This window comes from Notamacropus eugenii, chromosome 5 (genome assembly GCF_028372415.1).
Source record: "Notamacropus eugenii isolate mMacEug1 chromosome 5, mMacEug1.pri_v2, whole genome shotgun sequence".
Classification (NCBI taxonomy): Eukaryota; Metazoa; Chordata; class Mammalia; order Diprotodontia; family Macropodidae; genus Notamacropus; species Notamacropus eugenii.
In genome coordinates this window covers 170,369,563-170,491,643 of record NC_092876.1, presented here as the reverse complement: position 1 = coordinate 170,491,643, position 122,081 = coordinate 170,369,563, and the positions used below count along the sequence as shown (strand labels likewise).

Here is a 122,081-nt window from a genome sequence, read left to right as displayed (position 1 = left end):
ATGTTTACCACATTAGAAATGAAAACATCTTAGTGCTGTTAGGAAAAAAATTTTGACCTCATAAACAAAATGGGGAGTGGGTGGCTGTTTTCATTTGTCTTTTTATTTCCAGTGACTAACACAGTAAGTTTCATTCAGGAGGGACTCACCATTAAATGTCTGATGTATTGGATTGAACTGATCACAGGAAACAGAAATTTAACTGCTGTGTTGAAGACAAAAATGACTGACTGAATGAGCAAAAATTGTTTATCACAATTATCATTACTTATTGCAATAAATTTTATGATTATTAATAATAATAATAATTACAATTTCCAGTCATGTGAATTCTCTTTGCAAGTGATCCATTCAAATATTCTGAAGACCACATTCTACTTGTAGTGTAGCAATCTGATGGTCTCTTTGAAAGCTTGTATTGATAAATCTATATTGAGAGATATACAGCAGTGTTTCTCAAATATTTGTTCTGAAGACTCTTTTACACTGATAAGTAATGAAACTTTTATTTGGTGAGCTATGTCTATATTTACTGTATCAGAAATTAAAATATTGTTGTATTGTTATGAAAATAGATGTGACTTCATGGAATCCATGAAAACTCATGGAGATTCCCAGGGATAATTATACCACACTTTGAGATGCACTGATTCAAAGCAAAGCACCAGAACTGTTGAAGGGGAAAATTTTCAGTGTTATGTTTAGGGTAAGATCTGTTAGAATGAAAAGTTTACTCTATCTATATTTATTATCTATCTATCTATCTATCTATCTATCTATCTATCTATCTATCTATCTATCTATACATTATATATAGCATCCATATTATGCTATATTACCCTTTTCACATTCAAATATATGTATATTTTAATGTATTTATGTATGTATATTATTTTATGTATTAGGTAATTTCAAGTAGAAAGGTACACCAGGGTTACAAAATGAATTAAGAGAGAGGATAAAAGAACTGAAGTAAAATGAAAATTTTGTACATTTTAAAAACCAATCTAAATAATTGTGTTCATCCTTCATTGCTGAAGAAGACCATGCCATCAGAGAAATGATGACATGACTTGTGTTTGACTTTGTTCTGAGTGAGGTTGTGCAGGTCACCAGCCTCATTTCTCCTCCAGAGCCATGTGAATCAAGTGACCAGATATTCATCAGGATGACTGGAGATGACTCAGGATACACTGGGAGACCTTGGGCCTGTTAGGCCTAGGTCTTTGCAGGTTCTCACTTAGGGTGAGGCAACACCCATTCATTGAACAGGCCTATTTAACAAGCAGGCAAGGCATGGCCTCTTCAATGAAGTCAAGAAAAAGAAAGACATCAGGCTGGGTGAGCAACGGCAACAGTTACTACTGATAATCACTCTAAAGCTAAAGGAGATTCAGAGGAGTCCTTAGGCAGGGGTCCAGTGGAGTCTCAGTTTCAGAGTGCAGTATGTTTAAGGTTTTGGGATAGGACAGGACAAGACAGGACAGGAGGACAGGATAGGACAGGACAGGAGCCAGTAAAACCCAAACCAACTGGATAACTTTTGACTATCCAAATTTGCCTTCTTTTGGAGAGGAGAAGGAAGGGGAGGGGGAGAGGAAGAGTTGAGTTACCCAGCTAGATGGGTCCCCATTCAGCCAGCAATTTCTGGATGAATATCTCTCTACATGCAGAACTGCAAATCAAAGACAACTTTTGTTTCTCAAAGAAATAGGAAGCAATTCAAAGATATATCTTTGAGTGTAAAGCATAACATAGCATAACATAGTTTTAAGGACTCCAAGATAAAGCCCCCACTAGATGCAAATCACTAAAACAAACAAATGAAATAACTTGTTACATTCTCAGAACCAACAGATTTTGGAATACACATTATTTTCTCTACCTTTCTGTAAGCACATACACAATGAACGTTAATCTATGGTTTATGACCTAGCTTTCTAGGTGTAGTATTCTATGTAATTTCAACTAAAACTGTAAATTTGAGACCTTAGCATCATGTTTCCCTAATTTCCCCATATTGATCTTTTCATATGGTTATTAATACCCTAATATTACCTGATAATCGTGTATCACAAGCTCTTCTATTACTTATCACATTGAAAAAATTAGACAAAATATAACTCAAGAAGAGGTAATGTGATTGGATTTATCAACATAACCAAAAAATTGAAATTACTTATAGAGAAATTAGGAAAACAGTTCCAAAATTCATCAAGCTTTGGAATCATCTTCTGCTACCCTCAGGCAAGAGAGGATGAAGAAAGAAAGGGATACTATACTTCAGTATTTCTTATCTATTCTCCCAAGTGAAAAGTCAGCCATCACCCTCTCCTCCTGGTCCTTGACAGTAGAGACAGTGGCAGGGGGTAGGGCTTAGGAAGCTGCCCCAAAAACTGCTGACAAAATTCAGATCCCTGGTATCTAATCTCCCATACTAGATACCACTTATTCTCCTCCTTATATAAAGAGCACACCATTACCACATTCATTATCTTCTGATCTTGCTCCAACCATGTGTGTATTTGTCACATCACCTATCCCCAGCTCGCTCTCCTGAGGCAGTACTTGACTCAAAACTTATGACAGCATTAATCCCTTCCACTAATGTAGATGCAGTTTTGGTTATTATTTAAGATACTATAGCAAGAGCCAAATCTTGGTCTTCTCACAGTTTAACCTTGAGTGAAGCATTACACACACGTAGACAATGAAAACAGATAGTCCAGACTATAATGGCAGTGAGGTGTACATTGTGGAAATTGTCAAGATAGAATTCTTAATAACTTTATTAACCACATTGACCTGCTTGAGTTTCCTTACTCTCCAGAGGAGGCTGAACTGACCTGGGAATCAGAATCAGTCAATCAAGAGGCAAACTGAGCATCCCTCAACCTGGAAATACCTAAAATCCTTGCAAATGCACTTGCTGAAACTAGAAATCCCTCCAGCATACCAAAACAAACTGATAAGCAATATGCTAGGGACATTCAGAGCTCCCTGACCCTTCTTCCAAAATCCAAATTTTAAGTTAAATTTTCTTCAGAAGGACCATCATTAGTGATAATGAAATTGCATTGACTCTCCTAACACAAGTCAGACCCCACCCAAAACTTGTCAAGGATTAATCTAAAGTAGGGAAGCCCTTTGTGTTCTTGAAACTTAGGTAGAGAGTTCTTGAAACTTTGTCTAGAGAGCCAAATACTAGAAGTAGCCAGGTAGTGATCTGGTATAGAGATATTTTCTCCATCTGGGGGTAAAATGATAAATGACATCAGCTTTTCTGGAAGGGTATATAAACTGTGAAACCTAACCCCAAAGGGAGCTCAGTTTTGACTGTATGTCTATACATATGCACTGTCCGCTTTGACATAAATAAACACTCATAGCATCTAATCCTGTTTTTCTTTCTTTCAATAATCTATGGAAGTTCACAGCTTAGAAGGAAGACATACATGAAACCTAAACTACAACTTTTTAACTTCAGGGCCTTGAATTCTGTTCTGTAATTAAACTTTCAGTTTTCATGTCTATCTCTATTTTTCATGAACACTTCTCATGCAAAAAATAACATTTTTTAAAGAAAAGAAATAAAAAGAAGAGAGGATCAAAATCAGCAAACCCAATCAATGCAATGAAAAATTTCAGAAAATATCCTCCATTTTCCACACCTGTTTCATTGTCAGCTTTAAAACGTCAAAGAATTCTGCTTCACAATGCATGTTCTTGTAGCTGCATTTGGTGCTGAGTGATAGAAAATCTCAGTTTATCCCAGGGCAAGAATAAAATCATGATGTCTATCTGTATTTCAGAAACAATTCTCCTTACCTATATGAAGTTATATGTTATGGTATGACAGAACGGATCCTTAATATCTTCACACATTCATTCATATTTAAGGTTTTAGTTCCATTTCAATTTTATCTCCATTCAATTCTTTTGTCTAGATGACTACATGGTGTGGTGGAGAAGAAAAAAGGTTAAGAATTAAGAGACTTGGATTTAACACTTGGTTTTGCTCTGGGTCTGTTCTGTGATTATTAGCAAGTCATTTATCCTTTTGTAGGCATAGTTTCTTCAGCTGAAAAACAGTACATTGAATTTGTAAATCATTACACCATCTTCTAATCTTGTCATTCTCAGTAACATTCTTCTAGTGAAACTTTAGAGATTTAACTACTACCTATAGGAATCATTGACCCATAGAGGAACATCTGACAAAAATGCATTTATATACAGATATTTTAAAATAGCAAAGCCAACTCTTTAAATATCAGGAGCAGGTCAGTTCATGGTTGAATTCTACAAACTATCTGGAGTACAAGTCAGAGAGGTAATAGATGGATAAGTGTGGGAAACAAGATATAACCTACTGGTCTGAAAAATGACATCAAAGTATCTCTGAGGTAGGCTTCTAATAAACTATAGTTGGAAGACAGTATTTGATTTGTAGAAAACTCACTTTCACTCTCAGTGTCTAATTTTCTGTCTCTCTGTCTCTGTCTCTTTTTCTCTCTTTCTCTCTGTGTCTCTCTCCCCTCTCCCCCCCTCTCTCTGTCTCTATCTCTCTCCTTTCCCTATACTTTGCTCCATAACATAACAACATCCACTTAACCCATAACCCAATATTCTAATGTTTCTCTTTTCACCAGAATGTTCTTTCTATGGCTTTATTCAAGGCAATTTTGACATCTTTATTTCTGAGACTGTAGATTAGGGGATTTAGCATGGGCACAATGATAGTGTAAAACACAGAGGACACTTTTCCCTGATCCATGGAGCTGACTGAAGATGGCTGCAGGTACATGAATGAAAGGGAGCCAAAGAAGACACCTACTGCTACCATGTGGGAGCTGCAGGTCCTGAAGGCTTTTGATCTGCCTGCAGTGGACTGAATTTTTAAAATGCTAGCAATGATAAAAACATAAGAGCAAATAATGGTTAATGTTGGGAAAAAGATATTCAATGTACTAAATGACAGAAGTACCACTTCATTGACATAAGTGCTAGAACAAGCAAGTTTTAAAAGTGGAAGGAGATCACAGAAGTAGTGATTAATCTCATTTTCCTTGCAGAAGAGCACTCTAAGCAAACAACCTGTGTGAGCTGTGGCCCCAGTGAAGCCCAATACATACACCCCACCCACCAACCATGAGCATACTTGATGAGACATGATAAGGTGATAACGAAGGGGATGGCATATAACAACATAGCGGTCATATGCCATCAAAGCCAACATCTGACATTCAGAATTGGCAAAAAAGGAAAAAAAATAGAATTGAGTTGTACACTCATGGTAGGAAATGGTGTTCTTGTCTGATATAAAGTTCATTAGCATTTTAGGGATGATGACAGTTGATTGACAGAGATCAATAAAGGACAAATTACAGAGGAAATAATACATTGGGTTATGAAGATGAGAACTCAGCCCAATAAGGATAATCATGCCCAGGTTTCCCATCACAGTGAATACATAAATCACTAGGAAGAGGAAGAAGAGTGGCAGCTGGAGCTCAGGCTGGTCTGTCAGCCCTATGAGGATGAACTCAGTCACTAGTGAATAATTTCCTTTCTCCATTCTTTTTGAGTATGGAATAAGAATCTGTATACAAGAGTAAAAAATGGAGAGACTTCATTATTACAAGTCTAAAATGATGCTACAAATAGAACACTAAAATTATAATTTAAATTCTTTTGATTGTTTTGACTCAAGCTTTTTTTCCTACCACAAACTAAAGACTGTCACTTTTACAAGAATGAGACATGTAAAACATTCTGTTGGAAAGATATATGCTTGAACTCTCTTTCTTACATACAATAATCATAATATTTTTGTTCATATAACTATTTTGAAAGATGTTTGTTCACAACCTCAAATTGATATAACAATATTTAAGTATATAATGAATATACAAAATCTTAAAGAATATTGATGCTTAAGTTCTCATGTCCAGTAAGAATAAGATACCTATCTCAAAAGTAACTGTCTGCTGAGAGTAATGCGTTGCACTTCTAAGGTTTTTGTGATGGTCTCTCCCCAGCCCAGTGGACTTTGAACTGTCCAACAAGTAACTTTGGAAGCTGCAGTCTTGGAAACTATGGTCTCTTGTCTCCATTTTCAAGAGAAGGAAAAGGTGTCTCAGAGAGTTCAATCACTGACAAAGGCTCATGATTTGAAAGTTATGTGCTGAGAAGGAAATTTGGTTGTCATCTGTGGGAGTTCTTAGACTCTCAAGACATTTTGTTACTAAAATCTCAGATTACTATGATGGCCCATCAGACAACTGATGTAGACTTCTCAAAATAAATTTTGCAAAATATTTGTCAAAACCGTAATATAGAAAACATGAAGTAATATGGACTGGACAAAAGGGTGATTTCATGGATTTTAAATGGGTGGAATGATTTGCAAAGAGTTGGCATAAATGATTCAATATCAAGTTGAAAGTATATCTTAAGTTTAGTGCATTAGAGATTTGTGCTCAATCTTTTGGTATTGAACATGGTGGATAAAAGCATATCTCCTCTGCCAATTCAGTGGACCCTGGGAGTTTGGTGCTACTATTATCCACATTTTATAGGTGGGATACAGGGTTCTGGTCATGGTCCTATGGTAGAGAAGAGCACTGTGACCATACCTTTCTTAGGATCATACCACTTTGGAAGAACTAAGGGCTTGCAGACCTTCCAGAACTAACTCTGAAAAAGCACTGGTAGGAATGGAAGGATAATGTTTTGGAGAATTGTGAGGGAATATCCAAATCACTACAGCTCTCATTGAATGTCCAATTATAAGTCAGCCCAGGCCTCTATTGCTCATTGTTTAGGTTTTCATGGCTTAATATGAATGTAAATAGCAACTGTTTTCTATTTTGTCAGGAAAATTTGAGGGTCTTTCCACTCCCAAATTCAAATTTTTGTGATGGTAAATTAAACCATCATTTGTCATCATTCTAACTTATCCTTTGGTCATGGAATGAGTCCCTCAGACAAACTGAAGCAAGGGAAATTGTCTTAATTTATGAAAGCCAAGGTCATCTACTGTATGAATTTTGTGTTAACCATTTCACTTTGAGGCATTTGCAGGAAAGAATGAAGCTTCAGGCTTTGCAGAAATCTGGCTCACTTCAATCCAATTTGCTTATCTGTTCAGAAATCACTCTTTTGATATCTTTCACCCTCTTTTAAACCAAAAAATGAACACAGCAATAACAACACACGCTGTGTTTTAGAACATGAGACTAAGATTGGAGACATAAATAATTCCCAGTTTAACAAACACATAATCTAAAAATATCATAATAAGTTAGGACCATGGGATTAATCTAAAACGACATAATTTAATAAAGATAATTGTAAAACCTTGTATGACAGTTAAAAGAATCAGTTCTAAAAGTATAAAAAATATAGAGGCAAATTTAGAAGACAGTTTGTCAGAGATCAAGGATTTTAGTAGACTACAAATTCAACATAACTGAGCAATCTAAAGTCGTAGCAAAAAAAAAAAAAGTTATGGTACCTGGCATTCCATAAAGAGAGGTATGGTTTCCAGGAATAAGTGAAAGTTCTACTGCACATTACGTTTGGCAAACCCCATGCAAGGTTGTCTGGTTCTTTCCCATAATGGAGGAAGGATATTGACAAGGTAGAGAATATGCAGAAAAAAGCAATAAGGGCCATAAATGATCTTGAGCACATGTCATATAAGGATAATTTGAATGCCTTGTGAAAATGTAACAAGAAGAAGTGAAGAATTAGATGGAAATGATAATCATTTCCTAGCATTTTAAAGGTTATGTTTAGAAGGAATTATCTGCAGATGTTTGTCTCACAAAAGGAAGATCCAAGAGTAATGTGTAAAATTGAAAAACAGCAAATTTTGGCTTGATATGAGGATAAAATCTATAACAATTTTCCATAACCTAGAGGGAATTGTATTGCCATGATAGTGTGTTACTCTTAAATTTTAATCTTCAAGCTGGATTACTATCACTGCTACATTTGTATTGAAGGGAGGTTATGGGATAGAGTTTGAACTAGATGAAATGTCCCTTCCAGTTTCAAAAATGCTGTAGTTCTATAATTCTGAGGTGGAGTTCTTCATACATCCAAAAAACTTTTCCTATTTTTAAAGCCACTAATATTTGCAGCCTCATGATATCATCAGTGATGGGTTTAGTTAATGTGCAAACATCATTTCTGTTGCAAAGTCTTGAGTTTTTATTAATCCTTATTTAGAAGAAAAAATAATGTCAAATTAACCAACTACTTACCCTCTAGTTTTGGATGTTAAATATTCTTGATCCAAAATATATGACTTCTATTAAAGTTATCATACTCATGTTTGGAGCCTTCTCATCGTGGTTAATGATGGCAGGAATTAGGACATAGAACTCAGTCTCTGTAAAGCTTGAGAAATTGATTTGATCTAAAGATTATTATTTCTAATTGTTACTTTAGCTTAATTTTTCCTAATTGTGACTTTAATCAGTGTCCTCTTCAGCTATAGCTAAAGAAATGATGTTCATTGATGTCAACAGACCTCCTGATGATGTAACTTAAGGCTTTTATGGTTGTTCATAAGATAATTGGAACCTCATTAGTAATACCCAGACAAAGGTTTCCATTGGGATTCACCTTAAAAGTAATTCCCCTTTTCTGGTAGGAAATCATTAATATTTTTCTCTGCTTCTTACTTCTTTCACTTTCATTAACTCCCTGTGTACACAATAAACTGCTTAAAATATGATCCCACCAGGCACAGGAATTTGAGCACCTTGAATGAATTTATTTGTGTTGATGGTTGGGAGACTTGTGATAGCATCTGGAGTGTAAACGATCCACATGGTTGAAGTTGTCTGAAATCAGAGGTCATGGGGTCATGGTAGCTGAAGAAATATGACAACTGGGTAGCCTGAATGGTCAGGGAAGGGATGAGAAGGGGTAGAAAAAGTGTGAAAATCAGATTCTGAACTTATTGAAAAAGGGGCAAATTGAAACAGAGGTCCATGGTTGATAATGAGAAGAGTATCAATAGCATAATTGGTCCATAATAGGGATAGATAAAATGTATAAAGTGGCAAAGCCAAGTAAAGTTTCTGTTACCTCTTCTTGATCCTGAGCATAAGAGTGCATGTGAAGAATCTTGTATAGCCTAAAATTGATTGCTCAGAGATGTCATTTCTTCAGAAGTAAGCTAGGATTCAGTGATCACTATGAAATGGAAGAAATATGAAAAGAAAATTTTTGGATAAGAGAAGTTCATTGATAATAGATGAGTTTTGAGGTACACAGTGGAAAAGGATGAGTTGTGATAAGTTACAGCTAGGTTAACAGTGTTGACCAACACTTTCTTAACTGTAGATCTCTCTTGTGTGTGTGTGTGTGTGTGTGTGTGTGTGTGTGCATGTATGTGCATGTGTGTGCATTTCTCTTTGGTGTCTAATAGATTGGTCTTCCACCCAAGAAGCATATCCTATGACGTTTTTCCTCCATATGAACCATGTTAGAGAGCTGTGTTTCTCAAGGTACCTTGGAGTATACATCAGCTTTTTTTCTAAGCAAAGGACCAAGTAGGCTAAATGGTAAATCTTGCTACCAAAAAGTGTGTACCTCCTGCACTTCAGAACCCTGGATAAAGCTCTGGTGCCCTTTTGTTAGTATAAACTTGAGTGTTCTTGTCTATCCTTGACTAGGTAGAAGACTGTTAGATATAAATCTGAAAGAACTGTGGAAAGTTCCTCATAAGAACATAAATAGAGATAAGAAAAAAATAGAAATTTTAAGGCATTGTTCTAATCATAGCACAAAAATAACAATAGCTTGCTTTTTTATGATGAGAGTCAACAGTGGCACTCATTATTGCATACCTCAAGCCTGACTGTTGAAGGGGAGGCCTTATAACCAATTGTTGGCGATATTATAGTGCTGATTTTTACTTCAGTGATTTGGCCAGCTCTCTTAAAATTTTCCATCTGCTACTTTCAGAGCTTGGCTGGTAGCAAACAGAAATCAGAGAATATATATAGAATTGAGAATATATCAGACAATACAGAGAAAAAAAATGATCTCTCCCCTTTGGAGCCAGTTATCCAATCTCACCTAAGAGACAGCCCCAGATCTCACTAAGCAGGACATTCCCTGATGTCTCAAGGACGGTATGCTAGGCTTGGGGACATGATTAAGGTACAGGCTTACTTTACTTCAGCTTCCTTCCAGAGTCCTTGTCTATCTTTAGGTATGTCACCCTAAAGAGAATTTGTAGCTGTGTTTTCTCTAAGACCTGGATCTCTTCTCTCCCAAACTCTTATCAACTTGACCACATAGCCCCTTTCTTCCCTCCCCTGGACTACACTAAGTAGTGAATCACTACAAGGGTGGGGTCTTGAGGCCCTAGTGATTAAATTTTACCATAGCATTTTTGTAAATTCATATGTTACCTAAATTGAGAAGATATCCAGTATGCATACTGTGCAAAGTACTGTGCTGAGGAGAGAAATGAATGACTGAGTGAATAAAAAAGTACTTTTCAAATGAATACTATGTACCAGTACTACATGCTAAATTTGGGGGCCACAAATACGTAAAGCAAGGGACACCTTCATCTTTTAGTGTAAAACATGACAAGACATAACACAGATTTTTAATGACTTTAGGATGAGACCCCAATAGCTGAAAATCACTAAAACAAACAGATGAAATAACTTGCTACTTTCTCAGAACATTTAGAACACACTTACTACTTTCTTTACCTTTCTGTGAGCACATACAAAATAAACTTTAATCTATGGTTTATGACCTAGTTTCCTAGGTTAGTATTCTATTTAATTTCAACTAACACTATAAATTTGAGACATAAACTTCATCTTTCTTTATCATATTTCCCTAATTTCCACATATTGATCTTTTCATGGGGTTCAATACCCTAATATTATCTGATAATCATGTATCACAAGTTTTTCAATTACTCCTATTGAAAAATTAGACAACACATCACTCAAGAGCAGGTATTCTGATGAGATTTATCTAGACAACCAACTAATTCAAATTCTTTATGGACAAATTTGCAAAGCAGTTCCAAAATGAATCAAGCTTTGGAATCAACTTCTGCCATCCTCAGGTAAAAGAAGATGAGGAAAGAATGGGATACTATACTTCAGTATTTGTCAATCTATTCTCCCAATTGAAAAATCAGCCATCACCCTGTCATCCTCGTCCTTGAGAGTAGAGACAGTGGCAGAGGTTGGGGCTTAGGATACTGCCCCAGAGGGGGCTGATAACACTTAGCTCTCTGGTATCAAATCTCCCATACTAGCTCCCATTCTGTCTTTTCCTTATACAAAATACATACCATTACCATATTCAATATCTTCTGATCTTGCTCCAATCATGTGTGAATTTGTCACATCATCTGTCCCCCAGCTCACACTCCTGAGATCTTACTTGATTAAGAACCTATGACAGTCTTAATCCTTTCCACTAATGTAGACTTAGTTGTGGTTACTACCTTAGCAAGAGCCAAATCTTGTTCTTCTCACAGTTAAACCTCGAGTGAAACATTACACATAAATGTAGACAACATTCATGAAAATAGATAGCCTCGAGTATAATGGCGTGAGGTGTACATTGTGGAAATTGTGAAAATAAAATGGTAAATGACTTCATTGAGCACCTTGATCTGCTTGAGCTTCTTTACTCTCTAGAGGAGGCTGAACTGACCAGGGAATCAGAATCAGCCAGTCAGGAGGCAAACTGAGCATCCCTCATCCTCAAAATACCTGAGATCCTTGCAAATTCACTTGCTGAAGCTACAAATCCCTCTAACATACTATACTAAACTGATTATTAATAACCGGTGTCCTGGGGATATTCAGAGCTCCCTGCTCCTTCTTTCAAAATCCTAACTTTAAGTTCAATTTTTCTTCAGAAGGACATTACTAATAATGGAATTGCATTGACTTTCCTAATCCTAGTCAGTCCCCATCCAAAACTTGCAAAGAATTAATCTAAAGTAAGGGAGCCCATTGTGTTCTACTCAAACTTAGGTCTTGAAGTGCCCATGCAATATTCACAGCACCCATGGCAGCTATGAGCATTACGGCACAATTCAGAGTCATGAAATACCACAGACTCTCCACATAGAAGGCAGAACCAAAACATTTATTCAGACCCAAATCCATCACAGCAACAAAAATCTATACATGATAACACTGCAGCGGACAACACCACCCTGAAGCCTGCCCCCTTCTAAGTTCCCACATACCAGGTCCATTACATTCATCACAAGCAGGTTCTCTTAAACAAAAACACAAACAATCACACAATCACTCTCGCCACCCAGGAACCTACATCATTCCTAGTTCTGACTGCTCTCAGGACTAACTTCCTCTCAGCTCTGCTCTAGCTCTGCCTCTTACTGCTCCACCCATTCAGCAAACTCCTCCCACCAGAGGCTCCATGTGACTTAATGGGCCTATTAATGAATAGGAAAGATTTTCCAATTCAAGTTACTACTCCAAGTGGATACAGACTCTTTTGTCTAGAGAGGCAAAGACTGGGAGTGATCAGGTAGAGATGGGAGTGTTCTGGTATAGATATGTTTTCTCTGTCTAGGGGTGAAATGCTAATGAAATGACATCTGCTTCTTTGGAAGGGTATATCAACTATGAAACCTAACCGCAAAGGGAACTCACTTTTGATTAACGCTCAACATACTGTTCCACCCACTTCGAGAGAAATAAACACACATAGAACCTAATCCTGTTTTACTTTCTCAGAACAAACTCTGGAGGTTGAGAGTCTAGAAGAAACACACATATGAAAAGTAATTTACAACTTTTAAACTTCAGGGCCTTGACATCCTTTCTGTAACTAAACTCTTAATTATCAGTTCTAACTCTGCTTCTCTCAGAGCCTTCCCATGTAACAAATAACACTTTTTAAAGAAAAGAAAGAAAAAAAGAAGACAAACGATAGAAATTAGCAAACCTAATCAACACAATGAAAAATTTCCAAGAATATCCACCATTTTCCACACCTTTGGCGTGGTCAGCTTTAAAATGTCCAGTTTAGCAGAATTCTGCCTCGTCATTCATGCTCTTGTAACTGCTATTGGTGTTGAGCTTTAGAAAATCTCAGCGTTTCCCAGGGCAAGGAGCAAAACACAGTGCCTTTTTCTCAGAAACACTTCTTACCTGTATGAGGACATCTATTATAGTGTTACAGGATAAATCCTTAACAACTTCTTTACAAATATGTTCACATTTAAGATTATAAGCGCGCATTTTCTTCCATTCAATTCCTTTGTCTAGATCACTACAATGATATATTGGAGAAGAAAAAATCAAGCCACTTGGATTGAAGGCATGGTTTTACTCTTAACTTGTTCTATGATTATTAGCAAATCTTTTATCCTTTTTTGGATGTTGTTTCTTTAGCTGAAAAACAATGGTTTGAGTTTGTAAATCATTAAATTCTCCTCTAGTCTTAGCATTCTCAGTAACATTCATCTTGTGAAACCTTGGAGATTTAACTCCTAGTGGCAGGAACCATTGGTCCACAGAGGGGACATCTGGGAAAAGTGCATTTATACACAGATATTTAAAATAGCAAGGTCAACTCTTCAGTGAGATGTAGGCTACTGGTTTGAGAAATATTCCCAAAGTAGCTCTGAGTTGGCCTTCTGATGAATCAAAGGTGTGGGGCACAGTATCTGCTTTACATAATTAACTTCTCTCTCTCTCTCTCTCTCTCTCTCTCTCTCTCTCTCTCTCTCTCTCTCTCTCTCCCTGTCCATCTCTCTCTTTCTTTTTTCTTTCCCTTTCTCTTCATCCTTCTGTTCAGTATCCACTAAACTCATCAGTCCGTTATACTAATATTTTGCCTTTCACTAGAATATTCTTTTTTCTATCACTTTCCTCAATACAATCTTGACATCTTTATTTCTCAGACTGTAGATTAAGGGGGTTAGCATGGGCACAATAAGTGTAAAACACAGAGGACACTTTCCCCTCATCCATGGAGCCAAATGAAGATGGTTTCAGGTTCATGAATGTAAGGGAGCCAAAGAAGATACCAACTGCTGCAATATGGGAGCTGCAGGTACTAAAGACTTTTGATCTGCCTTCAGTGGATTGAATTTTTAAAATGCTAGCAATGATCAAAGCAGAAGAGCAAATAATTGTCAAGTACTGGGTAAAAGATATTAACTACGTTGGAGGCCACAGTCACCACTTCATTGACATACGTACTAGAATAGGAGAGCTTCAAGAGTGGAAGAAGATCACAGAAGTAACGATTACTGATATTTTTCTTACAGAAAAGGATTTTAAGCATAAAACTTGTGTGAGCTGTAACTCCAACCAGGCCCAATGCATGCACCCCACTCACCAACCATGAGCATACCTGATAGGACATAATGAGACTATAATGAACGGGATGGCATATAGCAATATAGCAGCCATGTGCCATCACAGCCAACATTTGGCATTCAGAAATGGCAAAAAAGACAACAAAATAGAACTCAGTCACGCAGACTGAATAAGAGATGGTGTTCTTCTCTGACACAAAACTCACTAGCATTTTGGGAGTGATAAGCGTTGACTAACAGAGATCAATGAAGGATAAATTGAGGAGGAAATAGTGCATTGGGTTGTGAAGATGAGAACTCAGCTCAATAAGTAAATCATGTTCAGGTTCCCCATCACAGTGACAACATAAATTCCTAGGAACAGGAAGAAGAGTGGCATCTGGAGCTCATGTGATCTGTCAACCCTGTGATGATGAACTCAGTCACTAGTGAATAATTTCTTTTCTCCATTCTTTTTGAGTGTAGAGTTAGAAGAGACAACAATCTGTTGACAGGAGGGAAAAACTGGGTCCTAATCATTGCCAGTCTTCGGTGAAAACTCAGAATGAACAGTGATGTTATAACAAATTCTTTTGATTCTTTTGTCTCTGTCTATTTTCCTATCATAAACTGAAGACTATCAGCCTCACAGAAATGCAAGGTATATAAACCAGACTGTTAGAAAGAGCCACGCTGAAATTTTTCTCCTCCATATGGTAATAATAATTTTGATTCATATAAATATTTAGTTTCAAAAGCATTTGTTCAGAAAATAAAATTTATACAAAAATACTTAAGTATGTATTACATATATTAAAATATTAAAAAAAAACTTTGAGGGTCATTATGAGTAAATGATCATGTAATCTAGTATATGATAAACCCAAGGATCCAAATTTTTGGAAGAAAAACTCATTATGTGTCAAAAACTGCTGGGGAAACTGGAAAAGAGCATGACAGAAACTAGTTTTAGGCCAGTGGGTACATTATATAGAAATAAAGGGTGATATCATAAGCACTATAAGAGAGCATGGAATAGTTTATCTGTCAGATTTATAGGTAAGCAAAAAATAGAACCCACAAAGATATAGAGGGCATTATAAAACATAGAATAGATAATTTTAATTATTATAAAGTTTAAAAGATTTTGCAGAAGCAGAACCAATGCAACCAAAATTATGAGGAAACAGAAAACTGGGGGAAAATTTTGCAGCAAGTATCTCTGATAAGGGACTCATTTCTCAAATATTTAGAAATTGAACCAAATTTATAAAAATACAAGTAATTTCCCAATTATTCATTAATTGGATAGAACCAGGAAGTTTTCAGAAGAAGAAATTAAAACACAGTTATATAAAAATGCTCTAAATCACTATTGATTAGAGAAGTGCAAACTAAAGTAAATCTGAGGAGATATATCACACCTATCAGACTGGTTAACATGACTAAAAAAAAATGGAAAATGTCAGATGTTGGTGGGGATGTAGGAAAACTGGGAACTTCATGAATTATTGTTGGAGTTGTGAATTGATCAAACAATTCTGGAGAGCAATTTGGAACTATGATAAAAGTGCTGTAAAACTGTGCATACCCTTTTGGTCCAGCAATACCACTCCTAGGTAAATATCCCAAAGATATACAAAAATGGAGAAGAAAGATCTATTTGAACAAACATATTTATAGCAGCTCTTTTTTGTGGTGATTAAAAATTAGAAATAGAAGAGATGTATATCAATAGCGAAATGGCTAAACAAACTTTGGTATATGATTTTGTAATAGAATATTAATAGGTATGAGAAATGAGAAGCAGAACGATTTAATAAAAACCTGGAAAGAGTTACATGGACTAATGCTTAGTGAAGTGAACAGAGCCAGGAGAATGTTATACACAGGAACAGCAATATTATTTGATGAAGAATTGTGAATGGCAGCTATTCTAGCAGTACAATGAACCAAGAAAAATCCAAAGGACTAATGAAGCATCTGCCTCCAGAGAAAGAAGTGAAACTATTTGCATATAGTCTGAAGCATGCTATTTTTCATTTTCTTAAATATTTTTCTTTTATTTGAGTGTTCTTATACAAAATGACTAATATGGAAACGCTTCATAAAATTACACGTGTATAACCTATATCTGATTGCTTACTAGCTCAAGGAAGGGCATAGAGCTGTTGGGAGGTAGAGATAGAATTTGGAACTCAAAACTTTAAATAAAAATATGTTTTCTAATCCTTTTTCATGTTGGTAGGAATTAGGGCACAGAAATTCATCTCTGAAATGCTCTGGAAATTGATTTAATCTGAAGACGTTCATTTCTGATTATGACAATATTCAGAGTTTCCTCTTCAGCTGTAGGTAAGGAAACAACATTTACTCATGTCTACAAAGTTCTTGCTGATATGTCTTAAGGGTTTTATGTTTGTTGAGAAAATTTCTGGGGCTTCATTAGTAATACACACAGAAGGTCTCACAGGAACTTATCTCACAAGGGATTCCCTTTTTCTGAGAAGTCATTACTGTTTTCTTTGATTTCTAATTCCTGCCCTCTACATGCATAGTTATCTTCTCAGACTTTGATGCCAGTACTTTGCTGAGGAATATTGTCATCTGTGACTGATTCATCTGAGTTGAGGGTTTGAAGGTTTGGGGAAGTTGTTGAAAGCATGACCACTCTTTCTTATTGTTTAAGTACACTGAATTCAGATGTTATTGTAGTCGAAGTAGTTGGACAACAACAGGCCTGGGAGTTCACAGAAAGGATAAGAAGGGGTAGAAAAGAAGTATATTAATTAGTTACTAAACTTAATGGAGAAAAGATAAAGTGAACTGGAGGTACATAGTGACATCAAAGAGAATCTAAGTTGTATGGATACCTATTGATAGGGATTGAGTGGTCTTAAGATGGCAAATGCCACTTTGGAGGAACTGAGAACTTACAGGTCTCTCGAGTATACCATCCACTTGACAAAGGACTCAAAAATCAAGTAACTGGCTGGGAAAATGCCCAAGAAATGGAAAGAAATAAGACTATAGAAGGTTATATCAATATATTACAAAGATCATATACTATTACCAGGTGGGATTTACACTAGAAATGACTTATTTAATATTAGTAAAACAATCAGCATAATATTATGACCATATTAATAACATAACCAACAGAACTCACATGGTTATCTCAATAAATGCAGAAAAAAACTTTAGAAAAATAGAGCACCAATTTATATTAAAACACTAGAGAGATTAGGAATAAATGGAACTTTACTTGAAATGATTAGTATGTATTTAAAACCATCAGCAAGCATTATCAGTAATGGAAATAACTAAGACTCTTCGAAATAAGATCAGGAGTGAAGCCATTATCACCACTATTTTTCAACATTTTACCAGAATTCCAGCTCATTGGTTGGTTGTTATCCTCCATCTTCGAAGAGGACCAAAATGACATCACCATGATAAAGTGAAATTTCAGTGTGTCTGACTGTAGCAAGTCAGACCAATATGAGCTCCAAATGTTTTCTAACAGGATGGACACAGATAGTCTGTTTGAATATTTAGGGTGGATATCCCAAATTTGCTCGTCCTGCATTTACTGTGAGCTATCTCAATTCTACTTTGCTCAAAGAGCACTGGACCCTTTCTGATGTGGGCATGCCATGCTGAGTAGTCCTCTGCCAGTGTCTCCCACATTGCACAGTCAAATCCAAAGTTTTTGAGAGAGACTTTAAGAGTGTCCTTGTATTGCTTCTTCTGACTACCATGTGATTGCCTGCCCCATGTAAGTTCTCCATAAAATAGTCCAGCTATAGCAAAAAGAAAAGAAGAAATTTAGGGAATTAGAAAGTCAGTGAGAAAACACAACTATCACTCTTTGTAGATGACATGATTTTCATATGTAGAGAATGAACTAAATAAAAACTTGTTGAAATCGTAAGAACTTAGGAAAGTTGCAGGATATAAAACAAATCCACATAAATCATCAGCATTTCTATATATTACCAACAAAGTCCAGCAACAAGAGACAGAAAGATAAATTCTATTTAAAGTAGCTATTTAAAGTATTTGCAATATAAAATATTTGGAATTCTACCTACCAAGATAAACCCAGGAACTATATGAAAACAATTACAAAACACTTTCACTATAAGTAAAATGAGTTCTAAGCAATTGAAAAAATGTGATTTGCTCATGGATAGGCAGAACCAACAGAACAAAAATTACAATTCTACCTAAATTAATCAACTAACTCATTATTGAACCAATCAAACTACCCAAAATTATTTTATAGAAATAGAGAAATGGGGGGAAGGAGCAAAGATGGCGGAGTAGAAAGACACACATATGCTAGCTCTGAACCCACAGCCCATAAAATACCTGTGAAGAAGAACTCCCAACAAATTCGGGAGCAGCAGAAGCCACAGAACAACAGAGCGGAGGAGATTTCTGTTCCAGAGAGATCTGAAGAACTGAAACAAAAGGTCCGTCGCACATTGGACCCAGAGCACAGCCTAGCCCTGCCTTGGCTGCGTGGGGACCGAGAGGAGCAGATCTGAGCTGGTTTCAGGGATGGGATCTCCAGTGGTAGCACAGGTCCCTACACCCACAGGCACCAGAGGTCAGTGAGAGGGTCTCGGCTTGCCGAGATGGGAGTAGGGTGTCCCCATAGCTCGGGCCCCCTCGGGAGGCAGCAGCGGAGGCAGCAGAGGACAAGGGCTCCCAAAGCAGGCAGGAGCCAGGATCCATTGCTGAAGGTCTCAGCGTAAAGCCCCTGAGGGAACTGAGCCCCGTGTGTGTTGGCCCTGCCCCCACCTGAGCACCTGAACTTAATCTCACACTGAATAGCATCCCTGCTGCCACCAAAAGCCCTGAGGCTGGAAAGCAGCATTTGAATCTCAGACCCCAAGTGCTGGCTGGGTGGATCTGGAGGCAAGGTGCATGTGGAGGGGACACTCAGAAGTCAAGTAACTGGCTGGAAAAATGCCCGGAAAAGGGGGAAAAAAAATAAGACCATAGAAGGTTACTTTCTTGGTGAACAGATATCGCCTCCCATCCTTTTGGATGAGGAAGAACAATGCTTACAATCAGGGAAAGACATAAACATCAAGGCTTCTGTATCCCAAACATCCAAAATAAATATTCAAGGGGCTCAGGCCATGGAAGAGCTCAAAAAAGATTTTGAAAATCAAGTTAGAGAGGTGGAGGAAAAACTGGGAAGAGAAATGAGAGACATGCAAGAAAAGCATGAAAAGCAGGTCAACACTTTGCTAAAGGAGACCCCAAAAAAATGCTGAAGAAAATAACACCTTGAAAAATTGGCTAACTCAATTGGCAAAAGAGGTTCAAAAAGCCAATGAGGAGAAGAATGCTTTCAAAAGCAGAATTAGCCAAATGGAAAAGGAGGTTCAAAAGCTCACTGAAGAAAATAGTACTTTCAAAATTAGAATGGACAGATGGAGGCTAATGACTTTATGAGAAACCAAGAAATCACAAAACAAAACCAAAAGAATGAATAAATGGAAGATAATGTGAAATATCTCATTGGAAAAACAACTGACCTGGAAAATAGAACCAGGAGAGACAATTTAAAAATTATGGGACTACCTGAAAGCCATGATCAAAGAAAGAGCCTAGACATCATGTTTCATGAAATTATCAAGGAAAACTGCCCTGATATTCCAGAACCAGAGGGCAAAATAAATATTCAAGGAATCCACAGATCACCTCCTGAAAGAGATCTAAAAAGAGAAACTCCTAGGAACATTGTGGCCAAATTCCAGAGTTCCCTGGTCAAGGAGAAAATATGACAAGCAGTTAGAAAGAAACGATTCAAGAATTGTGGAAATACAATCAGGATAACACAAGATCTAGCAGCTTCTACATTAAGGGATTGAAGGGTGTGGAATATGATATTCCAGAAGTCAAAGGAACTAGCACTAAAACCAAGAATCACCTACCCAGCAAAACTGAGTATAATACTTCAGGGGAAAACATGGTCTTTCAATGAAATAGAGGACTTTCAAGCATTCTTGATGAAAAGAGCAGAGCTTAAAAGAAAATTTGACTTTCAAACACAAGAATGAAGAGAAGCATGAAAAGGTAAACAGCAAAGAGAAATCATAAGGAACTTACTAAAGTTGAACTGTTTACATTCCTACATGGAAAGACAATATTTGTAACTCTTGAAACTTTTCAGTATCTGGGTAGTGGGTGGGATTACACACAAACACACACACACACACACACACACACACAGCACAGAGTGAATTGAATAGGATGGGATCATATCTTAAAAAAATGAAATTAAGCAGTGAGAAAGAAATATATTGGGAGGAGAAAGGGAGAAATGAAATGGGGCAAATTATCTCTCATAAAAGAGGCAAGTAAAAGACTTTTTAGTGGAGGGAAAAAGAGGGGAGGTGAGAGAAAAACATGAAGTTTACTCTCATCACATTCCACTAAAGGAAGGAATAAAATGCACACTCGTTTTGGTATGAAAACCTATCTTACAATACAGAAAAGTGGGGGAGAAGTGGATAAGCAGGGTGGGGGGCATGATGGAAGGGAGGGCGATGGGAGGAGGGAGCAATCTGAAGTCAACACTCTTGGGGAGGGACAGGATCAAAAGAGAGAATAGAAGCAATGGGGGGCAGGATAAGATAGAGGGAAATATAGTTAGTCTTACACAACATGACTATTATGGAAGTCATTTGCAAAACTACACAGATATGGTCTATATTGAATTGCTTGCCTTCCAAAGGGAATGGGTGAGGAGGGAGGGATGAAGAGAAGTTGGAACTCAAAGTTTTAGGAACAACTGTCGAGTTCTGTTCTTGCTACTAGGAAATAAGAAATACAAGTAAAGGGGTATAGAAAGCTATCTGGCCCTACAGGACAAAAGAGAAGATGGGGACAAGGGAAGGGAGGGATGACAGAAGAGAGCACAGATTGGTGATAGGGGCAATTAGAATGCTTGGTGTTTTGGGGTGGGGGAAGGGGACAAATGGGGAGAAAATTTGGAACCCAAAATCTTGTGAAAATGAATATTAAAACTTAAATAAATAAATTATTAAAAAAAAGAAATAGAGAAGTAGTAACAAAATTATCTCACAAAACAAAAGATCAAGAATATCGAGGAAATTAATGAGAAAAAAATGAAGGAAGATCGCCTAGTTGTAGCAGATCTCACATTTCATTATAAAGTGGTAATCATCAAAACAATCTGATAATGACTAAGAAATAGTGTGAAGAAGCAGTGGAATAGATTCAGTACACAGTATGTAGAAATAAATGACTATAAAAATTTCATGTTTCATAAACCAAAGAAACAAAATAAAACAAGATTAGAAGGAAAGCAGAAATGTGGGGCAAAGATTTATATTAAATATCTCCAGTAAAGGCCTCATTTCTCAACTATAAAGAGAACTGAGTTAAATTTATTTGTTTGTTGATTTGCTTATTTATTTAGTGAAAATGCCTTTGTTTTACATGAATCCTTACAAGAAAACTCCGCATGGTCTATGACATTCTGTAGCATCCTCGGCTCATCACCAGTCCATCACTTTCATAGGAAATCAGGCAGTCCTTACTTCATTCTCCTCCAGTCCAATTAGGACAGTAAGTCACAAAAGCAAAATCTCTGCCAGTTATGTCTGGTCTGGATAAAGGGGCAGAAAGGATTGGACCTATGGCTGTCCCACAGGGACATAGGGAGAGCAAAAGTGGGTTCTGGGCTCCATTTTGGTTACAAGGAGGAAAAACTGCACTCTAATCAGGCAGATATTTAGGTGCAGGATGAGGGATGGGGACATCAGTTACGCGAATCAAGACCCTGAACGTTGGAGGAGTTAAAATGTGCCATAATCTGAGCTGTGTTGGCCCTGCTGAAGGAAATTTGAGTCTAGAGGGTGAGAAGAGGCAACAGAGGGAAAGGAAGGAATCATGCTATGGGGACTTTCCTGCTTACCACCCCTGTCACTGGTGCTCATTCTTAAGCCATCATAGGCCTGGTCAGAGCTGGTTGCACATGCTGTGGTAGGGGCAGCTCTCAGCTCTAGAGTCTAGTGCAGAAGAAGTCTCCACTGGGAACCTTGAGCAGTAAGTGCCCAGGTTCTCTGGGATGCCCCAACAGGTGAACCCCCAGTAATGGCATATGATGTACTCTTTGTTGGTGATTACTCTACCCAGTGGACTGCAGGGCTTACAGGAGCTGCTCCTCATTTCTGCTTCCATACATCACATGCCAATACTCAACTCTGTCTCTCAGAAGCTTGGAGAGAAAGGGAGAGCCCAGTGGCCTTTTCTCGTGTGCTTTGACCCCAATGTAGGCCTCCAGGTTATCTCAGGAAAGTATACAACCTAGCCTGGACAGAGGAAATTTATTCCTTGACAGGGTCTTGCCCCGGGACTTTTGCTTTATAGGCAGTGGATGGATGGAAGAGGGGTTTCTGGGTTTGCTTCATCCTCCAAGCCCATCAAAGTCCATTCTTACAGTTTCACTATTTGTGTGTGAGTCTCCCAGGTTGCCCAGGGGCCTCTTCTTGCCAAGGACAGCATTTCAAATGAGAGAGTAAAAGTTTGCCACCAGCTCATCATCTTATTCTGTAGCTCAGTGCTGACCCCCAAGAGAAAGACAATTTACCTTCCTGGGATCCTTGCTGTCTTTTCTGGACATGCCACAAGTTAGAGAGTTTGACTGTCCCAGGCAGTGCTTCTTAGCTGGGATAAGCTTGGAGCTGCGGAGCTGGGCTGGGTTTGCATTCACATCAAAAGAAGCATTCAGATCAATGTCCTCACCACAAGCTAACTGTTGCAACTTTAGGCTTAGCATTTCCAGAGGTGCTGGGCTCTCTAAGACAGGTCAACTGAGGCTCTCCCTGGTGTGGGATGGCAGGTTCAAGATCCTCAGTAAGATCATCATCTTCTTCTTTAAACTCATGATTTACTTGTCTATGTTCTGTAAATCCTTCTGGGTTGATTTCAGTTCCTCCTTGACATTATCAAGCTCAGAGAGTGCCTTTTGTGACTTATTAAAAGAAAGCAAATCCTTCCTTAGCTTATCTGCCAGCTCATCTGAGGTCTTCCAGGCTTCTTTGAAATTTTCATTTTCTTTCTTCATTAATACAGTATACAGCCAGTTGTTCCATGGCTGACTGACCTGCTCCCATGTCTCAGATCATCTGTTCCATCTCTGGGCACTGGTTCTGGAGAGAAATCTTGAGCCATTCTGTGGTCTTCATTTTGTTCCTCAGGTGGCAGGCCTCCTCTTTCAAATTCTTGGTCTCATCCTGCTTCTGCTTCAAGTACTTCATCTGTTTCTTGAAGGCTGAGCTCAGTATTTCTGACTTGCAAAGGGTTTTTTGCTATAACTGTGATGGCACTGATCATATTTGTTTCTGCTCTCAAAGATTCAATGTTGGACTGTCAATCTTTCTTCTCTTTTACTTTCAAGGATAACTGGTCTCTATTCTTTTCCAGTTCATTCTTTTTTTGTTTTTGTTTATTTATTTATTTTTAGTTTTCAACATTCATTTCCACAAAATTTTGAGTTTCAGATTTTCTCCCCATCTCTCTCCTCTCCCTACCTCAAAATGCCAAGCATTCTGATTACCCCTTCCACCAATCTACCCTCCCTTCTAAAACCCCTTCCTTCTCTTATCCTCATCTTCTCTCTTGTCCTGTAGGGCAAGATAAATTTCTATACGCCTTTGCCTATATTTCTTATTTCCCAGTTGTATGCAAAAACAATTCTCAACATTTGTTCCTGAGACTTTGAGTTCCAACTTCTCTTCCTTTTTTTCTCCTCACTCATTCTCATTGCAAAGGCAAGCAATTCAATATAGGCTACATATATGTGTAGTTTTGCAAATGACTTCCATAATAGTCATGTCGTGTAAGACTAACTATATTTCCCTCATCCTATCCTGCCCTCCATTTCTTCTATTCTCTCTTTTGACCTTGTCCCTCCCTAAGAGTGTTTATTTCTAATTGCTCCCTCCTCCCATTTGCCCTCCCTTCTGTCATCTCTCCCACCCTGCTTATCCCCTTCTCCCCTACTTTCTTGTAGTGTAAGATAGGTTTTTATACCAAATGGAGTGTATATGTTATTCCTTCCTTGAGACAAATATGATGAGAGTAAGCTTCACTTTTTCCCTCTAACCTTCCCTCTTTCCCCCTCCATTGCAAAAGCTTTTTCTTGCCTCTTTTATGAGAGATAATTTGCCCCATTCCTTTTCTCTCTTTCTCCTCCCAATGTATTCCTCTCTCACTCTTTAATTTTATTTTTTTAGATATGATCTCTTCCTATTCAACTCACCCTGTGCTCTCTGTCTCTCTCTATATATATATGTGTATGTGTGTGTGTATGCATGTGTGTGTGTGTGTATGTGTGTATAAACCCTCCAACTACCCAGATACTGAGAAAACTTTCAAGAGTTACAAATATTATCTTTCCATGTAGGAATGTAAGCAGTTCAACTTTAGTAAGTCCCTTATGACTTCTCTTTCCTGTTTAGCCTTTTCATGATTCTCTTGATTCTTGTGTTTCAAAGTCAAATTTTCTTTTCAGCTCTGGTCTTTTCATCAAGAATGCTTGAAAGTCCTCTATTTCATTGAATGACCATTTTTTTCTCCTGAAGTACTATACTCAGTTTTGCTGGGTAGGTGATTCTTGGTTTTAATCCTTGTTCCTTTGACTTCTGGAATATCATATTCCATACCCTTCAGTCCCTTAATGTAGAAGCTGCTAGATCTTGTGTTATCCTGACTGTATTTCCACAATACTCGAATTGTTTTTTTCTAGCTACTTGCAATATTTTCTCCTTGAATTGGGAACTCTGGAATTTGGCTACAAAGTTCCTAGGTGTTTCTCTTTTTGGATCTCTTTCAGGAGGTATTTGGTGGATTCTTTCAATATTTATTTTGTCCTCTAATTCTAGAATATTGGGGCAATTTTCCTTGATAAATTCATGACAGATGATATGTAGGCTCTTTTTTTGATCATGGCATTCAAGTAGTTTCATAATTTTTAAATTGTCTCTCTGGCTCTATTTCCCAGGTCAGTAGTTTTCAGTGAGATATTTCATATTATCTTCCATTTTTTCATTCTTTTGGTTTTATTTTGTAATTTCTTGGTTTCTCATAAAGTCATTAGCTTCCATCTGTTCCATTCTAATTTTTAAAGAACTATTTTCTTTAGTGAGCTTTTGAACCTCCTTTTCCATCTGGCTAATTCTGCTTTTTTTAAAGCATTCTTTTCCTCATTGGATTTTTGGACCTCGTTTACTAATCAAGTCGGCCTATTTTTAAAGGTGTTATTTTCTTCAGCATTTTTTGGGGTCTCCTTTAGAAGCTGTTAACTGGCTTTTCATGATTCAGTTCATTCTTTATGGTCTCTGTATCCAAGCCTGTTTCCTCTCCCTGAACATGGCCAAAGAACAGCTTATTGTTAATAGATCTCCTGCCAACCTGGATCTGACATTGTGGACATGTATGTCTTGTAGCAGTATCAAAGCACTTAATGAGGCACACCAGGTGGAAGGTGTGCCCACAGTGGATTGTGGCCATATCTAGGGAGTAGTTAAAGAAGTCTGAGTAGATGGTACTGAGTGCATGGATTGGCATCTTAGCCACTAATGTCTCTGCATGAGGATCCCATCATCAGGGCCCAAAGCAGGTATGGTATCTGAGCCAAATGGGTCTGGTGGCAGGGGTGGTGTCCCTGGGACTATGGTCTCCAGAGCCATGCTACAGCAACTGGCCACAACTATTTCTAGTCTCCCTTCAAATCTGACTCCTGAACTGAGTCAAATTTCTAAGAACACATGTTATTCCCCAGGTGATAAATGGTGAAAGGAAAAGAACAAGCAGTTTTCAGACAAAGAAATCACCTTTGTCTATAGTAATATGAAAATTTTCTCTAAATCACTACTGTTTGACAAATGAAAATTAAAACAATGATCTAAATTGTATATTTCTCTATTGAGATTGAGTTAAAACAAAGAACAGGCAACTTTGCTTTCTGATGCTGTGGATAAGAAGGTGTGTGGGAAAGCACACAGCCATGTAACAGGTAACCATCAATGTGTCTTCAGTAGAACACCAGATTTAAATGAATGCCAGAAAATAGAAATAATATGACAAGAAAGATTTAGGATATGAGGATTTAGGATATGATAATAATGAGGAAGAATTGCAAAGTACATTGTGAAGGGGGATGAGTTATGACAGCTTAGGGCTAGGTTAATAGTGTTCAGAATATACTTTCTTAGTTGCTGATTTCACTTGTAAATATTTTTGCTGATCCTTGGTGCCTAGTTTTTGAATCTTTTGTCTAAGCATTACATTTGGAAAACTTTGTCCCTTTCGATGAGCTCTACTAGAGAGCTCTGGTGGCTAAGGCACCCTTTGGTAGCATAAAATCTAGATTCAGGCTACTTCAACAATGAGTTGAAGAGATCATCCTTTTAATAACTTCCCCAAATCTTCAAACCTCAACCCAAAATGAACTGGTATCAAATGACAGAATTGCTGAGCAAAACAATGGCATTAATGTTCTTTGGCTATCCATTATGGACTTCGAGTTCACTTTATCTCTTCTCCAACAAATTCACTGCCTGACTCACATACTTCTTTTCTACCCCTTCTCATTCTTTGTCCAACTTCCTCAACTACCATAATATGTTAATTTAGGCTACTTCAGCCATAAACAAGAGTGATCATGCCTTTAACAATTGACCCAAATTCTCTGAATCTGAAATCACATGGCTTCCTTAGCAAAGAACTGGCATCAAAGTCTGAGAAAATTTCTATGCACATAGAGGACAGGAATTAGGAGCCAAAAGAAAGCAGTCATGACTTCTTTCCATAAATGGGCAGAAATCCCTTGTGAGATGAGTTCCCATGGCAGCTTCTGTATGAGTATTACTAATGAGGTCCCAGGAATTTTCTCAACAAATATAAAACTCATAATGTACATCAGCAAGAGCTTTATAGACATGAGTAAATGTTATTTCTCTACCTACAGCAGAAGAAGGAACTCTGGACATTGTCACAATTAGAAATGATCAACTTTGGATCACACCAGCTTCTAAAGTATTTCAGAGATGAAGTTCTGTGCTCTGATTCCCACCAACACTAAAAAAAAAAAATCACTGTGCCATGACCATTGTAACTTTCATAGAAGACACTAATTTGCTAGGATTCTGGATGAAGAGGCTTTAAGAGCCATCACTAGAAGGTGAGTATTTGATTACTTTAATATTATTCTTCATTCTACAAAAAAAAAGTTTCATGAAACTCCAGGGGTTCTCAAAATAAAGGATATCTTGGTATTCTATTCTAGCCAATATTGACCATGGCATGGGGCAGAAGATGGGACATAGGTGGTTTAAAAACTAGAAAGAGATTTCAAAGGTATGAGGAACAACAGCTGAGAATTTTAAAAATGCAGAATTTAAGAACTGAAAGGAAATTTCCATCTAGTTTAAGTCATATCTCACAACTCCACCCAAATACTCACTAAAGCAATGGAAGTTATCCAGACTTTACTTGAAGAAGGAGAACCCATTACCCACCAAGGCAGCCCACTTCCTGTAGGGATAAAAGTAATTGTTAAGGATTTTATTCTTCCATCAAGAGTAAATTTACTTCTTTGATATATTCACATTTTGCCATTAGTGCTACTCTTTGGGGACAAACTGAACAAGTCTAATCTCATTATGAGATAAAAATCTTTAAAATACTTGGAAACAATTATCATGCACAACTGATTCTTCCATCCTCCATGGTAAACTTTCACAAATCATTCAAATTGTCCTCGTATGGTATGTATTCAAGATCATTTACCATTCTCATTATCCTTTCTTCAATATTCTCCACTTTGTCAATGTCCTTCTTCAGTTATGGTAAAGAGAACTAGACACAATATTCCAAATATGATTTGAACAAGATAGAGTATGGTAAGTCTATCACTTCCTTATTCTTGCAATCTATGCTTCTCTCTCCATTTAACCAAAGATTATTTTAGAGTTTTTGACTACCACACTAGTTTTGTAATTGTATTGAATTTGTAATCTACTGAATTCTCTGATCTTTGTCAAAAAAAGCTGACTTTTAAACTTACCTCCATATTTTTATATTTTTGGAACTGATTCTTCTAACTACAATGCAAGATTTATATATATTCTGATTAAATTTTGTCATACAAGGTTAAGTCTATTGTCCTAAAGTATTATGATATTTTTGGATCATGTAGTGGTCAAATTCTGAGTTTCTTATCTCTCCAAGCTTTGTGTCATATTCAAATGCAAACTCATCGGTGCTTTTATCTAAGCCATTGAGGAATGTGTGATCAATAACACAAGAGAGAATATCAATCCCTTAAGCACTCTACTGAAGACTACCTTTTAAACCTACATTGACTCATTAATGACTATTTTCCCCTAAGTGCAAATCTATAAAACTGCACTTTTGTCCAATTCATATCACCTCACCTTTTTCATAATATATTTTAATCATTTTGCCAAAATGTAATACAATAAGTGTATACCATTTCTCTTATTGTCCAAAATATTAATCTCTCACTTTATTCGAACGTATCTTGAGACCTGAAAAGCTCTCCCCATGGAGGACTATCAGATTTCTTATCTGCTCTCATAATTCCAAATATGTGCCCTTGGTTATGACCAAACTCTCTGACTCCCCTTTTCCTTACCTTTGAAAAGGCAACAGAGGCAAGAGTTCCTAACTTGATAAGTTCCAAAAGTAATTGGTGGGCAGCTCAACAGTCACTGGTCTGTGAAAAGTTCTATGAAGATTGAAGAGTTTGGGTAAATTGTTGTGAGGAGTATTGAGTTTTGGTTCTATCTCTCATGTGTACTTGCTATATGAACTTAAATTTCAATGTTCTTTAAAAAAATTTTATTTAAACTTTTGAGTTACAAATTCTATCCCTCCCTCCCCTGAACCTTTCCTGAGAAGGTAAGCAATCAGATATAGGTTATACAAGTACAATTGCATAAAACATTTCCATATTAGCCATTTTGTACAAGAAGAACCAAATAAAAGGGGAAAAAAATGAAAGAAAAAAGGGAAAAATAACCTTCTTGAGTCTGTATTCTATCAATATCAGTTCTTTCTCTGGAGGTAGATAGTATGCTTCATCATTAGTCTTTTAGGATTGTCTTGAATCGTTACATTGCTGAGGTGAGCTAAGTCATTCAGAATTCTTCATTGAACAATATTCCTGTTACTGTGTACAAAATTCTCCTGGTACTGTTCACTTCACTATGAATCAGTTCATGTAAGTCTTTCCAGGTTTTTCTGAAATCATCCTGCTTGTCATTTCTTAAGGCACAATAATATTCCATTACAATTATATAATACATTGTGTTTATCCATTTCCCAATTGATATGCATCCTTTTAATTTCCGACTCTTAGCCACCACAAAAAGAACTACTATAAATATTTTTGCACAAATATGTCTTTTCCCTTATTTTGAATGTCTTTTGAGATATATACCTAGCAGTGGTATTGACAAATCAAAGGGTATGCACAGTTCTGTAGCCCTTTGGGCATAGTTCCAAATTGCTCTCCAGAATATTTGCATCAGTTCATAATTCCACAGTTCTACAATTCCATTTGCATTTCTCCCATCAATAGTGATTTAGAGCATTTTTTTTATGTGACTATAAATAATTTTGTTTTCTTTGTCTGAAAGCTGTCTGTTCATATCCTTTGGCCATTTATCAATTGGGGGATTGACTTGTATTTTTATAAATTTGACCCAGTTCTCTATATATTTGAGAAATGGAGCCTTTGTCAGAAATAATTGTTGCAATTTTACCCAGTTTTTTTTTTAATTTCCTTATAATGTTGGTCGGTTTGGGGTTTTTTGTGCAAAAACTTTTAAAATTTATGTACTCAAAATGATCCATTTTATATTTTATAATACTTTGTATATGTTCTTGGGTACTAAATTCTTCCATTATCCATAAATCTGACAGTTAATATATTCTATGTTCTCTTAATTTGCTTGTGAGGGACAGCTCGGTGTTGCAGTGGATAGAGTACCAGTGCAGGAGTCAGGAGGAGCTGAGTTCAAATCTCACCTCAGACACTTGATATTCACTAGTTGTGTGACCTTGGGCAAGTCACTTAACCCCAATTGCCTCATCCTGGGTCATCTCCAGTCATCCTGATGAATATCTGATCACTGGATTCAGATGACTCTGGAGGAGACATGAGGCTGGTGACCTGTACAACCTTCCCTCACTTAAAGTCAAGTGCAAGTCATGTCACCATTTCTCTGATGGCATGGTCTTCTTCAGCAATGAAGGACAAACAACTAATCAACCAATTTGCTTGTGGTATCACCCTTTATTTTTAAGTCGTGTACTATATTTGACCTTATCTTGGTATGTGGTGTGAGATGTTGGTGTATATATAGTTCCTGCCATACTGTTTTCCAAGCAGTTTTTGTCAAATAATGAGTTTTGCTCCAAAAACTTGGATCTTTGGGTTTATCGAATACTACATTACCATAGCCATTTAATATAATGAGCCTCAATGTTCTTCAGGTTTTTTTTATAAATGTAATACATACTGAAATATTTTTGCATACATTTTATTTTGTGGGCAAACAACTTTGAATGTAAGTAATTATATGAATCAAAATTTTATCTTTTTATGTAATAGAGAAATTGAGCACAGCTCTTTCCAAAACTCTGGTTTAAATACCTTTTACCTGTAAGGCTGACAGACTTCAGTCTAGGAAGTTGTAGGAAATTAGGCAGAGACCAAAGAATTAAAATAATTTATATTATACTTTTACTGTTCTGACTGAGGTCTCACTACAGACAGTCAATAATGAGGACCCTTTTTTTTCTTTCTTGTCCACAGATTCTTGTTTATTCTTACCCTACACTCCAAAGGAATGGAGAAAGGAAATTATTCGCTAGTGACTGAGTTCATCCTCATAGGGCTGACCGACCAGCCTGAGCTCCAGCTACCACTCTTCTTCTTGTTCCTAGGCATGTATATAGTTACTGTGATGGGGAACCTGGGTATGATTATACTTATTGGACTGAGTTCTCATCTACATAAACCCATGTATTATTTCCTTTTCAATTTGTCCTTCATTGATCTTTGTCAATCAACTGTCATCACACCCAAAATGCTAGTGAATTTTGTGTCAGAGAAGAACATCATTTCTTATTCTAACTGCATGACTCAGTTCTATTTTTTTGGGTTTTTTGCCATTTCTGAATGTCAAATGTTGGCTGTGATGGCATATGACCGTTATGTTGCTATATGTCATCCCCTTCATTATAGTCTTATTGTGTCCTATCAGGTGTGCTCATGGTTGGTGGGTTGGGTGTATGCATTGGGCCTCTTTGGGGCCACTGCTCACACAGGCTGCATGCTTAGAGTGTTCTTCTGTGAGGAAAATGCAATTAATCATTACTTCTGTGATCTCCTTCCACTCTTGAAACTATCTTGTTCTAGCACCTATGTCAATGAAGTAGTGACTCTGGTTTCCAGCATTTTTAATATCTTTTTCCCAACAGTGACCATCATTTGCTCTTATGTTTTTATTATTACTGGTATTTTAAAAATTCAATCCACTGAGGGCAGGTCAAAAACCTTCAGTACCTGCAGCTCCCATATTGCAGCAGTTGGTGTCTTCTTTGGCTCTCTTGCTTTCATGTACCTGCAGCCATCTTCAGTCAGCTCCATGGGGAAAGTATCCTCTGTCTTTTACACTATTATTGTGCCCTTGCTAAATCCCCTTATCTACAGTCTGAGAAATAAAGATGTTAAAGTTGCATTGAAGAAAGTAATAGAAACAAAAATATTCTAGGGAAAAGGGAAATATTACAATAATGGATTGATGGGTTTAGTGGATACATACCAGAGGGAGGGAGGAAGAGAGACAGAGACAGAGACAGAGGAGACAAAGAGAGTGAGAGATTTACACAAAGCAGATACTCTGTCCCACACCCATAATTGATTAGAAGACCAACTCAGATCTACTTTGGGGAAATTTCTCAAACCAGTAGGCTACACTTCTCTTCCTACATTTATACTTCTATTGTCTCTCTGATTTTCATTCCAGATAAATTCAACCATGGAGTGACCTGCTCCTGAGATTTAAAGAGCTGACTTTGCTATTTTAAATATCTGTATAAAAATGCAATTATCTCAGATGCCCCTGTGTAGAACAATGATTCTTGCAATTAGCAGTTAAATCTCTAAGGTTTCACAAGGTGAATGTTCTTGAGAATACTAAGGATAGAAGAGGATTTAAAGATTTATAAGTTCAAACCACTGTTTTTCAGCTGAAGAAACTATACCTAAAAGAGGGCAAATTATTTGCTAATAATAATCACAGAACAGGTCAAGAGGAAAGGCAGGTCTTGAATCCAAGTCTCTTGATTCTTGACCTTTTTTCTCCTCCAATACATCATGTAGTCATCTAGACAAAGGAATTGAATGGAGGAAAATACAATTACAACCGTAAATACGAATGGATGTGTAAAGGTGTTAAGGATCCATTCTGTCATACCATAGCACATGGTATCACACAGGTAAGGAGAAGTGTTTCTGCAATACAGACAGATGCTGTGATTTTCTTCTTGCCCTGAGAAAAATTGAGACTTTCTTAAGCTCAGTGCCAATAGCAGCCACCAGAGCATGAATTGTGAGACAGATTTCTGCTAAACTGGATGTTTAAAGATAACCATGCTAAAGGAAGATATTTTCAGAATTTTTTTAGTGGATTGACTGGGTTTCTGTGTAAAATTTTGCTCAAGGTTTAACTGTGAGGAGATGAATATTTAATTCTTGCTATGACATTTTAAATAATAACCATAACTTTGTCTATGCAATGGAAGGGATCAAGACTCTCATGAGTTCTGAGGGAAGACTGTGAGCTCTGGGATAGATGAATATTGGGGGGCAGGGCTGTGCAAGGAGGAGATGGAGTAATAGCTCTTGTGAAAGATTTGATACCAGGGAGCTGAGTGTGGAGGCTCAGCAGCCTCTGAGACAGCTTCCTAAGCCCTTGCCTCCATGAATATATCAGCTCTCAGGGACCAGAATGACAGGGTCGTGGCTAACTTTCCACTTGGGAGAATAAATGACAAATGTTGAAGTATAGTACCCCTTTCTTTCTTCATCCTCTCTTGCCTGAGGATGGCAGAAGATGACTCCAAAGCTTGATCCATTTTGGAACTCCTCTCCTAATTTCTCCATAAATAATTTGAATTTTTGCTGTCTGGATAAATCCAATCACAATACCTACTCTTGAATTATGTATTGTCTAATTTTTCAAAATGATGAGTAATAGAACAAATTATGATACATGCTTGTCATATAATATTCCCTATGAAATGAATAACACGGGAAAATTAGGAAAGTGTGATAAAGAAGCATAAAGCTTATGTCTCAAATTTATAGTTTTAGTTAAAATTAAATAGAATGTTACACCTAGGAAATTAAGTCATAAACTATAAATTGAACTTTATTGTGTACATGCTTACAGCACAGTAGAGAAAGTAATAGGAATGTTCCAGAAACTCTTGGTTCTGAGAATGTAGCAAGTTATTTTATCTGTTTGTTTTAATGATTTGCAATTGTTTGGGTTTCAAACTAGAATCCTTAAAACTCTATGTTATATTCTATCATGCTTTACCTTAGAAATGCGTTTTTGAAATTGTTTTTTAATTTCTTTTAGAAACAAAAGTCTCTGATTTGCAGCTTTGCTTGTAGGTAGATATTCATTCAGGAATTATTATTTAGGTTGTTTTTTGAAAATATATGAAAACTTTAGTTTATTTCAGTTCCTTTCAGTTCTCTCTTAATCCGTATTGTAACCCTATTGTATCTTTCTCCTTGAAACTACCTGACATGTAAAATACTTTACATATATGTAGAAATTTAAAATATAGATTTGAGTATGGAGAGGGAAATATTATAATAATATTATTGAGATTATGTATAATATACATACATATATCCATACATAGTTAATAAAGAGAGAGAGAATAAACTTTTGATTCTAACAGATATTACTCTAAAATAACTCAAAACTTTCCCCTCGCCACAGTTCTGGTGCCTTTCTTTGGATCAGTGGTTCTTTAAGTGTGATACAGGTATCCCCAGGAGTCTCTAGAACCCTTTTATTGGGGGTCCATGAAGTCAAAACTATTTTCATATTGCAAAAAGATTTTTATTTATAATATAATAAATATAAATATAACTCACCAAATAAAAGCTCCTTGGGGCACTTCAAGTGTTTGTCAGTGTAAAGAAGTCTAGAGAACAAATATTTGAGAACTACTGCTATAGATCTGTATTTCTCAATACAAGCTTTCAAATACAACAACAGATTGTCACACTACAGTAGCTAGTCTTCACAAAATGTGAATGAATCTTTTGTGAAGAAATGCCTTTTTGTCCCTGAAAATTGAGATCTACAATAATAATTTTAATAAAAATATTGTAATAAATATTTTTTACTCATTTAGTTATTCTTTTGTTGTTCTTATCACAGTAGTCAAAAGTCCTGGCATTTGTGATCAATTCAGACCAATCCATCATACACTTAGTGAGTCTCTACTGAATGTAGCATACTGTATTTAGTCACAGCCACCCACTCCCCATTGTGTTAATGAGGTCAAACTTATTTTCATAACAATACTAAGATGTTTTTCTAGTGTGGTAAACATAGATAAATAAAACTCACATAAATGAAAGGTTTTTTTGGAATTCTCAACATTTATCAGTATAAATAGAGTACAAAGGCCAAAAAGTTTGAGATTCACCACCCTTTACATCTCTTTCCTAGTGTAAGCTTTCAAAGGGAATAGACTGTCACTCTGCAGTAGGTAGTCCATAAAAAACCTGAAGCAATTCCTCTCATTGAAATAACATTCCACTGGTGAAAATTCTATTTTCCTATTATTATAATATTGCAATACTTCATTGTTGTGAATGTAAGTTCTTAAGGGAAAGAATGATTTCATTTTTGTATCTCTAGCCATCCATTTTCCTGCCATGATACTTCTATCTGCTCTACTTCTCAGTCAGACTCATTCCTCCACTTCCTGCTCTGAGGTCCTAAGCTCTTGAGAGATGAGAGCTAACTATATGTAGCTCTTCAAAGACCTATCTTGATGCAATCTTACCATCTTCTTGCCTTGTAGCAATTCTGCTCCCTCCATCGCACATAGCTTTACACCTCTGAGAGTAATAATCAGAATAGTTATTATTCTTAGAAAGAATTTCCAGTCTGTTGCCCTACAATTCCACCCACAATCCCTATAATTTGCTGGATCTACTGGGTCCTCCCTGGCCACTCCTACTATTTTATGTTGTCTTCCTTTTGTAGAATATAAATTTCTTTATTGGGAAGTCTCACTAGCTTTATGTATTTGTGGCTCAGTATTTAACATAGTCATTGTTGCATAACATTTACTTAAAATTTTTTAATTATTCACTCATTCAGTCACTACTTAGCAAAGTAATTTGCACAGTATACATACCTGATATTTGCTTAAATTAGTGGACATCTTAATTATTGAAAAATGTTTTGGTGAGATTTAATCACCAGGGACTGAAGATGACTCCTTTGTGGAAATTGACTACTCAGTACTCCATTTTCCAGGGGAGGGTAAGGAGAGGGTGTGGACAAGTTGGCAAGAGTTTGGGAGATGAGAGATCTTAGTCTCTGTCTTCCACCTTCAAGACAGAAAACATATGGTTCCAGATTTTCTTCAGGGTGGGATGTCACTGTTGATTCTCATCATAAAAATGCAAGCTATTGTTACTTTAGTGCTGTGATTATGCCTTCATAATTTTCTTTTTTTTCTCATGTCAACTATAGTTTTATGAGAAAATTTTCTCAATTCTTTAGTTTTTATGTCTAACATTCTTCTAGTGAATGAAGAATAGATGACAACACCCAGATGTGTACTAGCACAAGAACAACAGATCTTTATCCACATAGGAAACACATTTTTTTTTTGGTAGCAAGATTTTTTACTCAGGCTACTTGCTCTTTTGCATAAGAAAAAAAATAAAACTGATGTATATCACAGGGTACACCAAGAAATTAGACCATACTTTCTACTATGGCTCATCTGAAGGAACAAAGTCCTTTCAACGTACTCCTTAGCCAGAAGACACATGCTCTAGGAACCAAAGATAAGTAAATATATTAACAGAAGAGAATAGTAGTTATGAAAGTGCTGTTGAAGCAATCATTAAAACTACTTGGTAAAGGCTAAGAAATAGAGGAGTAGAGCAGTAGAATAGGTTAGGCACACAATACACAGTGGTCAGTGATAATAACCTACTCTTTGATAAACCCAAAAGCTCCAGCTTCTTGGACAAGAACTTACTATTTGATGAAAACTGCTGGAAAAACTGAAAAATAGTATGGCATAAACTGGGCATAGACTAACACCTGACACTGCCAGACCTAGAGGCCTGTATTGGGCTACCCGAGTCTTTCTTACCTCACCTCCGAGGTCTTCGGTTGGCCAAACCGGATGCACATATGAGAGAAAGGACGTTCCAGAGTCGAACAAGGGTTGAGCTTTATTTCAGGGTCTAGTTACAAGTGCAGGGGGGGTCTTCCTTAGGAGGAAGAGGGGGAGATTTCCTAAGGAGGCTAAGCTTAAGGGATTGGAAGTAGAAGTACAAGCGGGGAGAGAGGGGGAGGGGAGAGAGGAAAGAAAAGAGCGGAGCCTACTGTCCTCTTGGCTTGACACCGTGTATCAAAATAAATTCCACTACACAATTTAGGTATAAGGGCTGATATTATAAGCAAATTAGTGGAGCAAGGAAGAGTTTATCTGTCAAATTTATGGAGAATGGAGGAATTTATGACCAAACAAGAGATAGAAAACACTATGAAATGCAAAATGGATAATTTGATTACATTGAATTGAAAAGTTTCTGCACAAAGCCAATGCAACCAAGATTAGGAGGGAAGCAGAAAACTGGGAAAGAATTTTTACAACTAGTGTCTGTAATAAAGACCTCATTTCTAAAATATCTAGAAAAACAAGCCAAATTTATAAGAATACAAGTCATTCCCCAATTGATAAATGGTCAAAGGATATGAACAGACAGTGTTCAGAGGAAGATATTAAAGCTATATTATAGTCATATAAAAAAAATCCTCTAAATCACTATTGATTAGAGAGATATAAATAAAAACAACTCTGAAATACCACATTACACTTGTCAGATTGGCTGACATGACATAACATAACAGGAAAATGATAAATGTTGGAGAAGACATGGGAAAATTGGAACACAAATTCATTGTTGGTAGAACTGTGAGCTGATCCAACCATTCTGGAGAACAATTTGGAACTATACCAAAAGAGCTATAAAATTGTGCATATCCTTTGACCCAGCAATGCTATTTCTAGGGATGTAGTCCAAAGAGATCATAAAAATGGAAAAAGGACCCACATGTACAAAAATATTTATAGCTATTCTTTTTGTGATGGCCAAGAACTAGAAAATGAGGGGATGCCTATCAATTGGGGAAAGACTCTACAAGTTATGATATATGAATGTAATATATTGTGCTATAAGAAATGATGAACAGACCAACTTCAGAAGAACCTGGAAAGACTTATATGAACTGATGCTGAGTGAAGTGACCAAAACCAAGAGAACATCGTACGCAGTAACAGCTACAGTGTGCGGTGAATGACTTTGATAGACTTAGCTCTTCTCAGAAATACAAGGACTTCAAACAATTTCAAAAGACTCATGATGGAAAATGCCATCCAAATCCAGAGAAAGAAATATGGAGCCTGAATGTAGGCTATTTTCTTTTTTTGTTAGGTTGTTTTATTTTTTCTTTCCTGTGGTTCCTCCCATTCATTCTAATTCTTCTATACAATATAACTAAAGTGAAAATATAGTTAGTAGGGATGTATGTGTAGAGCCTATATCAGATTGCATGCTGTCTTGGTGAATGGGGAGGGGAAGGAGGGAAAGAAAATTTGATACTTATGGAAGTGAATGTTGAAAACTAAAAATAAATAAATTAATTTATAAAATAAAATAAGGTTGAAAAAGAAAGGAAGTGTTGCTGAACACTGTTCACCTAGTCCCAAGCTATAATAGCTCACTCTTTTTCACAGTATACTCTGTAACTCTTTTCCATTATTAAGAAAGCCCATTTCACGCTAAATTTCATATTTACTTTAAATAAATTTCATATTACTTCTATTTATTGGTGTTCCTTGAAACCTGGTATCTTCCTGAAGACAAATCTACTGGCAATCTTTTCAAGGCTACCTGTACTTTCTCACATACCAATTTAATCACAGGATCAGGAGTAGTTGACATATTCTTGGCCTGGATTTGAAACCTTCATGCCTTCACTCTGTCACCATCACTAGAAATTATTGAGATCCTTGTTGCTACCTACCAACCATGAACCTCCAGTTCATTTATCTCTCATCCAAAAAATTTAGTGCCTGACTCACATACTTCTTTTCTACCTCTTCTCGTTCTTTGTCCAACTTCCTCAACTACTGTAACACTTTAATTCAGGCTACTTCAACCATGAGAAGGAGTGATCTTGCTTTTAACAACTGACCCAATCTTCCTGAATCTCAGCTTAAAAAAATTGGTTCCAGATGACAATTCCTCAGCAACGTACTGGCATCAAGGTCTGAGAAAATAACTATGCACATAGAGGGCAAGAATTAGGAGCTAAAAGAAAACAGTAGTGACTTCTTCCCATAAAGGTGGGAATCCTTTGTGAGATGAGTTCCTCTGGGAGCTTCTGTCTGTATATTACTAATGAGGTCTTAGGAATTTTCTCAACAACCATAAAACCTTTAAGGTATATCATCAAGAGCTTTGTAGAAATGAATAAAAATTGTTTCCTTACTTATAGCTGAAGAGGAAACTAGATAATTTCAAAATTAGAAATGATCATCTTCAGATCAAATTAATTTCTAAAGCATTTCAGAGATGGAGCTCTGATTCTTGATTCCCACCATCACTAAAATCAATTAGAAGTCTCTCTACCATGACCATAGTAACTTTCATAGAAGACACTAACCTGCCAGGATTCTGTGGATGAAGAAGCTTTATGAGTCACTGCTGGAGGGTGAGTATTTGATTAATTTGATATTATTCTTCATTGACAAAAGAAATCATGGAACTCCAGGAATTTGCAAAAGAAAAGACATTTCTACATTCTATTCTAGCCATTATTGACCATGTCATAGGGCAGAAGACTGGGTGTAGGTGGTCTGAAAGCCAGAAAGAGATTTTTCAAAGTATAAGGAACTTAAGCTCACAATTAAAGAAATGCAAAATTTGAGACTTGGGAGGGAATGTCCATCTAGGTCAAGTCATACCCCACAACTCCACCTAAATACCCACTAAAACAATGGAGGCTATCCAGCTTCTACTTGAAGAAGGAGAGCTCATTACCCACCAAGGCAACCAATTTCCTTTTGGGATAAAAGTCATTGTTAGAGATTTTATCCTCAGATCAAGAGTAAATTTGCTTCTTTTCTAAATTCACACTTTGCCTCAGGTGCTACTCTTTGGGGACAAATTGAACAAGTCTAATCTTATTCACAGAACTCACAAGATATTTGGAAACAATTATCCTGCCCAAGTGATTCTTCCTTTCTCCATGTTAAACTTTCAAAAGTCATTCAAATTGTTCTCAAATGGTACTCAAGATGTACTCAAGCTTTTTCATGACTTTCATTGTCCTTTTCTTTATATTCTCCACTTTGTCAATGCTCTTCCTCAACTTTGGCAAGGAGAACTGGACACAATACTGAAATTGTGGCTTGACCAAGGTTGAGTGTGGTAGGACTATCACTTCCATATTCTTGCATACCATACTTCTCTCCTTTAAATCAAAAATTACTTTAGGTTTTTTAACTGTCACATTTGATCCCTCATGGTACTGAATTTGTAGTCTACTGAATCCCCTGATTTCTGTCAAACAAGCTGACTTTTAAACTTACCTCCATATATAAATATATATATATACACATACACACATATATATGCATATATATGTATATGTGTGTGTACGTGAATTTTATGCATATTTATGTATATATGAATATGCATATATATGTATAAGTATATATATGTGTGTGTGCTATGTATATATATATATATATATATATATATATATATATATATATATATATATATATATATATATATATATGTATGTTTAATTTTTGGGAACTGATTCTTATAACTACAATGCAGGGATTTAGATTTATTCTTATTAAATTTTGTCATACTAGATTAAGTCTATTGTCCTAAACTATCATGATACTTTTGGATCATGTATTGGTTAAATTCCGAGTTACTTTGTGTCATATTCAAAAGCAAACCACCAATGCATTCATCTAAGTCAGTAGTTCAACTCATAATACTAAACCCTAAAGCACTCTCCTGAAGAACAACTTTCAAGTTGACATTGAATCATTAGTGACTACTCTTTGTGAGGTGTTCCACCAAGTACAAATACATGAAACTGCACTTTTGTCCATTTCATGTCACTTCACCTTATCCATAATATGTTTTTTAAATCAAGTATTTTCCCCAAAATTTAAGTAAATAAGTATATACCATTTCTCTTGACCATTATATTAATCTACAATTTTATTCGAAAATGTCTTGAGACCTGAAGAACTGTTCCCAGAGAGGACAAATTTCTTATCAGCTCTCAGCATTCCAATTATGTGCCCTTGGCAATGACCCAATCCCTTTTTCCTTACCTTTGAAAAGGAGACAGAAGCACGATTTCCCAACTTGATAAGCTCCAAAAGTAATTGGTAGGCAGCTCCATAGCCATGGATCTATAAATAGAGTTCCACAAAGACTCTAGAACTTTAGCAAATTGCTGTGAGGAGAGAGTGGATTTTGGATTCTATCTCTTGTATCTACTTGGTATATGAACACAACCCACTTTAAGATATATATATATATATATATATATATATATATATATATATATATATATATATATATAGTAACATATTTAAATATTTTGCATACATTTTATTTTGTGAATACCTTTGAAACCAGTTATATGAATCAAAATTATTATTGTTTTACATATAGTAGCATAGTACTTTCAAATAATCTGGTTTCCATGCCTTATATTCCTGTGAAACTCATAGTGTTCAGTTTATGGAAGGAAAATAGGCAGAGACAAAGCAATCAAAAGAATTTATATTATAACTTTACTGTTCTCTCTGAGGTTTTATGCAGGACTGTTAACAACTCCCATTTTTCCCCTCTTGTCAACAGATCATTGTCTCTTCTTACCCTTCACTCAAAAAAAAAATGGATAAAGGAAATAATTCACTAGTGACTGAGTTCATCCTCATAGGGCTGACAGAAGAGCCTGAACTCCAGCTACCACTCTTTTTCCTATTCCTAGGGATTTATGTATTCACTGTGATGGGGAACCTGGGCATGATTATCCTTATTGGACTGAGTTATCATCTACACACCCCCATGTATTATTTCCTCTGTAGTTTGTCCTTCATTGATCTTTGTCAATCAACTGTCATCACACCCAAAATGCTAGTGAACTTTGTGTCAGAGAAGAACATCATCTCTTACTCTGACTGCATGACTCAGTTCTATTTTTTTGTCTTTTATGCCATTTGTGAATGTCAAATGTTGGCTGTGATGGCATATGACCGCTACGTTGCTATATGTCAACCCCTACGTTATAATCTTATTATGTCCTGCCAGGTGTGCTCATGGTTGGTGGGTGGTGTGTACACGATGGCCTTAGTTTGGGCTACAGCTCATACAGGTTGTTTGCTTAGAATGTTCCTATGTAAGAAAAATACCATCAATCATTACTTCTGTGATTTTCTTGCACTCTTGAAGCTGTCTTGTTCTAGCACCTATGCTAATGAAGTCGTGGCTCTTGTCTCCAATACGTTTAATATTTTTTTCCCCACCCTGACCATTATTTACTCTTATGTTTTGATTATTGCTAGCATTTTAAAAATTCAATCCGTTGGAGGCAGATCAAAACCCTTCAGTACCTGTAGCTCCCATATTGCTGCAGTTGGTGTCTTCTTTGGTTCCCTTACCTTCATGTACTTAAAACCATCTTCATTTGGCTCCATGGACCAAGGGAGAGTGTCCTCAGTCTTTTTACACGATCATTGTGCCCATGCTAAACCCCTTTATCTACAGTCTGAGAAATAAGGATGTCAAAATTGCCTTAAAGAAAGTGATAAACCAAAGAAGAAATATTAGAACAATGAGTTAATGGTTTTAGTAGATCCTGTGGAGGGAGGGAGAGAGAGAAGGAAATGGAAAGGGAGAGGGAGAGTGACAGAAAGAGGGAGGAGATTTGCACAAAGAAGATACTCTATCCTACACTTATAATTCTTTAGAAGACCAACTCAACCTCAGACCAGTAGACTACACCTCTTTTCCCATTTATACACCAGCTACCTCTCTGTTTTGAATTCCAGATGGACAGAGTACCAGTGTACTTCAACCATACATTCACTAGCTCCTTATATTTAAAGAGCTGGCTTTATTATTTTAAATGTCTGTATGTAAATGCAATGTTCTTAGATGGCGCAGTGATTCCTGAAACTAATTGTTAAATTCCCTAATTTTTCACGAGGTGGATGTCACTGAGAATACTAAAGCTAGAAGATTTAACTGTTTACAAATCCAACTCCCTTGTTTTTCAGCTGAAGAAACTATACCTGAAAATGTCTGCTCAGTCACAAAACAGGTCAAGAGCAAAAAACAGATCTTGAACCCAAGTGTCTTGACTTTTGGTCTTTCTTCCTTTCAAAATCATCATGTAGTCACCTCCAGCACTTCTTAAAGTGTGAGTCTTCACCCTTTATGAGATCTTGAAAATTTTGGTAATAGTAAGAGGTTTATGAACATGCAAGGACCAAAAATTAATTCAAAATAAAAAATGTAATGAATCTGAATCGTTTCTGACCATACTTGCCTAAGTGGCATCATGCAAATTCACTGAAACATGTGCACTGTGCATGCCCTCAGGCCACACAAAGACAACAGAATGCTGCCAAAATGTGAAAAGGGGTCAGTAGTGGGAAAAGTTTAAGAAGCCCTGAATTTTAAACAAAGAAATCTAATGGAGAAAAACATGATTATAAACTTAAATGTGAATGGATGTGTAAAGGAGGTATTAAGATTCCATATTAGTACCAATGAGGTAACCTATATATGCTTGACCATCCTGTGTAAATCTCCTCCATGCCCTCCCATTAATTTGCCACAAAGCATCCGCCTAAAGTTTTCCTGGAAATCTTCCTCTGGATCTCTGGGAATTGTATGAATAGCAAGTGACCATGTGTCTCATGGTTCCTTGATGTTATTACATGATTGAGCTTTTTCTTGGTTATTCATTCCCTAATGATATCCTTTATATCAATGGTATCAAGCGCAAATAGAAATGGATTTCTATAGGCCATGTATTAACTTAAAAAACACAAATTAGCATTAATTTTTATTTATCTTGTTAAACATTTGTCAATTACGTTTTCATCAGATTCTCACTGGCACTGTGAGGATTTTGCAGGTTGACAGCTTAGAGATTAACACCTCTGCTTTATACCATTTTCCCATATTTTTGAATTTCTTTGTTGTTGATTCATATATTTTTTCTAATTTCCCACTAAATTATAAATTTCCTCCATTAGGATATAGGGTTCTCAATAGCAGTTTTTGCTTTATTCTTTGTATCTGTGTCCCTAGTAAGGTACATAATATGTAGTAGACAATTATTAAATGTTTGATTGATTAACTGATTGATTGTACTGTGTCACATCTTTTGTACGCAACCCTGTGTATTTTCATTGCTATTTGGGTGATTATCAGCTTCATTCTTTGGAGACTATAGTAGTATTCTTGAGCACAATTATACAGCATTGTCAGGAAAATATGAGTGGGTAAAACATTAATTTTTGCTTCAAGAAGGATGGAGTTGTTAATTCTGGACTCAACCCATTACCCATTTACCTCAGTTTTTGCTCCAGCATCTAAATACTGATTGATACTATATAGGTTTTCCATTCAACTGTGTATCATAATCTGGACATTACACATTTTTTTCCACCTGTTTTTTCTTATGTGAGTAGCTACTAAATACCAAAATTTTTCTGAATGATTCCGGGCTTGATATAATCAGTACAATGCCATTCCCAAAATATGGAGTATGTAGAGGCTTTCTTCCTTTTTATCTTGGATTTTGATCTGTATATCTTTTATGGTTGGGGTCATCTTTTGTGACCTTTGACTAGCATAGATATTGCTGTCATGGAATGAACAAAGTTATTGTTATTGTTGTTTAGTCATATCTGACTCTTTGTGACCTTATTAAGGGTTTTCTTAGCAAAAATGTTGGAGTGGTTTGCCATTTTCTTTTCCAGCTCATTTTACAGTTGAGGAAACAGAGGCAAACAAGGTTAAGTGACTTGCCCACAGTCACAGAGCTACTAAATGTTTGAGGCCATGTTGGAATTCAAGTCTTCCCTTCTCCAGTCCTGGTGCTCTATCCACTGTATCCTAGATGCCCTAAAACAAAGTTATATCTGTTGCTAAATATTCCAAGGGATCTTGTATGATTTGGGAGACACTTTGTTGCAGGACAGCCTGTAAGAAATCATCAAATCAAATACTATTTTTTACACACACTGAATGGAATCCTATTTTTTTCCTGCACTTTTCAGCCAGTTCTATAATTGTAAATATGTGGTCTACTGTAAAATATTGCTTATGGAAACCTGTCTCCTACCTCCTAATACCCTCATCAAGAATGTATGTGATTAATTTGGAATCAAGCTCCAAAGTTCTCTAAACTACATATTCCCTTTGACTTGGTGGTAGCACTATTAATCATATACCCCCAAAGAAACCAGAGAAAGAAGGAAAGGTTTCACTTGTACAAAAATATTTCTAGCAGATCTTTTCATAATAGGAAAAAGCTGAGCATTACACTTGTTGAGGACTGTTAAGTAAGTAAGTAAGGGAATGGGATATTTTTGTCCAATAAAACAAGGTATAATTCATAGTTTCAGAGAAAACTGGGAAGGCCTGTTTGAACTAAGGCAGAGTGATGTAAGTAATACCAGGAGAACAATTCACACAATGACATTATTTTAGAGAAAAACAATTTTTAAAGACTGTAGAATTATCAGTTCAAGGACAAATCATGATTCTAGAACACTGAAGATGAAACATACCACCCACCAGATAGGCAATAAGCTCAAAATGCAGAATGAGATATGCAGGGATATATTTTAAGGAAAAAATGTCTAAGATAGATTGACAGAGTATTATCTTTAAATTGGTGTGTAGAAGGGAAAGCAGGCATTTAGTTTGGTAGAAACTAATATACTCTTACTCACCTATTTTGGTAACAATAAGGTATGGATTATTTTTAACCATATCTCTGGCATTTCCCCCTCTTTAATATGTCAAGAATGATTTCCTGAAGGTCCCAAACATATGGCACTTCTAGGATACCTCTTTTCTGTTTGTACTTGGGCTAGTCCAATTGCTTGTTTTTTGAGCTTTTCCAATAGCCATTTTCATTTCCTGTGGCAGCACATCTGGATCTCTGATGTTAGTGAGAGTCTGAATGGGATGGTTCTGCTGACTTTGATGGTAGAATTTGTTGTAAAAAAATCTTTTTCATGTTTCATTTTTAAATACTCTTTCATTTTGTCTTTACCAAACTTTCTCTTACCTTTTTTGCTCTTTATGGCTTCTTACTGTTTAATGAGGGAATATTTCTCATAGTCTTACTAAATTTTCTCATAAGAATTTTCAAACAAGTTCACATTTTAAATCAAACAGGGATATACTGGATAGTGTTTAATAACTGATTGTCCAAATATATGTATATATATGCATATGTATGTATATATGCATGTATATATACATGTATATATAACACATTTGAAATTTAAATTTGCATTTATTAACATGTTTTCCATCATTTTCTTAAGTCTAGACAATCAAGCCCTTGCCCCCAATAAATCAAGTCCTGATTTGTTGCTTTCACCAATTTTCCAAGGTGTAAATGCTCAAATCAAAAATTTAGCAATTGACTCTCGGGAGCCAATTTGACCTGACTCCAGCATAACTCTGAAATCAATGTTCCTTTTGACTGCCATATCTCATTTATCATATTATTTTATGCTATATCATATTCTTACTTTTTAAAAAAAATTTGCATATTTGTCTTATATCTCCTACTAAATTTTAAGCAATTTGAATATGGAAATTGTGTGTTATTCATATTTCTACCCCCAATTTCTGGTAAGTGCCTTGAACACAGAGCTTAGTAGATTTTCATTAAAGTGTTTAAGGTGCATCCATTCAAGATGTGGTGAGTATCGAAGAAAAGACAAAAGCACATGGAAAATCAATTTTATTTCACACTGAAAACTCTTCATAAGAGAGTGTTTCAACATATCTTTACATCTCATATTGTCAAGGTTGATTATAGTCCTTTCCTTCAGGATTCTGTTTTCTGTGTTTAGTTCACGCACTTGGTCTTAGGATCTTTGCACCAGAAAGGGACTCAAAATGCTTAAAACCAAAGTTGTTTTGGGACATGAAATAACATTATTCGTGAAAATCAATGATTCCTAAATGGACTGTGTGAGTTATTCAAAGAGTAGTCTGTGTGGTCAATTTCTTCTAGCACCTTAGTTTGAGGAATTGATTCATTCCAACATACACAGAGTTCTAAGTAGTGATTGTCAGGTTCTGTGCAAGCTTTGAGAAGCAATCAGGTTGATGAATTTCTCAGAGGCACATATTGAGACAAATGAGGCTAAAAGACGTGTTAGGAAACTATTCTGACTTTCATGAACTTATGAGAGAACCCTCACTTTAGGCCCTCATCTCAGTGTATGGAACAGATTCCAATCCCCTGGCTCCTCACCACCCTCACCCCCATCCCACCCCTTAAGGAACTATTGCACACCTGAGGAAGGTCAATTGGGAGAAGCGTGCCTTCCCAGAAGAATTTGATCAAAAATAAATATTGGGGTAGGAGGAGGGAGCCTGAGTCTCACTCAGGTCCCAGATGGAAATCTCCAACCCCAGGATAAAATACTCATGTGGTATTTAACAGAATGTCTGATGATGCTGTTGTTTTTCTTTGAAGTTGAAGATATCCCTCCAGGCAAATTTATTATCAGAAATGGTGAGCATTAACTCAGAACCCATCCCCAATGCTGCTCAGAGACTGACTTTGATATTCTGACTCCTGATGTATGAAAGAAAGTAACTAGATCTTTTCTCATTAATATTACCACCAATCCAGGGCCATTTCTGCGTAGGGCTGGTGGGGAAGAAGCTTGTAAAGTCCCAAGTTAGGGGTGAGCTTCTATTTTGCTAATTTAAGAACTTCCTTCCAAAACCAGTCATGGGAGACAAAGACTCCGTGAAATGCCCTCTGCAGATGCCGTATACCATTATTACACTGGTTTGGGCATCAGTTATAGATTATGGGGCAAAGGTAATATTTGCAATAATAGGTGCTTCGGCCTTTCAGGTATCTCCCCAGGGCAGGGGACCAAATCCCCTTCCTGGATCTATGACTTTAGGAAGTCCCGAGTCTCTTTGTGTACCTTCTTCCTAATCTCTGAATTGAGTTGGTATTTGCTATCACCTCTTTAGCAAAGTTTAATCCCTAATAACAGGCAACATACGGAGGTATTGGTTAGTGATCTAATTCTCTGCATGAACCCCTGCTCAGATACCTCTATCACATCCTAGAAGAATGGAGTGGGGGTGTTAGCAATTTAGTTCTTTTCTCACGGAAATCAATTCCAGTTGCCTATGAATTCTGTTATCTCTGGTTCTGATTTTTCTTCCTTCTTCATCCAGTGCATATAGAATTAATGCTGTCCAGAGAGAAAGGAGAAAAATCAGATCTAAGTCCAAACCATTATTTCATTGTTTTTTTCAGATAATTTATTTCTATTGTTAAAGCACCCAATGACTTTTATTTCTCGTCCTACAGTCTAATCTAATGCCCTACCTTCCATTTTTCATAAAATAGAATATTAAAACACTACATAAACATTACTCTCAAAACTATATTGTATACAGTTGTATGAATGTCTTAGTGAAGAGAGCTACTTCCAAGTCAGGAAAACCTGGATCTAAGTCCTTTTTCAGCTATATTCTGGCTGTGTGACCTTGAACAAGTCACTCAACTTTTTGATTCCTCAGGCAATTCAATAAGACTGTAAGTTACAGGGCAGGTGCTAGTCTCCACTGGCAGAGGATATTACCAAACTGGAAGTTCCTATTTAAAATAATTTGGTTTTAAGAATTTCATAACTGTCTATGATAACTTATAAAGTTGTAAAGGTAGGAGTATTCCATTCAGTTTTCTTAGGTAGTATGTTAGTTTATGACTTATTTTATTATTCCTGTATTTGTATTTTACTCCTGTTCTAAGTTCTTCGTCAAGTTGTTTTCGGAAAAGCCACAAGTGAAGATTTTATCTAGAATCGGTAATAAAGAGCTGAGCATAAACACATTACTTATTTCATGGTCTATACTTCATTACCTATTCCTTAGGAACTTAGTTTAATATAGAGCTTTGGAGTCTTTGACCCAGCTAGAAGTAAAACTGTACATTTATATAGCACTTTGAGTACTGCAAAATCCTCTTCCTCACAAAAATGCTATGAGGTACTATAGGTAGTAGAAGTACTATTATGCCCATTTTACAGATAAAGAAACTGAAGTTTCGAGAAGTTAATTAATTTGTCCATATTTGTATAACCAGTATGTTCCTGAGGGTGAATTAAAACCTAGATCTCCTAACTCTAGGTCCAAGGATCTTAAGAAAACTATTCACTATTCAATGTATGTGCTAAGCAACCAACCTCCGAGAGGAGTAAATGTAGAAATTTTCATCCAAATTGTAGGAGAGATATCTTTAAGTGAGGATCAAGCATAGATCAGTCACAATCCAGATCACTAACACATAAGCATGAATGGGTATATTAGTCAATTCATAAACATTATTAAATGTCTATTATATACCAATTACTGTGCAAGTTTGTTGTTTGTCTTCCAGTTTTGAAGAGGACTATGAATCAGGGAGATGATACTATGACAGGCAAGTGAATCGGATTTAAGTGAGGGAGGGTTGTGCAAAATCAGCAGCCTCTTTTTCTCCTCCAGTCATCTGGGTTCAGTGGCAAGATATACATCAAGATGACTGGAGATGGCCCTGCATGTAGTGGGAGATCATGACTTTTTTCAAGCTAAGGTCTTTAACATATCTCAAGTTAACTGAAGCAATGCCCTTTCAGTGAATAAGTGTACGTAAGAAATGAGGCAGAAAATGGTCTCTTTTACATAGTCCAAAGGAAAAGAAAATCAATCTGGGAGGGGAAGACTCTCAGGGTTTATGACTAAAACAGAAACAATTGCTATTTACATTCACTCTGAATCAATCAGGTCTCAAGGACTGAATGGGCCTTGGCCTGGTACCTATTATTGGCCAAACAATGAGAGCTAGATTGAGTTGGGTTTAAGTCATGGTCTTTAAGAAAAAAATAATCTAGCCCCTAAATCTCAGGATCTCTTAGGAGGTTTTAGGAACCAAAATTTGCATTCTTTTGGGCAGAGCACCCACAAGTATGTGTATGATAACCCTATATGGAGACAGGGAAAAGAAGGGAAAGAAACAAGGAAGAAAGGAAGAATGAAAGAATGGATGGATGGGAGGAAGGAAGGAAGGAAGGAAGGAAGGAAGGAAGGAAGGAAGGAAGGAAGGAAGGAAGGAATCACCAGCTGCTTGAAGTAGCTAAAGAAGCAATGACAATGAAAACACAGTGCCTGTCCTCAAGAAGCTTATAATCAAATAGAAGAGACCAGTAAGGACATACAATTATACATACTAAAGGTCTGTGTCATTCATTAACATCAAAATGCTCTGAAGCCAGAAGTCCCCTTCAAAACTTACCAACAAAAAATACCAAAACAAAAACAATTCCTGTCTTCAAAGATCTTATGTTCTATTAATAATGTCTGCATTTAAGCAAATACAAAATACATAAAAATAGATTCAAGGTAAAGAGCTGAAGTTTAACAGGCTGAGATTAGTAACACATTTGTATTTAGGGTAGCAAAATGAACCAAACAACATATTTCTATAGAGTTATCAGGGATTTAACAGAATTTATTCAACCATTCAAGAAGTGTGAAGCTATGTTACACTGAATAGTGTTTACTTATAGCAACCACCACTGCCTCAGGTCAGACTCTGTGCATTCATCTGTTGAAACCAGGGTTCCAAGACCTGGGGTACATGTATAGGATTTAAAAAAAAAAACTTCTTTTGATAACTGTATTTTAATATAATACATTCTCTTTATACCTTTATATTTTCTTTTATGTGTTTAAAATGTTATTCTGAGAAGGGGTTCAATAAGGTTCACTAGATTCACCAAAAACAGGTTAAGAACTCTTGTTCTAAGACAACTTTCCCACCCCACACCCCAAAAGCACCCCAAATTTGAGTTTAGATATGGCCAGAAGATGGCAAAATTGTGAAGTAGATACAATCAGACTTCAGTATCTGTTCTCCTAAGTTTCAGTATCATCTTATCCCCTGTGTCAGGAGCCAAGGGATTTTATCCCACCTTGGCTTTCTGATCCTGTCATCTTACCCTCTCATGAGTATACACTTTGAACCTTCTTTTCTGGGAAGAGTAGCATGTGCCAAACTTTTTCTGATCCTTCTTTCGTATTAAAATTTTCTTGTCCTTCATCTTCATCTCTTAGGATTCTGCTTTTCATTGAATGAAAATTAGCCAACTCAATAAACCCATTCATACCAATATGTTTATTTGACATACTTTGAAGCACAATATTAACAAATAATAAAAACATTTATGAGGGCCTTCTAGAAAAAAATCATTTGACTCAAATGTGGGAATTTTACTTATGATAGAAGAGTAAAGACATAGGGTCAAGTAAAGTCCCCAAAAATTCATCTGACTTTGAAAATAAAGAATGAATTTCTCCTTTGCTCCCTTTAAGACTACAGAGAGGAGACCTGATACAAATTTCAGAGTGAAAGTAAAGAGAACATGGAAGGTACTTCCAGCAGAAAGTATTTGGTGTTTGGTCTACCAAAGCATGAATGAGAAATTTACAGACCTGTGGGAAGTCATGCTCTCTAGAGCAGCTGACTTCATTTCAAGGAGGAGGAACAAGCAATCACAAATAAACAGATTTCAGAAAAGTGAGCATCATAGTAAACTTTTACTGAGAGCTCAGGACAGTCAGGGCAGCTGTGTCATACTGTTGAGTCATTACAGAAACATGATTCAGGCTTCTTGGATAAAATATAATTAATCAATCCCTGCATTTTCCTTGTGTTTGGGAGAAAGCAGAAATTGATAACCCACCTACTCTTCAATAAAACCATCCCTCAGTCCTGATTACTTCTGAGGGGGTGAGAAGATTTATGCTGTGTGTGGTATCTATTTAACCCCGTATTTCTATCTGCAGACAGATCTCACCCTTGAAGAACATGACTGCAAAAAATCATTCCACAGTGACTGAATTTATTCTCACTGGGTTAACTCACCAGCAGGAGCTTCAGCTCCCCCTCTTTATTCTCTTCTTAGTGATCTATGTAGCTAGTGTAGTGGGGAATTTGGGCTTGATCCTATTAATTGTACTGAATTCACATCTTCACACTCTGATGTACTATTTAATTAGCAACTTGTCCTTCATTGATCTTTGTCATTCTTCTGTCATTACTCCCAGAATGCTGATTAGCTTCTTGTCAGAAACAAACACCATCTCTTACCCGGAGTGTATGATTCAGCTCTGTTTCTTTCACATTTTTGCTATTGCTGAATGCCACATGTTGGCAGCAATGGCATATGATAGGTATGTTGCCATTTGTAGTCCCTTACTATACAATGTCATAATGTCCTATCAAGTTTGCTCTTTTCTTGTAATGGGGGTGTACTTTCTGGGGATTATTAGTTCTACTATCCACACAGGCTTCATGCAGAGACTGTTGTTTTGTAAGGCCAATGTGGTCAATCATTACTTCTGCGATCTTTTCCCACTCCTGAGCCTCTCTTGCTCCAGTACTTATAACAATGAAATCCTGATTTTATGTTTCAGTGCATTTAACATACTTGTCCCGACCCTGAGCATCCTTAGCTCTTACATCTTTATCATCAACAGCATCCTCCGCATCCGTTCCACAGAGGGTAGGTACAAAGTCTTCACCACTTGTACCTCCCACATTGTCGCTGTTCTTCTTAGTTATGGTTCTGCCATGTTTGTATACCTACAGCCATCTTCAGTCAACTCCATGGACCGAGGAAAAGTGTCCTCTGTGTTTTATACTAATATATTACCTATGCTGAATCCCCTCATTTACAGCCTAAGGAATAAAGATGTTAAAATTGCACTGATAAGAACGCTTGAGAAAAGAGGATTGTCATGAGAAGACTTGGGTGTGGCCTTGGACATATTGCCTGAACTATTCATTAAAGACCTAGTGGAAGAGAACTTTTTCCAAGGCATTATATTGAAAAATCAAGCTTCTATTTTCCATAACATTTTCATAGCTGACTTGTTTGTTCACTTTAAAGTTATTGACATAGCTACTGTGATGATGAACCCAGATATAATGATACTATTAATTACACTGCAAAGAACTTAGTAATTACGAAATATGTATGAACTATGTATGTATATATGCCTGAGTGTAGAAATGAATGAATTATATCTATCCCTAAAAATGAGCTTGAATGAAGCTTTGTGTTTAATATATAATTACTGCAAGGCAGAAGACATAGGTATTAGATGCCATGTTTTTCTTTTGGGATCTATATCTCCCTGAAAAACTGTGTGGTAGCTGAGCAGATTTCAATGTGTTTGGTTTGTAATAGATGGTGACAATCTCACTGAAAAGTGAGACAGTGACCAGAGACCAGGAGCAAGAAAATAATTGAATGACAAGATACTAAGTCAAGAGGGAATAATAATGGTCAGGGCAGAATGACTAAAAAGTAGAACAGGAGTAGAAGTAACCACAAGACAGAGAGGGAAAGGCAAGTTGGAGACCAGACAAGTCAGTGAGTGGGCCTTAGCACCATAGGGAGATTGTGAGTGACTGATTTATTTTTCTTCCTCTATATCAGGCAAACTAAAGGGTTAATTGAGTATGAGAACCTGATATTTTGAGTATTAGTGACTAGAAGATTTAGCACTTTATCTAATTCCATATGATTACCTGTTAATATGTTTTATTAAATGCCTTATTTCATATTTGCAGTTACATTTACCTATTAATAATTTCAAAGCTGCTAATCATTATTTCTGCCAAATCTGACCCTCTAACGTGTTGGGATATTTTATTCATCTTTTTCCTATTTGCTCCTGTAAAAATATCCTTTTTCTTATGAACTTAATTGCCAACAAATATAATCATTCCAATATGCAAAAAAGAAAATAAAAGAGGACTGTATATGAAATTGTGAACTATTCTTTATGAACCACAATTTTTTTAAAGAGAGTCTGTTAAAAGAACTAATAACAAACCTACCCTGTTTGTTTGTGTCTACTTGTAAAATATATTTTTGTTTGCTTCTATGCAACTTGTATTTTACTGATTTCTTTCTTTCCTTTTTGGGAGAGCTATCTCCATCTCATGATACGTTTCCTCTCCAAAGAAAGTAAGAACCCAATGCTATTCTGCCGAAACCCTTTTTCAATCATTGCCTCTCTGCAACTTGAAACTGTACATTATAGGACTAGAGATGTGTTTGGAAGCAAAATGTTAATAGTTAGGCACCAATTGCTGACTTCCCAAGCACAAGTTCATCCATAAAGCAGAACTGTGACAAAGAAGCTCTTGATATCATCATAGATGTTAAAAGAAATTCTACAATCCCAGGGATCAGCTTTTTAATTCTAAAATCAATGTTCTGAATATAATTAATGTAGTATGTCAAGTAGAAAAAATTCATTAAGATTCAAATGACATGTTAGAATGTATATATCATGTCAAAGAAATAGAAAATACATGCAGTATTGAACAATAATTCTGAAGAATAGTGAACTTAACTTGGTTCAGACACCCGGCAATCCCTCTCTGCTTCCCTCACTCTGGGTTTTCTTTCTGTCTATTCCTAAGTCTTCTGCTACTAGTAGTAGACAAGACCTCAGGGAACAATCTTCTGAGTTTCCCAATTGTAGCTAAAATTTTATTGCTGGTTTTCCTTTGTGAAAAATAGCACTGTATTCTATAATTTTGGAAGGGATTTTAAAAATAAAAGATGGAATCACATTTCCTAATTTTATTAATGAATAGTAACTGGAGTCCTGAGTTGTTTTTTGTCTAAGGTGACATAGCAAGTGTCAGAAACAGTGGTACCTATGTCTTTCTTATTTTCAATTAAATTTCCTCTCACTGTCTTAATCTAGACCAGACATTTTTAACCTGAGGCCCATGAACCTTCTTGGGTGTTTGTGGATAGATGACAGGGGAAAAGATGACATCTTTATTTTTCACTAACCTCTAACTTAAATTTAGCATTTCATTCAATTGTTTAAAAACATTACACTGAGAAGAGCTCCATAGACTTCAGCAGACTAATAGAAGGTTCATAACATGAAAAATGTTAAGAACCCTTATCCGAAGCAATAATCTACTGTCCCATCTCATAGATTCAGTAAATAGATGAAGTACTTAACACGTGGCCTTGAGTAAGTATTATTACTTTACATAATACTATCTGAGTCTGTAGAATATAAGTATATAGTAGGAATGATATAATAAGGATAGTATGGATAAACCAGGCAAACATTTCTCTGAATGAATAACAAGACTTACTGTTTCAGAATGAAGGGATGGAAAATTGTAATGGTAGGGGAAGTTGAAGATCTTCCTGACCCTTAATAGGCCCAAGTTTTGAGCTTTGGCCCAGCACACAAATTGATTCACATGGAGCCAATGATGGGAGAAACTTGCCTAACTGGTGGAGCAGGAAGGGTACAGCAGAAAGAGAGAGTGAGGTGGAACTGAGAGAGAGAGAGAGTAGGCAGAGCTGAGGCAGAGCAGCTAGCATGAGTGAGAGTGGGAATGTTTTTGCCTAAGGGAGTTTGTGGGGAGGCTTAATTGAGGGAATGCTTAAGGATGGCCATGTTTCCCTTATTGGTAATGTGTACAAATTTCGTTGTTACCATGGTGGAATTGGCTTTCTGGTATCTTAATGAATATTTTGGTTTTATCTTTGAGGAAGAGAGTTTATATTTTGCAAGTTTACCCTAGAAATACTCGTGCATATCCGTAGTGGCTCCTGTGAGTATCACATTGGCATTACAAATATGTACCGGATTTAAGGGTCATGAAACTTAGCATTGAGTTCCACTTCTTCCATTTATCAGCTATATGACTTTGGGCAAGTTAATTTCTCAGAGTCTTAGTTTTTCCTATCTGTAAAATGGATATAATTTTAATAAATTTTAATAAAATGGATGGATGTAATAAATATCACTGTCTTACAGGAAGGGGGAGTTGTGAGAAAGGGCTGTGAGAAATGAAGAAAAAAATGAAATTTAAAAAACTGTGAAAGTGTAATAAGAAATTGATAAGGAACAAAAGCTCCAGTGATGCAATCATGTTCTACATCACTATTATGTTAATTCACATAACCAAAGGTTCTCCTATTGTTAAAAAGTTTTATTGTAATCATGTTAGGTTTATACATCAAAACAAAATTTTCATCTGATTGGTAGAAAGTATGAGTAATTTTTCTTTTTATCTGCAATACCAGGGTTAATTGATCTTTAAAGATTGGAGGGCAGCTAGGTTGTACAATTCATAGAGTACCAAACCTGGAGTCAAAAAGACTCATCTTCCGGAGCTTAATCTAGCCTCACCCACTAACTAGCTATGTGACCTTGGACAAGTTGCTTAACCTTTTCACCTCAGTTTCCTCATCTGTAAAAAGATCTAGAGAAGGAAATGGCCAACCACGCTAGTATCTTTGCCAAGAAAACCCCAAATGGGGTCATAAATAGTTAGGCATAACTGAAAAATGACCAAACAACAATAAATGATTATCAGACAAGTGTGGATGTGACATAAAAAAATCTAAAGTGATATCAAGTAATGTTCTATCTCTGACAATCCCCTCTCTTGTATTTTTCTACTGTTTCACTTACCCCTTTCAATCTCCAGTCCTGATGAGGGGAGAAAGATATTGGGGGTTTCTCGGTTTTTTTCTTCCTTGGAGATGCCTGGGAAGGAGGATACAGTGATGTCTAGTAGTTAGGGGAATAAGAAGAGAATAAGAATAAGTTATTGGGACCATTATGTTTTTGGAGAGGTATGTTTCTAGGATGTTTAATCTATCTCTTGTCCTACACCCAGCTATATAGGTGAGAAATCTTAGGGTTCCTATCCACCTAGTTGCCCAATTTGTATTTCTGGAATACTGCCTCTGGTCTCACTCTCCCAGCTTGAGTTTGTCAAGCCTATATAAAAACTCAAGTCAACAAGGTGATCAATCAATTAACTAAGGTATTTATTCAGGGACATGGAATTGCAATCCAGAATAATGCACTCTCTTACTCAAAGAAGTTCTGTGAGGGAAATTACAAACAGACCTTATATACACTAAGAAGTGGCAGTTGGATACATAGATAGAGCAGCAGGTGGGTCACAGGTTATTTATTGCAGAATAATAGCACCTTCCTGGAAAAACCACAGGCTAGATTTAGGGTGCTTCTAGGAAACAGACGCAGGCCTCTGGCCTAGCCCTAAGCTTGGGTCACTTCTAGGGTCAACAGAATAGCCAAACTACAGGAAGGAAGGCATTGCAGAAGTGTCCTTGGAGCTATCTCTCTCCAGAAACAGGGGTAGTTAGAAACTGTTAGTCTCAGCAAAGATTCACAGAAGCTTATGTTGGGGGTAGGAGATGTTTAGAAATTGCTCGTCAGAACAGGGAAGGGGTGCTAGAGTTTTCAAGGGATTGATAGATTTGCACTGGAAGGTCAGGGCCCCAGAGGGTGTTACTGCTAATTAGGCATATGCAGAAGCCAATTTAAACAACTCTGAACTCATCATTAACTTCTTAATGTGAGTATTTACATCTCAGAAATCAGCAAACCAATTCACTGTTGTTTGTTTGATTTTCTAGACTTAAGAAAGTGTTGGATAAAATGTAAAAAAAAAAAAAAGAAGAAGAAGAAGATCATGGGAGATTAAATGTGTGTGACTTCTTGGGAGAGCATGTTGTTAAATATTTACTAATCCAACCTTGATGCTACTCTAGGTTCTCATAAAAATAGACCCTGTGGTTGTCTGTTCTCTTAATACTCGTAAGCTTCCACCAGTTAATAATTAGCCAATAGAATCAATTCTTAGCAAAGGTTGTCTACTCAAATAGCTTAACAGGAACAGTAATTACAGAATATTCATCTCAAAACCCTGAAGTACCCTCTCCCAGGAATACATCAGAGTTCCCATTGGGATGAGTGAGCATGAACTTAAGGAGCAATGGTTGTAAAACATACATGTAGAGTGCACATGTAGACAAGGCAAATCCATAACTCTGAAAGTGTGAGGACTTGATGTCCTTTTTCTCTCAAAAGGATCTTCATGAACTTCATTGAAGTGTGCGGCATTAGTGATAGCCCATTTCTCAGCTGGGTTGGTTTCCTTCAAGTCATGGCCCTTCATTTGGACTTGTGGCTCAGCTAAATCAGGTCCTCTCAAGACATGGCACGTCTGGTGGGCTGGTTGATCTGCTACTTAGTGGGGCCAAGCACTCCTTGGTTGCTGTGATATATCCTGACTGGTCATGGCCACTGCCAGACTTAGCCAAGCAAGTTTCTTGGTCATTTTACATAGCTATCTCTGGGATAGGCAAGGAAAATAATTCCACCGCTGGGTTGGCTCTTTCTGCTGAAGTGTTATAGTGTTATAGTTCAGCTCAAGTGTTACATTAATCCTTCAACAAGGATGAAGACTGTTAGCTTAGGGTTTGTAGAAGCCTTCCCTCTTTGACTTTCTCAGGGGCCCATCCCTGAGGTTTGTCTGCTCCAAGTCAGGAGAAAGGAAAGGTTGAACTCTCAGATTCAACAATTCTTGATTCAGAGCTGAGCTCCCTAAGTGAAGGACTCCACCTTAATTTATAACAACCTGCCTGGTATATTGCCCATATTTGTGTTGAATCTTACATAAAAGAGTAGGTTTTGAGGCGGTCTGTGTTCTTGGGCAAGTTCATTTTCTTGCTGACCTGTTTATAGGTATTTCTATTACTCAAAGTGTCAAGAAGAGTAGACTGAAAAGACTGAACAACAACAACAGTAACAACAAAAACCTCCCACTCCTTTCTGAATGTGAAATGGTTCATTTGCCTCACTTTTCACTTCATGATAGTTGTCTCTTTCAGCCTTCAAATGGGGCACATCCTTATGTTCCTCAAAGAGACTCAGGCTTGTCTTTTTGTGGTGGCAAAGGATTAGAAACTGAGAGGATGCCCATCATTAGGAAATTGCTAAACAAGTTGTGGAGTATGAATGTGATGGAATACTACTGTTCTATAAGAAAAGATGACCAGACAGCTTTAAGAAAAACCTGGAAAGACTTACACGAATTGAGTGAAGTGAGTAGAACCAGGAGAATTTTGTACCTAGTAACAGCAACATTGAGCTATCTCTTCTCAGCCATACAATGATCCAAGACAATTCCAAAAGATTCAAGATGGAAAATGCTGTCTATTTCCAGAGAAAATACTATAGAGTCCAAATGCAGATTGAAGCATACCATTTTTACATTTTTTCTTTCTTTCTTGTAATTTTCCCTTTTGTTCTAATTCTTCTTTCACAACAAGACTAATGTGGAAATATGTTTACATGTTTGTACGTATATAGCCTATATCAGATTGCTTGCTGTGTTGGGGAGGGAGGGAGAGAAGAAGGAAAATTTGGAACTCAAAATCTTACAAAGAATGAATGTTGAAAAATATATATAAATATATATGTATATGTGCATGTATAGGTAGATAAATAGACAGATGATAGATGGATGATAGATAGATAGATAGATAGATAGATAGATAGATAGATAGATAGATAGATAGATAGATAGATAGATAATGCATTGTTTTTAGGAGAGAGACTCAGGCTTGGCTAAAAAGTAGGGCAAGTGTACTGGCACAACTCTTCTACATCCCTGCACATGTATAAAAACTTATCTGGCCATGTCCCGCTCCTACTCAAAAACTTCAAAGTTTCTTTACTGTGCCTAGGATAAAATACAAATACCTTAGCCTGACATTTAAAGCTTCAGTAAACTGATTTTCATCTTTCATTCCATCATTATTCAAATTCCCTCCTCCCTGCAACAGTCCCTCACCTTGCTGCCACCTCTCTTCCAGTCAAACTGACAGTTCCCCATGCACAACATTTTATCTCTCAAATCTGTGTCCTTGCAGAACTGGTCCTCCATGTCTACTGTGTATTCTGCCTCTACTCTCATGTCAAAAAGTCCTTAACTTACTTCATTGTTCAGTTCAGGTGCTACTTCATATAGGAATCTTTTCTCATCTCACATTTATTCACATTCTTTCCCCTTTAAAAATTAATGATTGCTTGTTATATAAATGATTTGAATATTGTTCATATTTATTTACTTGTCTGTGTTCTAGAGTGCCCCCATTCCAATGTGTCTGCCTCTGATTTCTATAAGACATATTTATCATAGGGCTTTTATATATAATTATGTCATTTGGTTCTCACATTAACCCTTTTAGATAGATTAGGCAGTTATGCCTATCTCACAGACCAGAGACCTGAGAAAGAGAAATGCAAAATTTGACAAACCAGGTAACAGAATTAGTCTCTGACTCTCTTGCTTGTTCATGAGAACTTTATTCTCTCATATGTTTTCTTAAGGGCAAGTTTGACATCCTTATTCCTTAGGCTATAGATCAGAGGATTCAACATGGGTAAGATTATAGTGTAAAACACAGAGGACACTTTACCTTGGATCATGGAATGAACTGATGATGGCTGCAGGTACACAACCATGGCAGAGCCAAAAGCAAGACCAACAGCAGCAATATGGGAGCTACAGGTGGTGAAAGCCTTGAACCTACCCTCAGGGGACCTGATGTGAAGGATGCTAATGATGATGAAGATGTAGGAGCTAAGGATAATTACAGTTGGGGTAAGAATGTTAAACGCACTTAAGTATAAGACAAAAAGTTTATTCACATAGGTACTGGAGCAGGAGAGACTCAGGAGGGGAAGGAGATCACAGAAGTAATGACTGATGACATTGGCTTTGCAAAACAATACTCTGTGCATGAGGCCCACATGAACTGTGGAGCCAACAATTGCCAGAAAGCACACCCCTGCCATGAGCCAGGAGCAAACTTGATAGTTCATCAGAACATTATAAAGCAGGGGACTGCAAATGGCAACATAGCGATCATATGCCATGACAGCCAACATGTGGCACTCAGCAATGGCAAAAAGGAGGAAGAAAAAGAGCTGAGTCATGCACTCATGATAGGAGATGGCATTTTTTTCTGACACAAAGTTTATCAGCATTTTTGGGGTGATGACAGTAGAGTGACAGAGATCAATGAAGGACAAGTTCCTAATGAAGTAGTACATGGGGGTGTGAAGGTGAGTATTCAATACAATTAAGAGGATCATTCCCAAGTTACCCACTACACTAGCTAAATACATGAGCAAGAAGAGAGTGAACAAGGGGAGTTGGAACCTTGGTTCATCTGTTAGTCCCTTGAGGAAGAACTGGGTCACTAAGGAGTGATTATTTGCATCCATTGTCTCCAGGAGTTAACTCTCTTTTTAGAAAAAAAAAATGGCATACTAGGAACACACTACAATGGTAAAGCACAATTCAGAAAGCACACAGGTGGCACAGAGTTAAGAGTATAGAATTAATGCTGATCTGCATTAATCAGAGGAGTTTCATGATTGAAAGGTGCCTACACCAATGAAATTACAAGTTTGGTTAAATAAAGAAAAAGAAAAAATATCTTTCCCAAAATTTCAAGAGGCTTATCAGATAGGTAGGTACCCGTGCATTATTATCTTTTTTATAGGTGTGCATGTAGGATACATCTTCCTTATTTTAACTGTACCTTAATTGTAGACAGTAGACTGTGCCTGTTATAGCTCTCAAGCTCAGTTTTGTTCCTTTTATAGCCAAGCAACATACCTCAATAGACTGTTTTTGTCCAATGTCTCCCAATGATTTCACACTCAACTCCAATTCTGTTATCTTCCAGACCTTTTGGAATGTTAACTTCTCAGACAGGATCCTATAGTGGTGTGCAAATTACTTGGAACAAAGTAAAATAATTCAATATATTGACTTTACAGTACTCTACTGTATACAGAAAAGCATTGTGAAAACCTTTGCCTATATTATCTTCATGCTGTAAATAAAAATCAATGAACATAAAAGCTGACATTTGTGTGATACTTTACATGTGTTACATTTATAAGTAGCATTCAACAGTAAGTAGAGAGCTAACCTCAATCAAGAAGATGTAGGTTAAAGTACCGTATTTAACACATACTGGCTAAGTGACCCTAGTCAATTTAATTTCTTAGTGTTCCAGACAATTGTCTTAGAGGATAAGACTATAAACTGCAGAATAGTTGAAAGTCTGCATCAGTAGAAGAAATTTCCCCACTGGGAGTTCTCTACATTGATAAAATCACATGGCAAATAAGCAACCAACAAACAAAATTATCTTATTAGTTGGGTATTATCCTCTTTTTAATAATGAGGAAATGGGCTCAAAGAGATGAACTTGTCCATGGTCACAGAGGAATTATACATGGGGGCCAAAATTTAAACCCACATATTTCTGAGTCAAGCCCATTTTCCATGACATCATGCTTTTACGTTCCTGGAAAGGTGGATCTTTTCTTAGCCTGAAAATCCTATTAGTCTTCTCATCATACCCATGATATTAGAACAGAGAAGAATCCATAAAACCTTATTTTTATTTAAGATAGATTACTCATTTTAAAATATTGCCAATGAATAGTTCTGCCAAATTTGAAAAATGAAGATTTGACCTTGGTAGACAACATAAAGATAGTTTCCTCATGCCTTGAAGAAAGATATCACAGAATAATCTGTGATACTGTGTCTTCAGATTCCTCTCTAGGGACAGGGCTAAAGACAAGGCTTTATGTGGGCTCCAGTGACTTGGGTTAGAAAATATGTTGCTTTGTTTGCCTTGGTGACATAAAGCCTCTAGATTTGGCTAAGTTTCCTTTATAACATCCCTGAAAAGAAGTCATTTAGCTTCTACTTGAAGACATCCAAACTTTAAAGCTGTGTCTTGGTATTTCTGAATCTCTTTCCATTTACTACATGGTTAGTTCCTCTTTCCACAAATAATGACCTGTATCACTATATCTGTGACCAACTATCATTTTCCTGCTGCCACTTTGGAGGTGAGGTGGTTCCCAGGTTCCCACTTTCTTAGAGAATTACAACTGCACCTATGATCCTGCTATACAAATCTTACATTTCTCAGAAAATTCAATCAATCAACAAGCCTTTACTCTGTGCCAAGCACTCTGATAAATACTGGTCCAATCATCACCTATAACTTGATCTAAGGCATCCTCAAGAGTGCTAGAGAACATCATCGTGGCAATATGCTTGAGACAATGATGATTATGTTGGAAACAGCACTGCAAGGCAGCTTAGATAGAAAGATTGTGAAGCAAGTTTGCAAGTTTACAACAATCCCCTGAGTCCACAAGTGGCTCTCTACAGTACTATGAAGCATCAAGCCCTAGCCCTTGAAAAGAGCCACACTGGCCCTTCACTCCTGGAGCAATGAGTATTCTGGGAGAGAGGCCTGGGTACTGACAGGACTGGGGTGACAGGATTACAAAGGGAAGCGTTAGGACAGGGATGATTTTTTTCCCAGCTCTTCTCTTTGGTCATTCACCATATCCTTCTTTCTCTAGCTCTTAATCATATTTCTGACACTCTACATACATTTCAGGAGCTCCTCATTCTGGTCACCAATAAAAGCTGGACTTTTCTCTTTAGGAAATATTGCCATATTGTCTCCATTTTAGAGGCAAGGAAGAAATATAGAGAAGAGATTTCTGAATTCACAAAGATATGGTACCAGTCCAATTTCTGTCCCTCACTGGGGAGAGAATTGAGATTGAAGCCACTTTGGTAGGTAATATCTCCACATGCTTCTCAGACTCCTCCCACCCATGCCTTTAAACATCTCCAAATCAGGTTGAAGATGGAGAGAAGTGAATGGGCAATTGAATCTCATAGGTTAGTCATATCAATCTTTAGAAGGAAGTATTAGCCTTGGGTTGTATAGGTTCTTCCCTGTCTGCAGTCTGGAGGACAAATAATCTTAATCCTTTGTGCTCTTACAATATTAGAGACCAAATCTGTCTTTCATCAGCACCCAAAGAACTGGTGTACAAACTTCAGACTCTGACATTTCATGGGAGATGTTCTAAGGTATAACTCAGTGTCTCTAATTGTGCCTTTGTTCTCAGGGTCTTCTCCAGCTACAGGAAAAGAAATATTTACTAATATCATTAGACATGAACATCAACACTATATAAATGTTTGTGTGTGTGTGTGTGTGTGTGTGCGTGTGTGTTTGTATGTGTGGGAGAGTCCTGGGATCTTATTAAAAACAGAAGTAGAGTTTCCCATAGGGCCACCTCAACAGAGATTCAGATGTTGTTTTTTAGAAATGACTCTTTGGAGTTTTTTGTGTGTTACTCTCATTGACTTCCTACTTATTTAATTTTCCTTAATGATAGTAGTTGTCTCATCACAGTTTATGGTGTGATGAGTACCAGAGATCCAGACTAATTTCTTGACAAGTTCATTTCTAGATATGGATGCTTTCTAGACGTGTTGAAGCCATTGTACTTAAAAACAAATATTTTGTTTGTTATTTTATGGAGAAATAAGAATTTTTTAGAAAAAATTTAATTACTCATATTACTTATTTAATTTAGTACCTTTTTCTTGAGATGGTTCACATTTTCTTCTATTTTTCATTCTTTTTTACTTTTTTTTCTTGATGTTTCATGAAGTCATTATCCTTCACGTGCTCAATTTTATTTTTTAAGGAATGATTTTCTTCTTTGGTATCTCTTTTTTCATTTAGATAATTCTGTTTTTTAAGATACTTTTTTTTGTTCCTCTTTTACCCAGAAGTTAAATTGCTACTTCATATTTTTCTTCCTTTCCTTTCATTTATTTGCCTAACTTTTCTTCTAGTATTCATTTGATATTTGGAAATAATTTTTTAATTCTTCTAGAAATTCTTGTTGACTTGTGTCTAATCCACATTTTTTTCTTCAGATGCTTTGCTTGTAAATGTTTTGATTTCATCATCTGAGTTTTTGTCTTGATCTTCCCTGTCACAATAATGGATTTTAATTGTCATATTACTTTTTTCTTGTTTGCTCATTTACCAACCTATTTCTTAATTTGAAATATTATGTGAATGGTGGGTTCTGTTCCCAGCATGGTGGGGGCATTGGGGTGGAAAGGCACTTTCTCAAACTTTTGGACTTTTTCACACTGGTGTTTTCAGAGCTATTTCTGAGGGTTGGGAAGATGTCATTGCTTCCAAGGTGATGTGATACGAGGACAGATGTGTTTACTACTCTTTTGGTTTACCCAAATGGGGACATGAAGAATCAGACATGACTAAAATGATTAAACAACAACAATAACTTTACCACAAGAAAGGCCCCCAATTCCTTGGAATTGCAATAGATATTGCTCTGGGTCTCTGATCTCTTGGGGAAAGAAGCTACATTGTCCCCAGGGCTTCCATTCCCTTTTGATCAACAGTTCTCCTCTTTGATCTTGAACTATGATTCAGAAGGGGATATAGGCAGTAGAGTTGCCAAACAGCATCTGATCTTGCATCCAGTGCTAACATGAGGGTAACCCATAATTTCTTTCTGACCAAATTCCAGGTCCCTTTACTATCTCTGGTGTGGGAGCTCCCAAAACTGCTGTTGCTTCTATTGTCACCACCTAGTCCCACCACTAGTGTTTTCTTCACATGAGCTTCAAGCCATCCTCCAACCTCATGTCACACATCTTTCTTTCTGAACTTCTGAGTTGTCTTGGGGTTGAAGAATATCATGTTCTAATCTTTGGTTGGCTCTTACACTTCGTAATTTGATTTGAAGCATAAATTTAAAGTTTTTTGAAGGTGAATATGAGGAGCACTCAGTAGAGTGCTTTTTCTACTTCTTCATCTTGGTTCCATCCAGACTAATTCAATGATTCTTATATCATTTCTCTTTGATCTATTTTCCAGGTCAGTTGTTTTTCTTATAAGATATTTCACATTTTATTTTTTATCAGACTTTTGGCTTTATTACTTCTTGATATGTCATGGAGTTATTAATTTTCATATGGCTAGTTCTAGTTTTTAAGAAATCATTTTCTTCGGTAATATTTTATCCCTTTTTTACAAAGTTATTAATTCCCTCTTCATGAGTTTCTTGCATTTCTCTTCTGTCTTTTCCAATTTTTCTTCTGTTTAGTGTTAAAAATAATTTATTGCTCTTTTTATTTCTTTATTTCTTAGAATTCTTGTTGGGCTTATATGCAATCTACAATTTTATTTAAGACTTTGCTTGTAGATGTTTTAAAATCTTTGTTTTGAATGTTTGTATATTGAGCTTCGCTGTCATCACAGTATCTCTTTATGACTGGCTTGTTTTTATTTGCTTATTCTTCCAGCTGACTTCTTAACTTTGGATTTTATGTTAGAATTGAACTCTACTAACTTCTCGGCGGGGATAGCTTGTCTGTGTTTCTGTGTTGTTATATCCTTCTACTGTTTTCAAAACAATTTAGGCACCTATAAATTTTTGATACTTCCAAGACAGTTTGATTTGGGGAGTGGTTTGTTCCCTACCCTCCTAGTATAAGTTATGCAAGTTCCTGACCCAGGTCTGCATCTGTTGGACCATTTGGGATTTTCAATAGACTGTTGCTGAACTCAGTTACTATTACCCCACTGGAACATTGAGCTAGTTCAGAGTGACTGAATTTCTTGACTCCCTTTTGGTATTGATTTCCTGCCCTGGTTGTTCCACTGCAGGCTTAGGTGGGGCTAGAGGTTAGAACTGAGTTCCCCTCTGCTTTTGACTTAGAGCCATACAGCTAATATTGGAAGTTGTTCTCCGTTCTGTACCCAGCTAGGTCCTCTTTTGCTTGCAACCATGACTGCTCCTCTCTACTCTAGAACTGTGAACCATAACTGTGTGGTAGATGATAAACCTATCAGCTGTTTCAAAGTCTTTTTCCATAAACAAGCTGGGAGGTCCATTGAGATTTCTTTCGCACCCTGTGCTTCCAGCTGTATTGCTCATTCTTAGTGTCATAAATCCTGAGGGCTGGAATTCTCCACACCACAGCCCACCTGCTTCCACTATTGTACTGTACCATGCTCCTGGTCAGTCCTCTTTCCAAATGTCTATAGATTACTCTATCTCCCAAGCTATCCTGGTCTGGAACAAATGACTCACTGGTATTTTTTCTTGGCTCTCTCCATCAGAATTTGGAATAACATATTTTCTAGATCGTTGTGGAGGAGGTGTGTTAGGTTTGCTGGGCAAAAATGCTCATTCTGCCATCTTAACTTTGTCTCTTCCTCCTTGGTTCAAATTTATTTTAAAGATAAGTTTTTATTGATCAATTTTGTTTTTTAACATCATTGTAGTTTTATCCAGTATTGCTCACCTCAAAGAACTATCTCATATAATAAATAGTATTTTTAAAGACAAAAGAAAACAAAAAGAGAAAATTAGCATAATTCATACATGTATTTTAAAAAGTATGAAAATACAAGTGAAGTACAATACTTGTGCATCTCCTACCTTTGCAAAAGTTTCAGTTGAGAGTTTCTTTTTATATCCTTTTTTAACCTTCCTTTTTCTTTAAAGTCTTGCAACATTGAATTTTGATTTTGTATTGTGTGTGGTTGTGTTGTCTATATTGTAGTCATTGTGTATATAGTTTTTGCAGCTCTGCATTAACTCATGTAGATATTTCTGTGCTTCTTTGTATTCATCATATTCTTCACTTCTTATGTATAGTCCATAATATTCAAGTATCACAATTTGTGTAGTCATCCCCCAATTCAAGGACATTTGATTTGTTTCCAAATTATTGCTATCACAAAAAATGCTTTTATGAATATTTTGGTATAAATGAGGACTTTCTTCTCACTAATGGCTTCCTTGTGATATAATCCTAGTAATGTAGTATCTGCATCAATGTCCATAGCTATTTTAGACTATTTATATGTACAATTCCAAATTGCTTTCAAAATCATTTTTACTGATTCACAGCTCCACTAGCAGATCACTATTATGCCTATCTTCCTACATTGCCCCTAATATTTACCATTCTCAACTTTTGTCATCTTAGCCAATTTGGAAGATAAGATGATACTAGTGAACTGATCTGATTTGTACTTTTCCTGTTATTGGTCATTTACATTATTCTTTTATATGGTTGATTTTTTTTTACATTAAATTTTATATATTCAGCTTTGAATTCTCTCCTTCTCCACTTCCTTCTCCCAATGAGGAAGCAAGAAAAGTAAAGCCCATTATGAACATGTATAACCAAGCAAAATGAGTGTCCACATAGGCTGTGTCACTAGGAAGATACGTCTCAATTGATGTTTTGAGTCTATCACCTTTCCAACTGGAGTCAGGAAGCAGGACTAATTATGATTATTTCAGAATTGTGTTTGACCTTTTTCTTAATAATTTTTGGTGGTTGTCATCCCACAAACTTTTTAATATTGATGACTGCTATTTCTATATTGTTTTTCTTTTTAAATTTCCTATTTATCTAAGCCAGCGAAATAGACCTGAGTTCAAATCTGGACTCAGGAACTTACTAGTTGTATGACCCTGGGCAAGTAACAATCTCTATATGCCTCCATTTCCTCAGCAGTAAAATGAGGGTAATAATGACAGGATTTTTGTGAGGATAAAACCAGATAATTGTAAAACATTTGTCACAGTGTCTGATATGAAATAAGTGCTATGTAAATGCTTATTCCCTCATACTCTTCCCTATATCTTCTCTAATTTTTAGTGTTTCCTCTTTTGTGTTGATTTTATAATTGTTTACTTTTTTGGTTTTCTAATTTTTTAAAGGAATATTCAGTTCATTAATCTTTCCTTTTTAAAATATATATGTTTGTAGGGATATGATTTTCCCATGCAAATTACTTTAGTTGCATCCAAAAATTTAGGTGTATTGTTTCTTCATGATCATGATCATCAAGAGCGGCATAGCTAATATTCATATCATCATCATACAGATGTATATATATAATTATAATTTACTTTTATTTAACTTTTAATTGTTTATTTGATTTGTTATTTGATCCACTTGTTAATTAGGATTTCATTGTTAAATCTTCATTTACGTCTATGTCTTTTGTTTGTGATCCCTGAACAAATTACTGTTTTTATTGTGTTAAGACCTGTAAAGGATGTATTTACTATTTCATCCTTTTAGCATTTGTTTGTAATTGTTTTGTGCTTTATAATACTTATTAATTTTTTCAAAAACTTCCATATGATGCTTAGAAACATATATTCCTTAATGGTCCCATTCTTTTAGGATGAGTTTCTCTAGCAATTTTGTCAGTTTTATGTTTTCCTCTTTTTTTTTTTATTAGGAATCCAACACTAAGGTAATTATTGAATTTTATTACTGTTGTAGTACTGTCAATGTCTTCCTGTAGCTCAGTTAATGTTTTATCAGTTTAGATGCTATGGATTTGCAGAATTTAAGTTTATTATTGATATCAGTTTGTTGCCTATTGCTCTTTGCAGTATAATGTAGCTTCATCTCATTTTAGATCTTGAATGTTTTATGTCAACTCCTTTTTTTTGTATTATGTATTTACTTCATACATAGATATTTTTTCTTGGCTCATCACTTTTATTCTGTGTATTTCTTTGTTTTTTACTTTTGTTATTTGCAAGTAACAAACTAGAAGTGGCAAATGTAGGGATCATACCAGTTTTTGCCAGATCACATTTGCACAATATGTTAGCAACTATATATCTTTTCTTTAATTAAACAATTAATAGTTATATGAAAGAAAATTATAATGATATACACATATCTGTATGTATATACATATTTGTGTATGTATATATATATATGCATGTGTGTGTGCATATTTTATATATATATATATATTTTTATATATCTGTATGCTAGATGGATATGCTTGCAAATGTCAGGTATTGACATGTTATCACTAGAATGCTATTTATATTCTATCTCCTTCCAGAGACACAAGTTCTGAAAATGTCACAATATTTATACTCTTGAAGTTAAAGCACACATCAGTAACAATTAATTTGAATATAGTTCAAGCACAGTTCTTTAACTTTTTACCGACATCTACTTCTATCTTGAGCCAATAGAAAATATTTTGTTCTAGCTTTAAAACTTTGTTTTGCCCTAAGTGCCCCAAATGTATTTCATTCACTATACTTCAACAGGAATGTATTGAGTATCTGCTATGCACCAAGCATGTTTTTAGGCAACAGAGTTATGAAAGTAGAAGTAAAAAGTAGGGGAAACAGCACGTTCCAGATAAATAGGTACAAAATAATTTCTTGGGAGAGGAATAGGAAAGTGATCATTTTGAAGTGCGTGAGCTGAGACTTGAACAAAGTTAAGGATTTCAAGACATGGAGTTAAAGAGAGAACATTGTTGTTGAGAACACTTGTAGAATAGAAAACGTATACTCGGGTTATATTTTCATTTATTTGATGATTTTATTTCATAAATATGTATGTATATATATATACACATATATATTTATACATATATATTATATAGTACATTTCCTTTTACATAGATCCTTTGCAATTATTTAAAGCAATTATTTCCATATGACACCGTTATGATGAAAGTTGCAGAAAAGTCTTTGCATGTAAAGGGAAAGATCTGTAATAGTTAAAAGATCATAAAATATTGGCACTGTAACAGATAAATATTTTGAAACCTAAAGGGAATGAAAAAGAACTTTGTTTTAATTTTTTAAGCTGCTGACAATTACATGAAAAAGGTGAGTTTTCAGATAACATCTTAGCAGGTTTGGATAGAAAATGAACTGTAGTATATAATAGAATACAATGTAATAGAACATAATTGTGTTATATTGTACAATGAACTGAAGAATATAACATAACAAATATAACATAATTAATATAATAGCTATAATGTGATATATGACATAAACATGAGATGACATGACAAGATAGTACCCATATGATATAGTATAATATAACATAAAGTATCCCATGATATAATAAAATATAAAACAATGATGAAAATAGCAGAAAACATTTTTTCATAAAGGGAAAAATCTGTAACAATGGCTAAAGGCCTGTAAAATAATAGCTTTGCTACAGATGAACGCTGTGATCCCAATAAGGAACAGATAAAAATACTGTTAATAAAAAAATTGCTACAATATGTAAAGAAGCTAAGCTTTCAGATAGAATCTTAGCAGTTTTGGGTAAAAAATAAATTGAAATATGCAACATAATATAATACAATATAATGCAATATAATATGCAATAATGTAATATACCATACTATAATATGATACAATACAATATAAAACAATATAATATAAATAAAGATTTAAAACATCTTTTTAATAACATAGAATAATGTCTCTCTTGTATAAAACAGTTCAGAAAGATCATTTATCCATTAAAAAACTAGAGAAAAATGAGTGTTTCAAGGACATCAAAGGATGGACAGACCATGTTGAAGAATTTGGAATTTCAAGGCTTTAGGATACCTCAGCTTCATTGCAGATAAATATTTATTACTAAAATGGTACATCTTAAAGTTGAAAACAAATCACATAAACACTTGGACTCAGGCATAATTTAAAAAGTACTATCAATCTGATAGAAGAAACTGGGGGCTTGTGAACTGTTAAGTAAACAGTGAGTTATAGAGAGTGAGGAGGCTCACTTAAGCCACAGAAGTGCATATGAGCCAAATGTAGGAATCTGAAAGATGGCCTTAAAAATATGACCTTAAGGAGAAGAATTGGAGACAGAACTGAGGGAATGGTGAAGCCTTGCAGAAAAGCTATTCTGTTGTAGGTGTGATGATTAGAAGCAGTCAGTTGAAAGAAGATTTCAGCTAAATAATTTCCAGCAGGCAGAATCAAATTTAACAAGTTAGACTATCTCAGTGGATTTATGTTTTTCATGCTTAAAACAAGAGAGTTATACCCTAATCAATAACAGCCCACTTCAAAGACAAAAACTCTAAAATCTACATATGTGTTAATCTATCTCTCTATCATCCATAGTGAGAAATAAATTTAACACTTAACCTGGCACTCATTGAGGCTAAAGTTGCAGTGTTATATCTGATCCTATCATTTCTTTCTCATGAGAACTCTCCTTTCCTAAGAGTTTTCCTTAGGGCAATTTTGACATCTTTATTCCTTAGGCTATAGATTAGGGGGTTCAGCATAGGCAGTACTGTAGTATAAAATATAGAAGATACTTTACCCTGAGCTAAGGAGTGCAACGATGATGGTTGCAGGTACACAACCATGGCAGAGCCAAAAATGAGGGTAACAGCGGCAATATGGGAGCTACAGGTGGTGAAAGCCTTGAACCTACCCTCAGGGGACCTGATGTGAAGGATGCTAATGATGATGAAGATGTAGGAGCTAAGGATAATTAGAGTTGGGGTAAGAATGTTAAATGCACCTAAGTAAAAGACAAAAAGTTTATTCACATAGGTACTGGAGCAGGAGAGACTCAGGAGGGGAAGGACATCACAAAAGTAATGGTTGATGACATTGGCTTTGCAAAACAATACTCTGTGCATGAGGCCCACATGAATTGTGGAGCTAACAATTGCCAGAAAGCACACCCCTGCCATGAGCCAGGAGCAAACTTGATAGTTCATCAGAACATTATAAAGCAGGGGACTGCAAATGGCAACATAGCGATCATATGCCATGACAGCCAACATGTGGCACTCAGCAATAGCAAAAAGGAAGAAGAAAAAGAGCTGAGCCATGCACTCATGGTAGGAGATGGCATTTTTTTCTGACACAAAGTTCACCAGCATTTTTGGGGTGATGACAGTAGAGTGACAGAGATCAATGAAGGACAAGTTCCTAATGAAGTAGTACATGGGGGTGTGAAGGTGAGTATTTAGTACAATTAAGAGGATCATTCCCAAGTTACCCACTACACTGGCTAAATACATGAGCAAGAAGAGAGTGAACAAGGGGAGTTGGAACCTTGGTTGATCTATTAATCCCTTGAGGAAGAACTGGGTCACTATGGAGTGATTGCTTGCATCCATTATTTTCTTTCAATGAGATCTCTGTAAATAAAAAAATAAGGTATTAGGAGCACACCTGAAATCACAGAAATAACACTCAGACTTGGTTCCTACAGATGGTAGAGAGTTGGGTTTGTAGAGCATGGTTTTATTAAAATACAAGCCTACATATGAAATACATCTATACCTTAGTTTCAATGAGTAGACTAAACGTAATACAACTGTGACACCCTAGTTTTGTTCCTGTGACAACCAAACATCAGCCCTTGCTGTCTTGGGTCTCAGCGATTTCATCTGTAAGCCCCGTTTTCTGTGGTTTAGACTACGCTCTTTGTAATATTAACTCTATGTACCAGTTCCCCGTTACTTACACCTGAAAGAATATAAATAGTTCCTTAGGTAGTTCCCTTTGAAAATTGTCATATACATACTGTGACAGTAAAATTTGAAGACCTTAATAGTAATACCTGGCAATTACATATCTCTTTGTATACACTACCATGGGAGACAGAATATCATGGTGAATAGAGACCTAGTAGGAGACTCTGGAAGACATGGCTTTCAGTATTCTCTTTGATGGATACTGGCTGCTGTGTGTTGTTAACCACTCAGTACCCTGGGCAGTTCTCTAGGCCTGTAATTCGCAAAATAGATGCAGATCTGTGTTGATAAAGGGAAGTGATTTCCTTACCAGGAATTCTTTACACTGATGACTTCACAGGTGAGGTGACAACAAAATAAAAACTTTTCCCCATTTTAAGGTCACAACAACCAAGTAAGGTTGCCCCTTCAAGTATTATGATTTATTTTATGTTGTTTTGTTTTGCCAGTAGGGAAATGAGACAGATATAGGTGAGTGACATTCCAGTCATGACAGAATCAATATATATCTGTTAGAGGTAGAATTTGAATCCATATCTTTCTAATTTTAAGTCCAGTACTCTTTCTGCTGCTCCATGTTGCCTCTTTCCTGGACAGATATTTCCTCAATTTGGGCACCTTTTTAGCTCCAGTCAATGTACCCTTCAAACTAAGTTATGAAGAGATTGTTCATTCATAAAGTAGATTCTAAAGACAGACTGCATACTTTGGAATTAGCTAAGTTCAAGTATGAGAGTTTCTTCTTTTTCTTGATAGAAAGCTTAAAACATATTTTTCTCCTGCCTTGGAGAGAGATATGACTGGATGTTTTGTTTTTTTTTTCTCATGAGGAGATGCTCAGTGACTAACTATTTTCTTCACCATTCCTCTGTAGAGACAGAGTTGGAAAGTCTCCATGTGGGGTCCAGACATGTAGGTCCCAGGATACATAATCTTGTTTCTCGTGCTGAGTCAATATCTGAAAGCCTTACATTGGTCGATTTCAGCACACACAATCTCTAATATTCTTACAAAGAGCTAATCCAACAGAGGTTTAAAGACATTCAAACTTCAAACTGTGCCTTTGCATGTCTTGAATATTCCTACTCAGCAAGTCCTTAGTTCTTTAGCCCATTAATAAATGTTCTGTCACACATGTGGCTGACACCCATTTCACCATGACTACCTACAGGTGAGGCAGAATTTCCAAGTTCCTCAATTCCAATGAAATGTTCCTGTGACCCTGCAGTAACACAGACTACAGAACTACTCATCACCTGTTTATTTTCCTTTTGACTTGACCTAGAACATGTTAAATAGCGAATCATTGTAAAAACTAGAGAGGAGTGATGATATGTGTCAAGAAAGTGCTAGGGGGAAGCACTAGTGTGTAATACACTGACTAGAAGATCCTGGGCACAGAGTTTGTAAACAAGGATTCTGCTTCTAGTTTTACATTAACTGATGGGATTGCCATGTATATTAAGAACAATTATAAAATTTTCCAAATTACATTAATTTTGTATGGCTATCTGGAAAGGAAAGAGGGAGGGACACTTAGGATACTATGGTGATGTAAGAAACAGAAAATCAAAATCTATTAATATTAATCTTATAGAATCTCAGAATTGCACTGTTCTTCCAACCTGAATGAGGATCCATTGTGACATGCAGTTTAATTTAAGCATGTAGGGTATCACAAAACATTAATCGACCAAGGTTGAGGATCTCAGCATTTATGCAAGTGTGAAGTGAAATAAATGGAATCTCTTCATGTCTGGAAAGTCACTATGGTCCCTCAATACAGAGAAAAAAAGAAAACTTCTTCCTGATTTCCAAAGTCACATAACTAGAGTGTGACTGAGCCAGCAGAATTTTGAGCTTACTGGGGAATGTAGAGGAGTCAAAACCACTTTGAAGGGTAATGTCTATGCACCTGGGTCTTTACACACCCTTTTATGAACAGATCAGTGATGGACAGAGGTCAGTAGGTAGAAGGACTATCAAAGGATATTCGCGTCTAAGTTGGAAGGAAAAGTTACTCACCCTGTACACTTGGATCTTATAGGTTTTTCACTGTCAGCATGCTGCAAAGACAAAGAGTCCTGATGTCCCTGGTGCTAAACAGTTCTGGTGACAAACTTAGCCTACTTATCATGCTAAAGTAATTGGAACATGGACTTCAGTCTCTGACCTACCCATAGGAACTGTTCTGAGCTACAGATCAGAGCTTCTAATTGTGACTTTGTTGTCAGGGTCTTTTCTGTTTTCATGGGAGGAAACAGTCCCATCTACTTTCAGAAAGAATGATGATGTGGAGACTCTTTTCTGGTATTAGAGAGTCATGGGACTTTATTGGAAAGAGAAGTAAAGGTTTCCACAGGGTATCTCCTCATCAGGGAGTCATCATTCTGATACTTACCCAGGGGAATTTTCCTTTCCTCTTCTTACCCTTACATCTCCATTGGCTTCCCGTCTGTTTAATTTTACTTAGCAACATACCTTACCTCATCACAGTTTGTACTCTTATGGATAATATATAGCAGCAGAGTTTCAGGCAGATTTCCTGCTAAGGTCTTTCTCAGAAATGGACAAATGAAAAAATAACTACAAACTCTTCTTTTTATAGAGAAAAATGAATGCATTTGGAAAAATGGAAATACTTGCATTATGAATTTCATTCTGTGCCTTTTGCACATCTGTAATTGCTTTCTGAGTTTAGACCTATGAAGTACATAATATTAAGTCTGAATTGCTAACGAAATTTTCTTTTTGTGTAACATCAAAACCCCGTTCCCCCACAAGCACACAGATCCCTAAGAAGCCATTCCAGATTCCACATACTTGTGTTTTAACATCCATAGCTCAAGATTGTATGTTTTCTTTTCCTAGGTCAACCAAATGACATATTAGTTTAAAGCAAAATAATGGTAATTAATAATAATAAATAGAAAGGCAAAAAACGTCACCAAAAAGATGCTTCCCAATCACCTATGAGTACATTCCCCTATAGGTTACCATACCAGCTGTGAGGGAGGGAACTCATCCAGGAAGAAAATGTGGTCTAGAGAACATCCACAAGTGATGCTATAGACTCCCCATATTCTCTAGTGATGTCATCAAACTGCTCTCTGCTAATTGTCTCTGCTGGCTGCTTCTGCTTTCTGCTACCATCTTTTGTTCTTTAGTTGAAATACAGCTTTTTTTGTTGAGCAATTTGTTGCAGCTACTGGTGACTTAGATTGGAAAATCTCCATTCCTCAAACCATTTAAGCTGTCAAAACTCAATTAATAACCAGCCAGACCCATCCAAGTATCCAGAAAGCCCTTATTGTCTTTGAAATTCTATTTCTCTGGCTGATTTTCAAAGTATGTGGGGGTAGGGGAAGCGTGGATGGGATAAAGGTAGAAAGAAATTGTATTCCCAGTCTGAAATCTTGACTTGAGAAAATTACTTTCAATGCCTTTCTCCTCCCAGAGAAGGAAGTAGTCTACACAAAGAACAGTAAGTGTATGGAAGGGTTACTGATTTTGTCCTACTACCTCCTTAGCAGTACACCTAATATATTTCCTATACTCAAAGTCTGGTAAAGAAATTAAGGTCCAGCATGTGCAGAAGTACAACAAAAAAACCTAAGAATGGTATTTTGCACATATGACAAAATTACACACTTCATTGGTACTATATAATACATAGCATATAACGTCACATGTTAAGAATTTCAGCTACTTGTTACATAGGTTACATGCAATACATAACACATTGCACCACATGTCAATATTTTGCAGTCACTAGAGACCATATGAAATGCATAATACGTAGCCTCATGTAATGCAGTGGCATTCAGTAATCTGACATAGAGATCACTCAAAGAAACATAATGTATATATAAACACATATATGTGTAATATATTAAAATACAATATATGTATATGTGTGTGTTTATAAACATCTCAAAGATGCATATATGCAACTTGTACATGGGAGGACTCACTAATAAATTAGGTGAAAGAACTGAGATCTCAAAAGAAACTAAAGTGACTAGAATAATGAACCAAATAGAAAATGGAAAATATTGATGAAGGTAGTCCTAGTTTTTGGTTCAACCAATGAACAAGACAAGTTCAGGATTGAGGAAATATGGAATGAGAGGAAGCAGTTCATTCCAAAAGGAAAAAGGATCTTTTCTGAATTGCAAGGTTATGAGTTGGTACTGTGATGTGACAGTCAAAATAAAACTCATATAATTTTGCAGGTTTTTAACCACTGATCCTAGTTCTGCTTTCTGTGCCCAAGAAGAATATGTAGATGTATCTCTGTGTGTGTGTGTATGTGTGTGTGTGTGTGTGTATAATTTTTGTTGTTGCTACATTTGCAATTGTGCCTGACTAGATGAAACCTTTTGGAAGTTTTCTTGGGAAAGATACTGCAATGGTTTGCCATTTCCTTCTCCATCCTATTTTATAGATAAGGAAACTGAAGCAAACAGGGTTAAGCGACTGAGACCACACTTGAATTCAGTTCTTCTGGACTCCAGGTGCAGAGATCTATCCACTGAGTCATTTAGCTTCCCCAGATATTTAATATATGTATACACACATACGTATACACATACATATATATGCAATACACACTAATATATGCACACAAATATATATATTTTGAATTAGCGTATACAATAATAATATGTGAATTTATTATATGATATACTAGTATGTTATAATATATGCTACTATATATACATATATAGTATTAGTATATTCTATCTAAAATCTAATACACTAAAATAATATGGGTATATATTAGTGTATTGTATTATATTGTAAAACGTATCATACCAATACCTTATATATAGTAATATACACTAAAATGTGTTAATATATAATATATTATATACCAACATAATATACAAGTATACAATAAAATTTTATATTATACTGGTAGAGAAGATAAAACATTATGTATTATAATAATTTACTATATTAGCTTATTATACATTTAATACTAACATTACATGTGTTCGTCCTTTGTTGCTGAAGAAGACCATGCCATCAGTGAAATGATGACATGACTTGCACATGACTTTGTTTGGAGTGAGGGAGGGCTATTCAGATCACCAGATCACTCATTTCTCCTCCAGAGCCGTCTGAATCCAGTGATCAGATATTCATCAGGAGGACTGGAGATGACCCAGGATGAGGTAATTGGGATTGAGTGACTTATACATCTATAATATATTAAGATACAATATATGTATATGTGTGTGTTTATAAACATCTCAAAGATGTATATATGCAACATATACATGGGAGGACTAACTGACAAGTTAGGTAAAAGAATTGAGATCTCAAAAGAAACTAAACTGACAAGAATAATGAACCAAATAGAAAATGGAAAATATTGATGAATGTAGTCCTAGTTTTTGGTTCAACCAATGAACAAGACAAGTTCAGGATTGAGAAAATATGGGAAGAGAGGAAGCAGTTCATTCCAAAAGGAAAAGGGATATTTCTGGATTGCAAGGTTATATAAGTTGGCACTGTGATGTAATAGCCAAAAGAAAACGCATATGATTTTGCACTTTTTAGCCACTGATCCTGGTTCTGCTTTCTGTAGCCAAGAAGAATATGTAGATGTGTGTGTGTGTGTGTGTGTGTGTGTGTATAATTTTTGTTTTTCATACATTTGCAGTTGTGTCTGACTAGATGAAATTTTTTGGAAGTTTTCTTGGGAAAGATACTGGAGTGGTTTGCCATTTCCTTCTTCGCCTCATTTTAGAGATAAGGAAACTGAAGCAAACAGGGTTAAGTGACTGGGACTACATTTGAACTCAGTTCTTCTGGACTCTAGGCCTAGAGCTCTATCCACTGAGTCACTTAGCTTCCCCAGATATTTAATATATGTATACACATATACTTATCCATATATAAGTATACAATACACACTGATACATGTACACAAATGTATGTATTATGAATTAGCATATATAATAATATATGAATTTATTTTATGATATACTAGTATATTATATACCAGTATATATACATATGTAGTATTAATATATTTTATATAAAATCTAACACACTGATATAATATGTGCATATATTAGTGTATTGTATTACATAGTAAAACATAATATATCATACTAATGTCATATATAATGATATACACTAAAATGTGTTAAAATATATATCAACATAATATATTAGTATATAATAGTATATAATAAAATTTTATATTATACTGATAGAGAAGATAAAACATTATATATAATTATATATTATAATATTTTAGTATATTAGCTTACTATACATTTAATACTAACATTATGTGTTCATCCTTCGTTGCCGAAGAAGATCATGCTATCAGAGAAATGATGGCATGATTTGCACTTGACTTTGTTTTGAGTGAGGGAGGGCTGTTCAGATCACCAGGCTCGTTTCTCCTCCAGAGCCATCTGAATCCGGTGATCAGATATTCATCAGGATGACTGGAGATGACCCAGGATGAGGCAATTGGGATTGAGTGACTTGCTCAAGGTCACACAGCTAGTGAGTGTCAAGTGTCTGAGGTGAGATTTGAACTCAGGTCCTCCTGACTCCTGTACTGGCGTTCTATCCACTGCACCACCTAGCTGCCCTCTTCATTTGTAAAATGACCTGAAGGAGATGACAAATCACACTACTAGTATCTTTGCCAAGAAAATCCCTAAAAAGGATCACAAAGTTTTGGGCATGACTGAAAATGACTGAATAATAAAAGTAATAAATACACTATCTATACACATACTGTATACATACATACACATATTTGTACATATATGTGTGCATATAGATATGTATAGATATATATCTATATATCATATCGTATCTATCTATATCTATATATCTTCCATGAATCACTATACAAAAACAACCTATTGTGAAACTATGTTTTCTTTTCTCCATGACCTCTACCTTCAGCTATTTTAGCTGATTTTCACATACTAAAGACAAGAACTTTAACCATGTTGGTCACTCTTCTCTGGAGTACTCCAGTTTATTAATGTCCTTTCTAAAATGTCACATACACACACTCCAACCCCAAAATGAACCTAATACAACAAATGTGACTCAACCAGTAGAACCGTAACTAATAGAGAGCAATAAGACTTTGAGTTAAGATGCCAGTATTGGTGGGGACACTTTACTTCAAGCCACCAACACGTGAGGGATTATGCTTGCCTTTGCCTTTAGTCATAGCAGGGGGATACCATTAGGACACTAATGGTATCTCACAAGGAGATAGTGAACCACCAGAAGGGGAAGCATAGACTCTGGATATTGGTGCTCTAGGAGAAGGAAACTTCTCTCTATTCTTCTTCTCCAACTATTTTCTTCTACTGAAGCTTGCCATGTGAAATGTCTGAGATTCACCCATGCTGGCTGCATGTTCTAACTTTGGGGTGCATTAAATTTATCATTTGCCCTCTTTATCTCAACTTAAATGAGTTTTCCTCAGATGAAAAAACTTGCCGTTAATATGCTGATGCCCAGAACATAGTACAATGAATGTTATTTGTGCTGATCTTGGACAACATGTCTTCATAATGTAGCCTAATGATGCATTAGCTTTTCTTTTTTTAGTTGCCATATTGCATAGGTGACTTACATTTAAATTTTAATTTGCTAGAATTCTCAGATTTTCCTCATCACCTTCTATCTGACCATGTCTTTTCAATATTTGATTTTTGAACTCTACTGCAAAATTTTATATTTATCCTTAATCAGTTAAATTGTATTATGTTTGACCTAATGTTCCAGCCTATTTAGATTTTTTTTTTTTATCTTGAGTCTTATCATCCAATGCATTATCACTTCCTGCCTTTTAACATCTGCAGATCTGGAAAACATGGCTTCTATATTTTTATATAATTTACTGATTAAAAGTTAAACTGCAAAGGACCAAGGTGGGATCCCTTGAGTGCTTTACAAGAAATCTTGCTTCAAGTCAGATTTTACTGATTAATGCCTATTTGACTTAGGTAATTCAGACGTTATTCAACCACCTAATACACTCCCCCCCGACTCTAGAATCTATTCGTCTTTTCCAAAATGATAGAATGAGAGAGATATTACTGAATATTTTGTTGATATTTAAGTAAAGTATATCTCTAGCAATACCCTGATCTACCAGGGTAAAAATCTTGTGTAAAAAGGAAATTACATTAATTTAGCATAATTTTGTTTCCTTGTTTATTTGTTTATTAACTTTTGCTTCTGTCATCATAAAGAGGAATTGTTTCTAATACTTTCTGTTTGTCATTTGGGAAAGGAAATTAATACAAAGACTTGAATAAGCATTATCATATGGCATGATCCCCCTAAACTTTTCACATAAAGTACACTAAATAGCTATTATTCAAGCAACTTCTCCAGCAGTATTGGATTCACATTAAGGGTATTTCCATGGCGTCATGGCATTTAGAGCAGGGAAGGACCCTGGTACAAATTCTCCATCAGATAATGAACTGACACCTAGAGAAAAAAAGTGACCTATGCAAAATTGTTCAGATAGTAAATAATAGTAGAACTGGAGCTTAGTAATTTCCACTAACCCATATCGCCTCATATTTCTGGGACAGTGCACAGGTAGAATGCCTTGAAAAATTTTCCTGAGGGAACCTCTTCAGTAAAATTCCTTGTTATATTGTTCCCTCATTCTAGAAGTCTACAGTTATCTTCAAACAATATTTTCAGTGAATAGCAATGAAATTGACTTTTTTTTTTCTCAGTGTGGATTCTAAACCAACCAGTGTGGTGCTCTCTACAGGTATCCAAGTCATCTTCCTCATCCAGTGATTAAGAAGTTGTCACTAAGACTGCTCCGGAAGATATAGAACTCCCTGCTGAGATTAAGGGATTGACCTCTTTTAGAAACTTTTTATTTACTATTTCTTTTATCCCACCCTTTTCGCAGAATTCTACTGCTTTATGCTCTCGTAGCTTTCTTTGACTTTTCATTTCAATTGTTATCTAATTTATGGTTAGAAATCCAGTTGCTTTTTCATGGGGAAAATGGATTGAGAGACACTGTAAAAAGGAAATCATTTTAATCTCATCCCAGAAGCTCTCTGTTCCATGCAAAGTAGCAACTATGGTGCTGGCTAGAAAATTCTTACACACACTTTGATCTTTATCCTACTTACTTTGTCCTTCAGAGTCTTCTCTCTCTCTCTCTCTCTCTCTCTCTCTCTCTCTCTCTCTCTCTCTCTCTTTCTCTCTCTCTCTCTCTCTCTCTCTTTTTCTCTCCATCTGTCTCTCTGTCATGCTTTGTGTGTCTGTGTCAGTGTCTGTGTCTGTGTCTGTGTCTCTGACTCTCTCCTAATAATGATAGTAACAAGAGTGTACTGCTTTTGGACTGCTCTGTGAGATATTTAGACTTGAATATATAAAGACTAGTTTAAGATTTTGATAGTAAACTTCTGAGACTCTAGGATACTCCTTGATGAATATTTTTATCTCCTTGACAGCAACTTCAATCTGCTTTTACCTTCCTATAGATTGCTTTTCTCTAGGATTTACTGAAATTTTCTTCTAAATAAGGAAATGGTTTATCTGAAACCTCAGACTCTGAGTGATCCATTATTCCAGATGTAGAATTCACAGGCATCATTTCTCTAATTTTTTGACTTCCCCATGGATTGTTTGGTTACTTGAAGCTTATATTGATTATTGTTTTAATTATCAGGAAATTAAATTAGTTAATAAATCTAGATAGTGATTGTGTGTTTTATGAAATACACCTTGATGAATCACAAACTCAAAGATGTCACATTAGAAAGTGGAATTATCTATTCACTGAACATATGAACATACATATAACTAAAATCTACATGCAATACTTTGAGAAATTGTAGCTAGAGACAAATATGAGGTAACATGAATGGGGAAATAATTCTGACATATACTCCTAATACTCTATTCACACCAAGAAGATAGAAATGGGATCGAGATAGATACACACACATATATGTATATATGTATGTGTTTATATTTATTTATATGTGTGTATGTATATATATTTTTCACTTCACATGGACACCAGTCCTTGAAGAGGTACAAAAAGTGAAACTCATCTCCAGGTATGTAACGGGATGAGTTAGAGCCGACCCCTATCCATTTCAGGACGCCACACACTGAGAGCCTGCCTAGATAACCTAGGGGCTTGTCAGTAGGGGTGGAACTAGATGGATTCAGGAGGAAGGGTCTCGTCCTTGTTTGCAACGTGGCAGTTCTTTGTCCTGGCTCCGGATGTCCAGTGGAGAAGACACCCATATAAGGAAAGGTGATAGGTGATAGGTCCTACGTAGGGCTTAAGAATGTACTTAGGAATGTACGTAGGTAAAACTATAAATGTATGTGCTTTAGAGGAATAAAACAGAGTCTTCACCACCTTTGTCTCCCGCCCCATTTCATTACTCACGAGATGAAGGCCTCTTGCTGGACAAGAGCCTTGGGTCGGGGTTAGGGGTACCCGTAAATGGTCTAGGGGACCCCAACACAGGTACTAGCTTTCCATGTGCTATCTGCAAAATGTTGCTTGCTTATAGGTGAGGTCCAATTACATTCCTATCACTTTCTTTAAATTCTTCCTACAAAGTTCCAGTCTGAGGAAGGTCAGGCACAAGTATATAACAAAAGTTGAATTGCTCCTACCAGTTTCCATCTCAGAATATCTACTTCTCACAATGTATACAATATGGATTTCATGTTCCATTTTCTATTCATCTGTGTGGAAGAAGTAGCTCCGCCTTGTATCAGATATGAGATAAATTATTTGTGTTTCTTTCATGCTTCTTAAATTGGGATTAGGTAAATATTTAAGCCCTTTGCACTTTACTGTTCTTCCTCGCTTTCAGACATAATCGTGGCTCATTATGTTACAGTGTCTCTCAATCCATTTTCCCCATGAAAAAGTAACTGGGTTTCTAACCATAAATTAGATAACAATTGAGCAGTAAAGTATTATGTGGTGTGTTTCAGGTGTGCTTCATTTTCAACACCTTGGAGAAGGATTTGGAGTTCCTGAACAAGTAAACAGTGTAAATTCAGCCCCATATCTGGGTATCTAATCATCACTTTGTTCTTCCTCTACCACTAGGGTCTCAGAATACTGCAAAGTTCTGGATGCCTGGGAGAGGGAATCCAGTTCTTCTGAGATAATTTAGATTTGTACTTTTAGAGCTAAAAGTGTTTTAGAAACATTCTAATCCAATGAATGCATTTTGAGGATGAGGAAAATAAGGTCTGTAGAACCTAAGTGACTTGACAAAGGTGACCCAAATAGTAAGCAACAGAGATAGGGCTTAAAACCTGACAATTCAACCTCAAAACCAGTAGTCTCTCCATTATCCCAGGCTGCTTCATAGTTTTGATGACAGTGAAAAAACCTTGCTAATTTCCTTACTTTACTTTTAAGGCAATGTACATTACCATAAGTTATCATACACATCATCAGATTTCCACAAGTAATTAGGTCTCAGAATTATAGATAATAACTGAGCTATAATGACTGTGGCAGGATTACAAAAATGGCTTTATGTCATGGAGATGTAAGCAAACTTAATAATTATAAAACTGTTATAAATTTGACATGAAATAAAACAATAAACTTATGAAAGGTACAGTCATATATTCCCCATCCCAATAATATTGGTAATTCACATAACTAAAATTCTTCCTACCATTAAAATTTGCAGTTAGTTTAGGTCAGTCCCTCAAGTATGAAACTCTCCTTCAGTTTTTGATTGGTAGAAAAACTTTTGTTTTTCATCTAATAATAACTAGATTACTTTATTTTTTAAATGGTTTTAGGCTTATTCTTTAGTGGTGACAACAAGTTTAAAATGTGCTCCATGTGCTTTTACTTCTGACATCCTCCTACCTGTTTCCAAATCTTTTCTGATTCACTTGCCCCTTTCACTTTTCAGTTCAGATAGAGAGAGAACACCACTTGAAGTTGCTAGTTTTTCTTAATTGGAGTTGAGCAGGGACAGTGAAATCTAGTAGTTATGGAAATGAGGGGACACTTCAGGGTATCTGCCAGCAGATCCCCTGTAATAGGGTTACATTACCAAGATATGGAACCTGTATCTCTCCTTGCACTCAAATGTGCAAGTGAGAAATCCCATTTTCTCTATGATCTTTATTCCAAATGAATGTGCCCAAAATAGAGCTTATCCTACTCCCTAAATAAAAAAAAAACACCCTTCAATATCTCTCTAATACCTTTAAGATAAATAATATTTAGGAAGATAACCTCTGATAAAATTTGGCATTGATGGAAAAGTCAAGGTTTTAATGGTAAATCTGATTTTATGATTGCCATTTAATCAGGAACTAGAACATGTATAGAAAGGTATGTAAGCCACTTAAGACTTGCCTAAAAGATGTTCCTTAGCCAAAGTGAAACTATAATCATATTTTAAACCTGGTTATAGGAACTTGCCATTTTTAGATGCTATGGGACTATTAAGTGACTGTTCTTCTGAGTCTAACTCCAGGTATGGGAAGCAAGAAAGGCAATCTGAGCCTTCATTACATGATGCCAGTATGCTGGCATGAACTGCATAGGCGATCTCAAGGGAAGAGTGAGAAAGCAGCTGTTCAGCATGGGCTGAGGTGGGATTCTCTGGACTCTATTTCCCCACTGACACCTGGCAGACTTTAAGCCTAACTGAATGCAAGTGGACAATCTAATCCCGTCTGGAATAGACATGAAGTTGGGGAGACATTGTTTCCCTTCAATGTCCCTACTTTTGGTGGCAATTTCCTATAGTCAAAAGGTATGTAAGCTTAATACCAGATCTATTCAATTATAGGTTATGGGTAGAGGAACATCCGAGGCTGCCTAAAATTAAGCTATTAGGCACAGGACTTTAGACCAACAACATTAAGTCCTTTTATTCTTAGTAATACTGTAGAGACAATTAGATCAAGAGATTGTGAAGTTAGCAACATAAATATTATCTGTGTCTCAGTTGGCTTATGCTTAAAAAAATTCTTTTGTGGTCCATATTGTAAATGCTTTAAAAAGATGTATCGCCTGACCAAAAGTTTGAATTGTTTTATCTGTTAAAACTGTGTTAAAAATAAATAAAAATAAAAATAAAAAAAGACTAATAATATTAATGGTAATAGTAGTCTTTATTAAACGTCGACTATGTGCCAAGCTCTATGTTAAGTGCTTTATAAACATGAACTCATTTTATCCTCACAGCCACCCTCGAAGGTAAGTGCTATTATTAACTCTATTTACAAATGAGTATACTGAGGCAAATAAAAATGCCATAACTAGCATGTGTCTGAGGCTAAATTTCAACATAGGTCTTCTTGATTCCATATCCAGCATTCTATCTGTTGTGCCAGCTAGCTTCCAAACTTCTCGTTAAATAGAATGCCATTTTAAAGCTTGATACTGGTTTCCATCTTCCTTTAGAAATGATTTCATATCTTCCTGTCTCACATTTTATTGCACTCAAACTGCTCTGCTAGTTAGTCCACTTTATACTACTTTCTCTATCTTACATTCGTGACTGCACAAATCGTCTCCTACATCTAGAATATACTTGCTTTTCATCTTTTTTGCACTGAGTTGCTAGGTTCCATTTAGCAGCAACAGAATTCATGAGATTTTTCTTGTCTCCCCAATTATTAGAATTCTCTCCCTCTTGAAATTAATTTGTTTTTCACAAAACCCTAGGTGAAGGTAACCTTCAGGAGGGCAATGGATTTTATTTCTAGCACTAGCACAGTGTTTTGCACGTAGCATAGTGAATAAACTTTTGTCTATTTAATTGCATGTTTGTAGTATTCATTTATTTTCTGAATAGCATTGTAAATTTAGAATAAGAGGACACCTCAGAGACCATATTTTGTTTGTTGATTTGATCTTCTGTTTTTGGTGATTGTTGAAGTAATAATAAAATTTTGAAATGAATATTTCATTTCAGTTAGCTATAAAGACTGTTTTAAAAAGAGATTTCAGTTATTCATTGTCCATTATGAAATTTCTTTTCTACTTTATTTCAGTGGTACAAAATACAAATATAAAATATAGCCCATTTTAGACATCCTTCCAATTTTTTGTTTTCTCTGATCAAATGAATGCATACAGGTAAGCATATTCTAAAAAAAAAGGCAGATCTCTACCTCAAATTTCTGTAGGAAACCATATTTTCAAAGTATTTTTATAAACAATTATATTATTTGATTCTCACAATGGCCCCTTAGGGGAAAGTGGGTAGTTATTTTTCTTCCTATCTCATAGGTTCAGGACGTAAGAGAAGGAGGAGGAATGAACTGCCTAAAGTTGCAGTGTTATCTCTGATCCTATCATTTCTTTCTCATGAGAACTCTCTTTTCCTAAGAGTTTTCCTTAGGGCAATTTTAACATCTTTATTTCTTAGGCTATAGATTAGGGGGTTCAGCATAGGCAGTACTGTAGTATAAAATATAGAGGATACTTTACCCTGAGCTAAGGAGTGCAACGATGATGGTTGCAGGTACACAACCATGGCAGAGCCAAAAATGAGGGTAACAGCGGCAATATGGGAGCTACAGGTGGTGAAAGCCTTGAACCTACCCTCAGGGGACCTGATGTGAAGGATGCTAATGATGATGAAGATGTAGGAGCTAAGGATAATTAGAGTCGGGGTAAGAATGTTAAATGCACTTAAGTATAAAACAAAAAGTTTATTCACATAGGTACTGGAGCAGGAAAGACTCAGAAGGGGAAGGAGATCACAGAAGTAATGACTGATGACATTGGCTTTGCAAAACAATACTCTGTGCATGAGGCCCACATGAACTGTGGAGCCAACAATTGCCAGAAAGCACACCCCTGCCATGAGCCAGGAGCAAACTTGATAGTTCATCAGAACATTATAAAGCAGGGGACTGCAAATGGCAACATAGCGATCATATGCCATGACAGCCAACATGTGGCACTCAGCAATAGCAAAAAGGAGGAAGAAAAAGAGCTGAGCCATGCACTCATGGTAGGAGATGACATTTTTTTCTGACACAAAGTTCATCAGCATTTTTGGGGTGATGACAGTAGAGTGACAGAGATCAATGAAGGACAAGTTCCTAATGAAGTAGTACATGGGGGTATGAAGGTGAGTATTCAGTACAATTAAGAGGATCATTCCCAAGTTCCCTGCTACACTGGCTAAATATATGAGCAAGAAGAGAGTGAACAAGGGGAGTTGGAACTTTGGTTGATCTGTTAGTCCCTTGAGGAAGAACTGAGTCACTAGGGAGTGATTATTTGCAACCATTATCTTCTTTCAATGAGATCTCTGTAAATAAAAACTAAGGCATTAGGAGCACACCTGAAATCACAGAAATAACACTCAGACTTGGTTCCTACAAATGGTAGAGAGTTGGGTCTGTAGAGCATGGTTTTATTGAAATACAAGCCTACATATGAAATACATCTACCTTAGTTTCAATTAGTATAATTAACATAATATAACTGTGACATCCTAGTTCAATGACTCACTATTTTCTTCACCATTCCTCAGTAGAGACAGAGTTGGAAAGTCTCCATTTGGGCTCCAGACATGTAGGTCCCAGGATATATAATCTTGTTTCTCATGCTGAGTCAATATCTGAAAGCCTCATATTGGTCCATTTTAACACATACAATTTCTAATATCCTTGGGAAGAGCTAATCCAAAAGAGATTTAAAGACATTCAAACTTCAAACTGTGCCTTTGCATTTCTTGAATATTCCTACTCAGCAAGTCCTTAGTTCCTTACCTCATTAGTAAATGTTCTGCCACACATGTGGCCAACACCCATTTCACCATGACTACCTACAGGTGAGGCAGAATTTCCAAGTTTCTAAATTCCAATGAAATGTTCCTGTGACCCTGCAGTATCACAGACTACAGAACTATTCATCACCTGTTTATTTTCCTTTTGACTTGACCTAGAACATATTAAATAGTGAATCATTGTAAGAACTAGAGAGCAGTGATGATATCTGTCAAGAAAGTGCTTGGGGGAAGCACTAGTGTGTAATACACTGACTAGAAGATCCTGAGCACAGAGTTTGTAAACAAGGATTCTGCTTCTAGTTTTACATTAACTGATGGGACTGCCATTTATTTTAAGAACAATCATAAAATTTTCCAAATTACATTAATTTTGTATGGCTCTCTGGAAACGGAAGAGGGAGTGACACTTAGGATACTATGGTGATGTAAGAAACAGAAAATCAAAACCTATTAATATTAAGCTTACAGAATCTCAGAATTGCACTGTTCTTCCAACCTGAATGAGGATCCATTGTGACATGCAGTTTAATTTAAGCATGTAGGGTATCACAAAACATTAATTGACCAAGATTGAGAATCTCAGCATTTATGCAAGTGTGAAGTGAAATAAATGGAATCTCTTCATGTCTGGAAAGTCACTATGGTCCCTCAATACAGAGAAAAAAGAAAACTTCTTCCTGATTTCCAAAGTCACTACAGTGTGACTGAGCCAGCAGAATTTTGAGCCCCTTACTGGGGAATGTAGAGGAGTCAAAGCCACTTTGAAGGGTAATATCTATGCACCTGGGTCTTTACACACCCTTTTATGAACAGATCAGTGATGGACAGAGGTCACTAGGTAGAAGGAATATCAAAGGATATTCACGTCTAAGTTGGAAGGAAAAGTTACTCACCCTGTACACTTGGATCTTATAGGTTTTTCACTGTCAGCATACTGCAAAGACAAAGAATCCTGATGTCCTGGGTGCTAAACAGTTCTGGTGACAAACTTAGCCTATTTGTCATGCTAAAGTAATTGGAACATGGACTTCAGTCTCTGACCTACTGATAGGGGCTATTCTGAGCTACAGATCACAGCTTCTAATTGTGACTGTTGTCAGGGTCTTTTCTGTTTTCATGGGAAGAAACAGTCCCATCTACTTTCAGAAAGACTGAAGTTATGGAGACTCTTTTCTGGTATTAGAGAGTCATGGGACTTTATTGGAAAGAGAAGTAAAGGTTTCCACAGGATATCTCCTCATCAGGGAGTCACCATTTCTGAAAATTACCCAGGGGAATTTTCCTTTCCTCTTCTTACCCTTACATCCCCACTGGCTTCCTATCTGTTTGATTTTCCTTAGCAACATACCTTACCTCATCACAGTTTGTACTCTTATGGGTAATATATAGCAGGAGAGCTTCAGGCAGATCTCCTGCTAAGTTCTTTCTTAGAAATGGACAAATGAATAAATAATTACAAACTCTTCTTTTTACAGAGAAAAATGAATGCATTTGGAAAAATGGAAATACTTGCATTATGAATTTCATTCTGTACCTTTTGCACATCTGTAATTGCTTTCTGAGTTTAGACTTATAAAATACATAATATTAAGTCTGAATTGTTAATGAAATTTTCTTTTTGTTTAACATCAAAGACCCAGTTCCCCCACAAGCACACAGATCCCTAAGAAGCCATTCCAGATTCCACATACTTGTGTTTTAACATCCATAGCTCAAGATTGTATGTTCTCTTTTCCTAGGTCAACCAAATGACCTATTAGTTTAAAGCAAAATAATGATAATTAATAATAATAAATAGAAAGGCAAAAAAAGTCACCATAAAGATTCTTCCCAATCACATATGAGTACATTCCCCTATAGGTTACCATACCAGCTATGAGGGAGGTAACTCATCCAGGAAGAAAATGTGGTCTAGAGAATATCCACAAGTGATGCTATAGACTCCCCATATTCTCTAGTGATGTCATCAAACTGCTCTCTGCTAATTGTCTCTGCTGGCTGCTTCTGCTTTCTGCTACCATCTTTTGTTCTTTAGTTGAAATACAGCTTTTATGTGGAGCCATTTGTTGCAGCTACTGGTGACTTAGATTGGAAAATCTCCATTCCTCAAACCATTTAAGCTGTCAAAACTCAATTTATAACCAGCCAGACCCATCCAAGTATCCAGAAAGCCCTTATTGTCTTTGAAATTCTATTTCTCTGGCTGATTTTCAAAGTATGTGGAGGTAGGGGAAGTGTGGATGGGGTAAAGGTAGAAAGAAATTGTATTCCCAGTCTGAAATCTTGACTTGAGAAAATTGCTTTCAATGCCTTTCTCCTCCCAGAGAAGGAAATAGTCTACACAAAGAACAGTAAGTGTATGGAAGGGTTACTGATTTTGTCCTACTACCTCCTTAGCAGTACACCTAATATATTTCCTATACTCAAAGTCTGGTAAAGAAATTAAGGTTCAGCATGTGCAGAAGTACAACAAAAAAACCTAAGAATGATATTTTGCACATATGACAAAATTACATACTTCATTGGTACTATATAATACATAGCACATAACGTCACATGTTAAGAATTTCAACTACTTATTACATAAGTTACATGCAATTCATAACACATTGCACCACATGTCAATATTTTGCACAGTCACTAGAGACCATATGAAATGCATAATACATAGCTTCATATAGTGTAGTGACATTCAGTAATCTGACATAGAGATCACTCAAAGAAACATAATGTATATATAAACACATATACATCTATAATATATTAAGATACAATATATGTATATGTGTGTGTTTATAAACATCTCAAAGATGTATATGTGCAACATATACATGGGAGGACTAACTGACAAGTTAGGTAAAAGAATTGAGATCTCAAAAGAAACTACACTGACAAGAATAATGAACCAAATAGAAAATGGAAAATATTGATGAATGTAGTCCTAGTTTTTGGTTCAACCAATGAACAAGACAAGTTCAGGATTGAGAAAATATGGGAAGAGAGGAAGCAGTTCATTCCAAAAGGAAAAGGGATATTTCTGGATTGCAAGGTTATATAAGTTGGCACTGTGATGTAATAGCCAAAAGAAAACGCATATGATTTTGCACTTTTTAGCCACTGATCCTGGTTCTGCTTTCTGTAGCCAAGAAGAATATGTAGATGTTTGTGTGTGTGTGTGTGTGTGTGTGTGTGTGTATAATTTTTTTTTTTCGTACGTTTGCAGTTGTGTCTGACTAGATGAAATTTTTTGGAAGTTTTCTTGGGAAAGATACTGGAGTGGTTTGCCATTTCCTTCTTCGCCTCATTTTAGAGATAAGGAAACTGAAGCAAACAGGGTTAAGTGACTGGGACTACATTTGAACTCAGTTCTTCTGGACTCCAGGCCCAGAGCTCTATCCACTGAGTCACTTAGCTTCCCCAGATATTTAATATATGTATACACATATACTTATACATATATAAGTATACAATACACACTGATACATGTACACAAATGTATGTATTATAAATTAGCATATATAATAATATATGAATTTATTTTATGATATACTAGTATATTATATACCAGTATATATACATATGTAGTATTAATATATTTTATATAAAATCTAACACACTAATATAATATGTGCATATATTAATGTATTGTGTTACATTGTAAAACATAATATATCATACTAATATCTTATATATAACGATATACACTAAAATGTGTTAAAATATATATCAACATAATATATTAGTATATAATAAAATTTTATATTATACTGATAGAGAAGATAAAACATTATATATAATTATATATTATAATATTTTAGTATATTAGCTTACTATACATTTAATACTAACATTATGTGTTCATCCTTCGTTGCCGAAGAAGATCATGCCATCAGAGAAATGATGGCATGATTTGCACTTGACTTTGTTTTGAGTGAGGGACGGCTGTTCAGATCACCAGGCTCATTTCTCCTCCAGAGCCATCTGAATTCAGTGATCAGATATTCATCAGGATGATTGGAGATGACCCAGGATGAGGCAATTGGGATTGAGTGACTTGCCCAAGGTCACACAGCTAGTGAGTGTCAAGTGTCTGAGGTGAGATTTGAACTCAGGTCCTCCTGACTCCTGTACTGGCGTTCTATCCACTGCACCACCTAGCTGCCCTCTTCATTTGTAAAATGACCTGAAGGAGATGACAAATCACACTACTAGTATCTTTGCCAAGAAAATCTCTAAAAAGGATCACAAAGTTTTGGGCATGACTGAAAATGACTGAATAATAAAAGTAATAAATACACTATCTATACACATACTGTATACATACATACACATATTTGTACATATATGTGTGTATATAGATATGTATAGATATATATCTATATATCATATCGTATCTGTCTATATCTATGTATCTTCCATGAATCACTATTCAAAAATAGCCTGTTGTGAAACTATGTTTTCTTTTCTCCATGACCTCTACCTTCAGCTATTTTAGCTGATTTTCACATGTTAAAGACAAGAACTTTAACCATGTTGGTCACTCTTCTCTGGAGTACTCCAGTTTATTAATGCCCTTTTTAAAATGTCACATACACACATTCCAACCCCAAATTGAACCTAATACAAAAATGTGACTCAACCAGCAGAACCGTAACTAATAGAGAGCAATAAGACTTTGAGTTAAGATGCCAGTATTGGTGGGGACACTTTACCTCAAGCCACCAACATGTGAGGGATTATGCTTGCCTTTGCCTTTAGTCATAGCAGGGGGATACCATTAGGACACTAACGTTATCTCACAAGGAGATAGTGAACCACCAGAAGGGGAAGCATAGACTCTGGATATTGGTGCTCTAGGAGAAGGAAACTTCTTCTCTCTATTCTTCTTCTCCAACTATTTTCTTCTACTGAAGCTTGCCATGTGAAATGTCTGGGATTCGCCCATGCTGGCTGCATGTTCTAACCTTGGGGTGCATTAGATTTATCATTTGCCCTCTTTATCCCATCTTAAATGAGTTTTCCTCAGATGAAAAAACTTGCAGTTAATATGCTGATGCCCAGAACATAGTACAATGAATGTTATTTGTGCTGATCTTGGACAACATGTCTTCATAATGTAGCCTAATGATGCATTAGTTTTTCTTTTTTTAGTTGCCGCATTTCATAGGTGACTTGCATTTAAATTTTAATGTGCTAGAATTCTCAGATTTTCCTCATCACCTTCTATCTGACCATGTCTTTTCAATATTTGATTTTTGAACTCTAGTGCAAAATTTTACATTTATCCTTAATCAGTTAAATTGTATTATGTTTGACCTAATGTTCCAGCCTATTTAGATTTTTTTTTATCTTGAGTCTTATCATCCAATGCATTATCACTTCCTGCCTTTTAACATCTGCAGATCTGGAAAACATGGCTTCTATATTTTTATATAATTTACTGATTAAAAGTTAAACTGCAAAGGACCAAGGTTGGATCCCTTGAGTGCTTTACAAGAAATCTTGCTTCAAGTCAGATTTTACTGATTAATGCCTATTTGACTTAGGTAATTCAGACATTAGCCAACCACCTAATATATTTTCCCCCCTCTCGAATCTATTCATCTTTTCCACATTGATAGAATGAGAGATATTACTGAATATTTTTTGATATTTAAGTAAAATATATCTCTTGCATTAACCTGATTTACAAGGGTAATAATCATGTTCAAAAAGGAAATTACATTAATTTAGCATAACTTTGTTTTTTTTTGGTTTGCTTTACTTGCTTTTTAGCTTTTGCTCTGTTTTCATAAAACAGGAATTGTTCTTAATACCTTAAGAATATTTCGATGGGATCATGGCATTTAGAGCTGGGAGGGACCCTGGTACAAACCCTCCACCAAATAATGAAACTGACACGTAGAGAGAAAATGTGACCTATGCAAAATTTTTCAGGTAGTAAATAATAGTACTTTCCACTAATCCATATCACCTCATATTTCTGGGACAGTGCACAGGTAAGATGTCTTCAAAATTTTTCCTGAGGGAAGCCCTCCAGTAAAATTCTTTGTTATATTGTTCCCTTATTCTAGAAGTCTACAGCTATGTTCAATCAATATTCTCAGTCAATGGTAATGAAATTGACTTTTTTTTTTTCACAGTGTGACTTCTAAACCAACCAGTGTGGTACTCTCTACAGGTATCCCAGTCATCTTCCTTATCCAATGATTAAAAGCTTTTCAATAAGACTGCTCTAGAGGATATAGAACTGCACAATGAGATTAAGACTATGACTTCTTTTCTTTTATTTCACCCCTTTAGCAGAACTCCTCTGCTTTATTCTCTCCTGACTTTCCTTGGCTTTTCATTTCAATTGTTATCTAATTTATGGTTAGAAACCCGGTTACTTTTTCATGGGGAAAAAGGAGATCATTTTAACCTCATCCTAGAACCTCTCTATTCTGTGCAAAACAGAAAGTGTGGTACTGGCTAGAGAATTCTGACACACACTTTGATCTTTACCCTACTTATTTTGTCCTATAGAGCCCTCTCTCTCTCTCTCTCTCTCTCTCTCTCTCTCTCTCTCTCTATCTCTCTCTCTCTCTCTCATTCTCTCTTTTTCTCTCTTTGTCTGTCTCTCTGTCTTTCTATGTGTCTTTCTATGTGTGTCCGTCTCTGTGTGTCTGTCTCTCTAGTAATAATGACGGTAACAAGAGTGGACTGGTTTTGGACTGCTCTGTGAGATATTTAGAAATGAGTATATAAAGACTAGTTTAAGATTTTGATAGTAAACTTCTGAGACTCTAGGATACTCCTTGATGAATACTTTTATCTCCTTGACAGCAACTTCAATCTGCTTTTACGTTCCTATAGATTGCTTTTTTCTAGGATTTACTGAAATTTTCTTCTAAATAAGGAAATGGTTTATCTGAAGCCTCAAACTGTGAGTAATCCGTTAGGCCAGATGTAGAATTCATAGGCATCATTTCTCTAATTTTTTGACTTCCCCATGGATTGTTTGGTTACTTGAAGCTTATATTGATTATTGTTTTAATTATCAGGAAATTAAATTAGTTAATAAATCTAGATAGTGATGTGTTTTATGAAATATACCCTGATAAATCACAAACTCAAAGATGTCTCATTAGAAAGTGGATTTATTGAACATATGAACACACATGTAACTAAAATCTACATTTAATACTTTGGGAAATTGTAGCTAGAAACAATTATGTTGATGTACTGAGGTAGTGTGAACTGGGAATTAAATTCTAACATATAATCCCAATACTCTATTCATAACAAGAAGATAGAAATGGGATAGATACAGATACACACACATATATATGTATGTGTTTATATTTACATATATGTATATATGTGTGTATATATGTACATATATTTTTCACTTCACATGGATACCAGTCCCTAAAGAGGTACAAAAAGTGAAACTCATCTCAAGATACTAGCTTTCTATATGCTATCTGCAAAATGTTGCTTGCTTATAGGGGAGGTCCAATCATATTCCTATCACTTATTTTAAATTCTTCCTATGAAATTCCTGAGGAAGGTCAGCCACAAATATAAAACAAAAGTTGAATTGCTCCTACCAACTTCTGTCTCAGAATATGTAATTCTCTAAATGTCTATAATATGGATTTGATGTTCAATTTTACTGTATCTGTGTGGAAGAAATAGCTCCACCTTAAATCAGATATGAGATAAATTATTTGTGCTTCTTTCATGCTTTTTAAATTGGGATTAGGTGAATATTTCAGTCCTTTGCACATTACTTCTCTTCTTCACTTTCAGACAAAACCATGACTCATTATGTTCTTTTGGGGGCTATACTAGACAGTTCTCTCCATCTGGAAGCAGAGAGATGCTTCTCTGTTACTGAGATAGCTAAGTTGTGTAGCGGATACATTGCCAGACCTATTGTCAAGAAGACCTGAGTTTAAATCTGGCCTCAGACATTTACTAGCTTTAGTACCCTTAGTAAGTCACTTAACTACTGTTTTGCCTCAGGTTCCTCAACTGCATAATGGGGATAATAGCTACTTTACAGAGTTAGTATGAAGATCAAAGGAGATATTTTTAAAAAGTGCTATGCACAGTTCCTGGCATATAAGAGATGCTACATAAATACTTTTTCCCTATTCCTTATCCAAACAGATCTGTGGTTTCAATTCAGCTACATTGCTCTTAACCCACTATCCTGAGATCAATGTTTTATTCAGTCTGTTCCTCCAGTGCAGCACAACCAAGAAGAAATAAGAACAAAGAATTTCTCTAGTTCAGTCATAGTCCTCCTATAACATATTTCAGCTGCAATACCAACATTGCTATTAGTACACTTTTACTCTTAGAATTTCTCTAGCACTTCTCTATAAAAGGCATGAGAAAGGAGGCAAGCTTTGGAAGAGTTGGTGGGGGAAATAGAAGTAATCAAGGAATCCACTAATGAAAAGAGGAAGATAATAGACTTTTCACACTCCCTCAAAAAAAAAAAAATAAACCAACATGTGAAAACAAATACAGTTATTTCATGGAACTTCTACTGACATTGATTAAATGAGTTTTCTTCTCTCCAACATTTTCCTCATGGCAACTTTCACATCCTTGTTTCTCAGGCTGTAGATCAGGGGATTCAGCATGGGCACAAAGATGGTATAAAAAACAGAAGACACTTTGTCCTGGTCCGTGGAGTTTCCAGAAGAGGGCTGCAGGTATATGAATGCAGCAGAGCCATAGAAGAGGGCAACTGCTGCCATGTGGGAGCTGCATGTGCTGAAAGCCTTGGACCTCCCTTCAGGGGAATGGATGCGGAGGATGCTGGTGATGATACAGACGTAGGAGCTGGCAATGGTAATGCTGGGGATGAGGATATTAAATGAACTAAAGCCCCAAATCACCACTTCATTGACATAAGTGCTGGAACAAGAGAGTTTCAAGAGGGAAAGGAGTTCACAGAAGTAGTGATGGATAAGGTTGTTCTTGCAGAAGATCACTCTAAAGATGCAGCTGGTGTGAGCTGTGGCACCAAGTAAACCCAGCAAGTACACTCCGCCCACCAGCCATGAACAGGCCTGTTGGGACATGGTGATGTTGTAAAGCAAGGGGCTGCAGATGGCAACATAGCGATCATATGCCATCACTGCCAACATGTGGCACTCGGCTATAGCAAAAATAAGAAAGAAGTAGAGCTGTGTGATGCACTCAGAGTAGGAGATGATGTTATTCTCTGCCACAAATTTCACCAGCATTTTGGGTGTGATTATAGTGGAGTGACAGAGATCAATGAAGGACAAACTACTGAGTAAATAGTACATGGGGGTGTGAAGATGGGCACTGAGACCAATCAGTATGATCATGCCCAGGTTTCCCACCACAGTAACTACATAAATGCCAAGGAAAAGAAAGAAAAATGGCAACTGGAGCTCTGGCCTGTTGGTTAGGCCTGTGAGGATAAATTCAGTTACTGGGGAATCATTTCTCATAGCCATCTTTGGAGGGGGTGAGGAGGAGAAGGATCTGTAGGGATAGAAAAGAAGTACTATTTTACAGAGACTCCTGATTATTACCCTTACTCATAGAGGCTCATACAGAATGTTAGTCTCATGTCCTTGTTCTCTCTCAAACATGGACTTCAAGTAATTCTTCTCACCTCATAGTAATATTTGGCATGCAAACTGTCTAACTTTGTGCAAAAATAAGAAAGATATAGCTGTTGGGAAATGGAATCCAGCTGCAGTGAGAGGCAATATAGTGTAGTTGATGGAATGTTTTGACAGAGTTAGGAAGACCTGGGTTCAAATCTCACTTCAGCTATTTACTAGTTGTGCTGTCCTAGATAAGTCACTTGAGTGCTGTGGATCTTAGTTCCCTATCTATAAAATACAGGTATCATTACTAGTAGGCTTTGATAGTCTCTCCACCTCCACCCAAGCTCTAACCAGGTATAAGAATATTAGAGGAGAAGAAAGGAGAGAGGAAAGTAAAAGAGAGGGGCAGGGAAGGAAGGATGAATTGCTTAACTGGAACTGGTCAGCTGGGTCCCCATTCAGCTGGAACTATTCACAGGTTGTGGTTTGTCCAGGAAGGTAATTTTTGAGGGTCAAAATCTACCTAGTTAAGTTAGGATTTACTGGCTAGATTTCTTTCTCAAATGCCAAGTCTAAAACCCAATTCACTCTGAATCTCAAGGATTGGAAAAAAATAGGTCCCTGCCCAAGTACCACCTAATGATTTTTTGGGGGCCTTCCAGGCTCAGAGTGAATGTAAATAATAATTGTTTCTCTTTTGGCCAACAACCCTGAGGGTCTTTCCCCCCAGTTTGATTCCTTTTTAATTAAAGGGGTCATCCTTTTACTCACTTCTTAGAGGCCTAATTCACTGAATGAACATTGCCTTATTCAAAGTGAGAACTTAAAATGACCTTAACATAAAAGGGCCAAGGTGTCCCACCGAATCTTGGGTTATCTCCAGTTGTCCAGATCAATATTTGGACACTGGACTCAGATGGCTCTGGAGGAGAAAGTGAGGCACAGCCTCCCTCACTCAAATCAAAGATAATGGCAAGTCATGTCATTATCTCCCTGGTGTCATGGTCCTCTTCGAGAATGAAGGACAACTGCCAGGGAAGGGCTTGACTTTTAAGTGTTCATTTTAAATACTCATATTCATCCATTTGCCTCCAGCTTCTGCATCATGTTTATGAATTCTACTGGGAAAACCACAAATGGCGAATGACCTTTCCTAGGGTGAGATGAGGTCTCCATGTCAGAAATAAGAAAAAGGTCATATAAAGGCTCAGTGACCAATCTTAGTCACTCAGTAAGAAGAATATCAGTTGGATAAGGATTCTATTAAAATATATTAGGTTCTGGGAGATTGCAAGAGCATTATAATTCTCTTTCTCTCTATACATGCTTCCGTTCAACCATATTTGGGTTTGTGACACTGCGCTATTTTGGTTCTCCCTGTCTGACTGACCTTTCTCAAGTCTTCTTTTCTATATTGTCATCCACATCATACCTGCTGTTCTCTCTCCTTAGTTCCATCCTGAGTTCTCTTCCCTTCTCCCTCTAACTTTCCTTCTTGGTTGACTTCATATACAGACATCTAATTATTATCTTTATGTCAATGATTTCCAGATCCATATATGCAGCCCAGTTTCTATCCTCAGCTGTTATTCCTTATCACCAATTGTTTCCTGAACTTCACAAAGAAGATATCACTTAGGTGTCTCAAACTCAAGATGTCCAAAACAACTAAATATTTTCCCTCAAACTCAACCCCTCTTCTGAACTTTCACATTTTTGCTAAAAGTGTCACTATCCTCTCAGTTACTCAGGTTTGCTGCCTCATTGTCATTCTTAAGTCTTCACTCTCACATGTAAGAACAGTTGCCAAATCTTGTCATTTTTTGCTTATGTAATATCTTTCCTATTTGTCCACTATTATACACGCTGGTCTAGTTTGGGTTTTTATTACCTTTTGCCTAAACTACTTAAATACCCTTCTGTTTCAACTACTGCAACAGTCCCCCTACTTCATGTCTCCACAATCCAATCCCAGTCACCACACAGCTGTCCAAATGATTTTCCTAAAGCTCAGGTGTGACCTCAGCCAATCTCAGTCAATCTCCTTTTAATAAACTCCATTCTCTCTAGGATTATATCTGTGTATAATGTATGTATTAAACATATGAAAAAGCATATATATGTATGTGTGCATGTATTTATATGTATATGTGTGTGTATATATAACTATATCTAAAGATATATATATTCCTAAATCTAGTTGAGTATATACACACACATACATATATATGTATATACATACACTATATATAGTATATGTGTATATATACATAAACATATTTTCCATATTTTCCATTTATTATTTAAAGCCCTTTATAACTTGGTACCAACCTACCTTTCCAGTCTTATCACACATTGCTTTCCTAATCTTCCTGGTTTTCATAATTGTAGCTTTAATAATCCTGACTTTCCTAATCTTCCTCATACATGACAGTTTATCTCCAGTTTCTATTCCTTTTCACTGGTTGTCTCCCATACCAGCAATATACTCAATCCTCACATGCCTTTTAGAATCTCTAGATTTCTGCATGGCTAAGAAGCTGGGCAAGTATTGTTTCAAAGAGCTCTGAGCTTCTATAGCTTTGGGTTCAGATAGGTGAACAAGAAAAGTTATGTTAGAAACTCACCTTCCAATGTTGAGCCTTCTACCTTCTTCAATAACAATGTACAAAGGGCAAATGGCTTTAATGGTGCAATTGGTGAAAATCATTGGCGCTGATCCTTCTGCTTCTTTTGTGAGAACATGGATCTCAAGTTTTGATCTGTGCTGATAATCATAATCTTGAAATTTTTGGAATCATCATCTCAGGTCATCCCCTGATAGTGCAAGAAAAAAGTGTAGCCTCTCAGTTTTACCAGAATAATTGATGACTGTTTTTTTTTAAAATCTGTAAAATTCTAAATATTTTTAATAAAGTAATTTTTATTAATGTTACTGATTTATGACTTGACTGGCAGTGCATAAATGTTCCTATCTTACCAAAATCTCTCCAGTATTAATTTTTCAATATGAGAGTTTGATCCTTCATTTGCAGATTCCTTGGACTTTATTATAGATACAGAGACAGTGAATCCCCAAGGTCTCCCCTCACCAGGGATCCAGCTGTGCTGGGAAGAAATCAAGTATATTTATCTCTTCTCTTTTCACATGAAATGCCCCTTGGATTCCCTGTTGTTTAACAGATTTCTTCTGGGGATAGGGGTGAGGGGGAGAATTCCTTCTGCAACCTAGTTGGTGAACTATACCAGTGGGGTTGATAAAATTAACTCAAACACATAGCACCAAAACTTCAGAATGAGTTCTTGATCAACACCTTCCTAGAGATGAAACATTTCTGTAAAATTTAAAGTGACGGGAAGAAAAAGATCCAAAAATATATTTCCTTCCTTCCTCCCTTCTTTCCTTCCTTCTTTCCTTCCTCCCTTTTCCCTCCCTTTTTCCTTCTTACATTCTTTTCTTTTTTCCTTCCTCTTCCTTTCTTTCCTTCTTCCCCTCCTCCCTCCCTTCCCTGTTTTGAAGAAGCAGACAGATAATTGAGGACAATAGGGTTCCATTGACACTACAGAAGGATAGATAAATTGATTATCCTCTGCATCCTCCATAATTTCAAATTGAATGCAGAAAGGGATCCTTTTCAGGAAAGAAGATGAAGGAGAAAAAAAAACAGTGAAAATATCTTTTTTTTAACTTTTGTCTGATGTCCCAAGGAGATATGTTGGAAAAACTTTATTATCTTCTTTCAATATATTCAGAATCTTTGACTTGGTTTTAAGAAGGACACCAAAGGGAGAAAAATGAAGTCATTCTTAGAATTATTACATTATGGATACATAAACTTTTGCTTGTGTTGAGGTTTCAAGGTGAAATCAAGTGATTCATATCTTCAACCTTCTTAATTACTCAAAGGAGGAAGATCATCAATTAATAAATTAATATATTTATTTGGAATAGATTATACATGTGTCTTTGAGCTGAGGAACATAGATATGAAGTATGGTTGTTTCCCCTTCAGAAACGGATAAATTTAGTTGTAGAGACAAGAGTGATACCCATAGAATAATTTGAATGTTGTTCAATATTACAAAAATTAAGTTCTACTTTGAGTGTTAAATTACATAAGCACCTTTGATATAGGCTGAAATAATTAGAAAGGCTTCATTCAGAAGGTGAAAATTGATTTGGGCCTAGAAGAAGAGGTAAAGTTTGAATATTCAGCATGAAGAAAGAACATTCTGATTGAGTATAATTGCACAAACAAAGGTAGGGGAAAAAATGAGTGTGTAATGTACATTAAATTGGAGGTGACTGGCCTGACAAGAGTAAAATGTTTTATTTGGGTAGTCTTAGATGACATGGGTCAATAATTGGAGTTGGGTGAAGGTAGGCTAAATATCAAACCATCAGAAGTTAAACTTGACAAGTTGAGAAATGACCATTCAATTCATTTGTTTTATTTTATAATCATCCTGTCACTGAAGTATGAGTAGCCCTTGGGAATAATAATACTAATAATAACTAACATTTATATAGTGCTTATAAGTATTATCTCATTTGATCCTTGTCATAGTAGGTAGTGCTATTATTATCCTATAGTTATTCTCATTCTATAGATGAAGAAACTGAGGAAAACAGAGGTTAAATGATGTGCCCAGGGTTACATTGGGAAACCAGATATGTACTTTATTTCCATTTACTTTGATTCTTTCCTGGCATATGTTGATTTAATTGTTCTGTGGAAATTTTTTGTCATTAATGAAACAAATGAAATAATAATGAACAAGATCTACCACTCCATCCCAGGATCTTTTTTGATTTCAACTTAGAATGTACAATTCTTAACATTGGGGAAGATATCAAAGGACCAGAAAAGCCTCTCTGTGTCTTGATTTCCAAATATAAAAACTTGAGTTCACATATACCTCTGAACTCAAGTATACATGTATGTACATGTATGTATGTATATATATATATATAGATATATTTATAGGTATCAATCAAAAATACACAAACATGTAACATGCCAAGGGTTTTCAATGCCAATGGAAATAGGCCCACCAGTTTTCCTTTTTCCCCAATGTACATTTTGGTTAGTTTTTCAGAAGCCAAAAAAAGATTTTAGTTATGGTATGAAGGATCATAAATCATAACATCACAGATATGAACTTGAAGAGATTTGTGGAGTCACCTCTTCCTCTCTCATTCTATAGATAAAGAAACTGAGGTCCAGAAAGGCTCAATGACTTGCCCAGGATCACACAGCAATTGTCTGAGGCAAGATCGAAACTCGTCTTCTTGACTGTACCTACTTTCAGTATTCTCTCCACTACACTATATCAGAGATGCGATAATTATTAGGGAGGTATAACATATCTTGCCTAGAATCTTTGAAAAGATTAAGTTGAATTGTGCCTTGATGCAGGGGGCTGAACTAAATAACTTTGATTCTTTATCTGTTTCCTGGATTTCCACAGGCCCTTATTTAAATACATCACCTGTGTCTCTGCACTGAGCACCCATTATGATCCGCAGTCTGCACTCAACTACCACTTCAGACTGCACAAGGGACCAAACATTTGTCTACAGTCTCAACATTGAAATGAGACCTATATGGCAAAAATTACTTGGATCACTAAGAAGAAAAGGACCTGGGAGATTAATTAAAAATAGTATTTAAAAGTAGACATCCTTGGAGAACTGTCTGTAAGTCAATATCTGGGAAATGTTTCTCTGAGTTTATGTTATTCAAAAATGCCAGTTTGTGCCTTTGTGACCATGGATGAGTGATCCAATCCAAGAAATAAAAATGTATGCATTCAGTCCAAACTATAGAGATGTGCATTTTATGGCATTACTGACTCTTGGGATTCCTTATTCTTCTTTTGAAAGCACATTTCATATCCTAGGGTCATAGAATTTGAGATTTACAAAGGGTCTTAGAAATCATCTAGTGAAACTTACTCTACTGATTAGTCATCTCTGTCATTCTGCCAAGATGTAACTTGCTAACAATCCTGTCTATAAGGTCTTCATCAGATAATCTTCTAGCCTTTGCCTGAAGACCTTTAGTGAGGGACAACCTGTTACCCCATAAAACAGTTTATTTTAGTGTTGAATACTTTTAGTTTTGAGGATTCTACACATCAAGTCTCTGCCTATCTGCAAATTCCACAGATGCTTCTAATCTAGCCCAAGCAGAACAAGTCTAATAATAATTTCCCAAAACAGCTCTTCAAACATTTGAAGACAGTTATCTTGTTCTCTGCTGAAATCTTCTCTGCTCCAGGATATTTTCCCCCCACCCTGACCTCACTGTTCTTTCAACTGATCTTTACATAGCATGATAGCAAGCTCTTGAATCCTTTCTCACTACAGTAGAACCTTGGTTTATGAGTAACCATGTCTACTTATGCTTCACTAGATGAGGAAAAATTTTTTTCACAAAATTTGTCTTGCAGGATGAACAAAAACTCGCAGTATGAACATTATGTTTGAACTTGAACGGCTCATCAAAGGATGATGATCAACTAGGGAAATTTTTTTTTGGACCCATGTAAGATTCCATGCTGTCGCAGGGGGGCAGTGAGGGGGAGAAAATTTAAAACTGATGAAAATGATTGTTGAAAACTGAAAACAAATTATTTTTTTAAAAAAGCATCAAAAACAATTGTTAGATTCCTAGTCAGAAGTGAATATAGAGAAAAAAAAATCAGTGAGTCAAAATATGCAAGTGATTGTAAAAAACAAAAAAATAAGTGAAGGCAGTAGTGTTAGTCTTCAGTGAAAGTAACATAAGAGAGAAGATTCCTGACATTGAAATCCTTGAAGTTCTCATAGGAGATTCTGCTTCCAAGCAATAACCCTTTCTCTTCCTCCCTCTCATCTCCCTCATGCCAGCCACTACTCTTCTCAAAGCTAAAGTGCAGGTTAGTTTATTTTATTTTCAGTTTATATTGTGTACTAATCATTGCTATTGTATTTCAGGCATATCAGGGACAAAAATATTTACTTAAAATTATAAATAATTATTTTTATATGAATATTTTTGGGGATGTGGTACTGATTATCTGACTTTACATTGTTTCCTATGGGAAAATTCACTTTTTCAATATGAACAAATCTCATGATGAACAAAATCTAGGAACAAATATCATTTAAAAACTGAGGTTCTATTGTATCTTCCTTACTTTTCTTTGAAAACTCTTCAGTTTATTCATGTCTTTCCTAAAATAACAATGCCTGGAATTGAGACCAGTCCTCCAGATTTGGTCTGACCAGAGCAGAACATAGTGGTTCTATCACCTGTTTGGTTTTGAATACTATGTCTCTCTTAATGTACTCTAAATATATATTAGTATTTTGGTTTCCATAGTATATGGTTTAATAACATTGAGTTTTCACTCTAGTTATGCCTTGATATCTTTCTTTAGATAAAGTTTAGCCTAAGTATCCTTCCTCCTTACAGGTTTTGATGAGAAAAATGTCTCTTTCTGCTGCAATCACCCATATCTGCTAATGTAGATTGTAAGATATCAGTTACAATGATGGGGATATGACCTGAACCCCTTGAAGGAAACAACCATGTCTTTGGGATCTGGACTCCAGAAAGGAAAAGCCCCTGGACTTTCCAAGGTGACCCAGGTCCCTGGTATTAGTCTGGGGCAATAAGCCCTTCCCAGTTACTTAACTGTATTTTCATTGTCTACCTCCGGCCCACCCTAGGCCACAACTCCCTTAATTCCATCTAGACTCCTTCTCTGTACCCACAGTCTTCTGTGTAAAAGATCCATCTTACTTTCATTAAAGGGATCAGATTCAGTCTGAGAAGTTGCAAGCATCACAAATGCTCCGACTGCTTAAAAGTTTAGCCAACGTTACAGATTTTTAAAATTTGATCATTTGTGAAGCTTGTATTGATAAGAGGGCAAGATTGAATCTGAGCCTTTTAATAGGGCTATTGGGGTACTATCATACTAGGAGCTATGGAAGAGTGCAAGGTTAATAGGATAGAGGATCTTCCCTGCCCATTAATAGGCTTCATGTGGAGCCCAGGTGCAGTCAATTAGGCTCTGGGCCATAGGGCTTTCCATACCTTTCCAATTAAGTGCTGATTTCCAAGCTTTTCAGCACTAAGTCAATCAAGTACCTAGTCTTTGATTCCAAAGAGTGTATATTGTATTGCTTGGAAGGAAAGTGTGGGCAGAGAGATAAGCAGGTAGAGAAACAGGCTGAGGGAAGAACTTGCCTAAGGGAAGAGCTTGTCTAAGGGAACTTACTTGCAATGTCTTCACTCCCTGGTTTGCTGATGAGTACCTTACTAAATCTTACCATCTGGTATCCTAATAGCAATGTTCTAAATAGATATTTGAGTTCTGTCTTGGAGTAGGAGAGTTTATTATATTTTGCCAACAAACCCTGCATTGGCATATTCATAGCAGCTGTTATAGGTATAGCATTGGCATTACAAAGAGACAATCAAACAAATATTGTACCTACCTTTTAATAGCTATAATACTAAAATATGATTACTTTACATATCCCTTTCAATTCAAGTCAATACATTTTTATTAACCTCCTACTGTATTCAAGATGCTGCACTAAATATTGAAAGTACAAAGGTGAATAATGACATAAACTCTGACATTAAAGATCTCACAAATTATGAGAGGGGAGTAGCTATACAAATGGCTATAGGACTAGTTAGAATATAATTAGCCATGTGCCCAAGCCGTCACCTGGAAGCTTACCTCTCCTGTAAGCCAACCACTTTACTGGTCTTCCAACAGTTCCAGCCCCCTCCTGTGGGGGAGGGGAATGACCAAACAGTTCACCCCAGGAGGCTGCTTACTGCACTTCATTGCTTACATCACTCTTCCCTGACCTTTCCGTGTTCCCCGATATACCCTGCCGTAGCTCCTCCCATGTTCCACCCTGGAGGCAGAGCCAGCTCTGTAAGGGGCGTTCCCAGCACCCGAAGGCGGGTTCTCACCCCCCGGGTGGCTCCGGGCTCACCAGGGGGCCACGGTCCAGAGCTCGGCCCTCTACAGCCATGTAATTATGTATATAATGTAAATGTGTATATAGTCAACCATGTAGCAAAAGAGATATGAAAAGAGGGATATTAGGAAAGGTTTCATGGAAGAGGGGCACCTGATCTAGGACTTGAAAGACAGATAGGATTTCAACAGGAAGAGATATGAGTGAGTTCACCCCTTCCAAACATGGAAGAGAACATGTGTGTTTGTTCCTAGTTGCCGAAGAAGACCATGCCATCAGAGAAATGATCACATGACTTGCACTTGACTTTGTTTTGAGTGAGGGAGGGCTGTGAAAGGTCACCAGCCTCACTTCTCTTCCAAAGTCATCTGAATCCAGTGACCAGACATTCAACAGGATGACTGGAGATGACCCAGGATGAGGCAATTGGCGTTAAGTGACTTGCCCAAGGTCACATAGCTAGTGAGTGTTAAATGTCTGAGGTGAGATTTGAACTCAGGTCCTCCTGACTCCTGCACTGGTGCTCTATCCACTGCACCACCTAGTAGCCCACTGGAGAAGCACATATTGCTTAGAGGGAGGAAAGAAAGAATTAGCATGAGGAACAGGGACTATTAGTGTTTGTCTAAATGTAGACTATGTGAAGTAGAGTAGTGTGAAATAAGGCTAGAAATGTAGTTTTAAGACAAATTGAGATTGAGAAGGGCCTTGAATGCTGGACTGAGTTTATAATTTCTGCTACAGGTAATGGTGTGATACTGAAGTCTTGACTGCACTTATGCAACATAGTCAAACTATGGTTTTTGTGTGTAGGAATAGTCTCTGATCTTAAATCATTTTCTCTCTAAGGTCCAAGGTCCACCATGAATTACCATCTACCCTGATGCTTTATCCTTCAGACTGATGGGGTTCAGACACTGGGAACCTTCTTGAACTCCTCTTGAAGCTTCCCACTTAATCTGGCCTTTCATACTCAAATCTGTTACCCTTAACCTAGCCTGGCCCTCCATTGCTGTTACCTCTTGATTGCCCCACCTGCTTCCCAAGGAAGCCTGGCATTGTCTGATACCACCCAATTGTCTCCAGATGTTTCCCATCCTTGATTATATCACTACTTATCCCAGTCTCATCAAGATCATCCTTAGATCCTCCTCCAAGACTACTAGACTACCTCTAGATTTTTCTCATGACTTTCTGTATATAAGTTCCATCTTGCCTCCATGAAGGTGTTCAGATTCAATGCAGCTCTGACTCTGTCTAGCTGAGATTCTGTCTGGCCTGCTTGTTAATACAGGTATCACAAATGGCAAAGTTCCTTAAGAGTCAACCCAATATGGCGAGCCTTTAATGAACTTTGTTTTACTTTGGCTGGAAGAAGTTTTGAGTTGAATTCATTCAGGTAAGACCTGGCATGTCAGTATTTTAGGGTCCTAAGCACCCCAAACCTCAATATGGTTCCCAGACCTCAACAAGAACACTGGGCATTGCCAAAAAACCTTCTGTTTTACCCTATATTATAAACTCTTTACTAACAGGGATCATTCCTTTTTTTTTTTCATTTTCTATTCTAAACCTTCAGCTTCTGTAACATAGACCTCAGGTGGCCATCCCTTTTGTAGGACTTCATACCTCCCTTATAGAACATATGGATACCTAATTAATCTCTAGGTTGTCTTGTGCACTTCTACCAACTCTCACACTGTCAGGTCCAAGTTCTCAGAGAAGAACCATCCTCACATGATTACACTCAAACTTTCTCATAATTCTAGGGGTAAATCTGCTTTGCAGGAATAAACTACCAACCTTAGCTCTTGAGGCACTGATTCTAGAATCAGAGACCTTGGGTTCAAATTCTGCCTGTATCATCTTGAGCAAGACATTTAAATGCTAGGCCTAAAATTCCTCATTTTTAAAATCCCAGATTTTAAAAATTAAAAGCCTAGTTTCAATGGGTTCAGAAGACTCTTTGTCTTTTGAAACTTTCTAGTAAATTGCAGCAGCTAAGTGGCATGATGGATAGTATTAGACTTAGAATCTGAAAGACCTGAGTTTGAATATTGTCTCAAGTTACGAGCTGTGTAATTCTTGGGAATCACTTAACCATGTTCACCTTCTGTTTCCTGATTTGTACAATAGGGAAAATAATGGCATATGTCTTAAAAGTTGTTGTGAGGATCAAATGAGATAACATACACAAAGTAGTCTATAAACCTTAAAGTCTATACAAATATTAGCCTTTGAATGTAGACAAAGCTTCTTATTACAACAACATGGGAGAATTACAAACTTATTGATCCACAGAATGGGCTGATTACAATGCTGTTTGGCTCTGCAAGTGCTTGCAACCACATGACTTAACACATGATACTTAGCATTTCACTACTAAGAGATCTCCCTTTCATTACTACATAAATAGTTCCTATATTGTGACTGAGAGGGCAAGGAAAACTCGAGGAGATAATAGGAAAGAGGTTTTGGGCAGAAGAAACATGTCAGTGGATCAGGCCACATGAGAAGATAAGATTGTGTTCGTCTTTCCTTGCCAAAGAAGATAAGATATTATTCCTCCAAAGGAAAAACATCAACAAAGCCTTTGATCCCATTACCACAATCTTTCTCTTCTCCATAAAATCATCTTTCTCTCCAGGATGTTCTTCAGTACAACCTTGACATCTTTATTTCTGGGGCTGTAGATCAGGGGGTGCAGCACAGAAATCACTATGGTGTAAAACAGAGAAGAGACTTTGCCCTTGTCCCTGGAGCTGGTAGAAGAAGGCTGTAGATAGATAAATGCAGCTGAACCAAAAAAGTAGAGAGACAGTGAGGATATGGGAGCTGTAAGTGCTGAAGGCTTTGCATCTTTCCTCGCTGGACTAGGTCCAGAGGATGCTGAAGAGGATGACCCTGTAAAAGCTAAGGATGGTTAACATTGAAATAAAGAAATTAAATGAATTGAAAGCCAGAGGCTCTACTTCATTGATGTAGGTTAAGAGGGGAAGAAGATCACAAAAGAAATTATTAACAATATTGTCCTTGTAGAAGTAAACTCTTAGGATGAAGCCTATATGAATTGTGGTATGAAACACAGACATTGCACCCACTCCACCCATCAGCCTGGAACAGACCCAATAGGATGAGATAACATACAGTATAAGGCTCTAGAACTCATATGTCATCACTGCCAACATGACACTTAGTAATTGCTTTTAAAAATGAAAAAATAGAGCAAAATCATGCACTCATGGCAAGAGACAATGTTCTTCTCTCTCACCAGCATTTTGGGAATGAACAGAAGTCAACGAAGGACAGAAAACTAAGGAAATAGTACATGGGGTTGGTGGTTAAGGAGGAAATTAAGACCAATTAAGGTTTTCAAGATACTATTAGGAGAAACCTTGTCTTAAAAAGCTAAGACCCACCAAGTAAGCTGTGCCCTGAGCTTGGCATAGCAACAAACTTTGTTTTCACCCTCTGGACAATTTCAACCCCAGCAAAATCCCAGAATTGTTTTAAATAATTATCATATTTGACCAGCAGTAGGTGTTTTCTGAGCTTGGACAAGCACCTGCTATATCCATGTTCTGTTCATGAAACTCTGTTATGAATCAAACTTGTCACATTGTTTTTGTTACCCCTCATTGGCAGGGCTACAGCTCATTGCACAGCCATTAGTTTAAGTCTTGAGATTTGTCCACACTAAAGTGGATCCCCCCACTAAGGGCAGGGCTCTGGCACTTTCAAGCCATTTCCCTCATTTTAAATTTAAACTTCTGTTTGATTCTTGACTCTCCTGTCACTAGTCTACTCTGCTAGGCTCTGACCACCCACAGGTTAGAGGCTGGTTCTGTCCAGTTAACAAGGTGATCATGACCATGTTTCCTACCATGGTGACTATATAGATCTCCAGGAATAGGAAAAAAAAGGAAAAGCTATAGTTCTGACTGCCCTGTTAAGCTTGCAATGATAAATTCAGTCACAACAAAGTGATTTCCTTTCTCTGAGTTATGGAACTGTAGGATTGGAAAAGAAGTAGCCATTAAAATGGATCTCCATTTAACACCCTCTCCACTACATACATAGAAATTGTTTACATAGAATGGACACCTCTAAATCTGGAACATTTTGGTAATGTGGAGTTTGTTTCCATTGCTGGTGATCAACCTGTCACTATGTATCATTTAGTGTCCTAATCATTCATAATTTTAGTCTTCACCATAGCCATCATCCTAGTCTTATTTTCATTCTTATTACTATATCTAAGAATTAGTATTAGAATGATGGTAAATATGAACACAAAAGTTAGTAATGAAATATCCTCATTCTGTACTAGGGAGGAATTTCTTTTACTGGTGTAGAGTGATTCTGATGACAACAATGAATACTCAGGGGTCTTCCATTTGGCCACCTTCTGGGGCCCTCCTCCTCTCTCTAGCTCCTGTTCATGTTTTGGAAGTTCTGCATATAACACAGCAGATCCTTGTGATGACCATCAAAAGGGGCTGAATTCCATTAGGGAAAGAACCATAACTATTATCCCTATCATCAAAGAATCTCAGTTGTTGCCCAAAGTCATTCAGTGAAAATATAGGAGCCCTTTGTTGAAGCTATTATCCAAAGGACTAAGGAATCAGAACCACCAGTGATTCCCAGTATCTCTAAACATTTCGCTCCCCCTCTCAGAGGCATTACTAGCTCTTGAGTATCAATAATAAGGTCCTTGAAAACTATCTATTAATAATAAAATCCTAGTGTCTTATGAGTCCACAGGTCCAGTGAGATTGAGAGATGGTATTTTCTTTCCTGTACATGGAAAGGACCCTTGGGATAAAGTAATAATAAAGAAATCATCCTGCCATCTCTCAAAACTCCTAGGGAAGCTAAGAAATCAAGGCCCATATGTGTATCACTACAGAACAAGAAAGAACAGAAAAGTCCATACTGTAGATTATCGTACCTTATTTCATTGACAAAGTACTCAGATTTCTTCACTGAAGACCTGACAGTAAAGGGTTAGTGCCTGTTTCAACTGCCCTAATCTTTTCCATGAAACCAACCATTGTGGGGCCCAAATCTCTGTGAAACCTGACTTCCTCATCTTCTTTGGCCCATTGCTAGCCCTAAGTACTATGGAACTGGTAAATGCTTCTGAGAAGGAGAGCAAAATGTCTATAGATACAAATTTTCAGAAACTTAAATGTACCTGTCTTAACCTCCTCTTGAGAACTCAAGAAAAGATGAGAAAGGGACTATTCTATAAGGCAACCTATTAAATAACCAAAGTGTGATTCAAATTCACAGATTAAGATGAGTTGAGAGAAGAATACAGTGGAGAAGACAAATTACTTTTTCCAAGGTAAGTCTATATTCTTAATGAGATGAAGCCATAGAAGAGGTCAATGCAGGTACATTTGAGTTTCTGGCAATTTGTTTCTTAGGAGTGCAACACATCTGGACGTTTTGGAATAATAGAAAGAAAAAAATACTCTGGTGTGCTCTTGAAATATTTATGTCAGTATAAAAAAAACTAGACCTGCAATTTCATTGGCATAAGGAATTTCCAATATGGAAAAAAAAATCTCTAACACTAAAGATTAGCATTTGATTTCAACTTCTAGCCTTAGAGAGTTGATGGAGACAGTAACAGATGTTTAGTGACTTGCCCAAAGTCATAAAAACCAGTAAGTTTGTGAGGTAGGAGTTGAATACAAGTATTCCTACCAATGGGGACACTTCCATAAATATTATACAAAACTGTCAAGTTTAGCATTATTGTCTAAAAATCACCTAATATTTGTGAATTAACACAAAATCCAACAACTTAATTACACAGAACCATATAATTTTCATTTTAATGTCTTTGAAAAAAATAGAACTGGAGCCATGAGATGTTCACTGTAAGGAATCTGATATCTCCTAAGATAATTATGATTTTTGAAATACATTGTCCAATATTGTAGTATATGTAGAGGACTACAATATGGAATTACATATGTTAAGTGAATTATTGACATTAAACATACAATCACTGACAGCCTGTACTATTCCATTGCCCTGACTCATTCTGACCCTATGTCAACTGTGTAAATGAGTGCAGCTCCTGATTGGATGAGACTCCAAAATAACTGTGGTAGCTACATGCCAAAACACATTTCTGGAATCCCAGTTTATGGATTTGGACCCTCATCTACTTTCTCTTCCTAATTGGGAAACTCCCACTAGAATCTGCTATTGATAATTGACCCAAAGAATCTCTCCACCACATCTGAGTCTGATTAAAAAAAAATCCTTTCTTTAGTTTATTTGTCAGATTTCTGGAGAATGGAGGAATTTATGAACAAACAAGAGATAAAGAACATTATGAAATGCAAAATTGAAAAGTTTTTACACAAATAAAACCAATGCAACCAAGATTAGGAGGGAAGCAGAAAACTGGGAAAGAATTTTTGCAACTAGTGTCTGTGATATAGGCCTTTCTAAAATATATACAGAACTGAGTCAAATTTACTCAAATACAAGTCATTCCCCAATTGATAAATGCTCAAAAGATATGAACAGGCAGTTTTCAGAGGAAAAGATTAAAGCTATTTATAGTCATATGAAAGAATACTGTAAATCACTACTGATAAGACAGGTGCAAATGAAAACAACTCTGAGGTACCACATCACGCCTTTCAGATTGGTTAAAATGACAAAACAGGAAAATGATGAATGTTGGAGAGGATGTGGGAGAGTTGGAACACTAATTCATTGTTGGTGGAGCTGTGAGCTGATCTAACCATTCTGGAGAGGAATTTGGAACTATGGCCAAAGGGCTACAAAAATGTGCTTACTCTTTGACTCAGCAATGCCATTTCGAGGGCTGTATCCCGAAGAGATCATAAAAATGGAAAAAAGACCCACATGGTAAAAATTTTTATAGTAACTCTTTTTGTGGTGGCCAAGAACTGGAAATTTTAGGGATGTTCATCAATTGGGGAATAGCTGAACAAATTGTGATACATAAATGTAATGGAATACTATTGGGTTATAAGGAAGACTTCAGAAGAACCTGGAAAGATTTGTATGAACTGATACTGAGTGAAGTGAGCAGAAGCAGAAGAACATTATACACAGTAACAGCCACAGTGTGCCAGGACTTATTTTGATAGACTTAGCCCGTCTCAACAGTACAAGGACCTAAAACAATTCCAAAGGACTCATGTTGGAAAATCCATTAACATCCAGAAAAAGATCTATGGAGTCAGAATGAAGAGTGAAGCAGACTATTTTCTTTTCTGTTTTATTTTGTTTTGCTTACTTTTCTCTCTCATGATTTCTCCAATTTGTTATAATTCTTCTATGCAACATTACTAATGTGAAAATGTGTTTAATAGGAATGCATGTATAGAGCCCGTATCACATTGCATGCTGCCTTGAGGAGGGAGGGGGTAAAGAGGGGGAGAGAATTTAAAACATATGGAAGTGAATATTGAAAGCTAAAAATGAATAAATTAAGAAAAAAGAGCACAGAAGATAAGAGCTGAAAAGTAACTTTCCCTCAAGGTAGATGATCAGAGGCACAGGTGCCTGCCTTTATAAGGGTGCCTGCATGCCTCTGGTGAGCTCCTTACATACGACAAATTGAGCCTCCACCTCTGTGAAACACGAGATTTATTAATCAAACCTTTTCAGATAATGGAAGGCTGTGGGAATCCTGTTTATATTGTATCTTTTGTCACCGATTACATAGAACAACTGCCATGTTGCATACTTAAGGCCAAGACTACTTTATTGTTTCAGACTGGAAGAGAAGATATAGTAAGTACTATATAGTAAGCACTATAAGGATTTAATATCCGTGTTTTACAGATGAGGCCACTCAGACCCAGAGAAGTATGACTCATTCAGCATATAAATATCATCTTCATTCTCAATTGCCTAATCTGTTTGAACCACCCTCAACCTTCCCCTCGCTAATATCCCCCATTATTTGTATGGATCCCTCCCAATATGTTCTCTGGAATGCCTGCAAACAGAGAACTTTGCTTTTATATTTCCAAATTTTAAAGATTTCTATTTAAAGTTTTGAATTCCAAATTCTCTCCTTCCCTCCCTTCATCTCCCCCACCATCCCTGAGATGGTAAGCAATCAGATATAGGTTATACATAGTCAGTTATGGAACACATTTCCGTAGTAGTCATTTTGTACAAGGAAACTTGAAGAAAAGAAAAAGTGGAAGTGCAGAATAGCATGCTTCAGTTTATTTCCAATTAATACCAGTTCTTTCTCTGGAGGCAGATTGTATGCTTTGTCATTGATCCTTTGAAATTGTCTTAGAATTAGATCATTGAATTGCTGAAAAGAGTTAACTAAGTCTTTCACAGTGCTTCATGGAATAGTACTATTGGTACTGGATTCAATGTTCTGATTCTGTTCACTTCAGCAGGCCTTTGTCTTATTTCTTTTCATATTGCTATAGGTAACATTTCAGGTAGTATGTTAAAATAATAGAGAAAATAATGAGAATCCTTGCTTCACTCTGATTGTATTGGGAAAGCTTCTAGCTTATTCCCATTACAGGTAATGCTTTTTGATGGTTTTAGATAAATATTACTTACCAATACTTACCAATACTTACCAATTACTTACCAATTACTTACTAAGGTAAGTCCCTTTATTCCTATGCTCTCTAGTGTTTTTAATAGGAATGGGTGCTTTTTTCTGCATTTATCAAGATGATTGTATGATTTTTGTTGACTTTGTTATTGATATTGTCAATTACACTGATAGTTTTTCTAAAATTGAGCCAGTCCTATATCTTCAGCATAAATCCAACCTGGTCATGCAATCAAACTAAAGATAAATCAGTGTAATCAATACTAACTGATTTAAAGGGTATTCCTTTTCACTTCTCTGTAAAGTAAGCTGGAGAAGGAAATGGCAAACCACTTCAATATCTTTGCCAAGAAAACTGCAACGGAGTCACAAAGTTAGAAATGACTAACAACAACAACTAATAGCCCATGCTTTTAGTCCCCTGCAGTAAATAAGTAACAAGGATGATTTCAATACCTTGCAATATAAGTTGAGCCTAACTTGTATGGGGATAAGGTATTAGGATATTGCTCCTTCCTCAATACCGTAGTTTATTTATGCCCCACAACAAACTTATGAGTTAGGTACCACAGATGTTTTTATCCTGAATTTATAAATGAGGAAATTGACATTCAGAGAACATTTAAACTGTTCATAATCACTTAGTGAATATAAGAGACAGGATTTAAACCCAGGTCTTTCTGATTTCAAGTCCTACATTCAGTCTTCTACACAAAATACTAACATGAGAACTCTTATCAAATTTTAAAAATTTATGTATATTATGTCTGTGGTTTTTAGTGTCCCAGACATTTCAGACTATAAGTACTAAACAGTTACCAGTCTGTACTTGTGCAAGGAGTTTACTCACTAGGACTTCTCTACTTCAAATAAGTCATAGAATTAAGCTAAAAACAAGTAAACAAATAGTCCATGGAATTTAATTTTTCTACTAGTCTAGTAAACTGGTCTAAAATTATGTTTATATTGAATGACCAGTTCTTAATGAACCTATCCTGAGATCATTGCTTTTTCTTTCTAAGTACTCATAATTTATACTTTTAATAATAAGTTCTAGATTTTTTTTGCCAGGAATCAACATAATGCTCATTGACTTACAATTCAAAGAATTTACCTGTCTGCCCCCCAAAAAGTTGATTCAATTTGAGAAGAAATACATTATTAATATTCTGATAGTCTCTTTCTCTCTCTCTCTCACTCTTTCTGCCCCTCCCATCTAATTGAAAATACTTCTGCTGATTGGGTATCTCCCTGGTTTACCTCCTTGGTGGAGAGACAACACAGAATTTGTTTCTCCTACTCCAATAAATCCACTGACTTTACTTTTTGTTTTCTAGGGTCATGGCATATGGTATTATGCACCTTCTATTTTCTAAACACTGCTAGGTCATAGGGATAAAATAAGCAAACAAACAATGTGGACACTGCATACAAGAAGCTTATACTCTGTAGGTGGGTTGTACAAAAATAATTAATGGCTATATGTTGATCATATTAATAAAAGTATATCTGCCCTTCCTTACCTCTGTTATATATACAAGGAATATGTATTGCTCTAAGTCGCTGAGGTCACTTTCCCGAGATATGTCTAAGAAACTCTAAATCTCTTTCAATTCCCTGAATCCCACCTCCACTTCTGCTCCAACCTTTACATTGATATAATACCTACCAAGAGTTCCCCATACTATCAAAACACCAATGCTGTACATATGGCGCATACATTCCTTACATTGTCATCTGATTTGGAGATAGAATCTATAATTTCTTAAACTCCTTGGGTCACCACTGTATGCCTTGGCTCTGGTTTTGTTAGCCCATCCCTACAGATCAGTGGTAGCTTAACCTAAGCTATGTTATCAATAGGAAGATTCATGTGTTGATGGGAAAGGGAATAGGAACAAGGATGGTCAGAAAAGTAGCAATGTCTAGGAAGCTGGAATGATAACAACATATATCACTTGGCTATAGTAATACCATTCTTGTTTTTCCTGCATTCCATCAGTAAGGAAAGGTTATTAACAATTTCTATCAACAAATACTATTGTTATATTCTCCCAAATAAATTAAAACAAATTTATTTTTAACTAAATCATAAATAAAATATAACAAGAAAAAAAGCTTAGGACTATAAGATAATGGAGTTATTTGCTTTAAGTTGAAAAGAAGGCTACCTTCACAGTCCTGGGTTTGGAAAAATGAGAAATCTTTTACTTACCTATAAGATTTTTCCAATGATGGACATAATGATCAGCTAGCTGTTCCTTGGCTATCTCTGAGAAGTAGCTACTGATCTCAGTAGATCCTATCTGTGTTACAAGAAAGAAAATTCACTTTCTGTACTAATTTTCTACATGAATAAAGTCAGATCTAGGAGTTTCAGGACCCAAATTAAACTATAAATGCATTGTCTGTATCTGAGAACAGATCCCTCACAACTATCTCCCAAAATGGGAAGCCAAGTTTATAAACTGTCACATGGTATGTATACTAGTAACTTCATTAATCTCTCTTAGATGGAGGACTTCTGTGTGAATACTATAGATATGAATAGCATAGCTGATGTCTGTGCTGTGGTGGGTAAAAGATGAAATAACTGAGGAAACAAAGGCTTGAGCTTCAGAGTGTGTTGATTTATTAAGCAACACATAATAATTGCCTAACTAATTGGAACTGGACCTTCTCACCTTAGGCCTGGAGAGAAACAAGAATACAGGGAGAAAGATTTTTGTGCATTAAAAGAATAAGAACAATTAATTTAAAAATACAATTCACTAGGATACAAAATTAGGGAATCAGTTTTCTAATTGAAGGAAAGATTAGGGACTACCCAAGTTGGGAGAGGGGAAGCAAACAGGTACAGTTCTCTGATATCAAAAAAAGAGGTCCCATAACCCAAAAATATCTATATTCAAAGGAACATAAAAACTAGCTGATTGACCAATATGGGGCCAGTTTTCACAAAAGACATATGAGTTGCTTGAGATGTATAATTGTGAGAAAACTCCTTGTACTAATCCTCAGATCTGGCTCCATTTCTGGTGAGCATAAACTAAGTACCTAGTCAAGTATCTCTATGGTAAAAGTAGAGGTAGTCCACTTCTCTAAGATGCAGGTTTAAGCTGCACAATTTCTATAAATTGAACAAAGTTTTCTCACAAGACATAAATTAGACTAAACCCATAACTGAATAGAAAAGAAACTGAGCTACCTCCAGAATTGATGGAGTCAGTGTGGTTCACTCAATTCCCATTAATGCTTACTGTTCTAATCCCCTCAATCCCCTCAGTGCAAGCAAACTGATTGTATATTTAGCTCTAGATACATCAAGTTAGATATATACCATAGCACAACAGCAAATTTGTAGGTTGTTTCTTGATCCCAAGGGGAGCTCTGAAGCACTGAAGGTTTCTATGTAGGAAAGAGGACATTAGTAGCCTGATTTGGTGAGGATGGACTTAGTACTGAAAGTTGGGGTACAATTACAATTTGCAGAGTCAAGGGAGTCCATAATCCATAAATATACAAAATTTAACAAAGATTCCTGGGGTTTTTTTTAGGTGCACCGATATACTAAAACACCAATACAGCAGAGTGATCAAGAGGGAAATAGGAACAACAGGCTAGAGTCCAAGAATCTTGAAGGTAGTTCAAAGGAAGTACAAAAACTAATTTCAGATAAGCAGGATTACTAAACATGAATGGGCAGATTAGAGATAAGGCAGAGCTTGCAAAAATAGACAATTGGACTCTTACAATGATAAAAATAAACTGCACCTTCTTCCAAAAGGGGCTGTATAGAATCACAAAACAGTTCTATTTTAATGTGTAGTGTACACTTTGTTTCTTAAATTGTCAGTAGCTTATCTGACCTGAGATTAGATTCTGTATTATTAGCAATAACTTTTAAATGATTCCTCCTTCTAAAGGCATTGAAAATATAGATGAAGAAGGAGCTAATTCTTGGAGGGAGATAGCAGAAAACCATTATTGGGAAAATGGAGTCAATTGATGCCACCAGCTAGGATGCAGCAGTTTTATTCCTTATAAATCTTCTACTAGGATCACACTAACATATCTCTTCTTCACCAGAACTTATTTCTCTTTATAATTTTCTTCAGGGCAACTTTGACATCCTTGTTCCTTAGGCTATAGATCAAAGGGTTCAGCATGGGTATCACTATGGTGTAAAACACAGATGACACCTTCCCCTGGTCCATAGAACTGACAGAAGAGGGTTGCAGGTACATAAATGCTGTAGAACCATAGAAGAGAGAAACAGCCATGATATGGGAGCTGCAAGTGCTGAAGGCTTTGGACCTTCCCTCAGTGGACTGGATACGGAGGATGCTGGCAATAATGAATACATAAGAGCTAATTATGGTTGCTACAGGGACAAAAATATTTAATGAACCAAAGAATAGAATCATAGCTTCATTGATGTAAGTACTAGAGCAGGATAGTTTCAAAAGGGGAAGAAGATCACAGAAATAATGATTGATGACATTTTTCTTGCAAAAGAACACTCTTAGCATGCAGCCTGTGTGAGCTGTGGCACCAAGTAAGCCCATTATAGATACCACACTTACTAGCCCTAAGCAGATCTCTGAGGACATGATGACCTTATAGAGTAGGGGGCTACAGATAGCAACATAACGATCATATGCCATCACAGCCAGCATGTAACAGTCAGCAATTACAAAAATAAGGAAGAAATGGAGCTGAGTCATGCATTCAGGGTAAGAGATAATGTTTTCTTCTCCAATAAAATTTACTAGCATTTTGGGAGTGATGACAGTTGAGTGACAGAGATCAATAAAGGATAGACAGCTAAGGAAATAATACATGGGAGTATGAAGGTGAGAACTGAGAGCAATCAATATTACCATACCCAGGTTCCCCACCACAGTAACCAAATAAATGCCCAGAAAGAGGAAAAAGAGAGGAAGCTGGAGCTCTGGCCGATTTGTCAGCCCTGCAAGAAGAAATTCTGTCACTGCAGATTGATTTCCCATGAACATTGTTTGAGTATGATCTGTGAGAATGAGAGAAAAAGCAATGTGTTAAAAGCAGATTTTCATCACTTTCCCCATTCAGAGAAAACTCACCAACACTGGGAAATGTGTAAGTTATGGTCCTCTTCGTCCCTTTCAGTCTGTCTCTTTGTCCCCTGGCTACATATTTCCACTTCCATATTGTCCATACTATCAATAATATTAGGCAGGTAAATCCAAGGCAGCTGTGTTTGCTTTCTTCTGAGATTTAAGTCTGAAGACTGAACTTCTCAGTCAGACAATGAAACCACTAATGACACAGATGGACCAGGGTTCAGGAAAAGGGAAAAGAAGAAAATTCCACCTGTTTTTTTTTTTTTTTTATCATCCACATTTCTAGCTCATTGGCTGTTGCCTCAGTTTTGACTGTCTATGTTTGTGAAGCTTTACAAGGAGCCCATTAGTTCCCTGTGCTGGATGCTAGGGTGGGGACCATGGCCATGTTTTCATTTCAGAGACAGGAAAATAGTGTCACAGAAGAATGTGTTGGCTGCCTAGAATTTCTCAGTTGAAAAAAAAAAGTCACAGGAAAAAGCTAGATTCTAAGGGATTGGAGCCACTGCAATTTTGATTACATCTATATAGTTTCCCCTTTTGCCCCAAGCGCTTTGGTATTCACAAAGCAGAATATGTTAGGGATAGAATGATCCAAACATGGAGGGAGTGTGCCACAGAGCTTTTGGATCCCATAACTATGCATTTGGATAGACAAATCAGGATGCTGAGTTATACACTTACCCTCCAGTGTGACACTTCATAAACCCTGCACTGACATTGTCCTTGAA

The 122,081-nt window shown here is 36.4% G+C and overlaps 7 protein-coding genes, 1 long non-coding RNA gene and 4 pseudogenes across 10 annotated transcripts in view; 3 read left to right on the top strand and 9 right to left on the bottom strand.

The window, feature by feature from the left end:
- Positions 1-4,645: 4,645 nt before the first annotated feature.
- Positions 4,646-5,616, bottom strand: LOC140509011 (olfactory receptor 8G50-like). The gene has a single exon (XM_072616923.1). It carries the CDS (start codon positions 5,576-5,578, stop codon positions 4,646-4,648), a length of 933 nt encoding a protein of 310 aa, XP_072473024.1. The 5' UTR covers positions 5,579-5,616.
- An 8,272-nt stretch (positions 5,617-13,888) lies between these two features.
- On the bottom strand, positions 13,889-14,842 carry LOC140509010 (olfactory receptor 8G50-like; annotated as a pseudogene).
- Positions 14,843-22,680: 7,838 nt separating this feature from the next.
- Positions 22,681-25,966, bottom strand: LOC140509009 (E3 ubiquitin-protein ligase TRAIP-like; annotated as a pseudogene).
- Positions 25,967-31,230: 5,264 nt separating this feature from the next.
- Positions 31,231-32,205, top strand: LOC140509008 (olfactory receptor 8G50-like). The gene has a single exon (XM_072616922.1). The coding sequence runs from the start codon at positions 31,279-31,281 to the stop codon at positions 32,203-32,205; it is 927 nt and encodes a 308-aa protein (XP_072473023.1). The 5' UTR covers positions 31,231-31,278.
- A 9,512-nt stretch (positions 32,206-41,717) lies between these two features.
- Positions 41,718-42,602, top strand: LOC140509007 (putative olfactory receptor 8G2). Its single transcript, XM_072616921.1, has one exon. The coding sequence runs from the start codon at positions 41,718-41,720 to the stop codon at positions 42,600-42,602; it is 885 nt and encodes a 294-aa protein (XP_072473022.1).
- A 4,270-nt stretch (positions 42,603-46,872) lies between these two features.
- LOC140509006 (uncharacterized) lies at positions 46,873-107,522 on the bottom strand. Its single transcript, XR_011968547.1, has 4 exons — positions 107,400-107,522; positions 101,282-101,471; positions 56,634-56,732; positions 46,873-48,310 (listed from the first exon to the last, which is right to left on the bottom strand). It is a non-coding gene; the product is annotated as an uncharacterized lncRNA (long non-coding RNA).
- On the top strand, positions 51,970-52,905 carry LOC140509005 (olfactory receptor 8G3-like). Its single transcript, XM_072616919.1, has one exon. The coding sequence runs from the start codon at positions 51,970-51,972 to the stop codon at positions 52,903-52,905; it is 936 nt and encodes a 311-aa protein (XP_072473020.1).
- LOC140509004 (olfactory receptor 8G50-like) lies at positions 60,336-61,271 on the bottom strand. Its single transcript, XM_072616918.1, has one exon. It carries the CDS (start codon positions 61,269-61,271, stop codon positions 60,336-60,338), a length of 936 nt encoding a protein of 311 aa, XP_072473019.1.
- LOC140509003 (putative olfactory receptor 8G2) lies at positions 71,298-73,019 on the bottom strand (annotated as a pseudogene).
- LOC140509001 (putative olfactory receptor 8G2) lies at positions 87,614-90,514 on the bottom strand (annotated as a pseudogene).
- Positions 96,204-99,449, bottom strand: LOC140509000 (olfactory receptor 8G1-like). Its single transcript, XM_072616917.1, has one exon. The coding sequence runs from the start codon at positions 98,553-98,555 to the stop codon at positions 97,620-97,622; it is 936 nt and encodes a 311-aa protein (XP_072473018.1). The 5' UTR covers positions 98,556-99,449; the 3' UTR covers positions 96,204-97,619.
- Positions 107,523-120,327: 12,805 nt separating the features above from the next.
- LOC140508999 (olfactory receptor 8G1-like) overlaps positions 120,328-122,081 on the bottom strand; it is a 5,517-nt gene continuing 3,763 nt past the window's right edge. The window contains exon 3 of one of the 3 annotated variants that reach the window (XM_072616915.1): positions 120,328-121,255. In XM_072616915.1, the coding sequence (XP_072473016.1) occupies positions 120,328-121,255 (928 nt within the window). Of the gene's footprint in view, positions 121,264-122,081 lie in introns of those variants that run through there. The other 2 variants (XM_072616916.1, XM_072616914.1) reach the window with 2 other exon arrangements.

Bases quoted from the DNA above. Each gene is read 5' to 3' on its own strand.
- LOC140509011 (XM_072616923.1), bottom strand. From the start codon at position 5,578: ATGGAGAAAGGAAATTATTCACTAGTGACTGAGTTCATCCTCATAGGG.
- LOC140509008 (XM_072616922.1), top strand. From the start codon at position 31,279: ATGGAGAAAGGAAATTATTCGCTAGTGACTGAGTTCATCCTCATAGGG.
- LOC140509007 (XM_072616921.1), top strand. From the start codon at position 41,718: ATGGATAAAGGAAATAATTCACTAGTGACTGAGTTCATCCTCATAGGG.
- LOC140509005 (XM_072616919.1), top strand. From the start codon at position 51,970: ATGACTGCAAAAAATCATTCCACAGTGACTGAATTTATTCTCACTGGG.
- LOC140509004 (XM_072616918.1), bottom strand. From the start codon at position 61,271: ATGGATGCAAATAATCACTCCTTAGTGACCCAGTTCTTCCTCAAGGGA.
- LOC140509000 (XM_072616917.1), bottom strand. From the start codon at position 98,555: ATGGCTATGAGAAATGATTCCCCAGTAACTGAATTTATCCTCACAGGC.